The 144,179-nt window shown below is 35.4% G+C and overlaps 1 protein-coding gene across 1 annotated transcript; it reads left to right on the plus strand.

The window, feature by feature from the left end:
• Positions 1–20,336: 20,336 nt before the first annotated feature.
• On the plus strand, positions 20,337–89,453 carry RTKN2 (rhotekin 2). The gene is made up of 12 exons (XM_031461239.2): positions 20,337–20,936; positions 27,613–27,809; positions 39,774–39,832; positions 45,113–45,166; positions 46,441–46,558; positions 48,897–49,091; positions 58,194–58,288; positions 67,573–67,679; positions 68,618–68,749; positions 79,365–79,530; positions 83,646–83,753; positions 84,992–89,453. Exons 1-12 carry the CDS (start codon positions 20,877–20,879, stop codon positions 85,522–85,524), a joined length of 1,824 nt encoding a protein of 607 aa, XP_031317099.1. The 5' UTR covers positions 20,337–20,876; the 3' UTR covers positions 85,525–89,453.
• Positions 89,454–144,179: the final 54,726 nt, after the last annotated feature.

The raw sequence follows: 144,179 nt of genomic DNA on the forward strand, positions 1-144,179 counted from the left end.
TAAAAACTTTCCAATAACAGCAAATACAAAGATGTGCTCTAAATAAGCTGTGTGCCCTCTCATAGTTTCCTATGTCAGATTTCCAGAGAAAGCCCATTATTCCTCCAAACGAGTTTCTGATCACCTGAACAAATAGAACATTCTGTTGCTCTCATTATTTGTCATAATAAATATTTTTAAAATAATCTATCACACACTTAACATGTATGACGTTGATTCCTTATAAATTTGTTCTCAAACTTTGAAGTAAACAGGCTCATGGCAGCAGAATACATCTATACAGTTTCAAGTATTTTCAAAGCTCATTTCTATTCCTACCATTCTAATTTCTGAAAGAATAACACAGGCATAATAAATGCCTCCTTTCCTGAACATAATTTCTTGAATCTAATGAAAAATATAGGACACTAAAAATGCTAAGCCTCAAAACTGAAATCTTCCAATATTTGTCCAAAAAGTATTAGCTTCTGTTCCATATTGAGATGTTGATTTTAATAGACAGAATTTTGTTGTTACAATTTAGAATTAGATGTTATTTTAGAGTAGTGGGAAAAAAGGGTAGAAAAGAGAGGAGAATCTTTCTTGTTTCTATAAAAGAAGATGTTTTCTAAGATGAAATTCTAAATGTTTATAAATATGGGTCTATTCCAAGTTAATATGAACATTAGGACACATTTTAGATTAATATAAGTTTAAAAGCGGGGTTATTTTGCAAAAGTACTTTGGTAACATGGTCAAAGCTAAAAGTCAAGACAAAAAATAAATCCATATTTATTAAACAAAAGGTATTAAGAGATAGTAATCTCTCTCTCTATTTAAGAATAAATAGGCGCCAAGTTCAGGATGATCAATAATCTGACTCAAGTGTTCTTAACCTGTCACCAGAGGACCTGCCCCAGGAGAAATTTTCTCTTCTCAGCTTTAACCTCCTTACGTAATTTCTGTTCCCTTTATCCTCTTCATTTTCTGAACTTTACTGCACTATGCAGTGGGGGTGCAGTAGGAGCTTAGTAATTCAGATTTTCACAATAATTATAGTAAACATGTTCCTTCATGTGGGTAAATGAATGTGTATGGGTCCTTGAAGCCTCAAAGGAAAGCCAAGTGAATTTTAGCTTTAAAAAGATGTATTATCAAAACAAAACAACTCAGGAAAACACCAAATGAACTTTTAACTTTGACAACGTAGTTTCTTGGTGAACTCCCTGAGAGGAAAACAGTAAAATGTATCCCTAGAAAATTAGTTGTTAACTATAAGGCAGTTAATTTTAGGGGAACATTTTCCAAATGTGATCATTTTATTTATCTGTTTTTTGGTGTTAAAGTATTTTTTTTCTGGCAATAATTAGAAAACTGGACCAGTTGTCAATTCATTTCATGATTGATCAAAATTAAAAATTCCTTGTTTTTTAGGTTTCTGTCATATCCATTGGCAATATTTGTAACAAGAAATTTTAATAGAGTAATCAGATTCTAAATCTGTAAAGAGCCTTGGAAAAGTCATAACACCCTTTCCCTACTTCACAGCCCACCCCCCATTTACTTCCTGATGTGAACAGAGAGACTAGAACACTTGTCCAAGGCCACAGGCAGAGTTGGAAGTAGCCTACAGTTAGCCAGATGCACTGAGTTCATCTGCCTCTCTGACTGTGCTCATGGCGTTATCATCTCAACTTTTAAAAACTCACCTGCTGTTAGAAAGTTTTTTTGCAGAAATTTCACCTTACTCCTCCTCTCCCGTTCCTTTGCAAAATCATGACGTGCAGTGCACATGGCATTTATCTGCCATGTTGTAATCATGGATTTCCCTTTAACTCCCTCATTAGACTGGGAGGACAGGTATTGTGTGTCTGAATTTCTGTATCCTCAGCACCTACATAATATCCAGAATATACTAAGAGTCTTAATGATCTATGTCTTTAAAACAACTAATAGAGTGAAGTTCTCCCTATTTCCAAGACTACATTTTTCACTACACATCCTATACTGGGCATCCCATATTGGGCAGTGTAAACATTTATTTATTTATCTATCTATTTATTTATATTATTGCACTGAACATCTGGAATTTTTTTGTTTGCTTATTTGTTTTGTTTGTCTACGTGGCCTCTGCCTCCATTTTTCAGTTGACTGTATTGGGAAATCATTCTACTCTCTTTGTGGTTTGGGTAGGATGGACCCCATCTCTAGCTCCAGGGGTTGTCAGGAGACCTGATCACTCTTTTGTGTGTCTGTGACTAGAAGGATTGTTCCAGGAAAGGATACAGAACTCAAGTCAGATTCACCTGACTGAGTCCTGGGATTGCTCTTGGAAAAGGCTGAAACTATAGCAGTAAATATATGTTAGTTTGAACCTGCCTGGGGCCACTACCTGGAGCCTGATAATGAAGCCAACACTGAGGAAAACAGAATTTTGAGAAAAACTGATGGAGGTTTTTTAATACCCCTTAAGCTTTTGAATGTAGCCATGCTTGAAATCAGCAGTATCAATTAGAATGCTTTTGGCTGTATATAATAAAGTATTCTGTTTAAAATGAACATTTCCTTTCCTCATATAACAAAGAGTTCGGGGGTAGGTTGTTCTAGCAGTGATTCAATAGATCAAAGTACTGCTCTTGACTCACACATTTTGTCCAATCACTGCAGCATCACAACCTCACACAACCATGTCCAAAGACAAGAAGAAAAGTGGATTCTCCTCAAGGACTTTCTTTTTTTATAAGGAAGGAAAGTCTTCTCTAAGGGTCCCAAGTTGACTTTTTTCTTATGTCTTACTGTCTAGGGCTGGGTCACATGCTCATAGGTAGGTGCAGGGGGGTGTTGGTTAAGTGCAAATCTGTAATTGTTACCTCCATGGTGAGAAACAGGCTCTTCCAGCAAGGAAAAAAAAATGGTAGTGGGGAAGGTAGACCACTAGTAGGGTCTACCACACTGATTTTCCATGGAGTTTTCAGAAACATGAAGAAAAATAATTCGTTTATTTAAGACACTTTGAGTCAGTTTCTGTCCGTTACAACCAATCACGTGTAACAAAATGTTTCATTTTAAACATTTGTCTTTTATTACATTGTTTAATATTTAAGAGAAGTTTCTTATAAATTATGTACTATTTTCAAAGAAACAAAAAATTTTTTAAATTATAAAGGCAATTCACTTTTTGCTGTCTGTATTTTCAGATAGGTTGACCTGAACATTCATGTGTATTAAGTAGAGCATTCATGCACTTACTGAGAAGATAACTGAACTGTTATCTCACAAACAGGGCTTTGGTACAATTTCAACATAAAATCAGTTAATATTTTATAGGGTTCTTCATCGTTATCTTGTTTTTAATCTATGAGATAAAAATATTTTTAGAATTTAAGATTAGTGTGCTCTTTTATCCACCACACATTCTGCAAATGCATGTCATTTCACTGCTCACTGTTTAAAAACAGTTCACAGAAGAACAGCATAGAGCATAAATACATAAAAGCTGTATACTCAGTTGACTGGCAGAATTGGGACTCAGAAGTTTTCTTTACTTCATGAAAAAAAAAAATAGGCTACTTCCAGTAAAAAATGTATTTCTTTAGTGCATTTTTCAGTAACTAACTTTTAAAGATGAACCATTTGTAAATCAGATATTCTTTCCAACTTTTTTCTAAATGATGTTGCTTTATTTTTTTCAAAGTTAGGACAGATGGCTTTTTTATTTTCAAATTTAATTATAGCTGTACATATGAAAAGCAAATTTGTCACGACTTTTGCATGAATGTTCTCAAAATTTTGCAGACAATTTTATAAATACTAAATTTTCTCAGCTTTCATAATGGGTTCAGAAAATAGATATCAGCAGGGCAGCTGTACTAATTTGGAATGAGTAGTATAAAAAAATGGGCCTTTTACCTCAATCACAATTATATTGAGATACCAAACTCTTCGGAATATAATTATATTTTAGTGAATAAAAATATAATCTGATCTGGGAAACAGTTGCTAATCCTAATTGCAGTTTTGAACTCTCTAGAGTCACTAGAATATTTTTTTAACCTATGATATATCTCAAGTCATATGTTAAAAATTATTAACATTGATGTAATTAATGCCAACAATTACTGCCTAAAATGTGAAGATGATAAAAATATTTAGAGAAACTGGAAAAATTTGGGGAAAAATCAAACTTCAACATGGCCATGCCTCTAGAGTTTCTCAACCTTGGCACTGTCGACACTTTGAGCCAGATAGTTCTTGTTGGGTCAAGGGGGCTTTTCCACGTATCGTAGGATATTTAGCAGTATCCCAGGACTCTTCCCACTAGATGCCAATAGCCCCGTTCTCCATTATGACAACCAAAAACATCTCCAGGCATGTCTCCAGACAAATGTCCCCCGGGGGCAAAATTGCCTCTCCTCCCCAATTAAGAGCCACTACTCTAGATCCAACTACCAATTTATAAGAAATTCAGAAGACAGAGGAATAAGATGCCATCAGCAGCCAATTGTAACATATGGGATATATTTTGACCCTGATTTCTACAAAGTATGAAAATATTATGCAACAATAAGAGGACTATGAACACCCTGCCTGGATATCCAATTTGATGATAGTATGGAACTACTAGAATTATGGGATTGTGGCTATGTTCCTAAAAAATATTTTATCTTTTAGAGAGTCTACTGAAGTATTTTCAGGAGAAATGATATGCTGTTTGGGATTTGCTTCAAATTGATGCAGGAGGGCTGGGACTGGGAGGAGAGGGCAACTTAGATAAAACAAAACTGATTATGGGTTGACAGTGTCAAAGCCAGGTGATGGATTTATGAGAATTCACTAATTTATTCTCTTTACTTCAGATTATGTTTAATATTTGCCATAATAAATAATTTAAAAATATTTAGATGTCTTTTCTAATAGTTTAAGCCTTATACACTATCTCTACAGTAACAGCTTAATTTTTATACTGAGTGATTTGTTATTAATTAATAACTTAATTGCCCAGAGAAAAACACAATGCATTTGCTTTGTTCTAAATTGATTGGCTCTACTGATCAGCTTAACAAAAGTACTGCTAAATTGCTATCTTATATTAAGTAGACAGGGCAAAATCTGACACAATGCCCAGTATGATAGTTTTCAGGTAGTGCCCCCCAGCAACCCTGGGGTCCTGCAGAAGTACTTTCAGAAATATTTGATTCAAATTTCACTTTTTAGACATTTTTTCCAATTATTTTTTTAAAGTTTCATTTAAAAGAATCCAACTTGGAGATTTATCTACCTGTCACCATATATGTAAAGTTAACTTGCTTTTCCTAACACTAAGGAGCGAAGTTACTTCTGCTATCACCATTTAATTAAATAAAGAACACACTGCAATTACAAGATGAATGGCTTAAAAGCAGTGCAATTTCCATTACTAGTTTGTGTGAACTGAAAACTTCTTAACATTTTGTAATCTCTCCAAATATAAATGTTTAAAGTACCCTATGACTTCAACTTGCAATCCTAATATACAAATATTAATTTTTGTTATCCTTGATCATTATAATAGTACAGAAATGTTTTCAATTGTACTAAATAATTGTATGCCAATCAAATGCTGTATCATTTACTTTATGCATTTGAAAAAGTAGTTGTGCTAGAGCAAGAAGTTGGAATATCAATGTCCACATGGAAAGAAAATCAGGAGACTTGGTGAGGTCTGGGCATCAGGTTTGAACAAACATACTAGGTGCATCTGAGGCAGAGCCACATGTCAAGAAATGAGACCTTAAATGTTAGAAATTTCATTTCAGTTAGAAGTCAGGAATCATGTCTGGTTTGTTCACAACTGCATGCCCAGATCATTACCAAGGAGTGGCTTGTGAGAGCTTTATTTCCTACCTGAATCTCTATCAGTTCCCACCAAGACAGTCTAAATTTGAAATTAAAAAAATAATAATAATAATTTCCCTTTTGTATCAGTCATGATACCTGCATGAAAGAGAATCCAACTCAGAAGTTTCAAGGGACTCTAAGGAAGAGCCTCTTCTCTGAGATGTGAACAGAATGAAGGGAAACAAGGCATGATGAGGTACCCAGAGTTCTGCAGCAGGGGAAGCCATCAGTGCCCTTAGGTCTGACGGGGCAAAAAGAGGAAGTGATCTTACTGAGGTCCAGTGGCAGCTGGAGCCTTGGAGTAGAGGCTGAGCCTGGAAAGGGGTACAGCCACTACTCAGAGCAGGAGGAAGTGAGGAAGAAACCCCAGTCCCTCTGCTCCCCCCAACTTCCAACTCCTGCCAGTGCCTCCCCCTGGCTGAACGAACTAGAAGCCTGGTAGATGCCCCCACAGCACAGAGCAGGGTAAAGACTGTGAATGGATGGATGATGGGGGCTGGCAAACAGAGACTAATCAGACCTTCCTTTGGCAAAATGAGTACTTAAAATCCGCAGGCTGATGTTGTCACTGATAAAATAATAAAGAAATGAAATTAAGTCAATCCTTCAATCTAGGGTTAGAATGCTTGGCTGATGAGTAGGAAGGAAAAACAATCCTCATCTCTGCTTTTGCTTAAAGATTCCATTTATGTGAACAGGGCCTACTTATTTATAAAAACTTTTTAAATTTCATTTTGTGGTGGTCAGTCAGTTCAGGTTTGTTCCCTCTCCTAGGGTGGCAGTCTTATACAGTGTCACTGTCTCTGCCTCCTTAGTTGCAGGTCTACACAAGTTGCTGGGTGTGTCACTTCAAGGCCCATCAGCAAGGTCCCTTCAGGTCCAGTGCTCTCTCTGCAACTTCAGTGCCACTCAAGGTGCCCTGGGATCTGCTCCCAAGCTGTGCTGGGCTCTGAGAGGGCTGGCAAGGACCCTTCCCGCTGGGCACTGGAGTGGGTGTGGGAATCTTTCTTTGTTGCTGCAGAAAGGCAAGGGAAGTTTGGGAATGGTTATGGAGGGAAGCCTTTTAGAGTTTACAATACATCTCTCCAAATCTTTTGTCTATTGTAGAGACCAGGGTTTTGACATTTCTTCTTTATAGCAATAACCATATTGTTTTAAATCCTATTAGACACAGACTCTCCTATTGCGTTGTGCTGTGTTGTGCTGTATTCTATTCCATTCCATTCTATTCGGACAGGTAGTGTAGTAAGCTCCAGAATCAAACTGATCTGGTTTTAAGTTCAGCCAGGTTGGCCACTTATTAGCTGTGTGAATTGAGCAGGTTACTTAACTTGGAAGTCCTCCTCGACACTTTTGTATTTACCTGCCTCAGGATTGTGAGAATTGAATAAGATAGAATATATAAAGCACTAAGCATCATGACTGCAAAAAAACAAAACAAAACAAAAAAAAACCCCAAGTACATTTTAGCTTCTGCTGTTATTTGAGGTCTCTAATTCAGACTTTATCTAAGGTTCTTGAAATGATTAAATTACTATCCAAGCAAATAGACTCTAATTCCACTTTTAAATGGGGAAAATATTAAAATATTTAGGAGTAGAAAACACTTAGAAAAATGGCATGCTTTTCTAAGCATATCATTTATTTAGCATACTAAGGTCCATAGATATAATTTAAGAGTAGAAGAATAAGCCATGAAATCAAAGCCATTAGGAAAACATATACTATTATTAAGTAATGTAGATGAGAAAGGAATTGATCCTAATTAAGTTAAATGATAAACTTAACATTAAGAATAATTGGCTGGTAGAATTTTCCAAAGAGAATTGTGTCTTCAGGATAATGATTCTGCTTATCTTTATTCTGTGGTTGTTTTCACAATTTTTTCTTTTTTATTATTCATCTGTAACTTAGCAATTGCTAAATGAAGTGGTAAATTCTATACACACATAAAGGGAATGACCTTTCTCAAATATGGAAACCATGGAAGAGCTTAAGCCTTTATAAAAACCTATCTCTTCTACATGCCTAGGATTCAAAGATTTAATTCTTATTCAGCATTTCAGATCTGTATTCTTTACTGTAGCTTGTTAGATAATATGACTCTTGCTAGTATTATATCCTCTGCTAAAAATCAAAGAGTTTGATTCTTAATCTCTTGGGCTGTAGCCAGAATTCATGAGCTTTGTGTAGCAAACATGGAGTCACAAAAATCCAAACCAAAATAATTTAAAAATTAAAGATGTTAATGCCCCCTTTTATACTTTTAGCTAAACATTTTGGAAATAAGTTTTCTCTAATCAATAGTGTAATAATGAGAATGATGTTATCCTATGGAGTTCAACATGATTAATTTTTGAATAAATCAATATTACAAAATTTATTAGAAGTAGAACTAATAAAATTACTGTGGCACTAGTATATGATAATTAAAGAGAAAATGAGCATGTCAAATTTCAGTGATGAAACATGATTTATAATATCCATAAGGATTAATAACTTACAAGAGAATCACTCATTTGTTTAAACAGTTTTGGTTTATTAAAAAATAGAAGTATGACATGACTAGCACTCATTTCATATTGACCTATTTTAGAAAAAAGCAAGTTGATTATTAGGAAAGCAAATGAGAGCCAAGAGAGATAAACTATCCTAATTGATCATTAATTAATTTTGACTGGTTATTCTTGCTAGACATTTGAATGAAATTATTAATATTAAAAGTACTTTAGTAATTTAGCCAAGTATTTGACATAAGTTATTTTAATGATACATGAAAGACATCTTGTTAACATTCTGGAATGAATAGCTTTATTCATATAAATCATAAATATGATGATCATAATAATAGATTCAGATTTGTAGTCTCATTTTTTAAATTGATTACTGTGGCATCAAACTGATATATCTAGTTTCGTATAGTTTTGATATTAAACTTGTTAATTTGAGGTTTGTAGTCACATAAATAAATAATAATGATCTTAAGAAATTATTTAATTCAAGATACAGAATTTTACAAAATATATGGGAGTATTGAGGCTGAGGGTGAAGGTGGCAAGGCTTTTTGTTGTATTTTTCATCTAAAAAATTAAAGACTCAAAATTCAGTAGATAAAATACTAAGTTTGGTTATACTTATAAAGGTAACCTTTCTCTAATAAAACCTGAAAAATAATTCAACAACATTGATTCTGACTCTTGGCTTTAGAGAGAGAGATGTGATTGTCGTTCAAGCACTCTAGATTTTGCTTTATTTTTGAAAAGAAAAATTGCTGCTACTGCCCGGGAAAAAAATTGCTTTCTCAGTGGACGAATGAATATATTTGTTCTTTGGCGAGTGCGGCTGTACCATAGTGCAGTCAAGGAAGCATTTCATTTAAAAGACATTGCAACTGTCATGACCCCTGAGCACCTGGTTGATTAATGAATCTTATATAAACTATGACAATTGGATATGGAAGACAGGGAAACAAGAGGCACAGCAGGATCTTCAGTACTGGGCATCTTTTCCTTCTCACTCTCTCTTTTCTTTCAACTGTCTACATGTTCAACATAACTTATAACTTTTAGGCTCACAGCTGGAAAGAGAAACTGTAGCAAGAGCCTTTCATATCTTGCTATTGTAGTCAATGAACATAAGGAGATGGTCCTTGGGGAAATCATGTATGCTACCTGGGTGAAACCTTTGACAATACTGTAAGCAGTCATTTTAAAAAGATGGAAAAATATTGTGGTAGCCAACTATTAACAACCAGTTCATATCCTTCAGTAAATGTTGTCATCAAAAAAGCCACATCAGAAAGCCATTTTGTGAGGTGTTCTTTTATCAGGTATAGAAATTGTACCTCAAGATGCCTTATAGTATGTATCAATGTTTATAAAGATACATAACAAATGAAAGCTAGCAACTTATGACACCACTAAAGAGCTTTAGGAAGAGATTGCCAGTATGCCCTGGTAGCAAACTAAAGGTACTTAATAAGGAGTAAATTCTTTTGTTATTTTTATAATATTTTATAATCATTACATTGTTGCTATCCTCTTCTATAAAATTATGGAATAGAATTAGATAGATAATCTCTAAGGCTTGCTCTAATTTCTCAAATTCTATGATTGAATTTCCTTTGCTCTGAAAGTCCTGTAATACATTTTGACAATAGTTACAAAAATTCTGACCTGATTGAGCCATAAAGAATTGATATCAACCTACATCTTTTTTTGCTAACATTGTTACACAATAGATTTTATTTTGTGCCTTAGAAAAATATAGTATAGCATCTACCGTGTACATTTGGTGGTAGTTACTAAGCCATTCTCATCTTCAAAATACGTGTTGTAAGATCTTCTATTTACTTAACAAATCTAACCAGTTATTTTATTAAAATGAATTTTCTGGGACAATCTACATTTTTTCAGTGGGAAAATATTTTGTTTGAATAATAAAAGGTGATTAACATGCTTAATCAACAGCTTGTTTCCCCTATTAAATGAATTAAGACATAGGAAAAAACAGTAAGATATACTAAGGACTTTTATGAATTTTGAAAATTCTTTCTACAGACATTTTCAACTTATAAGGCTCATTTTTGTTAAAACTGCAGTGTGTTAAAAAGTAATTTATGATAATCCTGATTTCTTTAACTGCTTTTATTTTTTTAATTTCATGAATTTGAAACACAGTTAATAGAGGCAAATTTAATTTCAGTAAATAAATAATGTACAAAGCAGAAGCTAATTTCACATTAGATAATAAAATACGTATCATTTTGCACGTAATTTCTATAATTAGCTTGAACATAAGAAACTACTAAGCAAAGAAGCGAAGTAGAATTCAATTAAATAAAAACTATGTAGAAAAATAAAATATTAGGCATTGGGAATAAAATTCTTTCAACAGGAAAATTACTTCACCTTTTATATTTAATATAAATATCCTTTCTCAGCACAATAACATTTGAAAGGATATTTTGGTTAGATATTTTTCAGCAATGAATCAAGTATATCATTACTATATAGGATTCTTCAAAGTAAGTAGAGCTACACATTAAGGAAGATATATTAAAACTGCAGGTAAAACCTCAGATTTTATTTATACTATGCTAGGGAGAAAGAGTTATATTGTTATACTAACATCTACAAAGCAAAGACATGAAACTCCAAAAGATTAATATATTGTTAAGACATAAAAAATACAGATGTATATTCTCTACTCAACTTTTTTTTTTGATGGTGGTACTGGGGATTGAACCCAGGACTTCATGCATGCTAAGCATCTGCTGTACCACTGAGCTATACCCATCTCCCATGACTATATTCTCTAGCATGCATAAATGTCCTTTCATGAACTCAGAGCCACGTTATTTGAGTTACAAGACACACATTTCTTGTTGATAACTATATGCTATTTTACACTTTATTTCAACTAAAGAATTTAGTGCGTGTTTTTATAAATAAGTGATTATATTTCTGTAAGTAACAGAGAAATGATTTGAAGAAATGAAATTGTGTTTATGGCAGGATTAACAAATGGAAAGAAATTTGAACAGTTGTCAGCAAATAGTAAGCTTTCACTTAGCATTAGCTGTTATTTAACACCTAATTTGAGCATAACTAATCAGTAAAGTTTATACAACTCAAAATGAATGCCAAATCTTTTTAGATTTCTCAACACAAAACTAGAAAGGACAGAGACAAGTAATCTGTTCCAGGTGCCTTATATATATGAGAAGGAACTCAGCATTTCATGTATAATTGTTCATCACACATCATCATCATTACTGTGGTAGCACCAGTCAACATAGCACTTTATGGAATTAGCATGGAGCCCCGCCCGACCTGCCTGGACATTCATACCACAGTAAATGGCAGGCCAGAAACAACATTCCTGCAAGACCCAGAGCTCCTTCTCACAGACAGCTCTAGTGACCAGTTCATGGTCTTCGTTAACCAGTGCAAAACTGCTCAACAGGCTCACACACTCTGCAGAGTGGTCACAGGATGTTCTCCTGCCTTTAGGTTTTCAGAAAACAATAGGGCATTTTTACAGGACTCTATGATTTATTCTTTCTAATGTGATGATCTTAGTGAAGACAAGGATCAAACCCTGGGAACTCAGAACGTGGGGGTGAAGGAAAGATAGATGGAGTTTGAAAACAAAGCAGTTTAATAAGCTTGACTGGAATTTGTGGTAAACAAGCCAATTTAATGCTCACCTTGATATCACACACACACACAAAAATAATACTTTCCAAGGCCCAAAAAACCTATTTTTCTTCTAAAATTATCTCTGGTTTTATTTTTGTTAGTCACAACTGCTTAACTTAAAATAAAATTTCAAAAGCATTAAAAAAGACTCTTCAAAGAAGTTTATGTTTGCAAAAGAAGGTGTGCATAGTTATTTAGCTGTATTAGATGGAAATATTACTTCAGGCTGAAATGATCAAGTCATTCATTCCACTGTTACCTGATTTTTTTCACTGTTATCTGATTTAAATCTTGAGTTTTCATAACCTTTCTTATGTTTTCTTCTGGGATTAGCATTATATAGGGGGGCATAAAACAATTCAGTGTTGTTGAGGACACTACTGACATATATTTGCACATGCTTTACATTTTTCAAACTTTCACAAAAACAAATACTGGATACCAAAAAAAAAAAAAAGAAAAAAAAAAAGTCCTGTGAAGCCGATAAAGGCAGAGTGATTAGTCCTGTGTCACAGGTAGGGAAATTTAGGCTTACGGAGATCAAGTGATCTGGCACATAGATATTAGGTGGCAGGGCTTAGACTACAGATTAAATCCTGTCTCTTAGTTTGGTACTTGTATCAGTCAGGGCTAGGTAGTGCTACAGCAACAAACAATCCCCAGATCCAGAGGTTCAAAGCAACGATGTATTTCTTGCTCTTAATATGCATCCATCATAAGATGTCTGGAGGCTCTCTAGTTCTCTCACTCTGAAACCTAGGATACTGTACCATCTGCTCTCTGGAAAGTTGCCTGTCACTGGGACAGAGGGAAAGAAAATTATAGCACATCACACACTTAAAGCTGCTGCACAGACACTTCTGCTCATGGCTCATCAGCCAAAGCATGCCTCATTGACATGGATAACTGTGAACAGGCAAGCCTATGAGCAAAGGAACCAAGCCAGAAATATTTTGTGAATGTTACTGATTACAACAGTCAGTCCTATTAGGCACTAAATATTCAATTCATTTTCCATTCTACAGGCAATATGTATTCATCACTCCCTGAAGGAGAAAACCCAGAAGTGCCTTTCAATGAAGACATCAAGTTCAAAGAGCAGGATCTATGAGTGGTACATTGTAGTCATGCCTGGGTGTGGCTCTTCTTGAACCAAAAAACCTATGAACTAAAAGGCATCTGCTCTCCAAACACCCAGTATACACTGGTAAAACACGTTCAGGGTAACCTCAGTAACTATTCCCATTTAGAAAGGAGACAAATGGAAAACAGCAGCTGCTGCCCTGTCGCAGGTGTGAAATCCCAGCAGGCAGACACTGTAAGGATCCTGTATCCCAAGAGGGGAGAAATGTTCCTTTATTAGATCTGGAAGGTACTTTCCAGTCCATTTACTCTCCATGGCTCTCTGTTCAACCCTTTAAAAAATTTTATCTTTTCATTTTCCTCTTTGGACACATTTGAAGTGAGCTTCAGGGACTATGACCTTGTTGGGACACTGAGCAGATTTTTCAGATGGCTGCATTTACAGAAGAAATAACACAAAGATAATTTGGTGAGTTTCCCTTAAAACGAAATATGTGTGATTTAAGACTGCTCTTTATTTTGTAATTATTTACTTCTTATCTTTTTGGTGTTAAAATATACTTTCTAGTGGACTTCTATATCAGCAGCATGATGGACTTCATGAATAATGGTTCCCCTCACTACTGAATAAATTTACATGAATCATAGATTTTTCATATAATACAACTTTTGTAGCATTGCTGAGAACTCCAGAAAGAAAAATCTCTAAGGGACTAAAATTAGAATAACAATAAAAATGACCAGCCAAACAAAAAACCTTGAGTTGAAACCAGAGTTGTAAACTGTACGTGCACACATGCATATACACACACACACATATATGCACACACACACAAAGAGGTTTGCTCTGTCAGTGGCCTGAAGGACCTGTACGTGGGATTCTTGTATCAAACCTAAGAATCTGAGTTAACTAATCTCAGATACCTAGAGCCTTAAGGCTCCCAGCAGAAGCATAGGCAAATCCTCCCTGGAAGAAAGTTGAGATCAGCTGAATTTAAACATGATAAATAAGAAAGTAGAGTAAGATTTAACCTATTAACTGTAGTCCCTGAATGACAGAATAGAGAGAACAGGGGAGAGGCAATTTTTGAAGCATTAATTCTTAAGAATGAAGAACATAAATCCAAAGTTAGAAGGTAAACAAAGTATACTTGGTGAGATAAAGACATAGTTAAACATTAGAAAAATTTCCTTTAAAATCAGGAAGAAGACAAAAACTCCCACTATCACCATTTCCATTTAACACTGTATTGGCTGCATGTCCTAGCCACTGCAGTAAGTCAGGTAAAAAGAATATGAGAATCAGAAAAGAAAGAAAATTGTTATTATTCACACTTAGTCATCTACACAGAATACCCCCCAAACCTACAGACAATTTATTGGAAATAATAAGAGAATTTAGCAAGATATCTGGATATAAAACCAATAGATGAAAATCAGTTCTATACTAATTCGCAAATAGAAGACACTTTTAAAGCATTATTTACAGTAGCAAGTAGAGATACAAGGAATCCAAAAATACATGAAACAAAAATATGCAAGACCTATGTGGAAAAAACTATAAAAGTTTATTGAAAGACATTAAAGAAGATCTAAATTTGCAACATATGTGATGTTCATGGATAGGAATGCCCAATATCCTAAATATATAATTTCCTCCTAAATTCAGCGCAGTTCTAATAAAAAATCCCAACAGGCTTCTTTTTTTTTCCCTTTGGAACCTGAGAAGCTAGTTCACAATGTTATGTGAGAAAGCAAAGACCCAATAATAGCCAGATAGTCTTGAGAAGGAGAAAACGATGGTGAATATCCATAAAGGGAACCTCTAAAAAACCAAAGCGGGAAGAGAAGAATTTGTGCTTTAAACTTAATTGATGGCATTAATGAACCTAAAGAAAAAAGTTACCTACAGAAGGAGCTGGATCTGTCCTGGAAGCTAGAGGTGCATGAGAGACTGTGAGGGAGTTGGGAGTGGAGGGAGCAGGATCAGAGAAAAATTTAAGCAAGTGAGTCTGCAGGTGTGCCTTTCTGTTAAACAGATGTGTCTGAGTATTGTAACGTCTGCTATTAAATATCCAAATCAGCAGTTTTCAAAAAATTTTGTGCAAAACTCCTAAAAGAATTTTTTAAAAACTTTAATCCTTAATTTTTGAAGTGGTGTCTGTTATGTTTTAGCATATATTTAAATAGTTACAAATAGTAATTGCTGATGTATTGAAAGCAATTACAGTTTAAAATTTAAAACGTATTAAGTGTATCTAATGGAATCCAAAATGTTAAAGATTTGATATCCAGCTAGCATTTAAGTATATTAACAACTTTGTCTCTAAGTTGGAAATTTTAGTGTTCCTTTTCCTACTTGCACTTGTATTTTTATTCCATTTCCTCCACAGAATTTTATGCTCATATAAAATATTTTTATGCTTGAGAGGTCTTTATTGCTCATCTTATCATGTTTTTCCACAACAAACATATGCATATAAATTGGAATTTTATAAATTTTTACATTTCATGTGACTATAAGATTTAATTGTCAAGAGTTTTCTTTTGGGTTGCATTGGTAAAATGATTAGTAGTACACAATTGATAAAAACCAAATAAGTATATTACAAATTATAATGGATGAATATTAAACATCAAAAGTAAAATTTTCTGGGATATGAATCTCATATAAGATGGATGAACCTTTTATTCCTTCCAATTAGTTTATGTATCCATGGATGACTATTATAAATAATGCTAGACTGAGACAGCTTTCAACATCAAGTCCACATGTGGTTTTCATTTTTATAAATGTAAGCACTAAGCCTGTGATTCATTGCTTATAGCAACATCAACACCAATAAATTTAATTGTCCTTTTGGCTCCCAGATGGTTCTCATACCCTGGGGCATGCAGTAGGATTGGGTAAAAGTGATGCCTTTCTTATGTCAAATGGGAAAAGGTGACCTATGTGAGGCCTAGAGAACGGGCAAGTTGTTAGGTAGATCAGTTTTAGGATGGGCGACTTAAGTTGAGGATCGTGATGATGATTCCTTTCAAACTGCCCAAGCCTATATAAACCTTGAAAAATCTTTGCCTGCTATAGTTGAGGACTATTGATTCAAGTCATATAACTAATTTCTCTCGCTGATTCGCTGGCTCAGTAAGGAGCCCTCTGATTTTAACGCCACTCAAATGTCCTTAGGCCTGTGTGTAATATGCAGGTCACATTAACAGTAATAACTCAAATTGCACTTAATTTCGTCCCTACCTGCTGACAAAACCTCTCATCCTTTGCAAATTCCACCCACCCCCTACTCCCATCCAAGCTCCTAAGCAGTGGTTCTTAAGTGTTCACAGATAAATCCACATGGCCAGTTCTTGACTCTCACTGGGCATGGGCATTAGTGTATTATGGCTTACTCTAACTGTCACACAGCATAAAATGTACTGGAAATGAATTAAATGTAAGTCAAATTTTGTAAGCCAAAGAATATATAACTATTTTGCCAAGTAAGTATTTTTTTTAAAATACCATACCTTATCATAATTGTTTAACTTGTACAAGAATATTTTAAATATTTTAGAATTCTTTCTTATTATGAAATGTTTGAGACATACAAAAGAATATATGTGGTCTATAGGTAAGTTACCAGATAAACATTAAAGTGCATACATGTGAACCCATCACCCAATGTAAGCACTAAAGCATTACCAGTAGCTTTATATCTGCACGCTTTGTCTCCATCCCATCCCCCTGCCTTTTTCCCAGAGACAGTCACTCTGGGTTTTTAGTCAATCTGAGTTTTGTTTTTATCATTCTATTTCTTTTTAAATATAAAAATTTACCATATGTATGTATTCCTAAACAATGTAAATTAAATTATTTAGGTTCTCTTATTCAGCATTATAAAAATTATGTATTTTATGTACTCTTCAATTTGCTTTCTTCATTATTTCTAAGATTTAGCCATGATGTTACTTGTATCTATAGTATATTCATTTTTACTGAAATATAATATTCCATTGGGTAAATTACCACTTTTTTTAATCCATCCTCCTGAAATGAACATTTAGATTGTTTTAATATTTTTGCTATTACAAGCAATGTTGCTGGTACACATTTGCAAGAATTCCTCTTAGGATATATATATACCTAAAAGCAGAATTGCTGGATATTCACATTTTCAACTTTACAAGATAGTTCTGAATTTTTTCCCAAAGTGATTGAACAAATTTATATCCTCTCTACCAGTGTATAGTATGCTTCTGATTTATATCTTCACCACCTAGTATTATCAAACTTCTTACTATTACCAATCTAGTGACTATAAAAAATTGTCTCCACAAGGTCTTAATCTGTAAATTTGCAAATTTGCAATTTACAGTTTAATACCAAAGTTGAGCTACTTTTCACATTTTATTTGCTTTTTGAATTTACTATCCTATAATACATGTCTACCAAACTTTTGATCATTTTCCAGTTGGACTTTTTTTGATTTGCAGGAATTATTTATATATATAATCTCGGTATTAATTATTTTTCAGTGGTGGATGATCTATCTTGAATATAAGTTTCACTTAAGCTTTTCTCATTCAGTTCTGTGTTCCTTGGGTCCTGTACATTTGCTCACAAGTACTCATGTTTTCTTCCTGCAGTAGCAATGCCTCATGTTTGTGTGGAATAACCAGTTTACAAAGCAGTCTCACAAATCTTATCTCATTTGTCTCTCAACAACTTTTAAAAGACAAGCTGGGTATTATTATACTTGTTTTATAGATAAGAACACTGAGTGGCTTGCCCAAGGTCATAGGGCTAATAAGTCCTCTGCCTCTGTATTCCATATCCTCCTTAAGAGTATATGATGCTTCAGCTGTTTATAGATTATGGCTTATACATTTAAGCAAATGCTACACCTCTGTTTAGCATCCTTATTTCAGTTCCTTCTTTTTTATGTATATAATTCAAGCTACAACTCTAGTCTATGAATTTCATTCTGAATTCATTACCTACAAGATAACAGATGAGTAAACGAAGCACCAAGACAATTTTTAATAGAAAATTAAATTAAATGGTCTTGTTTTTTAAAGAATGTCTAGGAGGATATTAGAAACCACAACAGTTACTTGTTCTGGGGCAAATCACATTTTTTTAAATAATGGATCTTTTATGTAAGAGAGCTGATTTCAAATTCAGTACTTTTCATTCTTTTGGCCTTTTAGAGAGTTAAAGAGGAATAAAATGAATAAAAAGAAGAAAAATATCCTTTCATATTTATTAGTATTATCTAAATTGGCTGTCCTATTTATGTCAAATACTGATTTTCTATTAATTAATTATTATTATTTATTTGTTATGTTAGATATAACTAATACTTGTAATTAGTATTAAATGTTGAACTTATAATGGGAAGTGATATTGACAGGACAGTAATTCTATCACTCAACCTCCTACACCTGGGTATTTGGGTGAGTGTCTACCTGCTGTGGGAGCCCAAGGAGGGTGGGAATGTTAACTCTCAAATGAGACGTGCCCATGTATTCTCTCTCAAACATTTGAGGCAGCAAAAGGTAGTACTTCTTACCTTCTGGGAGTTGTTAAATTCACTCATTCATCCATCCTCAAGCTAAGCAAACTACTACACCTGAGAAACCTTTAACCTTTTGGTAGTTTCCATTTTACTTTCATCTACATCACATAGACAGAGCAGAGGAAACTGATGAAATTAGTAGTACTAAGAAAGGATCTGAGTATAAAGAAGGAAATAGCATTCCAAATGTGAGGTATTTTAATCACTGTGTAATAGTTGTATCTTAAGCACTTCCTGGGCATATCCCTTGATGAATAATAAAGAGATAGAGCCACATCATTTCTTCTCAAAAGAGAAAGGCTTTAATAGCAACTGTCTGTTCTAAAGATATTTACTAAATGTGACCTCTCCCTGATCTCTTTTTTCCTAGTATAAATGCATCTCCACTTATATGCCTAGTATTTACTCATCAAATATTTCTACATCAGTGTTCAATTTAAAATTGGTTAGCTTGCTCCTGTTTCCATGAAATGATAGTTTCTCTTAAGTATTTTGGTCTGAGTCTGAGTGCTGTGTGTGATATATGAGAAATAATATGTGTCTGATAATGAGCTCCCTGAATTTCTGAGTCAGGTACTATACTAGGCTCATGAGGCTCACTTTGAGTAGAGGATAATTTTACCACAAAGTGGTAAGCATAAGAGAGAGGTATGCACTGGGAGAAGGGTACCTAATGACTCTGGAATTCAGATCTGTGTTTGGAGAGAATGAGGTGAACCCTGTTGGTAATTTTGAGCTCCACATATTTTATAGTTATGTGTAAGGATGTGGGTCATCCCTAATGACCCACACATTCCTAATGTAAGGGGAGGGTCATTCCTAGATGGGCAACTTCTAGTATTACCTAGTCCAGGGCCTCAAAGAGACAAATTACCCTTTTGAGAGAAAGGGCATTCTTTATGTTTACAGAAGCTCATCTTCAAACTAACTGGTTTAAAAAGAGCCTTGTAGTTAATGTGAGTATATAATTTAATATCCATTTTGTCTAGGACAAGATCCGTGCGAGGTTGGGACAACAGACCCAAACAGAACCGTCTCAGGTAAATAAAAAACATGGCATTTTATTTATGGAATGAAAAATGCCCTCAGCCTTTAAGAGGTGAGGGTCAGTGGGTTGATTTGATAGATTTTTTCCCTCAGGAGAAGAAATGACAGAAGCCAAGGAGGCTTCTGTTGCCTTTTCAAGGGAGTACAGTGGATTTTTAAAGACCGTACAAGGGCCTGAAATCTCTGGTGTTTGGATTTATAAAGATTCCATACTTTGCCAATTAATTATAATAATTTTGATTTTTAAAGGTTCTATACTTTTCCCATTATAATCAATTTCCCATTATAATTAAAAGGGTCTTTATATTGGTCTTTAGGGACAGCAAGAAATAACACCTCATTCTGCTGCCAACTTGGATGTTGGTGGGGAAAGACTAATCAAAGAGGTCTTTTGTGAGAGAGGAGAGACTACTTGGAGTGGGGGCATCTGGAATTATAAAGAAACACTGGGGACAAAAGAAAAGGCCTTGTGAAATGCCTGACACGGCGTCTCACCAGCCTGATTAACAGCCTGATTAATAACGCCGTGATCTATGAGTGACCCCGGGTGACCAGCTGCGCTGTGTGAGAGAGTGATCGCTGAGAGCGTGTCATTTGGTTCTCTGGGAGTGAGACCCCAGGTTCCTAGTGATGATACCATGTGTCTCGGAGTTGTCGGTAGGAGTCCAGAAATTGCAGCCTTGCGTCAGCCGGCCCGAGCGCTCTGGAGGAACTTCGGTGGGAAGGCTCCCGGCTCAAAGGGTTGGCCTAGAAAACCACCAGCCTAAACCTTACACCGGGTTAGGTGAGCTCAGTGATCAACGCTTTCCCTACGGCCCCGCCCACTCTTGTCCCGGGCCCGCCCACGTCTCAATCAGCGCCTTAAAGCCGCTCCTGACTTCCCCGGCACCCAGAACTCGGATCTGTTGGAAAACCTGAGGCGCCGGCCGCGCAGGGCGCGGGACGGGCCCATTGCGCAGGCGCGCGCCGGCTCGCAGACCCTCGCCCCTCCCCCCGCGGCCAGCCCTTGGTATGGCCGAGCGGCGGTTGGCGTCCTCCACAGCACCAGTCACGGGCGGGCTTTTCAAATCCTGTCCTTGGCGGAGTGGCGGCAGCCTCGACTGTGGCGCTCGGGATGGAGCCGCAGACTCTAAGGGGGCCCGAGCGCCGCACAGCGGGGCTTCCGACCCAGCAGGTGAGTGAGGAGAGGGCCTGGCTTTAGGGCCTCTTGCTGTGGTTTCGTCTGCACGGCGGGAAAGCCCCCACTCTGCGCCTCGTATTCAGCCATGGCCAGAGACAAAGGGAAGGACTAGGCCACTGCACTTCTGAGGCCCAAATGGAGCTTGGAAATCCCCCTATTCCCACCTCCGGGCCTCCGCCTCCAGGTTCTTAGGGAGGAAACAGGCCTGGAATGGGGAAGCGATGCTGGAGTCTCGCCGCGCGTTTCTGGCTGCACCTGTCCGCCGCCCCTCCTCCCAGGGTTTGGACACTGTTTTTGCAAGTGCAGGTGACACCGGGGGAATGGGAGCCCTGGGATTTCTAGGAAGCTCACCCGTGGGCAATGGAAGACAGTTTGCTTATTACTAGATTTCGTGGAAAGCACAATTACTGTAGGCGCTGTGTCTGACACAGTATGAACTTGCTGGAGTGGGGTGGAAAAGCAAACTTCGACCTCTGAACTTGAGAAAAAGTTGATTTGATTGTGGATTCTTTTTGAATTGAATAGGAGAGAAGTTTGGTGTTTGCTATTTAGCCATGTAAAATGTGTGTTAGACGCCTTTTTACTTAATGTAGTCTAATATTATTTCTTAGCAGTTATTAAAATACTATCCCTTCCACTCTTAACCTTTAAAGAAAACTTAAAACACTCATGTCTTTAAGCTGAATCTCCATTTCCAGTTTAATCTCCACCTTCTTTTACCGATTTCTGAAGTAGATTAAACCATAAGAATTTGCCAGTTTTGTAGGTCAGTATTGGTAGTATATTAGTAATAATAGCAGCCTATTATCTTTGCTTAGCAACGTGTTTTCTTTTCTAGAAGTCTTAGAACCCTCACCAGATACAAAATAATTAGGAAGTCTTCAATAATACTGTGCTGAAAAGTAAAACAAGACATTAAGAATTTTGCAAAAAATCTAGTACCTTTATCAGTAATTTATGCTGTTTTATACCAGCATTTCAAAAATTTCAAACATCTTCGATGTGAAGTATTTCTTTTCTGTTATGTACTTTGGTTGTCCTAATTATTAAAATTTTTTTTGATTTCTAGTCAATTGCTGATGTAGTGAGGTACTTGCACTTATCATATAGATGTTGGTGAGACCACTTATTGTGCTGTGTGCAGCAGTAATATTTAGGAATGATACAAAAGACACAAAAAGATAAGGTCATAAAAGAACTTTACATAGAATGAAAACAAATACTTAAATATACATAAGGACTGGATTATTTATATGATTTCTTAATGATTTCTTAGGCAGCAACAAATTCAAGTAATTGAGTTGTGGAATTCCTTCTGTTTGGATTTTGGAGAAATATTGCAAAATAGAAATAGGTTTTAACCCATCAGGAATACTGAGGGTCAGTAAGAGAATTTTGTACCTAAAACTGAATTTTTATTTGGTGTATTTCCTTTGATATTAATGAACCTGCCATCTAATAGGGATAAAACCAGTTTTTTTCAGATGGTTATTCACTGGTGAAACACCTTTACTCAAACTTGGTATCACCTGTGACTACTCACAGCATAAAATATTGGCTTTGGAGTCAGATTAAGCCCAAAACCAGCTATGCTTGTTGTACAACCTTGAATACATTACCTGTCTTTTCTAAGTATCAGTTTACACAGTTGTAGACTTGCCTATTCTAGAAAGTTGTTGGAATTTGAGAACCTCTTTACTTAACCACAGTACCTAGTGCTGAAAACATGCTTGAGCGGTGACTATTTTTGTTATCTTCTGTCCCATTAATCTGAGCAGTTGTGGCAGCCACCTACCTTTTCTTACAAATGTTTAAGCTTTTGAAATCTTGATAAAAATAAAGTTCAAGAAATAATACTATATCATTGTGGGAAAGTAAACATAGAAACATGAATTTAAGAATTCTTTCTCCAACTCTATTCCCCAGAATGACTGCTGTTAACAATTTCTAGACTTTTTTCTATACATAAACAATTCTTAAAATATACGTAATTTCTTTTAGAAAGAGTATATACTGTATATACTTTTCTGCAGTCTTTTTCATTTTAGCTACTAACATGGTTTACTATATCCATTAGGTGGATAATGGTTTCTATCTGGATTACTACAGTTTTCTTACCATCAGCCAAACCTCTGTTTTTCTTTTTCTTTTTTTTAAGTCAGTGCTTAATTCCAACATTAAGGCCATTTTTTATACTTCAGTTTTGCCCTTCTAGCTCTTAAAATCTAGTATATTTCTGTTTTCTACATTATATGGGTTTTCACATTTAAGGCATCTATCTCATTCTTAGCCTTGCCCTATCAATTTATTTTTACCAGCCTGATTTTAAATACCTGTAAGATAAGATGGCTTCTGTTTGATCTGATTACAAGCAAGCCCTTATTTAGAAAATTGAAGAAGAAATAAAAAGAGGGTGGCTCTCTCTCCATTCTCTGTTCTTCCTGGAGACTTGAGTTCATATACTTCTAGGAGGGATAGATACAGGGAAACATGCTTTTGTCATGGGTCCTAATCATCTTGACTCTGCTGTTGTGGTTGAGGCACTGATGGTTTTAACTCCGTACTCTTTCTCTTTAAGGTCAGTGAACATTACCATTGAGTGCACCGTTGAGTCCTCATTACATGATCATTGTTCTCACTGTGGTTAGCACTAGACATCACTCCTAGCCTAGGAGCACTCTGCATCCTTTTGTAGCTAAAAAAAGTCCTTTGACTCCATAGGGATTTTTTTTGGTGGGGGAGGGCTATAGGAGTATCGCTTGACCAGAGATGTTTTCTCTGCATGTAAAAGTATAGATGTGTACTAAAAGAAGTATAGATGTGTACTGAAACTGGCTAACACAATGGTTCTTTTTTTTTTTCCACCCTGAATACATTAAGAAACATACATACACTTAACAATTTATTCCACTTGTGTCAGCCCTCCCAGTCCACATCTACTCATCGCAGAGCAGGGAAGGTAAGATAACAGTTTACTATGTATGTTAATTTGGCTGGGTAGGGAGCAGCAAACCATTTCTGTAGGAGGACAGATAGTAAATTATTTTCAGCTTTGTGGGCCACACAGTCTCTTGAAATTATTCAACTCTGCCACTGTAACTTGAAAGTAGCCATAGACAACATACAAATGGGTGTGACAGTGCCCCAATACAACTTTATTTACAAAAACAGGCGCTGACTGGGCTATGGTTTGCTGCCCACTGCTCTAAAGAATGGAATTCTAGTATCTGTTAGTGATATCTCATTTCCTTAGTGAATGTTTAACCTTAAAAATAAGATTTTTTTAAAACCCTGACTTTATATTTCCTTTTCACACTATATCCCAAGACTCTATAATTTTATGAAGTTTTTATTAATCAGTGATGAAGAGAGACAATCTTCATTAATAAGATGGAAACCTTAGAAGTCCAAATTTACTTCTTAATGTGGCTGTGGCCACCTACTGGTTCCTTAAGGTTGTTGCAACTTTCCAGATTGCTTGGGAATTTCAAGTATTCCAGCCCTGGTTCTCTACCCGGGCTGTGCACTGAATCAGTGGAGGAACTTTAAAAAAAAATGCTCAGGTTCCACCTCCAGAGATCCTAATCATTTTGGGATAGATCATACACGTAGGTACTTTTGTAAGGTCCTTCCTCTCTGCCCTGGGGTGATTCTAATGTGCAGCTAGCTTTAAGAATGTCTGTGCTAGTTCAACTGGCTGCCTCACTGTAGTATTTAAAAAGCAAACTTGAATTTAATGGCACCAGATGGTATTTGTTTGTATTTAGGTCATGGGGTAAAGCTATTCATCCCAGCTTCAAGTTGCTCCCTAAGTGTACTCTCCAATATTAACCAGCCTGCCAGAGTATAGACATATGGGTCACATAGATAATTCTTATAATTAATTACTAATTATATTAAAGGAGAATTTACTTGGGACAGACAAGTCATAAAAAGATGAGATGGAGTTGTTGAAATTCAGTCATGTGTAAAGAAGAAAAACCAGCAAATGGCTACATTTATATAGTACACCAGTTTTGAGTTGTACTACAAAGGTTTTTATGTAGTGATTACATGATGTAATTACAGAAGGTAATTAAACAGATCTGTTTTCTGCATGTGAATAGTACATTTGATTGATTTGAATAGTCAAGTTAAATCATCTGCAGTTTTTCTTTTCAGGTAATCTTCATAGGCGATTGCTCTCCCAACTTTCAGCTTTTCTTTTTGAAAAGATTGTCTTTTTAATATCTGGAACTTTTGTTATTAGAGTCCATTCACATTTTTGATTCAGATTTTATTCCAATTAAAAGGTAAATTATAGCATTCATTCCTTTACTACAGAAGCCAGGATGATCTCTTTAATTATAGAAATAGACATGCTAAAATGAAAGATTATTATATGTTTGTAGTATAGTAAAGAGGAAGCATTATTATGTTTTGTAGTATAATAAAGAGTATCCAATGATTTATAATTTTTAAGAAGCCACTGAATTAAATCAGAACAGTATGTTTTAGTTTATAGAATTTTTATGTTACATATGAAACTTGTTTATAGAACCAGGCCATTGTAAGATCATTGTATAGAATAAAAAATTTTCAGAACTAAAATAATCTAGTAGTTTCAAAACTAAAATAAATATATCCAAATCTGTGCTCTAAATCTCTGTTCTGAGTAGCTAAAACTTCTGACATTTTCTAAGCACAGTGCTTTTATTCTGTTGTTTCTGAAATTTTATTTACACTGCTTACCCTAACAAACAGCCTTTACCTCCCTGCAGTTAAACCTTAGGTCCTTTATGCAGCAGCTGGTTTTTAGAAAGTTTTCCCTAGGTTAAATCAGTATCATCAGTTAAATTTTGCCATCCCACAATACAACCTATGTAATACATACATGTGCTACATTGTTCACATTAGTTATTATATTGTTGTATTAGTTTCCTGAGGCTGTCATAACAAATTACCAAAATTGAGTGGCTTAAAACAAAAATTTATTCTCTCATAGTTTTGGAGTCCAGATGTCTGAAATTAAGGTATCTGCAGGGACATGTTCTTGCTGAAGTCCCTTGGGAAGAGTCTATCCTCACCTTCTCTAGCTTCTGGTGGTTGCTGGCAATACTTGGTGTTCCTTGGCTTGTAGACTCATTACTCCAATCTCTGCCTCCATCTTCATATGCTGTTCTCTCTGTGTGCCCCTCGGTGTCTTCACATGGCCCTCTATTGAGGGCAGTAGTCCTTGGATTTAGGGCCCACACTAATCCAGTATGACCTCTTCTCAACTAATTACATCTACAAAATTATATCCAAATAAGATCACACTCTGAGGTTCTGGGAGGACAGGACTATTTGGGGGACATTATTCAACTTTGTACAGTTATGGTAAGAATGTGTAATATTTTTCACCTTTGTTTCTGTTCTGTTTATCTAGTAAATTGTAAACACTTCCTAATAAAGCAAGAAATTAAAATTTTGCAAAAAAGTATTTAAGTGGAGGGAAGGTATAGTTTAGTGGTAAAGTGCATGCTTAGCATGCTCGAGGTCCTGGGTTCTATCCCCAGTACCTCTATTATAAATAAATAAGTAAAAAGCTAATTATCTCTCCTCCAAAAAAAGTTTTTTAAAAGCTTTAAAAAATTTTATACTGTCATACTTAAAAACTTTGTTACTTTTCCAATATGGTATAAAATTGTAATACTATCTAGTACATTTGCCATCTTTTGGGGGTAAAAAGAAATGTTATAATTTTGGGGTTTTGCTACCCCCTTTTAATTTCTTTTTCTTTTTTTTAATTGAAGTATAGTCACTTTACAATATTGTGTCAATTTCTGGTGTACAGTGTAATGTTTCAGTCATATATATTCATACATATATTCCTTTTCATATTCTTTTTCATTATAGATTACTACAAGATATTGAATATAGTTCCCTGTGCTCTATAGAAGGAACTTGTTTATTTATTTTATATATAGTAGTTAGTACATGCAAATCTCAAACTCCCAGTTTATCCCTTCCCACCCTCTTCCCTCTGTAACCATAAGCTTGTTTTCTATGTCTGTGAGTCTGTTTCTGTTTTGTGAATAAATTCATCTGTGTGTTTTTTTTTAAATTCCACATATAAGTGATATCATATGATATTTTTCTTTCTCTTTCTGGCCTACTTCACTAAGAATGACAACCTCCAGGTCCATCCATGTTGCTGCAAATGACAATATTATATTCTATTTTATGGCTGAATAGTATTCCATCGTATAAATATACCACAGCGTCTTTATCTAGTCATCTGTCGATGGACATTTAGATTGTTTCCATGTCTTGGCTATTGTAAATAGTGCTGCTGTGAACATTGGGGCGGATGTATCTTTTCAAATTAGAGTTCCCTCCAGACATATGCCCAGAGATTGCTGGATCATATGGTAAGTCTATTTTTATTTTTTGAGGAATCTCCATATACTGTTTTCCATAATGGTTGCACCAAACTGCATTCCCACCAACAGTGTAGGAGGGGTTTTTTTTTCTCCATACCTTCTCCAGCAGTTATCGTTCGTGGAATTTTGAATGATGGCCATTCTGACTGGTGTGAGGTGATGACTTATGGTAGTTTTAATTTACATATCTCTGATAATTAGTGACATTGAGCATTTTTTCATGTTTTTGTTACCTTTTAAAAATGCTTTCTCTTTTTTTTTTTAAGGACTGCAGTATTCAAGAAAAAATAAATTTAGAAACTCGAATACGAGATGGGGTATGGAAACTCCTCTCTCTGAGCACTCAGAAAGACCAGATTTTGCATGCAGTTAAGAATCTCATGCTGTGCAATGCTCGGATAATGGCTTACACGTTGGAGCTACAGAAATTAGAAGAGCAGATTGCAAATCAAACTGGAAGATGGTTAGTGGCATAGTTTACCTGTGGTTCTTAATATACTTAAATATTTGCATTAAAAACACCATATAATTTAACCTTAAGATCAAATCACCAAAGCTTTTAAAAAATAAATACACTGAAGTACTTTCTGATATCGTAAACATTTTGACAGTAGGGCTTAGAGTAAACTTATTATTAAAGGAGCAGTTTTCACTGGGCAGTTTTGTTGTGTTCAGTACTTCCAAATTGTAAAATGAAGTGGTTAAGAAACAAGGAGTTAGGGAATATTTTTAAGAAGGACCAAGACTGATATTTGTGTGTACAGAAAAGTAAATTAAAAAAAAAACTAATTGCTTAAAAATAACTAGTAAAGAGATACTGCCTGAGAGTAATGGAAACTTAACTATCGAAACTGAAATGAGTGGGCAAGAATGGTAAAGATATAAATGTAATTAAAGATATGAATGGGGTTAAAACTATGGATGGAATTAAAGATATGAATGGAAGGGAACTTAAAAATCTGCTAGCACATTTCTTTCATATGGTAAATATAAATTCTAGAGAGGCAAGTAACTGACTCAAGGACGTGTTCTAGCTAGTGACAGAAGCTAATGAAGGGTACTTAGGATTTGCTAAGTAACTTCCAGTCCTTGTCTCTCTGTCATTCTGTGCCGCCCTTTTGGATCACACCTAGAATTTATGTATGAAATTTTACATCCTATCCTATTTACAATGCCAAGCCTTATTTGGACCTAAGAATTGACTCAGTTTAGTGACTAGATATTGGTTTCTTTTTTAGTATAAATTGTTTTACATTTTCCATTGTTCATCAGTCTTAAAGCTCTAGAACTAGTTAAAAGTTTCTTTTTAGACATTAGTGGCCATTAGGTTGTTCACAGTTCATCTCCATGAAGTTCTTGAAAAGTAAGGTAAAAACACAGGTCAGAGAAAGAGATTTCTGTGAAAATAAAATATTAATGAAATCATGATATAATAAAGACTTGTGTACAAGTGGCTAATATTTAATTAGCTTTATTATCTTGGGATGGCTATTTAATCTCTTTGTGCCTTAGTTCCTTCATTACAGTTGACATGATAATACTTTCATTTTGAAAATTAAGATTATATATATTAAAAACCTAATGTAATACCTTTTAAATAATTAGTACTCAACATATGTCAAGCAATTTTTATTATTATTTATCCCTGGCACTATAAAATGGAATTATTCCAGTATCATAATCTAGGAAGATATTTTTCAGATACACATACATTGGATTAAGTCATTGCTTCTCAAACTGGGTCAGATGTTATTATTGAGAGTACATGATTGTGTGTCAGGAGATATGCAAAGCCAAAGAATAAATATGACATATCTTTTTATAGCATGAATTTTAAAGATAAAGCATGAGAAATTTGGAATTGTGGCATAGTTTTGGGTTATGCTACTCATGGGGATATGTGTTCTTTCTCCTCAGCTTTTATAAGGATATTTTGTTAAGGGGGACTGTTTAAGAGGAAGAGTTTGAGAAGCACTGGTTTAAGTACAGTGTGGGACTACACACTCAATATTATATCATCTCTCACAGTTATATAGAATGTTCCTCTGGGAATTATATCTACTGTTCATATCTGTGTTCTTTAAATATTTGCAATGAATTGTAAATTGGCCATTTTCTTAATTTGGCAGTATAACTTTTCTGAAGTTGCTGACTTATAAAAATGTTAAATGAGCTTAACCCCTGTTGCATTTATATAACAAAGATAAGAAAAAATATCTGGGACTTAACTGAAAATGTGTTTTTACTTTCTCTTCTGATTATCTTTGATAGATGAAAATAGCTTGGATGCTATACACACATTTGTACCTGTTCATCATTCATATAGAAGCATTGCCTCCCTTAATTATTGGATTATTTCTTTGAAAAATCTCAATGTTCTGTATGAATTATTTTGTTTACAACTTCATTTTGTTATGTGCAGTTATAACCTGAGGTCACTGATAAAGTATAACTGAAAATTGTAGTAGTTGTCTTCTTATTACATATAAATGGTCTAAAGATGAATGAGAATCTCATGGAAGTTTAATTCCTTGAAAAAGGCTATGTAAATTATGCCATTTGATTAGTCAGTCCAACATTTATCAAACATCTACTACTTGTAGAATACTTTTTAAGTATTGTGCTAATGTATCCACATTCAAAGAACAGAATTTATCAAAATGTGAGGATATATGTGTGTATATTCAGCAGTCAAATATTCTACCTTTAGAAACTCGGCAGTCTATTCCTTTGCTTTGTTCTGGTGGTCTTTAATGTAGAAAAATGCTCCATTTTTCATTGCTACCAGAGTTAAAATAGCATTTTAATGAATCTACTGCCTACTACTAATTTATCTTCTCTAAAATTTTATGATAAAATGCCAAAAAATTAACAAGCAATACATCTAGGCATTTTGAAAGAATCAAATCAGTATGAAATGGTAGAATTGAGGAAAGTCTAATGGAAGAATTGGGGCTGAATCTTCTAGATCATAAAGGATGGATAGAGTTTGGTTAGTTGAGTAGGAGGAAAGCAGCATTCCAAGAAAGAAAAATAGCAAAATAAAAGCTTAGGGTGAAAGATGAGTATGAATCATTCAGGAGCAATGAAGAGATGTGTTTGGTTGAGGCTGAAGATCAAGCCAAAGTTGAAAAGGAAGTGGCTAGCAAGATTCAAGAAAGTTTACAATGCTAGAAGGTTAATGAGTATTAACTGACAGCCTTGTTAGGGATGCCAAATATTGTGCTAAGGTGTTTACAAATATCACATCACAAAATGAGAGAGGTATAAACTGCTTTATTAAAGATTTGGAAACAGGGACTTAGAAACATTAGATAACTGTTTCAAAGGACACACAGTGACTCTATGGCTAGGATGTAAACCCAAAAGACTTAAAAGCCTGAGAGCCCCTAAACCTCCCCTCCCCCCTAAAAAGTGCATCTACATTGTACTACCCCAAGCTGCCCTGGTGAATTGTTATAGGGCTTTATATTTATTTCATTGTTTATTTTCTGTCATTTTATTTTCATCAAGAAAGAGGCATGATAAAATGGGTGTTTGGGAAGGTTATCTGGCAGTAGAGTATTGAAAAGGATGGTGAGACAAAATGATTGAAATAACCAGTTTTTAGATAAACTATTTAAGAACAGGCAGACATAGAGGTGATTGAATAACTTTTGATGAGAGAAATGAGTTTTGGGATTTTCTAATAAATAATTTTCACTCAAGTTCCTCTCTGTACAGAAACAACCATTCTTCAAACAGTTTCAGTTATTTCTCAATTTATTATGAATTTATTAAGCAAGTAGTCTTACTTCATTTTACAGCCTGTTTAAACTGGGGTTCCAGGAAAGAGTTAAGCCCTAATGTCCTAAGACATGCGTTGTATATACTGACTTAACTTTTGTGTATCTAGAATAGTGCTGGTTTTATACTGTTTATGGGAGAATTGAGAAAATAGTCATTCTGTGATTTAGATGAGGAACCTCAGTTGAGAAATCAGTAATATAGTCATATTATTTGTTCTTTTTTTAAAACCACCATCTGAGAATATTGGTACCTGGTTAAATAGTCCACTACCATAACCCAATAATGTAACAGAAGCTTTGTTCTCCTTAATTGTGTTTAGTTATGAAACACCTTCTGGTATACTATCTACTTTATGTCTAAATATACAAAAGATACCTAGGTTTGTGTAAAATTCACAATAGAAACAGGGTGACAAAAAAAGTAGGCTATAGAAAGCTTTCTAGGTTGAGCAGACGGTAGGTAATGAGGGTGAAGGGTGGGAGCACAGACAGCTTACTTCCTTAGTTTAGAAGATAGGATTGCTTGGTTATAGCAATCTGTCAATATGCTAGTCTTTTAACTGGTAAATGAGACTATCTCCCTACCTTTTTCCTGTATGGTATAGCCGTATATATCTACTTAAAGACTTGCTTTTATTGGTCCACTTCTTAAAATCTAAAATTTCTTAGATAAGCGTTGAATTCCAGGATCTTTGTGGTCTGATCTCAAACTGCTTTCATAGTCTTCTCTCTCAAATTTCTGCTTTACATATTTATCTTAGCCAAAGGCTTGATCTGTTTCCCCAAAACAGTTCTTGAATTTTCCAGTCTTCAGTGCTTTTGCTTATACTGAAGTGTGCCCTATCTTCCATTTCCATTTAACAAGGTCTCTTGTGTTCTGCAACATCCTACCTGAATCATCAGTTTCTTTGATAATTATATTCAGAAAATGATCATTTCTTCCTTTATGCTCGTTGCAAGGACTCAAAAATGATTATTTGCCTCATCTTAGTTCCAGTAGCATCTGAATGATAAATATCTCACTGTTATATACTATATTCTGTTTATGAACTTGGAGCTTGGAGGCTATTCAACTAATGTTGATTATTTTTTTCTTTCTCCTTTGTATGCCCTAGAACACCTAACAGTGCTAACTATTTAAGAACAATAATGTTTTGCCCCATCCTCCCTTCCATGTGTAATGATGAGCAATAGGATTAGAATTTATTAATAGTTAATTATATAACAGTTACTACTCTTTGTTACTTTCTTCTATTTTCTTAGGGTCTTACGTGTTTTGTTGGCCTCTATTCTTGCCATATTCCATATTGTCATTTTTTATTCTATATTTTGTTCACTTTTTTAAACCAACTTTTTATTATGAAATTTCATACGTAAAAAATTGTAAGAGTAGTATGATAGACATCATGTATATTTGTATATTCTCCACCCAGAAGGACCAGTTAATAGTCTGCTGTGTGTGTTCATCCAGTCCATTCTCCTGCTTTATCCTTGTACTTATACACACACATATGCACAAAAACATACATGCACATTTTTCTTTTTTTGTGTGTGTTGAACCATTTGAAAATAAGTTTCAGACAATATGGCATAGACATCTCAATAGTTTGGCATGTATCTTCCAAAAACAAGAACATTCTCCTACAAAACCAAAATATGATTATTGTATGTAAAATAATAATAATCCCATAATAATCATCCAATATTCAGTTCATACTCAATTTTACATGGTTGTAAGGAGAAAATTCTTTATAGTTGCTTTTCCAAAACCAGAATTCCATCAAGATTCATTTGGTAATGTCTCTTTAGTTTCTTTTATTATTTTACCTTTTTCTAACAACTTCTTTCCATTGATGCTTTGAAGAGTCTAGACTTTTAAAAATATCCTTTAAAAATATTCTGCATTTTGTATTTGTCTGTTTTAAGGGAGGGACAAATTTCCCTCTAACCCTCTTGATTCTTTTGGCTGGTCTAATAATTAAATTGATAACGAGACAGATTAGCAGGAGAAAAACAAATTTAATTTTGTATGTATGGTTGTCCCATTGGTGTAGGACTCAAGAAGTGACCAAAACAGGTTGTTTATTTTTAGACAAAGAATAAATTATTTGTGAAGATTTGACAAAAGAAAGTGGTTTGGGCTTGTAGTGGCAAATTAATGAAGTAGTAGCAATGTTTGATTATACAGCTTCCTCTGCTCTGAATTCCCTTATCTCTGGCGATGAAGATATTCTCCATCCTCCTGGCATAGGGGAGGGTATCTTCTGTGGGAGCTTTGTTAAGTGCTTTCAGGGCAACAAAGGAGGGTTAGGGTGTTCTTGCACGGGCTGTTTAATCTAGTATAATCTAGTACCTTTGTTTTAGTCCTTGATCTGCAATTACATATATACAATGTTCACTACCTGTCCTTGTGTTGTGCTTTCCAAAATAATCCCTTGTTTAAAGGAAGCTCTTGATCTAGTAGATTATGCAATATGAGTACAGTTTTCTTTAATCTTGCATGTTTAAAGTGCTTTTCTCTAGTGTTGGTACCTAAAGGGCAGCTTGGCTAGATACAAAATTCTTGGCCAACACTTTTATTTCCTTGAGCTTCTTGAATACCTTGCTCCATTGTTGTCTTGTTATCAACAAATGTAATGTCTAATTTATTTCCTTTGTTGACTGATTTTTCTCCCTTTGTAAATAACTTGGGTTTTTTTTTTTTTTTTTTTTTTTGTATCAAGAAGCTAAAAATAGTTTTCTTTATCTTAAAGGCTGATAATTTTACTGGGATATACCTAAGGCTGAGCATTTTGGCTCATTTAGGGCCCTTACAATATGAAGGTTCAGTCCTTTTATTTTCAGAAAGTTTTCCTGAAGTTAAAGCCTCTGGAAAAAAGCATTAATTCTGTCCTAGCTCATTATTTTATTTTTCTTATTTAAGGACTCCAGTTGCACACAAGTTGAATCTTTTTTGCCTATCTTCTATGTCTGTCATGTTCTCTTTGATATTTTTAAACTCTGTATTTCATTCTTGTTCTTCTGGTTTCTTTTCATTCTCATCCACTGTGTCCCATAGTGTACTCTGAGTTTTGTCATTTGGTCCTTGGGCATGTTGTGTTTTTCTCTTTATTTTAGAAATGATTTTATTTTATTTTTTTCTAATTTCTTTCCGTGTTCTTTCTCCCCCCTCCCCTTTTTTGCATGTTTACTTACTGTTTGTCCTTTACTAGTCTGAGGTTTTAGATTTCAGATTTCTTTCATATTTGCATTAATTTATTAACTACACTTAATTCATTTTATTGTATTGCATTGCAATTTTTGTTACTTTATTTTTTTGGAGGTTGCTGGTGGAGTACTTTTTATCACCTGAATCGTTCTAATTCTACTTTCACTTTATAGTAGCTTTCTATGGATGTTTGGGTATTTTGTTGTTGTTGTTTCTGATGAAATATGTCAGATGTAGGATTTTCCTGGGCCAAGTGGTAGGGATGAGGGGTTGGTAGAAGTGGTTACTTGCTTTCTTAGTTCACGAGTGTTTTCTATTATTGGAACTATAAAAAACAGTTTCTTTAATTAATGGTTCCTTTTGGAATGTTGGTTAGTTGGTTTTCTGATGCTTTTGATACTGTGTTGTTTCTTAGGATTTTTAACTTCAGTTGCTTTCTTCTTCCCCTCCTCCTCTTCTTCCCCTTCCCCTCTTCCTCCTCCTTTACGTTCTCCCCCTCCTTTCCTCTTCCTTCTCCTCCTCTCCCTCCCCTTCCTCCTTCTGTTTCCCCTCCTCCTCCACCAAGCCGTCAGAGAATACTTCCCCTATTGTGTATCACGTGTCTCTTCTCCACAAGACTAACCACTTTTTTTTTTTGGTTAGAGCTTCTTTTATATTTATGGTCCCGAATACTTTCTTTTTTTTTAGTATACATATATTTTTATTGAAGTATAGTCAGTTTACAATGTTGTGTCAGTTTCTGGAGTACAAAGTAATGCTTCAGTCATACATGAACATACATATATTCATTTTCATATTCTTCTTCACTATAAGTTGCAAGATATTGAATAAAGCTCCCTATGCTATACCATATAAACTTGTTGTTTATCTATTTTATATATATTACTTAGTATCTGCAAATCTCAAACTCCCAATTTATCCCTTCCCAGCCCCTTCCCCTCCTTGGTAATGATAAGTTTGTTTTCTATGTCTGTGAGTCTGTTTCTGTTTTGTAAATAAGCTCTTTGTCTTTTTTTTTTTTTTTTTTCATTCCACGTATAAATGGTATCATATGGTATTTTTCTTTCTCTTTCTGGCTTACTTCACTTAGAATGACAATCTCCAGGTCCATCCATATTGCTTCAAATCCATTATTTTGCTATTTTTTATGGCCGAGTAGTATTCCATTGTATAAATATACCACAACTTCTTTATCCAGTCATCTGTTGATGGGCATTTAGGTTGCTTCCATGTCTTGGGTATTGTAGATAGTGCTGCTGTGAACATTGGGGTTCATGTATCTTTTCAAATTAGAATTCCCTCAGGATATATGCCCATGAGTGGGATTGCTGGATCATATAGTAAAAGATTAACCACTTTTGAGCCAGAATTCTTTTGGAGCCTCTACCAGTGCTGTGGTAGCCACCAGGTTTTATATCCATTCTCTTTTCTTCTAGAAGAAATCACAAGTGGATATTTTGTGTTTTGCAGTGTATCTATGACTCTACTGAGGTAAGGCCTCCAGGTGCTGGCTTTGATGGGTTCAGATTTAATTTCTTCACTTACATGTAAATTGAAATTTGTTATAGTCTCTGTTTCCTAGTTATGCTGTAGGTATGGGCTATAGGTGATTTTATTTGCTTTCTTGTTGATGTGAAACCTTTTGTAGGATTCCTGAAGAGAATTTAGGTGGCTACCATTATCTTACAGAAACTAGGAAGTGATAGTCTGATCACTTTCACAAATGTTTTAGTGCCTCTTCCGTAAAAGCTCCAAGCTAAATACTGAGGCCAAAAATATAAATACTCCCAAAGTAATCCTTGTATTTGTGTAACATTTCTAAGAATGATACAGAATACATTTAAGATATTATTTCACTCAGTAGTTATTAGATGGGTAGATACTTCTGTTATTTTACTGTTGAGGATGCTGTGGCTGAGATGTTAACAGCAACTCATTAACATTAACTAGTTATTGATGGGTAAGATTCAAATCTAAAACTTGTCTACATCTACTGCCTGCTCCATCAAAATGACCATATCCTGTTTTTCTTCATTTAATATTCACTAAACATTTATTGAGCACCTTAGAATGTGATGAACTGCATACCAGGCACTGGTGATTGAGCAGTAAGCAAATAGACCAAAAAATCCCTGTTGTTCCAGAGTTTACATTTTAGCAGTAATGTTCTCCCCTGCCCCAACCTACTAATCTATGTCGTCTTCTTGAAACTTTATTTGGCTTTGTAAAAATACTACTGGCCAAAGTCATTTAAAGGACCTAATTATGTATATCATTCAGCATAATTGTGATTTTAATAATTCCAGAATAACTAGTTTCTTATACTCCTGTTGCCTAGTTTAATTGCTTATATACTATAACTTAAACAAAAATAGAAAATGTAGGCTGCAAGTTAAACTTACGAACTGCTGATATTTCTACATTAAAACATGGTGTATTAAAAACATAACTGATTTTATTTTTTTTAACTTTATATTTTTTGATGTGTGTTGAAAAGAGTTTATGTCATGGTTTGAAATAGAAAACTCTTCTTCTCAAGGTAAGATGCTTATGAAGGCATTAATTTTATACCACAAAGTTTTAGAATGGTTTAAAATTCCATATTTCTCAGATGCATTTCTGAGTGTTTTAGTTTTCACTTACTTGTATAAGAGATGAAGGATTTTATAATTTGCTTTCAAATAATAGAATCCTCTTTAGAATTTTTCTAGTACATCATTAAGAAAATATAAAATACTTTTATCATTGTGTCATTTCTCATTGTATCTTGTTAATTCTGGCAAACAAATGCTATTCTAAATTCCCACATAGAACAATATAAAATAGGATAATCTGTATTTACTCAATTTTAGTACAGATTTTTGAGCAACAGAGTGGCTGATTGGCACCCTCTGTTGGTCATTTTATTTACCTACAGGCAGAAATGTAAGAAATAAAACAAAATTAAAAGTTTGTCTTTTATATTTTTATCTATCTTTTAAATTAGTATTTAGAACTCTCACCAAAATAATGCTCTACACTGAGTTCATGAGAATAAGGTACACTAATATTTAGCTGTGTTTTATTTGAATAATTTTGTGGTTATTTGCTTATCAGCCTGGCTCTCTAATTTAGAACTGGCATTAACACTGCAGATTTTCAAACAAGTATTTATTTAACTGTAGCAAGCAATTACCTACGGTAGCACATTTTAAATAGATAATATATAACAATTTTATTGTCAATATGGATTAATTAGAAAAAAATCACATTCTAGCAACCTAAATAACAGTTGAGGAGTTATTTGAATTGAAAATAATTCAAGCTTCAGAAAAGTGAGGCTGAATTACTTTAGTTCATCTCTCCATTTTTAATAAACAGACTTACTTATTCTGTAAGATTGTATGGCTAATTAGATTTATATTACAGTTTGAAAATATTTGTATATGATAAGTTTATTGACTGGTCCTGGAAATGCCTGTGCACATTATTTATAGTTACAAGGAAGAAAGCTGTACTCTGCCAGGAGGTTGAATAGTTTGGAGGGGGAAATTTTGGGGGGTAAATATTCAGGAAGTTTGCTTTTGGTGGTTCTAGTATTTTATAATTTCACTTGTCTGCCAAAGCCTTAATTTTAATCCAATTTAATAATACTTAATGGATCTCAACTTTAACATAATCTATGACCTATTCCATAATACTCAAGTTACTTACCGTATTAGAGCTTCATTGTATTTTTTCACTGAATAAGTATTTTAAGAATTTATGTTATGCATTGCTCTTATAGAAGGTGTTTCTAGAAATATTACTTACAAATGCCAGCCAACTATTTTTATATTGTATTTCTTATACCAATTTAAGGAAATTGAGATTTGTGTTTCATTTCTGGTGGGCTTTTCAATATATTATTTTCACCACAATATTGTAGACTATTCAATTGAATCTTTTACTCTGATGAACTAGTAAGCCAGCTGATATTCTCCAACATGACAGACTGAACTTGTCTAAAATATTGAATTTGACTCTTTAAAATTTATGATTCAGGAAAACATTTTGAAATAATCAATGGGTACTTTTTTTTTTTAATTGAGTGAATTCCCTATTTGAACTTAAATACCAGTGTGACCATCAAGTAATTAGATAGGATCCTGAGAATTTATGACTTTAAGCACACTACATTACTTTAGTTATACCTGGTGTTTGAGTCTATAAATACTGTATAAATGTCCCATATAAGCTTATTAACTTAAAGTACAGCAGTAAATTATTTTTGCTCATTTGGAATATATTTCACCTATAATACTTATGTACTTAATCCAGTAAGAGTAAAAAAAAAAAAAAGAAAAAGTAGGATGATGTATTTTGTTCTCAAACTTGGGTGTATGGTAATGAGTATGTATGCCATCTTTTTAACAAGGTTGCTGAAATGCATTGAGATGGTGTCATACTCTTCTGAAACTTAGATATACTTCAAATCCCCACCCAGTCTTTCTCTGTACACCCTCTTAGAATCAAAACAATGTTCAAATGAAAAGTTTCTATCTTATCACATATTTGAAGTATCTAATTAAATTAACCAGCAGTTAATTAGCTAGCCAAATTAAGTAAGGACGAAAAAAGAGTACAAAGAATAATATTCTTGTATATATTACTCTATAAATGGAATGCTAATCTCTAAATGCAGGTTATTAGGAAAATAGAATATTGGAGAAATAATCAAAGATGGGATTGATTTGGTGTAGTAGGAGATAAGTATGTTGAAAAAGAATTTATGTTAATAGTATATTCCAGTCAGATCTGGAAGTGTGTCTTATACACCAAGAATTTCCTTTGAGACTTTTTTAATTGTCATGATAATATTTTCCTCTCCACATTTTATTCTTTCTAAATGGCCATTCCCTTCCTTTGCCACTTTAGTTTATTTATTGTTTTAGTATAAACCTTGATTTTTTTTTTCTGGCAAAGGAATGAAATATATTACTTCATATAAATATGTAGCAAAGAGTAATTTTCTTGATATTTGTTAGATTATATAAGGATAAGATACAACAAGTTCATGGTTGGGAAATTCATTAACTTTTTCAGGGAACTATAATCTGGTAAACTAGAAATGTAATTTATTAAATGGTGACCCATGGTATTATACTTCCTGGGACCTGGACAAATATTGCACATTTTGTTTATAAATGTAAGAGATCACAAAAGGCTTTCATTGTGGAATAAACCAGTATGTAATCATCAGGGAATGTAAAGCTTACATGAAAAAAATCAAAGAGAATGGCTCTGTATATTTCTTTTAAAGCCAAGCTTGGTAAAGTAGTTAATATTAATTAGCAGTCATTATTATTTGAGAATATGTGTTTGTTTTTAATATCTAGGCATTTGTGAAAGATTGTTAAAACAATTTCTTAATAGAAAAGATTTTTTATTAACATTTTTTTCCTTTTGACAGTGATACGAATTTTGAAAGTAAAGCACGAACATCATGTAAAGGAAAGATTGCCATATCAGGTATGCTCTAATGGATTGTTTCTATATTGCTGAATAAATTCTATAAGTAACTTGTTTGAGTTGGTGGGTGCTTTTTAATTCCCTGTGTCCATTCTCTTTTTTCATTTTATTTTGTGTAACTCTAAATATTTTCTCTAAAATGGTTTTTGTCATTAGGCTCTATATTTGCATAGAATTTTACAGTTTGAAAAAACTTTCATGTACATTACACGTATATGCAATTTTCTCCTCAATGCAACTTCGTGAAATAAGTAGGGTAGTTCTCTTTTCCTACAGACTCAGAAGTTAAATGACTTCCTGAAAGTGGTTGAACTGGGCTGCAGGCTCAAGTCTTTTGATTCTCCATTCCATTTCTGCTCAGAAGTTTCAATAATGTTTTTAATGTTGATCTACTCCAGAATTTCCATGAGAGTTGGAACTATGTTTGGTTTATTCATAACTATATACCCAGAAGCTAACACAATGCTTGTACATAGTCATTGCTCAGTGAATACTGATTGGATGGATGACTACTCTCTGTTGCCCATAGGATAAAGACTAGATTTTTTTCCCCTAGCGTTTTCTTTTCTGACCCAACTATTTTTCTAGTTATTTCTTCCACTGCTCTTATACATAAGCTGTTTGCTTTAGCCATATGTTTCTCTCCCCATTCTGTCAACATACCCCATGTTTCTGATACCCAGTTAGCTCTCAAAATAACTGTATTATCTTCAGGATCTTTTTGCTCATTATAAAGCCTTCCCTGTTATCATTCCAGCTATAAGTGATGTTTCCCTTCTCTGAATTCTTAATGCAGTAGGAGACCCTTTACCACTAGATGGCACTTATGCTGTGTTGTCTCAGTTTCTCCAAAGTGTTAAGAAAGCTAAAGACAATGGCTTGGAGATGTCCCAGATTGAGGTGAATAAATAAATGGCTGACTTCTGTGTATGCTAGTTCGATAATTCACCTTTTATAAATATTATCTCGTTAGTACATTTTGCAAACAACAAACCTCCATCTGTCCTTAGGTAATAACTAGGTTGTTTCATTGGCCAAAAGCCTTGCTGTCTTAGCTCCAGGGAGTCTGCTGCTGCATTTCAGGCCCTCTTCCCCAAAGAACTATTTTCAGAAATGTCTTTATGGTAAATAAAAACTCTCATACAGGTAGGATAAACCTGAATTTTACATATGACATAATTGTCCTAAATCAGAGGAACTGCCCTCAGCAGAAATTCTTTAGAAAAATAACTGAACTGTATAAAAATCTGCTGCTTGTTTTATAGCTATTTATATTTATGTTTTCATCTTTCTAATTATGAGTGAAATAAAACATGTTTTATTTCTCATTTTACCTTTTGATGCCAAACACAGCACTTTTACAGTTTAGTTGTTCACTGTGTTCAGTACATTTTAATGTGAAAAAGCAGAATATTATAGTTCTTTAAAGAGGATTTTCTAAAAATACTTAAACATAATCCTCTATTCCTTGATTCTGATGTAGTGCCACTCAGTACACAAATGAGATGTTAAGTTGCTACTGAAGACTGAAATGCTGTGATACAGTTGGCCTCTACTGTCATTTCATAGTGAACAGTTTATTGACTGGAGCAATTCATGAAATTAGCATTAACTGTCCACTTACAAGAATGTTTAAGTAAAAGCATTTAAAATAAGAGGATAAAACTGTTTTCCTGACCACAAATACTCAAGTATAGAAATTAAACTTATTTCTGCATGTGTTTCTTCTTTTTAAAAGATAATTTTAAATTAAGGAACTGAAAGTCTCAGAAAATGGGATACACATGTAATTTCATCTTTGCTTGGACTTAATTATATCTTGTGTGTGTAGTTGTAAAAGATAAAAACAAAGTACATTGAAAACCAATTTACTTATAAATCAGTTTTTTGACATTGGAATGCAAATGTGACTTTTGTTTTGATCAAAATGAATATTTGCAACAAAGTTTCATAATGTTTCTGAGATTACATTGATTTCCAGGAGATAACCTGGGTTTTCTGTTTCCAGCTTCACCACTCACTGTCAAGATCTTTATAAAATTAAAAAGAATGATTTAGATTTAGCCTGATTATTTTTGCTAAACAGCAGATAATTGCATGTGGTAATTGTCTTAGCTTATTCACTGACTACTAACTCAAAGACTAAAGCCAAATCAGCTCATACAGTACCTCAGTTTTCACTTAAAAATGATAGACTTCTAGGACCTAATAGCATCAAGTTAGCTATCCTATTAGGGCTCTTTCAGTTTTCCATTAAAGTGTAGATTAAGATACTAACAAGACAAAACTAAGAGTACTGTAAACTAAAACTGAGTCAACCATTTGCAAGAATCTGGAAGGAATTTCTACTATTTGAAGGTGAATTTAAAAACATAGTGAATTACAAAAAAGTGAATTACACATCCTTTGCCACCTGAACAGTACATGACCAGCTAGGAAATAGACAAGAAATGTCCACCTTTTCCTTTTGAGGCTCTGACATAGCTAGGCATGGGAAGGAGCAAGACTGCCAACAGACTGTGGGTGTACAGCAAAGGAAGCCAGGGTCCATGTTCCTCCCAACATAGTGTAAATAGTTAATATTACCCTAATAGGAAAAGAACAGCTCTGAAAAAGAACAGTTGTGAAATGCAATGAGTCAGCAACTGTGGTCAGGCAAGAATCAGGCCCTTTAATGGGTCATCAGCCAAGTCATAATTATAAAACAATAAAGGCAATCCCACTAAAGACAAGAACAGAATAACAACGTCTATTAACATCACAACACAGTTTTAGAAATTCTAGCTAAAATAGAAAGAAAGGTGAAACTACTGAGAAGAAATAGACAAACTGAGTACTATTTGAAGATAGATTATAGACCTAGAAAATCCAAGGAAATGTATTGAAACATTATTTGAATTAATAAAGAAGTCAGTGAAAGTGGCTAGATTCAAGATAAATATACAAAAAGTGGTAGCCACTCTCAAAACCAGCTATAACAAGTTACAAAATATGATGGCAAAAAAGATCTCCTTTACAATAAAAAGCCCCAAACAAAAACATTAAGTACCCCAAGAATAACCTAAATAAAAATGTGAGGGTAACTATCATGCTACTCTATATAAAGATAGAATATTGTAAAGTTAACAGTTCTCAAATGAATTTGGATAAGAGAATTCTAATAAAACACTTTGGAGGGGGAATTTTGAAAAAAATATTTCTAAAATTAAAGAAATTAGCAAGTAAGAATAAGATGTTTTTGGAAGGATGTATTTCTGACAATAAAATATATTTTAAAGTTTCAGGGGTTATAATAGTATGGTATTGGTTTTAGGATAGGAAGTAATTAATAAATGATTCTGTTAGATTCATAAAGCATGTAGCCAAAGAAAAGACACTCAGAATGGCATATGTGATAAAGATGGCATCATTAAATCAGAGAAGAGAAGGCCTATTAGATATGTAAATAGAGCTGTAACAACTTTTTATAAGAAGAATATTTGTTTTTACCTCACATACTCAAAAATCTCACATAGAAATAATTAGCTTTTGAAAGTACAAGCGACAAGCAATATGTTTAAAAACAGAAAAATGGCGCATGGATACAAACAGATTCACTAAACAGGCCAATAGATGTTTTAACATTTTTCTTGTTAATCAAGGAAATACATATCTAAGCAATTAAATCCTGTCACTTGACTGTTGGTAAATATATTTTAAAATCATTGTTGGATGAGATATATGTAAAGTGTTTAGCTTGTCATATGGGGAGAGCTCCGTTATATATATATATATATATATATATATATATATATATATATATATATATATATATTTTATCAGAAATGCTAAGGCAGCAGTGGGAAGAGCACTCAGACATCCTGTCTGGTTGGGAAGGGTAGGGATGAAGGAGTGGTAGAAAGCTGTTCTAGAAAGGAAATTGGAAATTGGCATTTGGAACCTTAGAAAGAATTCTAAAGAAATACAAATGTAGACAAAAGATCATAGGATCTAAAAGAGAAGCACAACATAAAGGTAGCCAAATAGCTGATGTTCATAAAGATTTACAATTATTTGAAAGTGGCATAATTAATAGGTACAAAAATATGCACATAAACCTCCTAAGTGTAATATGGAAGTGTCTTAAACAAATTATCTACAAAGGTTTGAGGGATTGATACAGTTTTTGTACTCTTTGAGTAATTGAAACTACTTCACTTTACCATTGAGATCTCTACTGTGCTGTCGTATGTTATAGTCACACATCTTAATCTATTTTGTAGAGTGTTAATCCTCTAACTGAAAATACATAGATACTGTAGGAATGTCAGAAGAAAATTGTTACTACATAATGTTAACCTAGTATTAAAAGTGGAGGGAAGAGGGGAGGGTGTAGCTCAGTGGTAGAGTGCATGCTTAGCATGCACAAGGTCCTGGGTTCATTTCCCAGTACCTCCATTTTAAATAAATAAATCCAGTCCCTCCCCCCCACCCCCAAAAAAGGGCAGAGTGAAGGAAACAGGAATGAAAAATTTTGACTATGTCAAAGCTCTAGATTGACTTCTGGAATTAAGATCATTAACACAGTCACTTTATAGTTTGAAGAATGTGTGAATGAGAGGAATATGTTTAGATCACTTTTAGAACGTACGCCCTTTTCTTGGCCTGAAAGAAATGACGCATTTCCCTTTTTAGTTTTATTTCTTAAGAGGAATGCTACAGTTTGTAACATGAATATACAAAGATCTGCAAATTCTTTTGTAGACAAGTTAAATCTTCTTAATGGAAAGAGCTTGGATTTGTTTGTCAAGAGCTGGGTCTCTCCCAAAAACCAATGATCTTAGACAAGTCACTAAATTTTCTTCATCTTTTGTTTGCATAGTGGATAAAAGTTCTAAAGTCCTTTCTACCTCTACTGTTCTATGACTTTGAAGTGTATTTAACTACATTTGCTGCTACTGCTTATCCAAAATAGAAATTCAACACTGGGTTCCCCATGATTCACTTATTTCAAAAACATAAATCAAAATGCAAATGTTATGGCATAAGCTTATTGCAGATCTTACTTAATAAATTAATTTCTTGAATAGTTGGTAGGTTTTCTTAGTAAATTATTTAAATAAGCGTAACATTTTATATTCCCCATCTAAACTATTTTAAAGAGAAAACATCACAGTGTTAGAAAATTCTATATTGGCTTTAATGGTCAACTCCATTACGGGATTCAGAGGTTTATTTCACTCTAAGAATTGAAATTCACCAAAATTATTACTTGTCATTTCTTTTTCCCTTTCTTTATAGATATTCGTATACCACTAATGTGGAAAGACTCTGATCACTTCAGCAATAAAGAACGTATGTATGATTTTAATTCTAACTGAAAATTTTCTTTAGTGTATGATTTTCTTTAGTCTGTGATTTCTGGGAGAAAACTTCCATGCTGAAATAAATTGATGTGTTGGACAGAATAAGCAGAGTCTTGTTGATGAGAACCTGTGCAAGGGTAATGAGTAATGGATGGGGAGGGAGTTGTGGAACAAAGGAAAATGCTTAAGGAGTAAAGGTAAAGGCAACATTATTTGACCAGAAATCTTGGAGATCTTTTCTGCCTTGTTTCATTACTTCAGATTATTTAACAGGGTATAAGAGGGAAAGATTTTTAGCTTGATCTCATTTTTTCCCCTTCAGCATTTTATGGCTTTATTTAACAAATAAATAAATTATTAACAAATATTAACAAATCCATGTATTGCTTGGGTCATGGAAATTAACCTTAAATGATCTCTAGTTGTTAGAAGCAAAACAAAAAAGATACGAACAATCCTTTATCTTTCTTGCCTATTGTGATAACTTTGTTCTTCATACTTTAAAAACTAAATCATACTGAGAATAATTAGTTTTATATGAAAAATCCCAAATCAGGTTAGTATATTTGTTATTCAATTAGAAAATATAATTTACTTTACAAAGCAATACATGTGGGAATTAAATACATCTTTCTGATTGCTATAGAGAATTAAGTTTTTCTGAAGAGCTACATTTTCTCAATAATGAGGATTTAGCTGTTTAATCACCTGATACTTTGAAAAAAAATCATCAAATTAAAAGGCCCAGCAGCTATGGTTTTTGTGTTCACATGTCTACTTTTTATTGTTTTTGTGGTTTCCTCCCTTGCTGTTAAGTTTGGTGGAAAATGTTTGGCTGTTGTTAACGTGCTTGCTCTTAACCTCTTGTAATAGAAAACTTAGTTTTTTTAAATATATTTAAAAACCAAAATGACAGGGGAAATAGTATATATATATATAATAACAATAATAAATTTGCTATTAATTAAAACATAAAGAGTTTTCTAGGAATAGAATTTATGAGTTTGGTGGTTACTTTGGGCTGCTGAGAGGCCTGTTTTTAACTTAATTTTTTGATGCTTGGTGGTTGTGCTCTAGTTGGGTAAGATATTAATATACACTGACAAAACAGGCTATAAAAAGTTAAAAGATTATAGTGTACAATGTATGAAAATAAGAATACTAACAAATATTTAAGCTAATTTTTTTCACTTTCAGGTGGATTTTAACATAATGTAGGCTTGATTAATCACAATCATTGCTTTAAATGTTTTTCTTCTCTAGGATCACAGCGCTATGCTATTTTTTGTTTATTCAAAATGGGAGCTGAAGTTTTTGATACTGACATGGTGATTGTGGACAAAACAATCACAGATATATGTTTTGAAAATGTAACCATATTGTAAGTATTTTTTAATCTTCAATGAATGAAAATAATCTAAAATTCTACCTTTTTCAAAGGAAGGCAAAATCATTGGATTGTTTTTGAAGCAGTAATGTCTTTAAATATTTAAATTGATTTTTTAAATTGCATTATTCAAAAGAAGCCCATTTCTGCACTTGAAGTTTTCTAATGTAAAATAAAATGGAAATCATGTAACATTAGTAGTAAAGCTATGAATACAATGGAATCTCATTATAGCATTACTTTATATAGAATGAATTTGAATATAAACCAGATTCTTACATCTCATAAAGGAGATTTAGTTACAGAAATACTGAAATAATATAACAACTTTATAAGATAGTCCTGAGATATGTACCGTAGGGAAACTACTTTAGTAAAATTTTGAGATGTTCTTTTTCTTATGGTGTACTTCTTTCATGTATTCCAAAACAATAAAAAATTGGGTGATCTGCAGAGCTGTTTTTATTGCCTCTGCTCTTTTACAGGCTCATTTTATTGTGGTAATAATACAGAACCAGAAAGAACTCCTCAGGTAGCCATAGAAATCATTTTTAACTAACATAAGTTTTTCCTGGCCTTTTTTTCTATTGGCCTAAATCAGTGTGTGATTTGTATTTTTTACAAGGTTTCAAAGATAGTGTCTTTGTATCTCAATATTAATAGCTACTTACCTGTTAAAATAAAATCAACATATGTTGATCTTTAGCTATGGAGCTATACAGTTGAGATTGAAAGTACTAGTTTTCCCACTCACGTAGCATTAAAAAAAAATATTGCAAACCATGTTTTGTGGCTTCTGTCCAGTGTCCCATAAGTAATTGTACAGCACAGAAAAATAAAACGCATTGTTCTGAGTTAGTAGTAGTAGTGCAGGCCATCTTATACGCTCTATTGAACTAAAGGAATTTATTTAGGACTCCCCCAGATATTGCCAAATGCTTACATAATTGGGAATAAAAAATTAATTTTGGTTATTTATCTAACTACATTTATTTCCATTATCAACTATTACTAATACATTTTTTTCTGCCAAAATCATCCTGTTAATGGGCTCTTTTCTTCACATCACTTTTGTTTGTTTTTTACCACAGACAAAAATCGTTTTTTTCACAGAAAGGACAATGCAAGTTACTTGAGAAGATAACTCATGATTTATAATTTTTAAAAAATTCTGTAAATATTTTAAATTGTTCTAAAAATAACTGCTCACAAATGTTTTAAATGTTTAAAAATGTGCTTTTTGTTATGATTGTTTTTAACGAGTATTCAATATTTATGGATCTCTGGTTTTTCTCTAAATATTGACATTTGTTAGTCATTACCAGGAATACTGTATGTTTAAAAATTGCCAAATATTAAACTATAAAAATATTTGGAAGTAATTCTCCATGGATTTATTTAAACTATAGATTGGCTATTTAAATCTTACAAAGTCTATACTGCATTTTTAAAATCTCTGTGACTGATGGATCTTCCTCTACAGGCAACATCTACTGCTGATGGACCTCCTTTGCAATTTTAAGTATATTTTATTGTTAGTAACATCACCACAGTCTTTTATGGTAAAGGTAGTTCATTGTGTCCGAGAAAAAGGAAAGCTAGTCTTGACAATGCAGATTTTCTGCATATTGGTTTAATAAATACATAATACGTTTTATGCTAGATTAAGAATACAAAATTACCAAGACAGCATTTACCCTCAAGTAATTCATGCCTTGAAATATATCTTTTTATATTTGTTTTGTTTGTTTGTTCGTTTGTTCTCTTCTGTATAGCCAAATAGTGAAGTGTTATTTTAGAGTTATTAGGTACAAAGGTGGCGCAGGAAGGAGGGGCACAGTGGTGAGTGAACTGTAAGTGATTCTTTATGAAAAAGACATGAAAACTACAGGTTTCAGCAAAAGAAAGCTTTTGTTTCTTTTTCTTTTTTGTTTTCAAATCTTTTTCTTTTGGAGGAATGGTCATTTCAGGAAATCACATGTAATGTAAATACCTTAAAAATAGGTATATTAAAGGAATGACGAGAAGAAATAGCCTTGGCGACAAAATGACCAGAGCATTTTATCCTTTTTCTTTAAGTAATTTGCCTGTATGTATTGGTTAAATTGAGTTACGATTTCCCTCCTTTAAAAGCTGGTAGGTCAAAGTTGCAGTGACTCTCTCAGGTCTCTTAGATGCTAAACAAACACAGGAAGATTCTGTCTCAATTGCATATATTAACATAAACCTCTTGTAGATGCTGATTTCAAATGCTTTGAAAATATCAAAGGATGTTACAATTTTATTTTCTACTAAATTAAATTTCTAACATTTTGAATGTTCCTGTTTTTAGTAATGAAGCAGGGCCAGACTTTCAGATAAAGGTGGAAATATATAGTTGCTGTACAGAAGAATCTTCTATAACCAACACACCAAAAAAACTAGCTAAGAAACTGAAGACATCTATAAGTAAAGCTACAGGGAAGAAAATAAATTCAGTGCTTCAAGAAGATGATGAAACGTGCTTGTCCTTCAGTTCTGCTATTTTGTAAGTTTTCTTATATAATATTTATAGTGACATAGTATAATTATGTTTGTGACATTTTAAACTATTTTATGTGGAATATATATTTACATTTTAAATGGGAAAAAAAAACACCCTGAAGCAGAAACAAACCTTGGTTGTCTGGCATTTACCCAGCTGAGGTATCCTTAATACCTTCCTTTGAAAGCAGGAAGTTGGATGACAGTGCGTTTTTAGTGATTTGGAATGTCAGTATCTAGAGGAAAGATGAAGTGTTTTTCTTGAGAAGGGACCATCTATATGTCACAATGTTTGTTATCTATCAGTCTGCTAAGTGGATTTCTGTATATATGTCATGTTTCATTCTTATCGATTTTAAAAAAATATTTAACTTTTTATGACAAAACCACATTACCATTATACCCAACAAAATAAAAAACAAGTCCTTAATATCACCTGATATCTAGTCTATATTCAAATTGCACCAATTCTGAAAAAGTTCTCTTGTGATTTGTGCAAATCAGGATCCAAACAAGGTCTACAGGGTTCCATTTGAGTCTTTTAAGTTTCTTTTACTCTTTAACAATTTCTCATTTACTTTTTTTCCTTGCCATTATTTATTGAAGAAGACAGATCTTACAGAATTTCTCATGTTTTGAATTTATCTGATTGCATCTGTGTGGTCTTTTTAAACATCTTTTTCTATCCTCTGTTTTTCCTACAACTGATAGTTAAATCTAGAGAACTGATCAGTTTCAGGCTCTCTTTTAGGGCAATAATACTTTATATTGTTTATATGTACTCCCTGGTGTGTCCCATTAGGAGGCCTTGTCCCTCTTTCAGTCATGTTACATAAGATCAGTGGGTTCGGGGTCGTCAGCCTGATCCATCCACTATAAAGTTCCCTATTCAATCTTTTATCTAACTGTTTTTGCAGCCATTGCTGATTATTTATTATTTTATTAAGGATTATAATTTGTTGACCTTCTAAGTTTGTCTTGTATTCCTTTTTAAACCTGGAATTCTCTCAAAGAAGAACTTTCCTTCATGAATTCTCTGGATGTAAATGCAAAAAATTGATGAAGGAAAAGGGGGAAAAATATTTGGTTCTTTTATTTACCCAATTTTAGAATAAGTTGATATCCTAGGAACCATGGAAGTGATCAATGTTTTGTTTTATTTGAACTCTTGAATTTTTATATATTTGTTTCTATTTATTATAGTCATTATTTTCTTTGAAGCCAAATTTTCCCATCTTTGATCGGTGGGAAACCTTTACGTTGACTCTTGCATCCTTTTGACACAGCCTAATTTCTGATAGCTTCTTTGCTTTCTGACACAAGATGTTGCATGTTTGTCTTATATTTTTCTGCCCAGATTTGGAATCACCATCTCTTCAAGGAGCCCTGGCTCCTTTCACATACTTTCTTTAAACATTGTGTTTGTTGCTTTACAAATAGTTTTATGTTTCTGTTTCTTAGGAAAACTGTTGTATATGCTGCATTCCTAAAATTTCTTTGCATGTCTTTGTAGAGTTGGCTCTTCAGCATGTCAATAATTTTACTATAATTACATAAAGTAAAATATTTTAGGTGTAGATCGTGGAAATGTCAATCATCGAAATGTAATTGAGTAACTGTTTTCATGTCGGATATATTACGTGTGAAAAATGCCTTGAGACTCTAGCATTGTGGCTTTCAGTTTATTTTGATTGAGACCCATGTTAAGAAATAAATTTTTTGTCAGGACTGATTGCACAGCTACGTATCATGTAGACATATCATGAAACAATACTTAGCTATTTATAATACAGTTAGTAGACTTTTATTCTAGTTATTTTCAATTTTTAAAAAATGCTGTTTATGGATTATTAACTTGATTTCATGATTCATGAATGGGTTCCATCCACTAAATAATAGTCATAGGGGATAAGTCTTTCCCAATAAACATGTCATTAAAAAGGAGGAAGGGGACACCGTTTAATTTTCGTACTTTAGAATTAAAGCCATTTTAAAACCTTTCTAGATTAAGATTATGACAACTGCTTGCTGGAAAATGCTTTAATTCAACCGTAAGGTAGTGGAACTGTCTCTTTTTGATGATTAAGTGAACAATCGTATTTCTGTTTCTAGGCTGAAACAAAATTTGGAACTGAAAGAGACCCTAGACATACTCACCAAGTTCAGTAGTCTTAAAACATTTTTAAGCCACAGAATTCTTTATGTAAAAAAATGACAGGACTAGTAGTGTCCTGGACAAGTTACCTTATTTCCTGGGCCTCAGTTTTCTTGTAGGAAAGGTAAGGATGCTTAGACACAATAATTTATTTTTAGAAGGCTCCTCGGAGACCTTTTAGGGTTTCATACACCTTTAAAGCATATAAAAACGAGGGGGCCTCTCAAACAGTTTAAAACTTCATTGTTTGGTAGGGAATCCTTAACTTCTTATCCTGTCATTTATTATTTGTGTGATCCTGGACGGATTTATTTACTTTCTGAGTTTTTGTTTTTCCCTCTGTAAATAAGATTATCATGAGATTCAAAAAGATAAATCATGAACTTGGTATATACTAAGCATTTAATAAATGTAGCTCTTACCATTATTGTTAATATTTTTATTGTTTCCAGACCAGTACTTTTTCTGAACTTTTTTTTTCAAATTCATGCCAAAGTATTGCAGTTTAGAAAGTTTACATAGAATTATAAAATGTAGACAGATATTTTAAAATTTAAAACCAATGTTTGTAATTTCATAGAAGATAATCTAAGTATACTCCACTTCACAGCCTAGAGGTATTTTTGAGAATAATTTTATTAGTATTACATTTTTTCCTATTAAAATTTTTTTTAACTGATGTATAGTCAGTTACAGTGTATCAATTTCTGGTGTATAGCACAATCTCCCAGTCATGCAGATGCATACATATATTTGTTTTCATATTCTTTTTCATTAAAGATTATTATAAGATATTGAATATAGTTCCCCGTGCTATTCAGAAGAAACTTTTTAAAATCTATTTTTATGTATAGTAGCTAACATTTGCAAATCTCAAACTCCCAAATTTATCTCTTCCCACCCCCTTTCCCGTGGTAACCGTAAGATTGTTTACTGTGTCTGCAAATCTTTCTGTTTTGTAGATGAGTTCATTATTGTCTCTTTTTTCTTTTTCTTTTTTTTTTTTTTAGATTCCACATGACTGATTTTATATGGTATTTTTCTTTCTCTTTCTGGCTTACTTCACTTAGAATGATGATCTCCAGGTCCATCCATGTTGCTGCAAGTGATATTATTTTATTCTGTTTTATGGCTGAGTAGTATTCCATTGTATAAATGTACCACAGCTTCTTTATCCAGTCATCTGTCACTGGACATTTAGGTTGTTTCCATGTCTTGGCTATTGTAAATAGTGCTGCTATGAACATTGGGGTTCATGTATCTTTTCAAATGAGAGTTTCCTCCAGACATATGCCCAGGAGTGAGATTGCTGGATTATATGGTAAGCCTATTTTTAGTTTTTTGAGGAATCTCAATACTGTTTTCCATAATGGCTGCACCAAACTGCATTCCCACCAACAGTGTAGGAGGGCTCCCTTTTCTGCACACCCCTTCCAGCAATTAACGTTTGTGGACTTTTGAATGATGGCCATCCTGACTGGTGTTAGGTGATACCTCATTGTAGTTTTGATTTGCCTTTCTCTGATAATGAGCGATATTGAGCATTTTTTCATGTGCCTATTGGCCATTTGTATGTCTTCATTGGAGAATTGCTTGTATAGGTTTTCTGCCTATTTTTGGATTGGGTTGTTTGTTTTTTTGTTATTAAGTTGTATGAGCTGTTTATATATTCTGGAAATTAAGCCTTTGCAGGTGCATCATTTGCAAATATTTTCTCCCATTCTGGAGATTTGTCTTTTTGTTTTTCTTATGGTTTCCTTTGCTGTGCAAAAGCTTTTAAATTTAATTTTGTCCCTACACTCTTTCTAATAGGGATTGGCGTATTTGTCTTGAAGTGTTCATTCTCATATTCAGATTGTCATTGTGTTTGGTTTATACCTGAATCCAAACACTAATTTTCTTGTTCAAAAATATTTTTGTTTATCAACATTTTCCATGAAACTTGCATGCCATTTGCTTTATTATACCATTAAAGTTGGTCAAAATATAGAGTAAAATCTTTTACACTATTTCAGCAAATTATATTCTCCTAATACCAAGCATTCTTTTGAGCTTTTGGTGTGAATGTCAAGTATACTGGGTTAAACTCAAAGCCCAGGACTACTTTTACCCTACAGTTCCTGAACTGACCACTTCATCACCACCGTTTGAGAATAGCATTAGTAATCAGAATGCGTGAGGTTCAGTTTTTTTTCTTTAACAGTGATCAGTTCAGTGAGAAGATGCCTAATAAAGCTTTTAATTTTTAACCAAAATGGGCAAAATATCTCTCCTCTAGTAATATGGCATGTGACCAAATATAGCTGTTCTTTCTGATGAAAGAGTGCATTTTTTCAGACTACCATTTTAAGTAGTCATTTAGTTTTTCATAACGTTTTTAAAACCCCTGCTCCATCAAATGTTATAACAATTGGCCCATTTGATAAAAAAAAATGTAGCTGATTAAACTTTTGGGAACTCAATATTAGGGTTGGCTAAAAGGAATGAGAGTAATGTTTTAGTAAGAAAATGTTATCCTGACAAGAATGTTTTAAAAGTGAGATCATTGTTGATTTTGGAAGCATTGGCATTGTAATTAGTCATGGTTTAAAAATGAAGTAACTTGAAATATCATCATAAAGTATTGTTTGATCTGAAAGAAGACAGTGAACATTTTTGGTAATTTTTAGCATGCTCCCTGGTGTGATTCATTTACTCATTTTTTATTTGTGGAATTTAGCTTGCTGAAATTCCTTTAGTTAGATTTTCCCAGTGCTTCTAATAGCTGAATTAACTATTTTATGCTCCTTGAGAACCATTTAGTACATTATTCTTCACTGTATAAATATACATCATTTTAAACAATTATCTTGTGAGAACTAGTAAAATTGAGAGTGATTATTTACTTGACAAAAAGCTATATTAACTTAAACAAAAGCCTATCACAAATCCTACATTTATTATCTCATTATAAAATTAATATAAACTTGAGAAGTAGAATCTGGAAGAGAAAAAAATTTATTCATAATTCACTCTCAATCAAATACTTTTTTTTTAAAAATAATTTTGAACTGGTATTTTTCCTCCCGGTTTTAAAATACTTGGCTTTGGGGGATATTTAGATATTAAGAATTATACTGTACATTCATATACATATACACACTTTTCCTGAGTTATTATAGTCTTCATATGATCATTTTAATGACCATATTATCTATAAATTGACTATCATGGTTTAACCATTCTTAGAGGAAGTTATCAGTCACTTTTTTGTACTGTTATTTTAAGATGTGTAATTCATTGGAAACAGGCACATTCTTACATGTTTACCTTAATATAGTTAGGGAAAAGATGTTTTAGCCGCAATGATTTTTTGGCCTGAGAAAACAATTAAACCTCCTCTCCAACGCACTCAGTACAACTGCACAGCCTATAACATAGCTGCTTCCTGTGCATACTAATGGCAGTGTTTTATATCCACTGTATATGGAAATGATGCTGTTCCTGAAGTGAAGAATACTCCAAGGTTTTTAGTGGTCCCTGAGAATAAATTATGTCACTCTTCAAAATAAAACACAGAAGTACCTTCTTTCCCTCTTTCTGCCTCTCACCATTTCAGATATTTTCCTTGGTGGACTTAAAATACATGTAGACTGTCCATCTAATAACTTGACCTCTAAGTTTCATGACCTCCTTTCCTCCATTGAATTTGTTCTGGTGCCTATTTTAATCATCCACCCCATGACTGCACTCTAGATCTTGTCATTACTAATAATTCTACATCCTCTAAAGTCTCTGTAGTAGGCATCCCACTCTACCTGTCACCTCCCACATTTCCAGCTTACTTCGTTCAATATTCTAACTCCAACTTAGCTTAAACTCCATGATTTACCATTTTATCCTTTCCTAACATTTCTCTCCTTTTGTTATACTTACTTTAGAAAAACTCCAACCTTGGTTAAATCCTACCTTTAGTTCCTCTGCACCTGCACTCATGAGGAATAGACATGGAAGCTGGAGAAAAACAGTCACACTGACTGGTCTCACTTTCGAGTGATCACTAACCTTGAGTGAGTTCCAATGTGAGCAATCCTACTAAGTTTCTGTAGTTTCCCACTTTACCTCTTGTCAGGGTAAGTATTTTATGTCATATTACTCTCTTCTGAAACTTCCCGTACTCACTCCTTTCAGTCCTTATTTAAAGCTGATGACTTTGATTTATGTATCATTGATGCTACTAAAGTAATCAGAAGAGAACTCACATATCCTCCATCAACCAAATCTATCAGCCTACCTGCTTCTGTGTCTTTCCTGCTTTCCTTCCTTGTGAACTGCCTTTGCGCCACCTGAGGCCACCTACCTTTGCACTAGATCCCATCTTGTCAGGCACTCAAAAGTAGGCTCCCTACACATGTTCGTCCTCTGCTATATCATCAGCTTTTCTTCTACTGTATCATTTCCAGGAACATAAACAAAACCAATAACATAAACATGCTGAAATACCTCCCATTTCTCCTTCCCCATTTCACAGCTATCCTTTACAGAAAAGCTTTTTTATATTCTCCATCTCCACTTCCCGTCCTCCCGTTCTCTCTTGGACCATTTCAGTCAGGTTTCATCATGTTACTTCCATCTCATACTATAGAAACTGCTCTTGTCAAGGTCAACAGTAATCTCCACATTGCCAAATACCGTGGTAATTTATCAGTATTCCTCTTCCTGGACCTTTCCACATTATTCAACACAATTGATCACTCTCCTTGAAACACTTTTTAAACATGGCTCCCAGGATACCACTTTCTTTGTTTCTCGTCTACCTCAATGACTCTTCCTTGCCTATCTCCTTTGTTCAATGCTCTTCAGTTTAATCAGAAGTGATAGAATACTTATATTCCAATATTCAGTCCTCACATTGTATTTAACTGTCTAACTTTCATTAAATTTCGTCTGTATACTGGTAACTCCCAAATTTAATTCTCCAATACTTTTTCCTCTCCTAACTCCAGATTCATATGTCCACATGCCTACCCTACAACCCAATCTCAAATTTAATCTTTTCAAAACTAAATTCTTACTTCCCGTATCTATTCTTCTCTTAGCCTCATTGCAGTCAGTGAAAATTCCCTTTTTCTGGTTGCTCAAGCCAAAAGCCTTGGAGTTGTCTTTGACTCTTTCCTTTCTTTTACATCCCATGTTCACACTGGGTCAACTTTAAGACTGTATTGGGAATCTTACCACTTCTCATCACCCTACCAAACAATGCCCTGTTCTAGGCCTGCACCAGCTCTTGGCTGGCCAGGTGCAGTCGCTTTCTAGTTGGCATCTCCATTTTCACTCTTGGCCTCTGTGTTCTGTTCTCCACATGACAGCCAGAGAGATCATTTAAAAATAACAATCATAGCGCATGCCTCTGGTCAAAACCTGCTATTTGCTTCCCATCTCACTGAGAACAAAATCCAGGGTCCTTATCATGCCTATGAAGCATGCCCTAGTGCAGTGTACAGTGTCTGCCTTTACCTTTTAGATGCCTCGTCTCCCTCTCCCTCACTGTGCTCCAGCCATGCTGGCTGCCTTGGTTGTCATATACACGTAGTGTCACTCTCTTGTATCACTTACACACTTAACTATCAGAAAGTGACACATGCTATTCTAAAATGCTAATAGGGAGTCTATTTCACATATTTTAAGTGGGAAAAATTGTGATGTAGTTGTATCCATGACAAATTATCATGTTGAGATAATGCTTAACATGTTGCACCCTGATTACCAAGCAACTAGTATGATTGTTAATAGGCAGTTTTGTGTTTAGTAATATTTGCTCTTCCATTATGATTGCTGTTCTCAATTGTTTTCTTTCTCCACAGTTTTCTTTAATACTTCCTCAACTTTGATGGACACTCATTGTGTAACAGTAGGAAAAAATAAGAACTTATTATGAAAGGCTCTATAGAAACTTGTTCAGGATAAGTGAAAATAGCAGTGAATGGCCCAAACTGAATATAAGGCTGGTGCTTCTTAGCTGTAGCAACATGGAGATTTGTTGGTACTAGTTGAACTTTTCCGAAAGTCTACATATGATTCTGAATTATACCAGTTGTGTTCAGAATGTAACTTGAAATTTTGCTCATGCATTGTTTTGTTAAAATTTTTTTGTTGCTGAGTTCTGGAGACTGGAACATAAATTCTCCTATGTAAACACTGAAAAAAACATTGGCTATTGAGAGGTATCTCTGGTCTATGATGGTTGTATATTAAAAACCAGGATAAATCAAACCATCATGATATAAACCTTAAACTTATACAGTAATATATGGCAGTTATTTCTTAACAAAACTGAAAAAAAAAAAACCCAAAACCAAGATGCGTTCTCCAAGAGAGCAACATTCTGTGGGGTTTGCCATTATTCATTTAAAAAGTGAATACATGCATTGCATTCTTGCTACATGTATATGTATTTTTTGTAATAGAGACTTTATTACATATTTAGTAACAGACAAAAATTTATGAAACATATCACCTGGCACAGTTAATAAAAATCCCCATCAGAGTTCACATGGTAATAATTCTTTTTCTAATTTTTTGAAGAATCATCATACTGTTTTCCATAGTGTTTGTACCATATCACATTTCTGTCAGCAATCCAGTTTGTCCACATTCTGGCCAGTACTTGTTATTTTCTCTGTGTGTGTGTGTGTGTGTGTGTGTGATTTTTTTTTTTTTTAGTAATAGCCATCCTAATCCGTGTGAAGTAGTATCTCATTGTGGTTTTGATTTGTGTTTTCTTAGTGATTAATGATCTTGAGCATTTTTTCATGTTTTTATTGGTCATTTGTATATTTTCTTTGTAGAAATGTCTATTCAAGACCTTTGTCCATTTTTTAATCAGATTGTTTATTTTGTTGTTGAATATCTAAATATTTTATGTAGTAGAAAATACACTAAAATACTTAAAACATGTCTTTTTTCTATTAGTGATGCAAAGTATAATTTGCTAGCTCATACTACCCTGAGCTTGGAAAGTGCTGAGGATAGCTTCAGGACCCATAATCTGTCTATTAATGGAAATGGTAAGTCCAGTCTATAATTTACTTATTGTACATGTTAAGTCAACATATATGTGGTGACAGTAATAATATCTAATTTTAATATGTTCCCCTGAAGTGGTTATTGGCTTAAATAATGTAGCCATGAGTGATTCTGTGGATTCTTTCAAATATGTTCGTCCCTTTTCCCTAAAAGAGTAAAGTTTGTTTTTCTCTGTTACTTGCTAGGGATTTGTTCTTGAGGCTTTCTAGGTGAGAACAGAAAGATTTTGCATATTCAGAATCCTTGTCTTTGACTTGAAATTGACAGCTTTACCACTCTCCTAATTGTCAGTCAAAGATCTATCTTCTTTTTAAATCTGAAACTTAGGAAGCCAACCCTTCTGTTGGTAAGAAAGAGAGGATATAAGGGAAGAAAGAGCTAAATTAATCTTAAAATGTTTTTCTCTGGATGATATTGGTAGTTATAGTTTATTGAAAAGAAATTTATAGCAAGGTAAAGAAGGAAGGTAAGCTGTTAGGAAGATTTGTAAAACATAGCATGAGCATTCTCCCAGATTATGTTTCCCTATGATGGAAAATATTGAGTAGTGTTGGTAAAGTCATTCGGAAATATGATTTGGTTTATTTATTCTTGTTCATTTTTTAAGGTAGAATATATAAAATTATGTACTGCCTTACTTACACTTTTTGTTGTGAAGATAGATGACACTGTACATTTTTAAGTTTCACAGTAAAAAATTCCATTAAAAGTAGAGAAAAGTTCATAAAATATAAATGTACATTTTAACAAATAATTATGAGGTGAATGTATGTATAACCCCCTCCATGCCAAGAAATAAAACATTGCCAACACTCCCCCTCAATTACCTAGGTGCAAAAATGTCCCAACTTTTATGATATTCACTTCCTTATGTTTCTTTATGGTTTTATCATCTATATGTGCTTCCCTAAATAATGTAAGTTAGTTTTTACTGGTTTGAACTTTATGTAGATGGAATCATATTAGGTCTTTGGACTGACTTGCTTTTTGTCCATCATCCATGATGTATTCATTTCATTGCTTATAATATTTCATTTTATGATTATAATAACTGTACTTATCTCTATTCAGTTATCTTTAATAGTTACAGGGTTCTTGAGATTTACTGTTTTTTATTTTGAGTCAGTTTTCATAAGTTCTATTTTTATACATATATAGCTATTTGATCTAAAATTTAAGGTTTATAAGCATTAACTTTTTCGTGACAGTTCCACTGAATTTCTGTAGCACCTGTAGAACTGTCCCTCCTTCTCTGTTTCTGGTACTGGCCTTTTGTTTGTACCTTCTCTATTGTTTTTGTTATTAGTCTTACAGTAGGATTATCAGTTCTTTATTCAGTGGTATATTCTAGATATGCTAACTATTTGTTAGAAATAATTATTGTAGTCTCCATATTCAATATTACTGTAAGAGATGTGATAAAATCTGTTATGATTGTGGATTTTTTTAGTTCTCATAGTTATGTCTATTTTTGCTTTATATAATTTGAGCCTTTACTGTTTGCGCACAGTTTTTAAATTGTGTATTTTCCTTCATTCTTTTGCTTCAAACTGTACTTATTTTTACTTTGCAGATGTGCCTCTTCAAACAGGATTATATATTGAATTTAAATTTTTATCCAATTTAGCAATCTTTCTGTTTTTTTTTCTTTTGCTGCAGCATTCAGTTATTTTGCATTTATTATCAAGTAGTTTATAACCCATATCATCTGATATAAATTATTTGGGTTTAAATCTATGATTATATTCTGTTTTTTCTTTTTGTCTTACCTATTCATAGCGGTTTTTCTGTTCTTTCTTGCCTTCTTAAGGATTGATAATTTTATCATTTCAGTTTTTCCTTGTTCTAATTAAAGTTATAATTCCTTTTCTCATCTTTTAGAAATTGCCTCTAGAAATTCTATTAATGATACTTAAGTCTAAAATTAAAAGATAATTTTACCTGTTTCTCAGACACTGCAACTCTATTTGTCTGACCTATGTACTATTGTTACATATTATAATTCCATTTGATTTTTAAATTTCATAAGATGTTTTGTTCATTTAACATTTATTTAGATTTACCTCCATGTTTCCATGTGCTACTTGTATCTGATACCTTATATCTGGGGTCATTTTCTTTCTGCTTGAAGTATAATCTTTAGAATTTCTTTTAGTATGTTCTGCTAGTATCATACTTCTTGGTTCTTTGTGTTTGTCTGAAGATGACTTTGTTTAGCTTCATTCTTTTTTTTCTCTCTCTATTTTTTTTAACGTTTTTTTATCGAGTTATAGTCATTTTACAATGTTGTGTCAAATTCCAGTGTAGAGCACAATTTTTCAGTTATACATGAACATACATATATTCATCATCACATTTTTTTTTGCTGTGAGCTACGACAAGATCTTGTATATATTTCCCTGTGCTATACAGTATAATCTTGTTTATCTATTCTGACTATGCCTGTCAGTATCTCCAAATTTTGAAATCCCAGTCTGTCTCTTCCCATCCCGCGCCCCCTTGGCAACCACAAGTGTGTATTCTATGTCTGTGAGTCTGTTTCTGTTTTTCTTCATTCTTGAAAGATGTTTTTACATGATGTAGAAATTTAGTGGTTTTCTTTTCTTTCTTCTTTTTTTTAAATGTTAAAGATATAATTCCACTATCTTCAGGCTTCTTGTACTGGCTATTGAAAATCATTTGTCAGTTGTCGCTTCTGTGAAGGTAACTTTTAATTTTCTCTTTGTCTTTGGTTTTCTGAAGCTTCACTGTGCTGTGGTGTAGAATTTAATTTTATTTATGCTGCTTTTGGAAATCCTTTAACTACTTTGAATTGATTAATGTCATTCATTAGTTCTGGACAAAATCTCATTTGTCTCTTCAGACAGCCTCTGCTCCATTCTCTTGCCTTTTTCCTTTTAGCATTCCTGTTGAAGCTATGTTAGTCTTTCTCACTGTATTCTCTGTGTTTCATTACCCTTCATGATGTATTCCTCATCGTTTTGTCTGTCTTTGCTGATTTTCTAGATTTTTTTGTGCACTATCTTCTATTTCCTTTATTCTCTTTGCAGCTCTGTCTCATCTGCTATTAACTCTGTATACCAAGTCCTTCATTTCACTTGTGGTATTTCTCAGCTCTAGAAGTTCTTTGTGACTTTTTCAAATCTGCTATGCCACTTTGTATTCTTTGTATATATTGCTAATATTATCTTTTAGGTTTTTAGTAAAAGACTCAGCATAGCTATTTCATAGTCCATGACTAATAATTCAGATATATAAATTTTTCTGGGTCATTTTTTTTAAACTGGTTCTCACTCATGAGATCTTCATGTTCTGTCATTATAATTGGAAGTTAACCTATTGGAATAAGTGGATGCTTAGTGTTTCTGTTTGCTTCTTGCAGGCACCTGGAGGGATTATCACTATAGGCTCACTTTACCAAAGACAATGTCTGACCTTGTCTGGACCCCTCCCATCCCCACCTCCAGGCACTGGGAATCCGGGCAGTAAGGTTACTTTACTTGTGTTTCACCACTACTCTGTTGGTGATTCCTTAATATGAGGAGAATCTCCCATTAATCTGCTTATATTGTTCAGGCCGTGGACTGTGATTTCTGTTCTGCTTCTCTCCTCTTGCAGGATCATTAAGTCATAATTCAGATTTGCTGGGACTGGCAAATGCTCTCAGGACAAACATTGCTTCTGTGCTTACTTAACTCACTGGTTCTCGTTTATCAGATTTGTACTGGTAGTTTCTTGTAGTTTTGTTACTTCTTTGTTGCTCTGGGAAAAAGTTTTTAAATATATTTGATTCAGCATTTTCTGTAGTTTTTAGTGGGAAGATTGGTCTGAACAATGTATTCTAGCTTTCTGTCACCCACAACTTGAATTCTGCAATAGTATTAGCATTATCAACTTCGTCAGAAAATTTGGTGAATTAAGTTTGTTGTCATTCCGTTTGTGTCAGTTCTCTAGAATTACCAGTTATACCATATGTTGAGTGCCTATTGTGTGTCAGACACTGTTCTATGAAATATTATTCAGTCTTAAAAAAGAAAGGAATTCTGCAATATGTGACAGTTTGAATGAACCTTGGAGACATTCTGCTAACTGAAGTAGCCAGTCTCAGAAGTATAAAGACTATGTGATTCCATTTATATGAGGTATCTGAAATAGACTATTAGAAGAGAATGGAATAGCAGTTATCAGGGGTTTGGGGGAAAAAAAGGGGGAGCTGCTAATTTATAGGTATGAGGTTTCAGTTATGCAAGATGAATAAGTTCCAGAGGTCTACTATACAGTATATTAACAATACTGTATTGTACACTTAAAAATCTGTTAAGAGAGTAAATCTCCTATCACATGTTCTTACCACAGTAATATAAATGAATAAACAAACACTGTTAAAGCAGTTTTTATTCTTAGTCTCTGAGATGTAGTTATGAAGGAGCATTATAGTGACGTGATTAGTAGTGGGGACTATGGGGCCATCAGCCTTGGATTCATATTCTGCTTCTACCACTGACTAGCTCTGTGACCTTCGCAGTTTCCTCATTTTATTATCATTTACATTTTATGGATGAGTGAAATACAATTTAAGAGAGTATAACATGCCAGGTCGTGTAGCTAGCAAGTGGTCGAGTGGATTATATAATCCCGGACAGGCTGTGCTCTCTCTGCTGTGCTTTCTGGTCAGGCATGATGACTGATAAAGCACCTGTACTCAGTGTGTTAATAATGGAATTGATGATGAAAGGTCCATTCTTTCAGCCAGATCATCTGAAAAGTTGTGGAAAGGAGTAAAATTCACAAAGAAAGCATTAATTTTAGCAGTGATTCCTCAGTTGTCTTCAGTGTTCTCTAAGATATTACTAGAGTCTCCTTTAATAAAGTGCTCATGAGCAAATAAGTTTGGGAGCTCTGTGGTTTATTTCTTCCTTAGAGAAACACAATAAAGACTAATTAAAGACCATGAAAAGATCTATGCTTTAAATAATATCACCCCCAAACTCTTGACATTTTAAGTTGTAGATTCCACAGAAAAAATTTTAAGAACCCAAACCTATATGCCTCTTTTGACATAATAGGTATATTTCTAGAAGTGTGTGTAAATTAAAATCTTGTAAGTCAATTTTATTTTGAAAAAGAAGGAAGCTTGTAATTAAAAAGAAACAAAATTTTATACAGAGACAAGCAACCCTCTGATTTATTCATTAGTGTAAACCTATGTTAAGAGTTTTCCTAAGTAAAATTATGTTAGTGTTTACCAAATACTATACAATCAAAATACAAGATTTTTGAAATTAATAACGCAACTTTATTACTCTTGCTAGTTGAAGAAAAAAGCCAAAATGATATGTTAAGGGTTATATTTGTCATCAGGCAATTTTCATACTTCTTATAAAACAGTGAAACCACACTGTGAAGATTGGCTCACTGGGAACTGAGATGTTATCTGGATTCTTTCTCTTGCCTGCGTTTTGTTTTTGTTGTTGCTGTCGTTTTTAAACTCCATTTTGTTCCCCATCTGAAACTACAGATGAATTAGATAAAATCATTCAGTAATGAAAAGTCAAACTGCTCTTTCACTTCCTGTTTCATTTCATCTTGTCCTAATACCTAGCTTGGTTAGAAAAGAAGAATTAAGTATTTTGATTAAATGTGTTGCACATGGATTGAAAGACAGCATTGAAAAATGGAAAGGATCTGGTTTGGGGAGTGAGAGTACCCTGGATTTGAAATTATGAGAAGCCTCTGTTACATGCCAGACACAATGATAAATGTGATGTACACATTATCTTATTTGATTTCATAACTCTAGTACTTAATAGATAGTATGTTTAAAAATGAGAAATTGATTCTCGGGTTAGTTAAGTGACTAGAATAGACGCCATATTTTCTTGTCAGAAGTAGAAAGAAGCTGTGACTCTGCATTTTAGTCCACAGTGGTCCTGAGCTTAAAAAAACCTGGGTTAGAAGTAACAGGTGATTGCAGGGCATGTGGTATGTGGTCTGTAGAGCAAAGAATTTTACATGCAATATCCCTTTTCAAGGACTGCAATCAGGAAGGAATTATTTTTCTTGGCATGCCATGAAATCCGAACTTATTTTACTAGAGAAGCATAGTGTTACATTTGGTATTTAGGTTCCAGATACATTATGATTGAACAAACTATGAACTGGTCTGAAACAGTATCATTTATGATTCTGTTTCTTTAGGAGACACATCCTAACTTTAAAAAAAAAAAAAACTAGCTCACAGATATTTAGAATATAAGCCATTCATAAATCTGGGATTACTATGTAAAGAAATTTGCTTTCAAACTTTAAATTCATAAATCATAAAGTTGATTTCAGATGTTTTACTCAGATGCATACTTTCATAGAGTTTTTATTTCATTTCCTGCCTATTTTAGGAAAGGAGATGCTCATTTATTTATGTCTGCATTTTCGAATCTTTGCCTGTTTTGTATCAATACATTGATTTCTCTCAGGTCAGACCTTTTATTTCTAAAAGACAGAAGCTTTAACAAGGTAATAGTAAAAAAGAATTGAGTAGTCTCAAACATTTTGTTGTGTGCTGTTTAGTAGAATGTTGAGCAGGTAAGTTGATAAAAAACGTTTTTTGTTTTACTTTGTGCTTTTCATTTAGGCTCATCTTTTTCATTTAACCGATGTACCAAACCTTGGCTACACTGTATCTGAACATTAAATAATTGTGTTTTTACCAAAAATATTTTGCAGACTTACTAAGACATTTTGATCAGTAATAGTAACAGTCAGTGACCAGCCATTTAACAGGCACTAGCAACAAGGGTGCAGTGAAAACTTCAAAAATCCTTTTTGTATTATCTCTTGTGAACAAAGGGCCATATGTTGGGTTTTAATTTATACCCTGATACACAGAATAAATTATACAATGCTTCCTTTCCATACAAACATGAAGGTTCTATGCCTACCTACACACTACATTAAAGGAGTGTCTTAATGTTTTTTCAAAGAACTTTTTTAAACAGTTGCAAACTTAGAGAATATTAAAAGTTGAATGTCAAGATCTTTTTTCCCCAAAAAATGTATGAGAGCAAGTGGCTTACCTAATGCTCCATTACCCCAAGTGTATTAATACATATTTCCTACTAAAATACATCTGACTCCATCACTACAGCCATCCAAGTCAGGAAATGAGTACTAATACATTACTGTTATTACTGTTAATACCGACTCCATTCAAGTGTTGCTCCAGTCACATCCCTTATGATAAAAGGATCCAGTACAGATTAACACATTGCGTTTAATTGTCATGCTTCTTTAGGTTTTTTCACTTTGGACCACTTACTCAGTTTTCCCCTGGTGTTTTTAACCTTGGCATTTTTAAACATCATAGTTATTTTGCAGTAGTTCGAAGTTTAGATTTGTCTGATATTTTCTTGGGCTGAGATACAGGATATGTATCTCTGGCAGAAATGTAACAAAAGTGATGCTGTGTTCTCATTGCATTCTATCAGGTGGCATATAATTTTGATTCATAGCATTACTGATGATGTTCACTTTGATCACTTGATTAGGGTGGTGTCTGCCAAGCTTCTCTACTATGAAGCTACTCTTTTGCTTTCCCCTTTGTTATTAATACATATTTTGTGTGTAGGAGGGGGATACTTTGAAACTATGTAGATTATTATTTACTAGGCTTTCAATTTGTTTATTGATTTATTTATATCAACAAAGAGTCATCATGTTTTACTGTTTTATTCAGTGCATCATAATCTGTTTATATCTTGTTTATTTTAAGATTCAAATTGTCTCCATTGTGGCCAATGGGAGCACATTCAAGATAGATTCTGTGTCTTTTTACTTGTCCTCATCATCCATTGACTACTTCCTTGCTTTACAGCATAACAAGATATCAGGCTCATCATGTACTTTCCCTGCCCCAGTCCTGGAATCAGCCATTTCTTCAAGGAAGACTGGTTCTTTTTAATAGAAATAGTATTTAGAAGACATGATTTGGGCTTTAGGTATATTCCTTGCTCTTAGCCTGTCACTATTAGGTGTCACTCTTCCTAGGCCCTCCCAGTGGACATACATGCATATATATATTTTTTATCTTACAATTCTTAATCTCTGGATGTTGAAACCCATGAGTTCACATCAGTACATCTAGTTGTATTTCAATACCAAAGGGTTTATTCTACACATTCATAATTCCTTTCTCTGATAGTGAGAAACCTGTCTTCTGTTATCTTTAATGCTTTTTATTGTTTGATCAGTCTCCTTGAAAACAACCATTTTTCCATCTCCCTCTCAGGGCTGCTTTCTTCTCCTTGCTCAGGCTCATAGAGCCCACACAAGGCCGCCCTCCTCGGCTTACTCAGGCTTTAACTCCTCATGCCTGGCTGTGCTCTGACGTCCAATATCCAGTACCCCTCTTGCTTGAATGCACTTTTCTCTGGGCTCTGACACACTGTTCTGGGTCACTGAATGTGGATAGCTTTTTCACTGCTTTCAAACTGACTCCCATGGCTGGCCCACCCCCCAAATGTTCACACTCTTCTTACCCTACTTGGGTTCTGACCCCCCACACCAGGCCAACCCCTGAGCAGAGCTCCCCTTTGGTTCTAGATTCCCCATGTGATCTGTCCTCAGCCCATTCAGACTCGGTACCTTGTGCCTGGTAGCTCTCCCATTCGCCCTCCTTATCCTGCCTGGCTCCAGCACCCGGTTCTGGCACACTGCTGCTCCTCCCCAGCCTCAGCACAGATGCCCAGCTTGGTGGGCTCCACGTAATGGCTTCCAACTTAACTGTTCAGTAAGAGAAAGGGAAGGACCAAAAGGTTTATTAAGTTATTATCTTAAAGTTGTACTCTTAAGTGTTTTATTCAGAGGATCGCTTTGCCAATTATTATAATGAAAATCAGAGCAAAAAAGTAGAATTTGACATACAAAAATCACTTTACTAGAATGTGTTTTAAATTAAATGAGTTTTCTTACGTGCCCTGAACTAACTCCATTGATTAAATACTTTAAGATCAAACAAGAGATCAAGAGACTAAAACTTCATGTTTATTCCAGGTGACAGCATGCTATAAACTATCAGTTTAATATCATCCTGTCCTAACTACTTTCTTTTATTTGATTTTGTCACTGAATATGGTAATTTGAGTAGGATTAAACTTTATATATGTTCTTATATAAAGCAAAACAAAAATTATTTTAAAAATCAAAATGTATAATGACCTTAAATAAACATCTATTTGTAACTTGATTTTTCTCTCTCTCATTTAAATAGAAGAGTCATCATTCTGGCTGCCCTTATATGGTAACATGTGCTGCCGATTAGTTGCCCAACCAGCTTGTATGGTGGAGGATGTGTTTGCAGGATTTCTTAATCAGCAGGTTAGAGGACTTTAAATATCCTACAACAATTACAGCTCTAATTGAGATCTTAATATTCTGGCAGTTGTTTGGCCTTCTGATAATGAGAAGTATTTTTTAATGAAGTCTTCTTTCAAATGGGTTTTCTCAAACTTAGCCATAGAATGGGGCAGGGGTTTGGGGGTGAGAAGGTGGGGGGGGGGGAGGTTCTTACGCAGTTTTGATAGCTAAGGCACTACCTCTCCAGATTCCTCTGCTTCCTTAATAGTAGTAGCAGGATAATTAGTGACAGAGGACTCCTTGTGGGACCTGATGAGGACGCTCCACACCTTTCACATAAAGGCCTTTCTGGCAGACAGCTTTTGGCACAGTTTAGGCCTCTGGGCTTCCAAAGCTGCTTCCCTGCCACCCACTCCTGATTTATTTATAACCATAGTTATTTATATTCAGTAAATAATTAATTATGGCCTTCAATGAATCAATAGCTTTTTTAAGAAGATGCTATTAAGAGGAAAGAGAATTTGCATTCTTATGGGGCAGTCAACATTTTCCAGTGTTCTGAGAACAGTAAGGGAAAGTTATATTTTGAGTTTTGAGTTATTTTTATAATTTTCCTGAGTCACTAGATGAACTGCTGTGGGCTTTTAAGCACTAATTTTTAATAGACTAGCTTCTCTAAAACTTCATTGATTTATGATTTTATGAGTATAAAAGTTATATGATAATCATTACCTCCATTTTGCTTAATGCTTTTTAGAATTCCAAACCTGTCTTCTCTGATACTAACTTACTTTTTGATTTTGGGATATTGACTTACTGTGTAGTAAATTAATTGGTAACTATCACATTATGAAATTTCAAAAACCTAATTTAACTTTGATAATTTAAGTATTTTGTTGAATATAGAGTTAAAATGATAAATAATGATAAAAAGTTGAGAGTTTTTTTTTTTTTTCCAGCAAGTGTTAGAAGGTCTGATTAGCTGGAGAAGGCTGTATTGTGTTTTAAGAGGGGGTAAACTCTCTTGTTTTTATACTCCAGAAGAAATTGAAGCTAAAGTGGAACCAGCTTTGGTAGTATCCATTAACAAGGTAAATAAAATGCTATTTTGAAAATAAAGATATAGCATTTTATGAAGTTTGTTCTTTACTATTATAATTCACACCATTGGTCATCTTATTTACAAAAAGGGAAGGACTGCTAAAAATAGGTTGTTCCGAAAGATAATTTAATCTTATTTTTCTTTATGTTATAGAGCTTCTCTGGTAAAGGAAGTACTGTATATGTCCCAAGAAAACATAGTAATTGGAAATCTATACCAGCAAATAGATTTTAAAGCAGAGAATGTAAAATCCACAATAACAGAGTATTTAAATTTGTCATGAATTTATTTATTTATTTATTTATTTATTTATTTATTTATTTATTTATTTATAACCCCTTTATTGTGGTGTGATTCCTGTGCAGTAAAGTACACTTGTTTCACATTTTGTGAATTTTAATAGATGTACATACCAGTGAAACCATGACCACAGTCAAGACAGCTAACATTTCCATCACTCCGCAAGAGGTGCAAATTTGAATTCCCAATTTATCCCTTCTCACCCCTTTTACCCCCTGGAAACCATAAGTTTGTTCTCTGTGTCTGTGAATCTGTTTGTCATTAATTTATTTAATTAAGGGTTTTTAAAAACATAAATTGTTAAATCATGTTACAGTGATGATTTTTCTAGTTAACATTCAAATAAACCCACAAAAAGAGGTTAAATTCCTGAGTATACTTCCTGATTTCTTGCGGGATTGATGGGCAGTTGTTCAACCTTCTGTCAGAACAAGTAAGCCTCATATTCTGTTTAGAATACCTCACTCACACACACACAAAACACACATACACATAAATATACTAGTTTGATACAAAGGAGATTATAAAATTTTAGTTACAAATTTTTCACCCAAAAAGCTATAAGAAAACCTTTCTAAGGCAGACTTATTTTCTTTATCCTACAGTCCTAAATTTGTCTTTATGTATCTTCCAAGTCTAGTGTTTATTGGAGGATTTTTTTCCCTTCTTTTTATAGCATTCCTGCTCTAGAATTAAAATGTCATTTCTAGAGTAGAATATCATGTTTTCTGCCTATGAACTACACTTAGTTGTTTCTAATTGTTTTACTTTGCTTGCTTTTCAAGTGGTTGAATTAAAGTATATGGTAAAACATGAGCCATTACATCTGTTAACTGAAATATATGTGTTCTGCTTGTCTTTAAATGGTATTTTGAGGGAAAATGTAAAATTGTACATCCTGAAAAACATGGAGATACTGGTCTGTTAATCTATAAGGACTTAGTTAACTTGCATGATCTTTACAATAATAACATTTGGTCTGTTTCTATCCTACTTTTAGAAACAACATTGCTTTTTATTTTAAGGAAATCCTTCAGTGAGACCTTTTATTGTGTAAATTAAGTCCACTAAATTTATCAGTTTTATATATTAGAAAGATTTGTATTGCTCTTAAATAACGTACTTCAGTATTACAACATAGTGAGTTTATTTTCATTTAGAAAATTAGGTTAATGAAACTATAATTTTGTTATTGGAAAATTGATACAATTTTTAAATTACTTGTTAACTTATTGTTTTGTTTTGTTTATTCAGTGTTTACTCCCTTCCTATAGTCTTATGAAAATTTCAAGTGTAAGGAAAAGTTGAAAGAATAGAATAATAAACACCTGATACCCCTCACCTAGATTTTTCAGCCATTGTTAACATTTTGCTACATACGCTTTCTCTCTAGACAGTTAAAAAAAATTTTAGAACTATTTGAAACTAAGTACCAAACAGCATTTCTTCCCTAGAATATTTCAGCATGTTTCCTCCTGAAAATGAGGACATTTATTTCATAACTGTAATAGTATCGCACTCAAGAAATTTATGGTAAATAAAATCATATTACCTAGTATACAGAGCAAATTGCCCCAGTTGTCCCCACAATGTTCTTTCTAATTTTTATGTTTAGTTTGATCCATAACCCCATCAAGGATCATAAACTGCATCTGATTACCATGTCTTGTTTTTTCCTTTTCATCTAAATTATGCCCTTCACTTGCCTTTTTTTTTTTTTATCTTTCATTTCATTGACATTTTTGAAAATTCCAGGCAAGTCCCCAAATCTGCTTTTGACTAATTGTTTCATTAAATTCAGATTAAATATTTTTGCAAGAATTCTCCATAGATGATTTTGTCTAACCTATTTTCACTTAGTAGCTGGGTAGTAAGAATGGAATCCTACCAATTTTTTTTCTTGCATGTTGTACAATGAAATATGGTCATAAACCAAATTGAAGTGTAATCTAAACAAATGATATTTTTAAAGTCATTTGTTTGATTTAAAAACCATCTTCAAGGTATTGAATTTACTATACCTCCACCCTTTAAGGGAGGCAGAATAGTGAAGTGAGCTGTGTTGCAGGTATCTTCTCTCTATTTTACAAGTGAAGAAACATACCCAGAGATCAGATAGAACTTGTCTAGCTAGTAAGTAAAATTATATGGCTCATTCTTTTCCTAATGGGAAAGAAAAAATAGACAAGTGATAAATAAATATAAAATATAAATATATTAAAAAGGTAAAAATTCATGGATTATTTTTCTATTTCTCAATAAACATATTGCTAGATTAAGTTTGGAAGGCAAAATTAGACTTTTTCCTATCTCCATATCTACTCTGAATCAGTTTTGAAAGTAAAAATTAGCTCTAAAATGAGGTTCTGACCCCAAAGCCAAGAATCTTCCTGTAGGCAATGACTTAGACATGTGTTGAACCTTTGCAATTTAAATTTAAGAGAACAGTTGTAAAAACTCCTCTGTTGTTGTAGCCACTGCATCTGTATTTTCTGGAGTCTAATTCCAGAAAAGTAGTTAACAGTATTTACATGGCCTGACTAAGTTGACCTTTTCAGTTGACTCATTTTTCCTCGTGGTAATAAAGGCTGATGGCCTGGCCACTAATGGGATTCTGTAGTCAGTCAACTCCATTATTAAGATGACTGGAATCAGCATACTTAGAAATCCCAGTGGTGGCTCCACAATTGAGCATTCCAAATTCACAAGAAAATGATTTATCTAGTAATTTGTATAGACTTGGCCTTAAACTTGGGGACAACATGGGCTGTATTTGACCATGAGGACTGATAACTTAAATATCTCTTACATTGAACATGACTTTTGTCTAAAGTACAAAACAGAAGTTTAAGATTAAACCGTGAGTTAAGAGTTCAGGTTAGGAAGATTGCTTATCTCAATGATCAAACTGATGACAAAGTGTTCCATGCTCTAGTTTTGCAGTATTGCCATAATCATTTTCTCCAGTGCTGATTCAAGCACTGATTCTTGCCCTTTCTCTGTAGAAACTTTCCCCTTTGTAGTTCCTACCTCTACCTCAGGTTTCCTTTGAGCCCTTTTCATTCACCTAAAAACTTCACTCTTTAATAGTAAATACCACTGGTCTCGTTATTTAAATACATTAAACACCATCTCAGTCAAGAAATTTATTTACTTCTGAAAAAAATATATCTTCTATAATTGTATCTTATATTGAAGTAATTTTTACTTTTTTACTTATTTTTTCTCAACTTATGAAATTATTCACATTTACAGAAACGTTAAAAAAAATACCATAGTGAACACTTGTATACCACGTACATTCAACCATTAACATTTTGTCATATTTGCCTTATCTCTCTATTTTCCTTTTTTGGGGGAGGAGTTAAACATTTTATATTTTATTTAATTTTTAATTAGCTTCATAGGGGTATAGTGTGCATAAAATTTACAAATTTTAAGGGTAGAGTTTCATAATTTTGACAGATAACATATAGCTGTGTAGTAATTACTACAGTCACTATTGGATTATCTTTTTTTGTTTTTTATCTTTTTTATGAGAACATTTAAGTCCTACTCTCAGCAAATTTCAAACATAGTAGTATTGCCAGCTATAGTCACCATGTTTTACATTAGCTCTTTGGACCTTATTTATCTTATAGCTGAAAGTTTGTGAAGTCTCTTACATATATTTTTTGCTGATCCATTGGAACATGTCTCCAACATTGATAATTTATCCCTCAGTACTTCAACATGCAACTCTTAAAAATAGGACCCTTTAAAATTAAATAAATGTATCTATATAATCATGTATATAATTATAACACCATTATCCCAGCTAAGCAAATTAATAATAATTCCCATCTAATATCTAATATCCAGTTCATATTCAAATTTCCTCATTGTCCACAAAATACTTTTTTATCTTTTGCTTCCAATCTAGGAGTATTCAAAGATTTTGCATCTTTTGTACTTTCTTCTAAACTGTAGATTAGATCTAGCGGCCTCATTAGATTCACTTTAAGCATTTTTTTTAAGAGACTATTTCATGGATAATGACAAATACTTTAGAGGACATTCTGTTCAGAGGCACACGATGTCAGGTTGTCTCACTGGTGGCAATGCCAAATTTACTGAATTGGTTAAGGTGGTGACCGCTAGCTCTGTCCAGCATAAAGATAAGCTTTCATTTTTTACACTTAGCAGGTGGTTATTGAGGTGATACTTAGACGCTGTGTGAATATCTTTAATGGTTTTAGTGAACTCATTGCCCTTGCCTGAATTGGTTATTACGTTGGAGAGAGTATGTTTTTCTTATACTGTCCTTCCTTCTATATGTATTAGCTGGCATTCTTTTGTAAAGGTGGACTTTTTCTTATCAACTAGGAATGAATTACAGTCTCTCCTGAAAAGGTTGGATAAATGTTTAATGTTTTAATGGCCAATTTTTAGAGTAAGGAGTTGATATTGTATATTCGTACTGTATTGATGTTGGCAAATGTCTTGGAGTGGAGCTATTCCTCTAGAAGGCACATGAGTGTGATGTCTGTTGTCCCACCCCACCTCCAATATATATATATGACAAACTCATAGTTTTAAATCTATTTAATGTTTTAAGTTATTTGGTTTTTAAATATAAGGTAGATGTTTTAATTATTTTGCTTACTTAGTATGTCTCCTTTAGAAATTTACTATTAGTGTATTCCTAAATTAACAATATCTCTGATAAATGCCAACTTGGTATGTAGAGCAGGTAAGCACCAATTAAAAATTTTGAGTAGTGCTTTTGTTTCAGTTTTTAGTATATTTCTAATGCTGCATCTCTAAGATCTTTTTGTGCTTAGTAATGTTAAATATTAAATACAAAGCAAAGTTCCTTTCTTTTGGTTGTCTGTCTTCTTCTCCCATGATTTAGAGAATAATTTTGTTTAATGCTGCTTTAAAAATTATGTGAAAACAAATTTTACAATTGCTAAGGTATATAAATAATAATTGTGTTATTTTGATCAAAAGATCTTTTCTATAACTATAATTCTTGTCCTTCTAAATGGCATTTCCTGTAAGACTAAGTCAGTTCATTAATTTTCAGAGGGAGCCATCTGTGGAAATAAGGAAAGAAAAGCCTAAAAGCTATTCCCCTCCCCTTTTCAATCCAAATTTGAAAGGATGATTTACTTCAAAGTGATTGCTTCAACTTCAAAAAACTTCCCTGTGAATGTTATTGAGCAAGACATTCTCAATAAGGGGTACTTAACTGGAGCCACTGAATCTCCAATACATTGTTGAAAGCATTTTATTAGCCAAAGTTTTATCCATTGCCAGTGGGGTGGGGAGTAGAATGGAAAAGAAGTGTGGGTCTTTGGGGTCAATAGTCTTTTCTGAATTTAAATACTATGCATCACTTCATTTTAATGAATAATAAAATCTATACTAAACAAGTTAATAATGCTAGATGGTGTTATAGTCCTTTGTTAAGTTGTCTTAAAATTACTTCTAACCATTATGTTTATCATGGACCTAGCAAGTAAAATTGTTAGGAAGCACATGAGATTTTCTTCTGATTGTGTTAGTCCTCTTAATGTATGAACCCTGTTGACTATTCAGATTGTCCTTTATTAAATATAGCAAAAATATTTTTTAAACAGCCCTTTCCTTAGATGTTTACATCTGATTTTGTTGACATAAATTGCAAATAATTATATCACACTAATACTAATCAGACCAAATGCTTGGTGTAATTTATGGTTATGCTTTACATACTTGAAACATTTCTTGTTATTTATTGTAGAAGTTTTGCCTTCTTTGTCATTAGAGTATATATAAGATCTAAAGCTTATTTTTAGCCATCAGCAGTTTTGTCTTCATCCCTGATTAATAAGACTTTAGACCGAACACCTTTCAAAGTATTTATTTATCTTTACAACATGTTTGTGAGGAAGGTTTGAGTGAAGTATTATCTCTGCATTATAGGTAAGAAAGTAGACATTTAGTTTTTTGTACTTGTAGTTTATTTTTTCATTGTTTTTTTGAAAAATTTCAAGATAATCTATACAGAGAGTAGTATAAATGAACCCATCTGTACCCTCATACATTACCCCCACCATAAGATTATTCTGAAGCAAATCCTAGAGATCATATCATTTTACTATAGATATTACAATTGCCATACTTAAGAAAATGTATAATCATATATAAAATCAATATATCATCAAAAATCCAGACAGTATTCAGATTTCCCAGGCTTGTAATTTTTTTAAACAACATTTTCAATCAGGACCCAAATAAGAGTTGATGGATTGCATTGCAGTTGATTGATTAAGTCTCTTAAATCTCTTAATCTGTTGGCTTTCATTCACCCTCTTGCCTTCTCTCTCTCATACACACAATTTATTTGTTGAAGATCTTTGGTCATTTATCCTACAGAGTTTTTCATAGTCCAAGATTTGCTTTTTGCATCTTCAGGTTATCTTTTTTCTTTTCTTTTTGAATCGTATTTAGGTCTGTTGGTTGCTTAGTAAAAATATATCTTAGTACTTTTATCAGGAGGTGTATAATGATACCTGGTCTTCCACTCATGTTAACATCCACTGCTGAACATTGCTTAGATTCTTTATTTCATTAGGGATTGTAAACTGGTGCTATTTTAACATTCTTTCTTCATTTATTAGCTGGGATATCTCTACTTCATCAGCTATTAGGTTGAGGGACAAGTCTTACAGGAAAGACAGGATAAAGGCATTGTTTTTTGCATTTATATGCTAGTTACCCAAACTGTGAAGCGGTTCCCTAGCACCCTTCAAAGGTGACCATTGAGTTAGTTATTAAATATCATTATGAATTTGTGGATTTAAAGACATGTCATACATCATCAGTCCGTTACCATTGTAAATCTTATTGATGTTCAGATTGTCCCATCTTGGGCTACTGGAAGCTTCTTCACATTTCTTCTTGAGTCCTTTTGATACAGCCCGAGTAATCTTTGACTTCTGAAAAGACAAGATAGTCCAGGATGACCCTATATATTTCCTGACCAAGGCTGGGAATGAACCTCTCTAAAGAGCTCTGATACCTTTTAGTAGGAAATAGTATTTAGAAACTGTGATCTGGGTACATAGTAGAGCCTTTTAAGGTCATATAATCAAAAATAAGGTAAGAAACAATTCATAAATCTAGTCCTGATCTATTAATTTTCCATTGCCACAGCAATGGAGAGATTCTAAGTACAATTTTAATGCACAATAATAAAAAAAACCTTAAAGAAACGTTCATTTGACTTCAGAGTTACATTTCATTACAAAATTGACTCTCAGATTATATTTTTTTTTACTTCACTTGGCCTTCTCTGGGTAACCACCATCTCATGCAGTGGAAGATTTTGGAGTTCAAAATGTGCTGATTGACAAAAGTAGAGCCAGCCAAGGATGAAAATTTCACAGTGAATAATCTCAACTCTATCTACAAATCAATAAAAATTAACTATAAAGCCTCCCAAATCAACTAAAAGGTTTGGGATTAGCAGAAGCAAAACAGGAAACTGACCTTGGTGAAATGCTGATCTCAGTACATGTTTCCTCACCTATAAATTAAACAGTGGATTAGGGGTTATCTCTAGGATCTGAGTCTATCACTGTAAAACTTTTTGTCATTATCTGAGTTGTTCTTTTGTTATCTCATTCATTTATTCATCAAATATTTTTCAAACAGTTAGTGGGTACCAGGCAACATTTTAGGTGGTGGAAATAGTTGGGGCAAAAGTACCCATTTCTTGCTTTCGTACCTTGCTAAGGGGAGATACTTACCTCATCTGTACATTGTATAATAGTCCTAAAATTCACCTTGTGTTTTCTAATCCATTCCTTGTTTGGGAAGTGAAGTCCTAAGTACTGTTATAGATACTTTGCTCATAGTGAAAAGCAGCTTGCATGAACTTTTTGACATTATGAGAAACTTTGTTTAATCATTTTTTTCTTTGACATGCAGCTTTTTGGTTGAAAAAAAATTCCCATTAGTTAAATTATTTTGGATGATATAATGTAGAAGTTAATTCAAATAATCTATTCTGTGTTTTATTTGCACCTTTTAAAAACCTCTCGTATTGTAAAAGTTTAGCAGTATTTATGGTTACCAGAGTTAATGGAGTGTACAGTGTTTATATATTATTGTATTATATTCTCTTAGAAGGATATAAATGGTCTAGTTTGTCAGAAAAAAACTTATTTAAAAGTTGAATACATTTTTATCTTATAAACAAAAGGTAGACAGAAATTTGTATTAGAGTGGATTTGAGTGGAGGGAATCAAATTTCAGAAACAAAAATACTTCATATTTTATTGTTTGAGTTTTTAAACTCAGCCCCCTCACTGAGCCAGCCTTCAATTAGTCTGAGAGAAGCATATCAAAGATTCTTCTAAGAGCTTAAGTCATTCTCTGCTAGTGATAATAAGCTGCATATTTAAAGAGGTTGATTACATACGTTATTAGGCTCCAAAGATGCCATTTAGGGCAGCATTTTTCTATATTGTATGAATAATTACATTAAAAGATTAATTCACGAAGTTTATTACTAAGACATAGAAATGTAAAAAGACCGTATTATGGTAAAATTACAATGTTGACCATAAATATTAACAATCCTCTGAAGACATTCATATTCCTACTTCTTAAAAAATGACAGGTAAAACTGTCTCTAAGTTACCAATCTGTATATTGGAAGATTCTTGAAAGTTTCAAAGTTGTGTCGCTACTTTATTCAGTTTACGTTTTTTTGGTCAGGTGATAATTGAACAAGAGTTCCTTCTTTCAGAAAAGAACTTCTTATATAGTCTAGATGGTGTTCACCTGCCCATAGTTACCTGTTTTTCAGAGAATGGACAGCTTTTCTTCTAAATTCTTTGGTACTTCTGTAATGTCCACATAGATATTAAATTTGTATGTCGGTTTTGGCATGTGACTCTACATACAGCCTCTCTTCACTTTATACTCAGTGATGCGAAAAATTTCTTCCCAGTCTTAATCAGCTTTTGTAACTGCCAGCCAAATATTCTTCTGCACACATTTCAGTAGGCTTAACCATATTCCTTCAGAACTGCTCTACCCTGTACAATAGCTGCTAGTTACCAGGGGCTGTCAAGCACTTAAAATATCGCTGGTCCAAGTTGAGATATGCTGTAAGTATAAAATACAGACTTGGTTTTGGAGCCCTAGTATGAAAAAGGATTTAAAATGTCTCAAAAAATGTTTATCAATTTGTGTGTTAAAATAATATTTTGAATATGTTAGGTTACATAAAATACATTATTTTAAAATAATATATTATTACATAATTATTTTCACCAGTTTCATTCTACCTTTTTAAATGTGGTTATTAGAAAATCTTAAATGACTTGTGTGGCTCACATTATATTTCTAATGAACAGTATGCTCTAGATTAATGTAATATCAGTCATTATCCAGACAGCCACATCCCTATTTTTGCCTAATGGATAGGTCTATTCCAGACTTTTCCTCATGATTCACTGGAAACTACACGTAGGTGCAGCTTGTCACATGGCATGACCATACCTGTGTGTTACTTGGGAATAGTCTCTTCCACACAGAGACACAAGAAGGATCACGGCAATGGCGTATCTAGTACCACTCAGAAAAAAGATTTAGACTATCAACATGTATGAAACCATTGCCTTTGTTGTAGTGTTGCATTCATTATTTTGAAAAATAATTTTTACTGTTTTGGAGGTTGTATTACTTTATGAATCTTTCGCTGTGAGCTTTGTAAATGAATGCTCCGTATGCAATAAATGTAAAATAAAGGAAAGCCTAAGTGCTGCAGTGAACACTAAGTTATGGTTTTACTGCTTTAACTGATAACTGTATATTACACATGAATATTAGAATAAGAAACATACTTTACTGATTCTTTTATTTTATTACTGTTAGCAATGTACTTAACATAACTCACATTACAGTTATGACACGCTATACTTTTTTATTGCAAATTTTAAGATGTATATAAAAGACAGCAAACTCCTACTTAAACTGAGATCAAAACAGAGGTCGTTTTAATGTCATGTAATTTTAACATAAGTGCTATGTTAATAGCATACTTTGAAACATTACTCTATTTTTAATATAAAGCATTTTTTTAAAAAACCTAAGTTTGAGGTTGAATATTGAAAATTCTCTAAATTACATATTTTAAATTTCAAACAACCAGCAATAAGATTATAATTGCATCTGGCATAAATATGGTAGCTAAGCAATGAAATACTTGTTTGATCGTTACAGAAATATTCTCTTGTAAAACACCAGTTATTCTTAATTTTTAGGAAACCAGAATTCGGGCAATGGATAAGGATAAAAAGAAAACAATCCATAATTTCTCTGTCATCAACCCTGTTGCTGGACAGGCTATAACTCATATTTTTGCAGCTGAAAACAGAGAAGATCTTCAGAAGTGGATGGAAGCCTTCTGGCAGCATTTCTTTGATCTTAGTAAGCTGACGTTTGGATTTTCTAGTAGGTTATTCATGTAGCATGAAAGGATGCACATAGCAATCTAAATATTAAGATTATAATTGTATAGTTTGTATCAAGAATTTTTCATACTCTTGAGTAAAGTGATAGTATATTATCGATACATCAATGCTTTTTTCTCTCAACCTTTCCCCAGTGCCTGACTGACTATAGTATAGTATACCTTTGAATTCCTAGTATCCTTACCTGTTATTTTTAAGTTCTTCAGGTCCCTAAAACAACTAGACCACATATTCTCAAAATATTAGTTTGAACTACTTAAAGCAGTGTGTTTGATCAAAGGGATAGTAAGCTATATGAGGAATAAAACACTTCTCAGGATAGTGATGATCCTAAAGTTTTGAAATGTTCAAAAGGAGATTCATTTTTATGTGTAACCTTCTATTAACTCCAGATTCATTATATCATTTTGGACATCATCCAAAGACTTTTTTTTTTTTAACTGCACATATGGTTTTTCAGTTTCAATAATACAGTTCAATGGCATGGATTATAAAAGCAATGTGATATAATGTAATAGAGTTCTAGTATGTAAAATATGTGAGGTTCTAATATTACCAATTTAAGGAGGAATTTTATCATCAGGAAAATATTGAAGTTGTATACTGAAAATATAGACTATTGATAGTGACTATTTCTAAGCAAACTAAACCTACTGTTAAATTCAGCCAGCATTTTATGTCTTTAGAATACTTTTCTGTAGAATTATTAAGTAGAGCCACTTCCAAACAATACAGAGTTATTTCTGCAACTCCTAGAATAATCCTAGAGATACTTTAGGGCTTCTTATGAACTGTTTTCAAGAACTCTATAAAATAGTTAATATCTGCAGTCCTCGGGTTAATTTTTATAAGCCTACTCTGATCCATGGCTTGGTCAATTATTACAGTTATTGTTGGGAAGGGGCAAAAAAGGAAACTAAATTTATTGATTATCTTACACATACCATATGGCTTCATTTATTTTTCATAACAACCCAGTGAGGTAGAAATTATTTCCCTCTGCTATAAAGATGAGAAAATTGAGGCCTGAAGAGGTTTCTGGTTTACTGCAGGGAACCAGAGGACTCCCTCAATGACATAGATTCTTTATGACTTGTCAGTATTATCCTTAGGCATTCAGTAGATGTTTAAATATTTCTTAAATATTGTTAAATATCAGGCACTCAGTAGATGTTTAAATACTTGTTCCATGCTTATCAGCATACACTACATTTCTTTATTTTAAAATTTCAGCTGATTTTAGGTATGTAACTTAAAAGACAATAACTTCCTTTCATTTGCTGATGACAGCTAAAATTTTAACTGCTTTCCTGAATGCTCTGACTTAGAGCCTGTCTTACAAAAGACTATGTTACTTTTAGAAATGATTCTGACATTTTATAATTCTTACGTAGACAAAAACAGGAAGGGGGGGGGGAATCCCAAAATATTATAGTATGGGTATCACCTACTACTATAGGTGATATATAGTATGGGTATCACCTACTACTAGGTGATCTGTGTTTTCAGTTCCCAAAACATGTAAAATAATTTAGCCCGCTAAAATAGGGAGCTGGAAGGATAAGAATCTCATGACATTTTTGTACTGTCAGAGCAATAAGAAAATGATGACAACTAGGTTCTCAGTTCTGGCTACTCTAGTATTTAATGCTTTGGGGATAAAAATCTGCCAATTGATCTTTTTAAGGTGTAAATTATATTACATCTGCTCTGTAGAATTCATTGTATAAGATACGAAGCAAAGTTGAAAAATGTTTATACTACCCTAAAGATTGGCTTGTACTTTAGAATTTTTACCTTCCTAGTGATAAGTGTAGTCTCTTACTTCGGTGAAATATGATGTGTAGAACAAAGTAGAGGATAGTTATCCAGGACAGAATAAAGTAAGAGTAATTTATAATTTAATATTTAGAGCAAATTTCAATTATTTGTCTTGGCTTAAGAGTAGAAAGTCATGAGGGTGAGGTAATTAGAAATCATGAGAGAACACTAATGGAGCTAGGTATTTTAGCCTCTGGAAGAAGAGCCTGAGGAGTGGAAGTTGGGAGGCAAGGGAGAGGTAATAGCTAATTTTTAATATTTGAGAGCTAACAAACATGTAAAAGGAAAAACACTTGTTTTGGATGATCAAAAAAGGGTAGAGCTAGGAGTGGTGGGTCAAAGATAATTTTTTTTCAAATGTTTAATATAAACATTGAGTTAAATAATCAGCTTAGCATAACAGATCATTTTGACTTGGGAATGTTATAACAGTAAATATGGTGGGATATTCAATATATGGATACTATGTAAACAAAATATATCCATTCAATATTTTATATTGGGCCTTTGTTTTTATGTTAGCATATTGGCATCGTGCATACCTATGCATACTAATTTATTTACTGGTAAAATCAGTATTTTAATTGTAACATCTTGACCTGTGAACTTACCACATTTATACCTCTGACTTCTGTAACACATGGGATGTTTCCAGTTTTCAACAGTATTAGTATTCTGCTACCAGTTTAACATTGAAACGCTTTCATCTACCAATACAGAGAAAATACTGCACTATATAACTTGTCTAAGATTTGACAGAGAAATGTTTGCTAGTTTAAAGTGTCTCCTTATTTTTCCATTAGATAAGGCCTTTTTTTCCTGCCCACTAGAAGGAAAGGCTGGCTTTTATATATTTATCTAAAAAAAGGAAGTAGAGGGGAGGAATAAGTTATCAGATCTCAGATCCTACCAGATTAAAATTCTACATAGCAACCTTTGAAGCCTCAAACTGAAGATTTTATCCCCTTTATGAATTGCTATGTGGGTTATTTTGAAATTTTTACCGTATTCTATACTTAGCATTGTAATAAAACATGCTAAAAGGTTTTTTATGTTTCTTAACTGTTTAAGGTGATGGGAATTAAATTTTATGCATATATTACCATATTAATATGACAATAAATTAGACTTAAAGCCACAAAAATGAATAGATAATTTGAATAAATATGAAATGTCTTTAACTTTTAAGTCATGAAAAGTAAGTTGGGTATTGAATATGGAGATTGAGAATATAATAAAAGAAAGAGAAATATATATCATAAAGCTGTATAAAAGGGCATATTTGTGTATTACATTTACTTTTCTACTGATGTAAGATAGAATATAAGAATGGTGAACCTCAGCAACTTACTTTTGTAATGAATATATGGACACGTTGTTTCTAGCACAGTTGTTACCCAGCATGCAGGTCCACAGTAAAGACAGAAAGGTTAATTTTTTTTTCATTCACTCTGGAGAAATAAATCTGAGAATTTTATTTTGAGATGAACATAGTAAAACTTAACTACAAGAAAAATTAATGTCCACATTTTTAAATTTTAACTTGATAAATGAAACAACTTATCCAGCAGTATTTTTCTTGTTATTCTGAGTGCCTGATGGCTTTATCTAAAGTGTCCTTCCTAAAATAAATTAGATCCAGTTAGACTTTTGAGTGATCTTCTTTATAGTAAGAGGCTTTTTAAGTATCTTTACTAAAATGAAAATATAGCATTTTTCTAGTTGTCTCATTTTTGAAAGGGCATGATAATCATCTTGAAGAGATAATTGTTAAATAGGCAATTCTTACTTCTTAATTAAAATTTTCAAAGTTAAAATGATTTTTGAGAACCACTTTTTTTTTTCCTACTTCCGTCTAGGTAACTTTATTTCGGTAATTTTTACCTGTCAACTGTCTTAAATGCTGGATGTTTTTATTTAATATTTAAAATAAGAAAACTTACACAAACTTTTGCTGTGAACAGAAATTTTGGTTATTGACCATTCAGTGAAGTAGTACTTAATAGTAGTAATAGTAGTATTTAGTAGCCTACAGATCTTAGCTAGTGTCTGTTCATAGGAATTTGTTTTTAAAGTAGGGTACTTTTATGCCTCAACGTGAACTTTGAAATCATGGGTAGTATTAGGCTTCTTTAAGGCAATGCTTTTTAAATTCACTGTTATTTTTTAAAGCAAAAGATGTGTTGAAAATTAAATATACATCTTCACATTTATATTTTAAACTAGCCTGCCTTTTTCTGTCTTTTTTAGGCCAATGGAAGCATTGTTGTGAAGAACTTATGAAAATTGAGATTATGTCACCACGGAAACCACCTTTGTTCTTGACAAAAGAGGCGACCTCAGTCTACCATGATATGAGTAAGTGGAGTTTGTCTTTTCTAAGCTGCGGGGTAACAAAAACAACATTGTCCTTACTCAAGCAGCTTATTCTATTGACATTAAAATGCTAAAATTTTCAGAGCACAGTCAAAATGAATGAAAAAAGACTATGATTATAGACTAAGGAACTCATGTTTAATAGATGAATTAATACAAAATTAATGAATACACATTTTTCATAGTTTGAATGCTTAAGATCAAACAAAAATGTTAAGGCTTCAAAATGAATAAGGGTACACTGAAAATAAATATTAGCTGAGTAGCTGATGAAAATTCTGAAAATGTAAACTTGCAAATTCTAAAATATAATTATGTTCAGTAATTTTTTCTGTATTTTATTAAATTTGTTTTAAAGTAATGTTGATAAATGAATATTAATAAATGGAAACTTCCATGTCCGGCCCCAAAATTGGTTAAGTTTAATACTCTGGAAAATTTTAAATTTCTGGACTCATTTATATTCCATTTCCCACACTTTGAAGGGTGTTTGTTTATCTTTGTGGGATTGCCTTGGTGAACAGTGTTGGGAACAAGCACAAGGCAATGCTAAATTCTAGTGTATTTTACCAACAATGTCCCTGCACTTACACGTATCTTAAAATGTTCTATTGAAAATTATACATTTGAGTTTACACATTGGAAAATACCATGTAATAGACCTTATTCTCTGTTTCTTATTTTCCCAAGGAGAATTTTATCCAGCATTCTTATCACCAGAGGGGCATCAGGGCCTCGTTCTGTCCCCCAGGGTTTTTTGTTTTGGGGTTTTTCCCGTTACAGAGACTTTGCTGGTCTTCTGGAAAGAATACTAATCCCAGTTTACAGTTCAGGGTTTTATAAGAGGGAATCCACCCTTACCTAGATGTTAGGATAGATTTTAAATCCAAGAAAAGTTGTTTAATAAATAATCTGTAGAGTGAGAAAAAAAATTCTGATGTAGCTCCACTCCTTTGAAAGCTGGAGTTTTGCACATTTATTTAGGGATATACTTGGGCATATAAACGTGTATGTGTGCAGTGTGTAGTGTGTTGTCTCCTTATTTTCTTGGTTTTATTGGAATGGTTATTTTTACAAGCAAACACTTGTTTAAAAAAAATTAGCTTTTCCTAGTCAGCTTTTGATGACCATTATAGGTAACATTATTTAATAACTTACTTGGGTAAAGTGTATACTGCTTTTGAATTTTTTCCATTTATCTTTTCTGAAAATTATTACAGGCATTGATTCACCTATAAAATTTAAAAGTTTAACTGATTTAATACAAAAAAAAATTGAAGAAACGAATGGAGAATTCCTTATTGGTCAGCATAAAGAATCCTCACCACCTCCTTGGGCCACATTCTTTGATGGTAATCATCAAGTTGTCCAGAAAAAGGTATTATCTCCTGGAAGCAAGCAGTTACATGATGGGAAAGGGAAAAAGAGACGAGCTCCCCTTCCTCCTTCTGATAAAGCTCCATTCACCTTAAAAACACAGAACAACACTGATCAGTTGATTAAGGACAACTGGGAAAAAACAGGTATATCTCAGACCTCTCCTTTGGATACCAGATTATCAACCTTAATGCATCACTTACAGAAACCAATGGCTGCTCCTCGAAAACATCTTCCTGCCAGGAAAAATAGTTTAACTGATGGTGAACATGCAGACACTAAACCTAATTTTGAAGCCAAGCCAGTGCCAGCACCAAGGCAGAAATCTATCAAAGACATTTTGGACCCTAGATCATGGTTGCAGGCACAAGTATAGAAAACCCATAATGTATAAAACATTTAACAAAATCTGTAGCTATGAAGCTTAATTCAGAAGCATTCTAGATGTAGTAATATGTAATTATGTAGGCAAATATGATAGTGATTTACATCAATAACTAATAAGCTGTTAGGTGTGAAAAATGTTTTATAATGAAGAAATGGATTTCTCTTTTACTTCTGACTCTCAGAGTATAAGTGATTTCTCCAGCAGAGTGCAAGAGGCAGTTTCTAGACAATATCCCGATTGTTGGAAGGGTTAATTTATTCCTAAATTAGTACCAGCCAGTGAACAAGCACTAGGCAGAAGAAAGCATTAAAATTTCTTTGGGGAGAGACTGTCTAGTAATTTAAAATGTGTTAAATAAGAGCCATATTCTCATTGTGAGAATTTTAATACTAATGGAATGTTTAAAAGTTTTATTCAAACCACAAATTATAGAATCCACCCAAGAAAATGTCTTCTTAGCATTCTGGAATTCTCATCTAATGGTCCACTGGCTCTCATCTATTGTTTAACTCACTAGTTAACTCAGTGACCTTTCAAATTCCTGGGGTAAATTTTGGAATATCAAATTCCTTGTTTTTAAAGGGAATGTGTAATGTGCTATTCAAAGTTGTTTCCTTGATGAGCCCTGAAATCCTGTTGACATTAACTTTTGTAAGTAAAGCATAATATTTCTTAGTTTAGGGAACGGATAGATGAAGTGTTCCTTACTTCCACTTTTCTATGCATGGTACTAATTTCCATTGTGACATTGGCATTTGGGGAAGTGAGTAGCTGATTAACACCTTAAAATTCATTTAATACTTATTTAAAAAGCAGATGGCTGATTCAAAAATATATCAGAAAAGTTGGCCATTATAATAATCTTCAGAATTAATCCTTCTAAAAAATTTTAATTAAATTTCCTTTTCTGGTAAGGGTTCATGTCTGCTATTGATATTCGCCATTAAAAATCATATTCTTACAATAATGACATTGGAATCATTTCCATAGGAGGTAATTTCCATAGCAACTAATCATAGTGACCCAAACAGAATAATGAAATCAAATGAGGATTAAATAGCAAGAGGATGAATACTTTGAAGGAACAAAAAATCCATTTTTAAAATAATTACGCTTCTTACAAACAAGAACTGGATAGTTTTAAAAATCTAATCAGAATTTCCCGGTAAAATAAAACAATTTCCATAAGGTGTCAGCAACAGCACTAAAAATCTCAAATCACACTGAACGCTAAATGTCATTGCAAGAAATAAAAATACAAGAATTAAATTACCACCCTGTGTATAATCTCTAGAGATCTTTTTAAAGCTCATAAGAATACTATTTAGATCAGAACTGCATTATTACAAAGTAAAATGAACACTTGACAAAAAATAACATTAATTTAAATGGAGCCTTTCATTATTTTTAGATAGCAGAGTCTTTATTCGTTTATATAGAATGATGTAACTGCCAGGTTACTTTTGTGTTTGCCTAGGACTCCTAGTAAGAATTGGGACTGAAGGGAGTAATGATACAAAAGGTCTCTTGTGACTGGCGACACCAGGATAGATATAGCATTTGATGAGGAGGAAATCCTATGTGCTTGCCTGATAGAATTTAGAGACAATCAAGTGTATGAAAACCTAAAAAGGTAGGATTAATTTGCTTTTTCTAACTAGAAAGCTCTCGTAAATCTCTTTTGTGATTGCCAGTTCAGTAAATGATGTATTAAAAACCTAAAGGATATTATTGTTTGAATTGTTTATTTTTTAAACCTTCCTGCTGTTTTTGACAGCATTTTTGACTGTCAGTGTCACTCAGTTATTGAGCTAGAAGATGCTGCAGGCAAAATTGTTTCTGAAAACTGGCATCTAAGCATTCTTTATTTTTTTTAAGTTGAATCCTTCCTTATAACAAACCAGTGTTAAAACTTCCTAGTTATGCTCTTGTCATTTCTCCTCATGCATATTATATCAAGAAGGATTTAAGTTGTACAGAAAAGAGAATTTGTTCTTAGAGAAATTACTTAGCAGTTGGGCACTTTGACACAGGCTGAAGCCCTTCTTCCTAGAACCATTTAGGTGAAGCCTGAAGAAGAACCTCCCCCCCCCCCAGATTATTCAGGCTGTTTGTAGGGGCCCATCTTACTGTATGTTACAAAGCCTTTGAAATCGGGCTCAAGTCTTCAGCTGTAGTTCCTTTGACTTTGTGCTCATTAAATGTTAGTTCGCTTTGCCCCAAAAGGTATAATACAAAGTTGAGCCTCCCTCCATCCCTCCTTTCCTTCCTTACACAGTAAAAAAAAAAAAAAAAAATCTGAAAATACAACACTTTGTCAAGGAGTTGGTCAAAAGAAGAATTTGTTCTCTCATTTCCTAAACCGGAAGTTTATGACAGAGGAAACTATGCCATGTAATAAAAGACATTTCAACTTTTTATGAGCTGGCTTTTCACATTTCTTGTTTGTCCTTTTAATTTGTTTCTTGATACATGAAGACTATAAACTTGAAAAAAAAGAGTTAGCTGTCAGATCTTGATGATAATATTATAATTGGGGAAACATAATAAAATAGTATTTATGATATTATAATTCTGACAATCTGATAATAATAGCTTAGAAAATTACTTTTGAAACTCTGGGATATAAATTACTTACAGCAGCATTAAGATAATATTTTAATTGCTACAAAGTAGTGAGCTCTTTATTTAAACCTCTTGCAAGGACAAAGAAGGCATTTTATTATAAACGTACACCTCCTAAGGTAAAACAGTCTTTCAAAACGTCAGGCGTGCCAACTCTTGGTTAGTTGCATTAAATCCTTCCTCCCTGTCTGCAGTGCTCCCTTACTTCTTTTAAATGGATGTGCATGTATGTGGAAAACTAAATCTATTTTTTATAAATGCCTTATCTTTACCCTTTAGGATCCTACTAAATGTATTTTACCTGAGTACTGTTTATTAAAATGGAGGCTGCCTTGATTTAAAGACAGTTCATGTAAGATAGGCTAAGCAGTCAAGTATTTCTTTAGGCTTATGTTCAGCACCTCAGCCACCTACAGAGAAGTTAATTAATTCAGTCCAAAATGAAATTATAGGGCAGTTCGGTGCAATTTATGTTAAATGCTATTTGAATGTAATCACTTTGTTACCATGAGTGAAGAGCATCCGTACTCGACAGAATACTGCACCATGAACAAGGGAAGTGCTTTGGCAGGAAAAATTTCTGTCCTGTTGTCAGAATTTATCAAAACTCATTGTCTTTTTAAAGAGTGAATTGAACAGTAATTAAACTTTAGTTGATGACCATTTGTATTCTCATAGTTGTCTTCAGTGTTCTATTGGTTTTAAACTATAATGAAGATAATAGAGTTGACTTTTTGTATTTACATTTCAAAGACATTACTATTTTTAAATGTTTACTTGTCTCTAACTGCTTCATTGCTAATAATAGTTATAATGAAAATGGTTTATTCTGGATCACATACTCTTAGTTAATACTAGAAAAGGTGTTACCTTTGAATTTTTAAAAGACAAGATTTTATTTGAAAATATGTATGGTAGGGTGTATTATTTTCTGCGACATACTTGTATAATTGGAATTGTTTGTCATTTTTATTTTTTAATTAAATGTGGGTCAAGCTTCTGGATTAAAAAGATATATATTTTTTAAGTACTAGATATTGGTAAGGAAGCCAAGGTCATGTGATTGAAACTTCTAAACGTTAAAAGAACTGATATATGAAACTATTTTCTAGGTTTTTTTTTTTTTAGGTACCCACCCTGGGCTAGACTGATAGAAGTAAACAGTGTTGTGAAGTCAAGTTAAACAGAGAAAGACATACCCAATAGCTGGTGCTAATCATTGCAAGACTAATAGTCAATAGCTTGGCATAACTAATACTTATTAAAATGTTTGTAGATAATCCTTTTACAATGTAATCTTTTAAAAATCCATTAATGTAACTTTAGGTTTTTAAGTTTTTTATTTAAAACAATTAAAAAAAATTTTATTGAAGTGTAGTTAATTTACAATGTGTTAATTTCTGGTATACAACAAAGTGATTCAATTATATAAATATATACACACACACACACATATCCTTTTTTTTTATACAGAGGAAACTTGTTTTAATCTATTTTTATATATAGCGGCTAACATTTGCAAATCTCAAATTCCCAAATTTATCCCTTCCCACCCGCTTTCCCCGGTAACCATAAGATTGTTTACTATGTTTGTGAGTCTGTTTCTGTTTTGTTTAATGAGTTTGTTCTGTTGTTTGATGAGTTCATAGTGTCTTTTTTTTTTTTTTAAGATTCCACATATGAGTGATATAATATGATATTTTTCCTTCCCTTTCTGGCTTACTCCACTTAGAATGGTGATCTCTAGGTCCATCCATGTTGCTGCAAATTACATTATTTTATTCTGTTTTATGGCTGAGTAATATTCCACTGTATAAATACACCACAACTTCTTTATCCAGCCATCTGTTCATGGACATTTAGGTTGCTTCCATGTCTTGGCTATTGTTTATAGTGCTGCTGTGAACGGTGAATGAATCTTTTCAAACTAGCATTCCCTCCAGATATATACCCAGAAGTGGGATTGCTGGCTCATATGGTAAGTCTATTTTTAGTTTTTTGGGGAATCTCCATACTGTTTTCCATAATGGCTGCACCAAACTACATTCCCACCAGCAGTGTAGGAGGGTTCCCTTTTCTCCACAGCCTCTCCAGCATTTATTGTTCATGGACTCTTGAATGATGGCCATTCTGATTGGTGTGAGGTATATATACTTCATTGTAGTTTTGATTTGCGTTTCTCTGATAATGAGCAATGTTGAGCATTTTTTCATGTGCCTATTGGCCATTTGTATGTCTTCACTGCAGAATTACTTGTTTAGGTCCCCTGCCTATTTTTGAATTGGGTTTTTTGTTATTAAGTTGTATGGGCTGTTGGGTTGTTTGGTTTTTTGTTATTAAGTTGTATGAGCTGTTTATATATATATAATATAAGCCTTTATCAGTTACATCATTTGCAAATATTTTCTCCCATTCTGGAGATTGTCTTTTTGTTTTGTTTATGGTTTCCTTTGCTGTGCAAAAGCTTATAAGTTTAATTAGATCCCATTTGTTTATTTTTGCTCTTATTTCTATTGCCTGGGTAGGCTGCCCTAGGACAACATTGCTAAGATTTATGTTACAGGATGTTTTACTTATGTTTTCTTCTAGATTTATCATGTCTTGTCTTATATTTAAGTCTCTAAGCCATGTTGAGTTTTTTTTGTGTGTGTGTATGGAGTAAGGGAATGTTCTAACTTCATTGATTTACATGCAGCTCTCCAGTTTTCCTAGCACCACTTGCTGAAAAGACTGTCTTTTCTCCATTGTGTATTCTTGCCTCCTTTGTCAAAGATTAATTGATGATAGGTCTGTGGGTTTATTTCTGAGTTCTCTGTTCTGTTCCATTGATCCATATATCGGTTTTTATGCCAGTACCATGCTGTTTTGATTACTGTAGCTCTGTAGTGTTGTCTGAAGTCTGGGAGGGTTATTCCTCCAGCTTCGTTCTTTTTCTTCAATATTGCTTTGGCAATTCTGGGTCTTTTGTGATTCCATATAAATTTTAAGATTACATAATTCTTTTTCATATTCTTTTCCATTATGGCTTATTATAGGATACTGAATATAGTTCCCTGTGCTGTACAGTAGAACTTTGTTGTTTATCTATTTTATATGTAGTAGTTTGTATCTGCTAATCCCAAACTCCTAATTTATCCCTTCCCCACCCCCTTTCCCCTTTGTTAACCACAAGTTTGTTATGTAACCTGAATTTTTAGGTTAGTGATGCATAATTACCCCAGAGCTTAAGTTACTCTGATAATAAATTAGGGATCTAGGATACACAGTTGCTGCTAGCCACAAGGAGACTCCTTATTTTAATGCATCTTCCTCAATATTTAATTTATTCCCATGGAGCACCTCAGAGAAGAGAGAGAGAAATGAACAATCCTGACTCAGTTATCATTTCAACATTTTATTTCTACATCTGTAGTGTGATCTGAAATATTTAACTTTTCTTTTTATTTAAAAAAATTTTTTGTATATATGTATATTTTTATTGTATAGTCAGTTTATAATGTGTTAGTTTCTGGTGTGAAACATAATGTTTCAGTCATACATGTACATACATATATTCATTTTCATATTCTTTTTTTGCCATAGGTTACTATAAGATATTGAATATAGTTCCCTGTGCTATACAGTATGAACTTGTTTTTAATATTTCTTTTTAGAAGAAAGTTATCTTTCTCTAAGGAGAGAGGCCTACTAATTAATGGCCTCAGATAAACAAAGTACGTTAAGGTTCAGATAACATAAATTCAACTATTATAAAAATATTAACAAACATTTTTATTTACCAGAAGGTAGGAAAAAATACCAATCCTGGCATGTTTGATAATTAGAAAGTTAGGCGAAATCATTTCAAATCTTTCTACAATTCTGTTTTAAATTGGAGCAGTTTGCTTTTAGAGATACGGTAATCTCTTCATGTAACCACTAAAGGAGAGAGATACTGAAAAGATCTTATGTATACACAATTATGCTGTATTATAAACATATTTCAAGATATCAAAATAGATCATTTTGTTAAAAATGGTTACTTCTCTGAGTATCCATTTTTATCAAGATATATTTTTGTTTACTCAAAAGAAATGTTTTTGTGAATGTATACATTTTTGTTGAATTTAACCCATTTAGAAACATTTTCAACTTAACTAGTTATAGCAATTTTAGTTTTATCTTAAAGGATAGGAAAAGTGTGAAGAAGAGTTATCCATCTATTCACCTTAAGGAGTAAATCATATGTTTTATATATATTACATATAAAACTATAAATATATGCATACATCTACATACATACGTGTACCCTATTAAGTCTTCAATCCAGTTATTTTCAGTTAGTTTTGAAAGATTCTTTTAAAATGTGCTGCCAGTTCTAGCAGAGTGAAAGTCCAAACCTCTTTCCACAGTCTACAGGAAGTATGACAGCCCAGCTCTGACTGCCACACCCCACTGGGCACTTTCCTCTCGCGGCGCACGTCTCTCGGACATTGCCTTAGCAATCTGTGCTGTTTCTGCTTGCTTATCATTTTCTTATGCTGTCTTTTCTTTGCCCAGAATGTCTTTCTTCCTCCTTTTCTTCATGCATTCTCCCCTCAACTTTCATTCAGCAAATTTTATTCATTCTTCAAAATGGTAGCACCTCTAAATTCACCAAGATTTCATACCCTTCTCAACCTCTGCATGTAGGTAGAGTTACACTCCTCCTTTGTGCTTTATATATATCTCTGTTTAAAGCTCAAGTCCTTGTTCATATTTTCATACGAATTTGTTTCTCCTGCGTAACAAATTACTATTGATTTAAAACAACACTTGTTCATTATCTCATGGTTCTTTAGATTGAAAGTCTGGAGGGTCCTCCAATGGGTTCTCTATTAGGAATCCCACAAGGCTGATATCAACGTGTCAGTCAGTCTGGGCTCAAATCTAGAGGCTCTGGGAAAAATCCACTCCTAGTCTTATTCAGGTTGTCAGTAGAATTCAGTTCCTCATGCTTATTGATTGGCCAAGGGTCACTCTCCTAGAGACCGGTCTTCAGTCCTTATATGTGGCCCCCTCAGTCTTCAAAGCCAGCAACAGTTCATTAAATCTGACACATCCTTGAGGAGGACTTGAATGTGTCTGGCTTTTCCACCCACTATCAGCTGGAGAAGACTACTTTTTAAGGGCTCATGTGGTTAGATGTAGCCCACCAGGTTAATCTCCCCTTTGATTAATTCAAGGTCCACTGATTAGTAACCTTAATTACATCTGGAAAAATTCCCTTTTGAGTATAATGTAACACAGTTGTAGGCACGATACCATATTCATAGGACTAGAAGTCTTGGGAGCAGTTTTAGAATTCTGCCTATCACATATTCGACAGATTTTTCAAGGGCAGGGAACATACCTTATTTGACATTTTAACCCTGTCATAGTATAATAATAATGAGGGAGGATTATGAGATATTTATCATGTGTAAGGTATTGTGCTAAGTACCTGTATTAAGTCATTTAATCCTTACAACAGCCCTCCTAGTAACCCCACTAAACAAATGTAATGTAGAAGACTTGCTCTGGGTCACACTGCATGGTAGTTAAGAGTATGAATTCTGGAATTAGACCTGGATTAAATTCTAAATTCTGCTGTAACCTGTGTGATGGGCCTTTTTTTTTTTTTAACCTCATCTAAGTTTGGGATTTTTTTTTTTTAATCTTCAAGATAGAAATAGTACTTACCTCATAGGATAGTTGTGATTATTAAGTAAGATAAAACAAGTAACGCATAGCCCAGGACCTGGCGTATAAGCTCTTCCATTATTTCTATAACCTGGCATGTAGCATGTAACAAATGCAGAAAGAGAAGAATGAGAAGATATAGCTGATACATATATTTGTCTATACATACATACGTATATATATTCTTAAATTACAACCCCTTCCCCATTTTTGCTTGATGTGAACACATTGGGCTTACAGTGCACAAGAATTTAAGAGGTATCTAAAAATACGTCCATACACTTATAGTTCCTATATTAGAACCCTATGTTAGGCACTATTGGGGTTTATAAGATTAAAAAGAATACTTATTCATGAGAATTTCACATTTTAGTTGGTGGGATTGATCTAATGTTAGAAAATATTGATGTGGATTACTGCTTAAACTTGCCTCCTTGATTTATGCTATCTAGCATAAATATATCTGTATACAGACATTTAAAGCAATCCCTACCTAGCATCAGTGAACCTAAAAAATTAGTTGAAAAGATTAAATAATATGTAAAACAACAGTTGGCAATATAAAAAGAGTAGTCAGTGTAACACAGTTAAGCATCTAATTTAAGTTCTCAGAGAAATCCATGAGGGAGGTGAGAACTTTTACATAGCAGTGTCTCAGGTGCAAAGGCCTTGTATCATTTACTCCAAAGTGATGAGTTAAGCAGTGCAAAATTATATACTAGGAATATCTTGGAATGATGTGAGAACAAGCCATAATAGGAAGATTTTTCAAATCTAGGAGAAATAAGTAAAATCGAAGTCAGTGTATTCAACAGGTTCCTGGAGGAGTTTAATTTTACACTATTTAAATTTAAGGGAGATTAGTTGTCATGGAAATTTGTGGAAAGGAATGAGTTGTATAGGGCAGTTAGCCTATTGTTAAGGTAAGAGTCGACAAGCATGCTGGCATGGCTTTCGTGAAAGTGGCAGCGGGGAAAAGCTAGGGTATATTGGACCGCATGCAGGACATCAAATGCCAGTTCAAGAAAATAAGACAAGTTAAACTGAGTAGGAACAGTTGACATCAGAACTAGAATTGTCAGAGTTAGTGGAAAAGGCTCTCAGCTTATGAATTGGGAGAATTTGATTCTCATCCCTGGTTTACGGTTAACTAGCCATCTTGCGTTGGGCAAGCTATTGTTCACCTGTTAGGCTTCATTGTCAGTAAAGCCACTGAAATGCCTGTTAATGTTTGTCTCAAGTTTATCTAGAGAGTCCTAGGTTCCTGAGTTGATGCCCTTAGAGACTGCAACCAGTGGGGGTGATGCCAAGTGAGTGAGCCTCTAGTTCTTCCTGTCCTAGGATGATCTGTTCTATGTTTAAACCCCATGAGTCAGTATTATAACAATCACCATTTTGCAGATGAGCAATTAGAGGCACAGAACAACTCAGTAACTTGCCCAAGGTATCATAGTGAATGAGACAGGATTTGAATGTAAGTGTTCAGCCTCATTTTACTGTCAACTTCTAATAAATGTGAAATAGCAAAAAAAAAAAAAAAACAAAAAAAAAACATTGAGAGCAAGTTTTGCCAGACTAGCCTCCAAACTCTTTTTTGCTAGAAATATGATCACTTGGTAAATCTCTTTGTGTTAGAGCCCCCAATGAAAATCCATTTCATTCACAATTAGATCCAGCCTGTACTATTCTGGGCATCATGCCTGGCCCTGGGAGGCATTTGGGAGGGAAGGTTTGGGTGTATATAAACCTGACTGTACTACCAAGCTGTGGAAAGCATTATAAGAGAAATATGAAGGGGAGGAAAAGATAAATTTCATCCAAGAACATCTGGGAGAATGGGAAGAAGTGGTATTTGAGCCAGGCTTGAAGTATGAGTTGGTTTTCTTCAATTATATTTCTTTTCAGTAAAAAGCAACAGACGATAACTTTAAAAAAAAATGGTGGGGGAATTTATTGAAAGGGTATTAGAATCATCCAGAGGAGTAAAGGAAGTCTAAGAAATGTTGGACAGGACATGTCAGGGTCCTCAGCAACATAAAGATTGAAAGAATAAAGTTTTGTTTTTCTCCTAGTTTGTTAGAATAGTCTTAGAGTAGTGACTATATCAACATATTAAAACTTTAGTATTGGAGTGAAAAGTGAATTACAGAATTTAAAATCTGCAACTGCAGTTCTAAACCACGAGTGATTTGTGTTCACCATGGGATATTTGGCAGTGTCTGGAGACATTTTTGATTGCCATGACGTGGGTTTAGAGTGCTGCTTGAATCTGGTGGGAAGAGACCAGGGATGCTGCTCAATGTACATATAAAGTCTAGTAGGACTGGCTTCTGCAGATCTGGGAAAGGACATTCTGAGCAGGGGAACAGAATTGAACAGTGGGGCAGGAGCATTATGGTGGTTTAAAATATGCCCACAAAATCTTTGATATTTGTCTTCAAAGTTAGAGCCTAATTCTCCTCCCCTTGAATATAGGCTGAGAGATGCACTTCTGATTAAGAGAGTGTGGTAGAAGTGATGCTGTGTGACTTGTGAGGCTAGGATACAGAGAATGACTTACCCCTGATCACACTCTCTTGGATCACTCACTCTGAGGGAAGCCAGCAACTCCACTCCAACAATCCTGGAAGAGATCCATGTGGAGAGGAACTGAGACTTCCCTGCAGCAACCAGGACAGAGTTTTGAGTGAGCCTCAGAAGCAGACCCAAACCCAGTCATGATGGCAGCCTCCTGAGAGATTCCAAGCCTAAACCACCCAGCCAAGCACCTCCTAAATTTTTGACCCACAAAAACTGATTATAAGGTAATAAATGTTTATTGTTTTAACCAGTAGTTTTTGGGGTATTTGCTTCCATAGCAGTAGATATCTTTTAAAAGCATAAAAATATAGGGTATGCCAAGGGCTTGAAATGGTTTGTGTATGGCAGGGAATTGGTGAGAAATAAGGTTGACTGGGCAGGTGAAGTCAGATCATGGAAGGCCTTGAATGTCAGGCTAAAGCATTTCCCTTTTGTTTGGTAGCTGAAGAAATCTGCCGTATGGGCTTGGTACGTCCAGATCACACCTGAGTTATTCTCTGTTAGAGTAGCAAGGGCAGAAGTAGCTACAATTAGTATTGAGGACTATGCTCACCATTAAATTGTCTCTAGAAGAAGAAAAACAAGTAACCTGTAAATGCCGCCACTGCGTGTTGAGTTCACGGAGGGCAGGGGCCATTTTATTAGTCAGGCTATGTCAGTGTAAAAGTGCAGAGACGATAAAGCCTCCTCTGTCTTTATGAAAAGTTTTTGAAGGCGAGAAAAACTTCTCAAATGTATCCAGGTCACTAATGTGACACCATTGACTTGATTTTTCTTAACTGCCAGCCGTTTTGCAAGGAGAGGGTGGCACATTAAATTGTTTCCACCCGCGCTGAGCATGACAGGGTTTATCAGATTCTCTTTTCAGTAGGCAAGAGGGAAGGAGAGGCCTGAAGGGCTGTAAAGAGTGACACAGAGGGGCGAACAGATTGAAGGGAGGTAACATTCAGGGGCCCAGGGCAAACCTCATTTACATGTGTCCACGCAAGGGCTTTGAACGGGTTCCATGATTCTTGCTCCCCCTGGGGGAAATTCAATCAAGCATTTTGTTTTGGGTGGTTTTCGTTTGCTTGTTTTTATAATTTGTAACACCAAAAGTGTTTTTAAATGGTCAATTATGAGAGCAAAGCTGCCATCATGCCTGAATCAGTCACTCAGAGTTTCTCTGGGAAATTAGAATAGTGTGCTCAGTACATTTCAACACCTTTACTATGTCATGCAGCAAACATCCCAAGAAAGTAAATTCATTAGAAGTTTGGAGATATGATTACACTTGAGCTTGATTTCAACCCAAATCAATTACTGAAAGAAAATGCTTAGACTGGAGAACTCAGAAAGTGTTGGACTAAATGTACCACAAGCCTTTCCAATTGAAGTGAAAATATGATGTTTAATTTTCTGCCATGAACTTCCTGTGAAGCAGTTGATAACTTATGCTGTTTATATAATATTTTAGGGGAAAAAACAAGTATTACCCAATGCTTTGCTGGTCCCCATCATAGGTAGGACTCTGCCAGCTGCCTTGGCAAATGAGGATGAGAATGGAGATCAGTCTCTGTCCTCACGGAGTGTATAAATTAGTTGGGTTGATTCATGTGGCTTAGTATTGGTATCAGGAAAAAAAGAGAAACCCAAGTATTTTTCTGATCAATAACCAGCATTAAAAAGACAGTTGTACAATGCTATACTTTGGTTTCAGCAGCAGAGCCCCATTTCCAAATAAAATTTTATGTAGGCCTTTTAATATGTAAAACAGATCAAAGTGCAGCTGCCCTGGAGTGGGAAGGGAGTGAGGAGCCCGTGGCCTTCCCCTCCTGCTTTGTCACCCATCCCGCTTGCTAGCAGTCCCAGAAACTTCTCAGTAGGAGCTTGGGGACTCAGGATAAGTTTGGAAACTGCTGATCTAATGCGTTGCTTGAGTCTTAGTGAAGTAGTGCTAGACATTCAATTTAGAAGCTGATGAACTTTAGATTAACTACACTTTTTTCTTTTTTCAATTAATTGGCCTTCTAGAACCTTACATTTTGACTCCTCAGTCCTGAATTACTCAGTAGGCAAAAATAAGCATTGCTCAATCCAGCAAAAAAATTTTCATTCCCCACTAATTAGCCCTCAACTGATTCCCTGGGCCATGAATTGAGAGAGAACATACCTCCTTAAATCACACATCATTCCCTGTTGTGTCAAGTGCCCATCCCAGTTAGGAATCAGAAGAATACAGGGACGTTCATTGTACACTGCCTTCCTCCATCATTGCAGTGTCTCCGTACTTGTCCCCTTCAAGTCAGGAGCAGTTTTCCTTATCAGTCTCGTTTCTAGAAATCACTCATTTAACTTGTCCTTTAGCAAAACTTTACATGGGTGTGTATGTAGAGAGGAACGTCTGGGGGAACTTCTCAATATCTGGATGCATTAAGTAGAAACTTTAACCGAATTGTAGGATATTTCCTTAATGTAAGACAAAACAAGTACAAGATAAATGCTTATATGTTAAGATGAGTAAGAGTGAGATTCTCTAGACAGGGCAATCAGGCATGGAGTAGAGAAGGGCAAAGGTGTGATGACCCAGGTCCCTCCCGTAGTCAGTCATGTCTTACAGTCTCCATCCAGTGCCGCGCTGAAAGCACACCACCCTGGATTCCAGTCCCAGGGGTGCTGCCTACACTAGCCGGCTTTAGGCCAGTACCTGACTCTGCTAAGCCCCAGTCCCTGTAAAATGGTAACAATAGAGCCTTCTTCAGAGGGTCGTTGCAAGGGTTCAATGAGAAACTGTGCATAAAGCTATCTGTAGCATTCCAAGAAAGTAGTAAGTGTCCGATAAATGTTAACTACTAAGACTGATATTACTGTGCCAACCACTGAGGTTGTTCTAAGCATAAGAAATATCTGATACACTAGGAGACAACCCAGCTTGGGGTGACTAAACGGTGAGGAGCCAGTGGTCATATAAATGAATTCCGATGTTAGGTAAACCTGGACTCTTCCTCAAAAGCCAACCCAAGGGCTCCTCCTTTGATGTCTCACCACAATTTGAAAGTACGGCAAGTCTTTACCAGAAGCATTTTTTGAATCAGAGCTGAAGGAACTGATGCAATCAAATGCTTATTAGCTTAGAGCTCAGTGCCTAAGTGCCAATCAACGTGGATAGGCTGCCAATCAAAAATGTGAGTTTTCATTTTTACTGTGGAGGTCATATCTATGATAAATTATAGAAGCAAGGAGTGGCAAGTTAAATTACCATGGCAAAACAAGAATCATCTGAAGCTGGCGCTTAACTCATAATGTGGGTGGTAAATTAATTAGAACAGGGAGGCAAAAGCAATTGAAAGATTTTAGCAAGGTTTCTTGGGGAGCTGGGGATGGTGATGGTGATGGTGGTGGCAGCCCTCGACTGATCATTGACAAATCAATGGTTTACCTGTTAAATTTGACGAGCATTTGACCAGTGAATGGTGAGATTTCTAATAAGCTTCAGGCAAAAGAATATCTGGTAAAAGCTATACTGCTATCCTCTCTTCAGTAATTAACAAGGCCTGTTTGTTTTCTTTACTCATCTCTGGCTTGAGATCATTGTTAAATTATTATAAAATATAAATAGAATATTATCATCTTGGGTGTTATTTTGTTGTTGAGAAATCTTTCTCTAGAGAATACATAACTTCACAATTACTGTACTTAGGCTAGGAAAGAACCTCGAAGGCAGTGTACTTCAACCTTCTTCCCAAGGCAGAAGCACTCCCCCCAACCCATAATATCCATGAATATCCAGCCTCTGTTTGACATAATTTTTGTGAGTTTAATTTTTAGGTCGGTTATGCTTAGAGCCTTCAGCCTGATTTCTTGTAAGTTCCAGTTCTAAGAAAGTTCATCTTAACATACAGAGATGGCTCATCTTTATTGAAACTTGCAGCCTTTCCTCTGACTACCCTTTGTGATTCTGACTGGCAGTGACTTTCTGGTTTTCTCCTCACCTTTGTGGGACTAAAGGTGACTTTTTTCAAAATAACAATAATCAATTACATAATCTCCAGAAATGGATTTTTGCCAGCGACCTTCAAATTCCTCTTCACAGCATTTTAAATACTTCATTACAATAGTTACACAAAATCCTAAAATACAGTGTGGCATTTCTTTGGCAGAATGTAAGCTTCATGAGGGAAAAGACATGTGTTTTCTTGTTGTATTCCTCGCACCTAATACAGTACCCAACACACAATAATGGCCTTAGAAGAATCCTTAAGAGACACTGAATGAACATTTTGTAGAGCTGTCTCTGTTTATTATTTTCCATTCAGCGTTTGCTAGTAACTTTCTTTTAAAGATAATCTGCTATTTAGACAGTCCCTTCATTGTTCATTAGTGCCTGATTTGGTAAGTACATCTCCTGCAAAGAGAAATATTGTAACAGACTATTACGGCATTCAGCACTGGTATTTCAGTTACTCAACTAATCCACCCACTGATAGAGTGAACTTTGAATTAAATGCTTTGAAGAATAAAGTCAAGTAAATCTTTATAAAAATCAAAGGCTGAGGAAATCTTGTTTGACAGAAGGCATGAACAAAAATGCTAAATGAATACTGTTTAGGGGGAAGCACTCCCTCTGCGGCAGACTAAATGAAGAGTAATAGTTCAAGAGTACCGAAACGCCTGTGTGATCAAACAGCGGAAACAGCTTCTTTTCACTCTGTCTTTTAATATTCCAGGATTCACAATATCCTGCCTACATGAGCACCTGTCTTTGTGGTAACTCAAAATATTTGAACACCTTATCTAATGCAACCTCAAATTTCCTGTGAGGTAGGTAAGCACTGAGAGCTCTTGGTACTGTTTTCAGGATGAGGCAAGTGAATTAAAGAGGCTGTTTACACACTTCAAATTTCACAGGAGCCTGAGGAGGAAGTGGGGGTAAGAATCTGCAGTTAATTCCCAGTTGTAGAAATCAGTATCAGAGCTTGAAAGGACATTGTCGATAACCTGGTCCAACACAAGCTTTCCTGTTGAGACTTATTTGTGATGACTTGATTCATTTCACCAATCACAGAAATTTTATGTAATTTTTAGTCATAAAAGTAATATAGGACATGTTTTATAGATGTATATATACACGCATGTGTATATATGAGAGGAAGGAGTAGCCCTTTTAAAATACATGGTACCGAGGGGTATTACATTTTAAAAACAAACAAAAGATATATTTTACTCCTTCCTCTCACATCTGACAGTGCCACTTTTGAAGAGTCCCATTACCCAGAGGGAACCATTAACAGTTTTTAATATATGTTTCCAAAAAACTTTCTGTGCATTTAAATGTATGTACATGTATACATGTTGCACACACACTCATGCAACTATATGTTCCACTTCCTATTAAATAGCTACACTTGGAAATCTAATGGTCAATCCAAACTTAACATGACTTTCTGCTATTCTGTCCCAATCCTGATGGTCTCAGTTTATGCCCAGTTCATCCTTCCAGTTGCCCAAGTCAAAAATCTTTAAATCATCTTCAGCTTCTCTCTTTTCTCCCCACTCTATGTCCAATCCATCAGCCAATCTTGTTGGCTGTATGTTAAAGATAAATCCAGAATCCAACCAGTTATCAGCATCCCTCTTGCTTCCCCCGGAATTCAGGCCGCCACCCTCTCTTGCCTGAACTGCTGCAGTGTGGTCTCCACACTTATCTCCAGCCTCCAGTTGCCTGTACTCAGTGCAGCAGACGGAGGGGGCCTGTGGAAACATGAGTCAGTTGTCTTATCCATACTCAAAAACCATCCAAAGGCTCCCCATTCAGTTCACAGTAAAAGCCAAATGACCTGCAAGATGCTACGTGATCTGCTGACCCCTTACCTCTCTGACTTCATCTCCTGCTTTTCTCAAAACGTCTCACTCTCTTTGCTTTTTCGCTGGCCTTTTTGCTATCTTGAGTATGCCAGGCATGTTCCTGCCTTGGAACCTTTGCACTTGCTGTTTCTCCTGCCTGGAATGTCCTTGCCCCAGTTATCCTCACTTCCTTCAAGTCTTAATTTAAATGTAACTTTCTTAGTGAGTCCTTCACTAGCATCCTACTTAAAATTGCAACTCTTATCTCCAAGCTCATACTTTATACAACCTTCCCTGCTTTAGTTTTTTTCCTTAGAGTTCACTTTCACTTATTTGTCTTATTAGTGACTAATCTCTCTGAGGTAGATTGCTTCCAAAGATAACTACATTAACTTCTATCTCATATACTCTTTACTAATGTGACTTATGTGCTGCCCCCCCCCGACCCCCACCAAGAAATGGAGTCTGTTTTCCCTCCACTGGAATCTGGTCTTCTGTCTTCCATGTTTGGAATGCTTCCTCTTAGAAACCAACAACAATTTAAGAAAACCAGCTACCCTGAGACTACCACCAAGCTGTTAGGAAGGCCAGACTAGCCCAGTGAAGAGAAGCCACCTATGGATGAGTACCCCAAGTCTCCAGACATGGGTAAAGTCTTCCTCCAGATTGAAAAAAAGCTTCTTGAGTTTCCTAGCCCATCACAGCCACCGGCTGAATGGACTCAAGTGAATGACCCATCATTCAACACTACAGGGAACAGAGCTGTCAAGCCAGGCCCTGAATTTTCGATTCATAGTATTGTGAGGAAATACAAAGTTTCTTTGAAGACACTATGTTTTGAGGTAATTAAGCAGAAATAGGTACATGAAGCATACCTGTGCTAGAGTGTAAGTCCATGAGGACAAGAACTTTTTTATTGGTCTGTTGACTGCTTTATCCCCAGTGCCTCCAGTTGTGCTTGGAACAAGTTAGGTGCTCAGTGAACATCTGTTCAGTGAATGAATAAATAGAGAACATAATGAAGAGAACATTACTAGCAGATCAGTGTTTCTTTCCGATGCTATAAAAGAACAGGAATAGACCTTTACTGTGGCCATGATGCTGCCTGTAGGGCCAACCTCCAAGGCTGGCCAGGACAGAGGGTGCTCTGCACTGCATCTCAGGAAAACCAATTTTACAGACATTGGCTTCAAACTTTTTATTTCAGATATTAAATCAACCTTTTGATTAACCAAGTAACCTTTTAAAATGAAGTTTGGCTCTCTAAATATAAAAGTAACGTAAATACATGGCAAAATTTTTAAACAACACAGAAAGTTGTGCCATGAAAAATGACTCTCGTATTTATCCCTCTGTTAACAGTTCTTTTGGTAATAGGCTAGAAAATGTCTAGGCTATTTTGTTTCTTTTCTTTTCTTTTTTTTCACTGTATGTAGTATATTAAAGAGGATATTGGAAGCAACATTTAGCTCCCATTTACTGAATACTTACTATCGCCACCATAAAATTTAACAACATTTTACAACAACCCAATGAGGTAGATAACATTGTTTTCATTTTATAGATGAGGAAGTTGAGGCTTGAATAAATGACATAACTTACCCAATGTTAAACACTTTGGAAATGATAGATTCAAGGTCTGACTCCAGAGCTATGCTTAACTTCCTTCCTCTACTGCCTCTGTTACAGAGATTGAACTCATTATCTTTATGTGCTGCATTGTTGTATTCCACTGAAACAATCTTTTGTGCATTTTAGGCCTGAGCAAATGGGTAAATATATTAAGGATAATGGGAGCCGTGTTTCTCACTTTTGGGGAAGGGAGTTAGAAGTATGGAAAGGGAGAGTAGAATATATCCTGTCATGCTGGCTCGGAATTAGAGGTGTCGCTATGCACTCATTTTTATTATACATCTGTCTATACCCTAGCCCTGTCCACTCAGAAGGCCCAGATTTAAAGACCTCCCAGTAGCAATGAAGGTAGTGAGTATGCAGATCTTGCTTCTAAATACTCTTCTCCACTAAAAGGAACCAGAGCTCCTTGTAGAAATGACTGATTCTGTTGCTGGCATAAGGACAGCACAAGATGAGTCTGGTACATCTTACTGCACCAGGAAATAAGGAAGTGCCTCTGATAGCCAAAGCTGGAATCATGAGAGCAACAAAATAAAGTAGTCTTGGATTATAACACAAAGTATAAAATAACTATTCATAGATTCATACTGACATAAATAAGTGAATAAACAGAAGAGGAGAGAAATTCCAATATAATATATCTATAGATAGATAGATACAGATATAGATACACACATTTAAATTTTATGTAGATACTCCTTTCTCATGGAGGTGAAGCATAACGCCCCACTTCATAAACTGGGCAACTCGTAGTGACTTCCTTCCAGAGAGTATAGTTTGGGAAGAAGGAAAAAAGTAAATTCACAATAGAAGATGTGACAAACACTGCCTCAGCTATTTCAGTTGGCCCTGTATTCCTTTGACACACCTCAATTATTGTGTTTTTATTTGAGCACTTTCTCATTTTCTGGTAATACAAAAATTCTCCAGGACATTTCCTGCCTCAGTCCTAAAATCAGCCATTTCCTTCAAGGAGCTCTGGTTCCTTTCTATTGGGGAATAGTGTTAGAAACCAAAATCTAGTAGCTCACTGTGCCCATTGTTACTGAGGTATTCTTGCTTCTTGCTTTCTCTGCTGACATAATGGAATATAGGTGTATATGCTGACATATGTATGTGTCTTTCAAAGAATTTATGCATTTCATCTAGGTTGTCAAATTTATTGACATAACATTGATGATTTGTTTCTTTTCTTATTTTTCCTGATCAGTCTGGCTAGAGATTTATTAATTTTATTGATCGCAAAAAATCAGCTTTTATTTTATTGATTTTTAATTGTGTCTGTGTTTTCAAAGTCATCAGTTTCTACTTAACTTTGTATTATTTTCCTTCTGCTTACTTTGAGTTTCATTTGCTCTTCATTTTCTAGTTTCTTATAGTGGAAGCTGAGGTCACTAATTTGAGACTGCTCTTTTTTTTTTTCACTGCAGGCATTTAGTGCATGAATTCCCCTCTAAGTACAGCTTTAGCAGCATCTTACAAATTTTGATAGTACTGTTTTCATTTCATTCAATTCAGAATACTTTTAATTTTTCTTTTTTATTTATTTTTTGATCATAGATTATTTAGAAGAGTATTATTTAATTTCTAAACACTTGGAGATTTTCTACAGATCTTTCTGGTGTTGATTTAAATTTAATACCACTATGTCAAAGAGCATGCTTTGCGTAGCCTGAATTCTTTTAAATGTATTGAGATTTGTTTTATGGACTAGAAGTGTGGTGTCTTGATAAGTGTTACATGCACGTGCACTTGAAAAGAATGTATTCTACAGTCATTGGGTGGAGTGTTCTATAAATATCAACTAAGTCTAGTTGGTTGATTGTGTTGTTCAAGTCTTCTATGTACCCGTTTTCTACCTTTTATCTACCTGTTTAGTCAATTATTGAGAGAGGGATATTGAAATTCCTAGCTGTAATTGTGGATTGATTTATTTATCTTTGAAGTTTTATCAGTTTTCTCTCATATATTTTAAAAAATACTACTAGTTTCATAAAAGTTTAGGATTTTCATATCCTCCTGATGAACTGATCCCTTGTTCTTTGCAAAATGAGCTTCTTTCTCCCTCTCACAGTCTTTGCTCTGAAATTCACTTTGCTGATATTAACATAGACACTCTAACTTTCTTTTGATTAATGTTAGCATGGTACATCTCATTTCAACCTTTAACGTCCTTTCACATTTAACCTCATTGGTTCTTTTTATTCAAAGCAAGTTTCATGTAAGCATTATATAGTTAAGATCTTGCTTTTTAATCCAGTCTGGCAATCTCTGCTTTTTAATTAGGATGTTTATTTAGATCATTTACCTTTAAGGTGATTATTTATATGATAAAGTTTCAGTCTTTCATTTTGCTGTTTGTTTTCTATTTGATACATTGTTCCCCTCTTCCTCTTGTTTTGCCTTCTTTTAGATTAACAGAGTATTATTATTGTTATTGTTATTATTATTATTATTACTACTACTACTACTACTACATTTTCTCACCTTTTGTTGGCATACCAATGCTTAGTAATAATTCTTGTTGTTCTAATGGTTCTTTTAGGGTGTTTAGTAAAAGAGGGTTTCTCTGCTGTATCACTGCCTACCTGTTAAAACAGAAATAACATTTTTGAGTATCTGCTATGTGCCAGGTACTGTTTAGCACTTATAATAGGTTGTAATTAGCTCATGTAATACAGTAAGACTGTGAGGTATGGACTACTGCTTTCATTTTACACGTGTGAAAACAGGTCTGAGAGGCTCACTTGCTCAAGGTTATATAGCTGGCTAATTGTTGAGCCTGGATTAACCCACCCTTTCTTTGGCCCTGTATCTCTTGAATTTTAGTAAATTCACAGTGGTGATCTCAAAATGATACCACGTGTTGTAACTGCTTCCTTTGAAAATTTAGTTTTGTGTGATTTTTAAATTTTTTTAATTATTATTTTAACTCACAAATCTGTGGTGGCTTAAGAATTAAGGATTTTCTTGCATTTTTACCTTTATGTGATTTGGGAAATTAGCATATCACATGGCTCCATCCATAGCCATCTCAGTTCCTGCAAAGTAACCCGTCAAACGGAAGTCATAGCATTTATTGTTCTAAATATTCTTCCACTGGAGGTTGTATTGAACTCCACAATTTCTGAAGTTGTTTACCAACTTTACCAGTCTGAGTTTTAAAATTCTCCCCAGAACTGATTACTAAAAAGTTATAATGTCTTTATAATTTTTAAAATTTGCTGTTTTCCCATTTAATATGGATGTACATTTTCTTGTTGCCAAGATGTTATACCAAAAGAATAAGATTCAATTTCTCAGTGATTTCAGTGAATATGAATGGACATTCAGCAGGTTGGTATATAGCAGTGATTTTCTAAGTGTGGTCCTTGACAGCAGTGGTAGTTGGGGGTCTCTGAGACCCTTTCAAGCAATATGAGAAAGCAAGCTTTCATAATAACACTAAAAACATAATTTGCCTTGTTCACTATGTTGACATTTATACTGATAGTAAAAAAAAAAAAACAAAAAAAAAAACCCACTAATGGATAACACCAGTGGCACCTTCGCAGGAACACCAGACTATACTTAGTAGTCACAATATTCTTCACCACCATGCTGGGCTGGGGGCAAGGGAGAGACACCTTTGTTAAGACAGTTTTGTCCTTGATAAGTCAGTTAAAAATTATTAATTTTATTAAATACTGACCCTTAATTACATGTGTTTTTAATATCCTGTCTAATGAAATAGGAATTATGAATAAAGCACTTCTCTGTACCGAGGTATGACAGTTTTCCTGAGGAAAAGTACTTGTGTGGTTGCTTGAGTTGTGAGCTCATCTAGACTTTTTTTTTTTTCAGGGAACATTCTTACTTAAAAGAACAACTGACAGACAAATTATAGTTATTCAGACTTGGTTATTTGGCAGACATTTTCTCAAAAATGGATGAAGTCAGTCTGTCTGTACAAGACATGCAATTGACAATATTTGTTGCCAATGCTGAAATTTAAGCTTTCGAGTGAAAATTAGAATTTTGGAAAACTAGTATCTGTCACCATGAATGTGACAATTTCCCAATACTTAAAAACTTTTCTGATGAGATTGGTAGTGATATTAGAAAATGTGTATATTGTATAATGAAATGCACCAACATTTGGAAAGTATGCATAACTCAGCCAACGAGTATTTTCCAAATGACCAATGCATGTTGTTACAAAATCATGCCTGGGTAAGACTGCAAGATAAACCAATGGATGCTACTGTAACAGCACCAAATTTTCATGGATACCATTTCAGATTCTAGACTGCAACTATCTCGTTGAGTTTTAATGTAGAAAATGATTATCTTTGTAGTGTAAAAGATTATCTATGGTTATATTAAAAGGCTACTAAAATACTCCTCCCTGTACCAAGTATGTATCTGTATGAGGCCAGTTTTCAATATATACTTTAACCGAAATAACGTATCAAAACAGATTAAATACAAAAGCAGATTTGAGAATCAGGCTATTTCTTATCAAGCCAGACATTAAAAAGATTTGCAAAAAAGTAAAATAGTGCTACTTTTCTCACTAATTTCTTTTTATTTTAGAAAAATATAAGTTATTTTTTAATGAAAATGTTAATAACGTTAACATAATAGGTTTATTATTTTTAATGTATTAAAAATTAAATATTTTTATTTTTCTCAGCTTTAATTTCTAGCAGTAAATATTGATAGCTGTGATGCACATAAACACCCTTTTGGGGTCTTGAATAATTTTTAAAACTATAAAGGAATTCTGAGACCAAAAAGTTTAAGAAGTAATAGTGTTAGGTCTTTCAGCTTACACTGAGTCCACCTCTCTCTGATAGCTGTCCCTCTCTCTACCCACAGGGGTTGTTTATTTACTTAGGCTATGACTTCTCTCCTCCCCAATCAGTGTATTGGGGAATAGGTAGGTTGGGAGATGGAGAGGCTGAATGGATGCCTGACTCCAGCAAGGCCAATCTTATTCTGTTACAATTCAAATGGGGCCAAAATAGTACTGATGTCTCTCCAATGCCTGATCCCATGATACATGATGTCAGTTACCACATAGGGCCCAACTTTCTACCTAGTAGAGGGAAGAAGAGCAGAAATTGGTTTGCAGACTGAGAAAAGAATGAAGCAGATACATAAAGAGAAGTAGACATGAGAGGCCGAGTGAAAACATAAATTTCTAGGGTTTCCGCAGACCTCCAGCTTGGTTCCAGTTTATCCCTGAGCACCAGCTTGGGTTCTGTGAAAGAGCCCAATATCATAGTAATAAATAATATCTTTCCCTTTAGCCAGCTTAAGTGGGTATCCCTTACTTGAAACCACATGAATCGCTTATAGCTAATCAAGTAGGACACATGTGATCTGTTATCAAACTTTAAAAATTTTATGATGTGCTGTACATTTCAGCATATGATTAGGCTAGAAACACAAAACCAGTTTCCTGGAAATGCAAAGATACTACTTTTATAGTGAAGTTAAAAAGAAGAATTACCATAGGCTACATATGGATTAATTACTATCTTCAAAGAATTAGAACTCTATCAAACATTCTTACCACAGAATTATGCTGAACAAAATTTAATCTTTCTGTGATTATTCAAAAGAATTTAAAATCTTTTAATGCTCCAGGGACATTACCATTTTATAAATTGTACAAAAAGTTATCGTTAGTTGAGCTTTCTGGTAGTTTGGATTCAGAATAAATGGGAATTTACTGTACTACTTTGAATTATTAAGCTCTGGGGAGCTCAAAGTACTTCACATTCCCATGAATTATATCACTTATCTTTCTCAACAGTAGAATGAAATTTACAAATGGACACAGCAATGGGTGGATTCAGGATCCAGAGTCATGTTTGTCACTGTTCAAATAAATAATCCTCCTATTAGGCCATGCTGAACTGATTCTGGCTTCTTTCTCTACTTCAAAGTATGATTTTTTTTTTTCAGCTAATGATCAAATAGGACCGAGGCCAGCAGCAAAGTATTTGGGCTATAATTTTATTATTAAGTACATAGTGATTTGATTATAGGTATCAGCTCATAAATTTTCTGATGAATCTGGATCCTGCAGTTTATTTTCACAAAAAAGAAACTCAAATATAAAAACTTCTGGCTTTTACCAGAGCTAAAAATATGATTTAAGATGTACAGGAAATAAAATACTTTAATTAAAAAAATTTTGCTCTAGTGTGCAGCCTCAACCTTACTATATACTGTTTATAGATTTTCTATTTAGGGATTATCTATGACCAAATATAATATTTAATATATAAATGACCCTCTTGCCACCCAAGCTCCCTTTCTGAACACCTACCTCTCTCCCTTAAAATGTAATTAATTTCTTTCTGCTACTAAAAAATGTAATGCTCTCTGAAGCCAAAGCTTATTTCTGTATCACCTGCTGTTTTGGAGTATCTGTACCTTTTCTCCTGCCAGTTATCATGGATAATCAAAAGTGAACTATAAGGAGAAATCCTCCATTTAGGACACATCAATTTGTACTAAGCCTAATCTAAAAGATTGATATGGAGCATGTGGTACATTCAAGAGGAAAATGGCATTTAAATATTAATACCAGATAAATAGATTCTTGCTGCCATCCTTGATAATTTATAAGTTATACACTTCCAGAAGGAAGTAAATCACTTTTTCTTTTATTCTGTTGCTCAGTAACATTACATGGCAACATGTAAAACAAAGCACCATTTTCCTAGTCAGATCTGACAAGGGGAAGTGAAAAATTTGGGTCCAATTTCAACCTCATTTCCTTACAGCCTATATTTGTGTCACATGCTTGATCCTAACTGGTGCTTTCCAAATTAAATGTATATTTCTCAAACCAATATCTTAAGTGGTAATGTTCCAACAGTCCAAATGTCGATTACCAAAACAAACATTTGTTTCTCTAGCAAGTGTTTTCACACAAAAGCATTTGATTCACGTACTGCAGCAAACAAACATTTGCTTTAGGCGGTTAAGGCAGCCAAAAGTTCTTACAGAAACATTTCACAGGCTGGCTGGCATCCCTTCCTGGAGCAGGGCTTGCTGATGTCCGAGAATGCTTGTGAAGCCAGTTGCTGACCAAGAAAATCCTTTGCAAGACATTTAGGCCATGGAGAGGCACAAGCATTTTCATAACACATCTTATGAGAAAATGTGTTTCTAATTATGTTTCTATTAGAAAATGTCTTCACAAAGCTATATTTGCTAATATAAATTCAGCCTTTGATGGAATCACAAAACCAAATTCTTATGAAAGTTCACAAAGGCAGATTTCACATAAAAACATTCATACAGTTCAGGAATCATTATTTATGCAATAGCCCATGAGGATTTCATTACATAAATAGTCCTATTACTACATTAAAGTATTTTCTTTCTGAACAAGATATAGATTATACATGTAAATATGTTTTTCTTAAGTGCATGTCTACTTCACTGTCGAGACACAGCTTCCACATAAAAAAACTCTTGTTTCCATATTATTTAAATGCTTTTGGAATGAATCGATACTTCTGAGGAAGTCATTTACTTAAATATATGTTCCTTAACGCATGGGGAAATTGATTCTTAACTTCTGCTCCAAAAACAGAGTTTCCTGGCAACTGGGTCAAGATTGATTCTTTGGCTAGTTCTGAACTGAGAATAGTTGCTAGCTGGCTTAAAAGCAAACTAAGAGGTGTTCATCTTAGATGAATGAATGAATGAAAACACACAAGCACACAAAGTGTCACTTGAAGTGCATTTGATAGAACACATGACAATTTGGACCAAGCCAATCAACTTGTAAGAAGAGGTCACTGGCCACTTTCTATGAGTTTGATTCTATTTTGGCATTGATGTGATGGGACAAATATGATGCTGACAGCAGATAAGCAACCATAATAATTATAGTAACAATTGATTTAGCATATTTTATGGGCCAGTGCATAAAAGAGAAATAACTTAAAATGTAGGTAGAATAACTGATCAAGTTCCGACCCAGATCTGTCTGATGTTAAAACCCTGTAAACTGTACTGCCTTTATATGGGAGGCCCAGAGTATTTCCTGTGTTTAAGAAACTTTCAACCTCATTATAAAGAAAAAACACCCAAAGTAATTAGGGAGTCACTTGAGAGAGTAGATGTTTAAGGGTTAACAATACTAAAGTAACAAAAGCTTGCATTTATTGAGCCCTAACTTGGTGTCAGGGGCTGTGCTAAGGACCTGACATCATTAAGGAGGTGGAGCTTGGGCTTGGCCTTGAAACAGGTGGGAAGAGGAAAGAGTAAGGTCCTTTGAGAGGATAAACAGCATGGTCAAAGGAATGGGGGAGGTGACACTGTTTGAGACCTGTCAAGTTGGGGTGACGGATTCATATGGGCATAGGACAGAATGGGTAGGTGGGCCCAGATTATGGAGGCTCTGACACAGAAATTTGGCCCAGGAGGGAAATGTAGACTCATGCCATGTTCTTGAACATTGGAGACATGATAATCTTTCCTATAATTACAAGAACAAAGGGAGTACAAGTTTTTCCCTGCTTTTCTGAAGTTCGCTTTATGCTATTTCACTTTAATGAAACACCTACACTAGTACCTGTTTTTGATAAGTGAAAGAAATCCAAAGAGGATTTTTGCTTTTACGAAAAAAAGAGGAGGGAAATTGCAAATAGCAGTCAGCAATGTGTTTTGCAGTGAGCCATTATAGAGACGATGTGCAGTGCACTCTAAGCTGTGAGAGTGGCCCTGCCAAGCTCCTTCCTGGGGACTGCACTCAGCATCTCAGCATCAAGCTGCCATAGCTTGAACTGACTTTGTGAGCATCTATGCTTCATCACAGTTTATTTTGTGCATCCGTTAGCGAGATGTGTCCTAAGGTAACTGCTTCTCCACTCTATGCCATTTCTGCTTATGAAAGATTTCCTAGGAATGCTCTACTTTCGGATAGTGGGAGAAACTTGTGTGGATTTTTGGTTGAAATACTACTGCCAGTGTTCCCTCTGGAAGGCTTGCCACTTACACTGCCACAAATATGCCAACAAGATTTTAGAGTTTTCCATCTACCATGTATTCAAACATTTTAATATTTGCTAATTTTTTCTTTAAAAATGATATGCCATATTTTTTGTTTTGCACATCTTTGGCTTTTGATGTGATTGTACATCTATTTATATATAAAGTTAATTTATATTAATTGGCCATTTACATTTATTTTTCTGTGAATTCATGTTTGTATTTCTTTCTTTTCTTATCCTAGTGGGTAGTTTGGGGTTTTTTTCTTGTTGATTTATAGAAGCTCTTTATATATTAGTTTTCTGTCTCTTTGTTTATTATGTATTTGCAGTGTTTTCTGAGAGTATTGTTTTTCTTCCAATTTAGATTTTAGTGTATATTTTTCCATATACATTACTATTTATGTAGCTAAAAGTAAAAATCTTTTTTAAAGAGATATAGATTCATATGCCTAGAAGGAAATGCCAACATTATAAAAATATTCCAATATTTTCTCCTAGAACTTAAAAATTTTGATGCATTTACATTTCTATACATTTGATCCATCTGGAATATTATCTGGTTTAGGTGTGAAGTAGAAATTTATTTTCATTTTTGCTACTGATTTGAAATGCCTAATTATCATACGTTAATTTTCAATATATGGGTCTGTTTCGGATCTCTGTTCTATTTCCTTACTCTGTGATGAAATGGCACCATATTGGTTTAATTACTATCATTTTATAAAAATGTTCTGATATAGCATAGTGCAGTAGTTAAGATCATAGTGGATAAGAGCACAGACTCTGGCACTGAGACATCTGTCTATTCCTCAAGTTCCTTATCTTTAAAATGAGGATAACAGAGTGACTGAAGATTTCATGCGTTTCTGTATATGGAGACTTTAAACAGTGCTTGGCACATAGTAAGCATTTATACAGGTGTTGGCTGTTATTATTTGTCATAACTTTTCACCAAATTTTTCTTGCTTTTCTTCTGTATCTTCTGGATGATTTTTAGAATCAGCCCATAAGGGGGCTAATGAAGAGATTTGCAAAGACGATTCCCTTCTTATGAGGAATTCTGTTGCCAGCTGTTAAGATAATTCATTTTTCCCCTTGGCACATAGCGAACTCTTAATAAATGCCAATCATTGTTATAGGTATTATTTTGGAAGGAACAGGAATGGTGCAAAAGATAATGCATTCTCCTCAGATGTCTCATTCTCCTCCACCTGCTTGTAATGACACCTACGTAGAGAAGAGGGAGAAAGCTTGGGGTGAGGGTGGAGGGAGGGTGTCGCAGAAGCCACTTCTCTTAAATTCCTTTGGGGGAGTTTGTAAGTAGATCTCTCCCTTGCCCCTCGGAGCATTCTTCTGGGGCCCGCCCTTTGAAGAACTTTTGTTGAAATCAGAAGAGGCTGTATGTCAGCCCCTCCCACCGCGACAGATATGTTGGATCCTCAGAGATCTGGGGGAGATAATGCTCCCAGAAGCTGCACTTGGGGATTAACACAGGTTTTAGCAGAAAGATATTCAGTTGTTTAGCTAAAGCAGGAATCATACTGAAATGCCTACTGGTGCCAGCAGACAATGCAAGTTAGTGGTAGTCAAACTTTTTACTCATGAACTGCCTAAAAAATTTCTCGAAAACTATGTACCCTTTATCAGATTTTTAGGTTAACATCTAAAACTTGTAATAGTGTGCTTAATAGTTATTTTTAAAAGGTAATTAGTATTGTACTGGAAATGGTGACCTTTTAAAATAAGAAATTTACATCACTCCAATAGTTTAAACCCCATAGCAATTTGATAACCACCATCAACCATAAAAAGATACACAAGCAAGTTTTTATCTGACAAACAAAAATTTTACTTTCTTTTTCTCCTTGAACTCATATTTTAATTCCTTTTCTCCCACAAAATTTTACTTGAATGTAATGTTTGATTTAAAGTGTTTTATTCATCACGCTTTCAGATTTCTCTGCAACATAAATTAAAATACAAAGTTTATTTCCTGTGACCGTAGACCATATGTGTTAAAATTCTTTCTTCTGGAAAAATTGGTTAAAACAACCTAAATATACTTGTAAATTTGTTATGAATAGTTATTAAACATAAAGTTTTATTTTGAATGCATACCTGTATGAGATAGATGGGGGTTTATTTTTGCAATTAGTTCATGTATGCATGGATGAACATTACTTAATGCTAGAATGAGATGGGGTTCAGCACCAAATCTGTTCTTATGTTTGGTGTTTATATACAAAAAGACTGAGAAACCTGGTTTATAAAAAGAAGTAAATGGGAATAGGGACCTTTTTGTTACAGCAACATCAAGATGAGTATCTTGAATTGTCTTACTGCCACCCAGAAACTTGTAACACCCTGAGGCAATGCACCGTAGTAAGATTTGAGATGGGTATACGGTCTGCATTTGTTTTGCATGGCAGGTCGGGTTCTGTGGAGGCAAATGATGAGACAGACTGTGGGGACAAGATGTGTGTTAGAGATGAACACCTGGGAAGAGAAGGAGGCGGAAGCAAGCCTTGGTGAGAACTTGGCCAGCCCAGGAGGCAGCTCTGAAGTGATTATTGTCCTCTAAAGTTGTCTTGGTGACAGGCTGAGAGGACAGGCCTATATGTCCCCGTGTGTTCAGTCACCAGATGTAGGGCTGTCCTGGGAAAGTGTGACCTTAGGAAGAAGGTGGCCCTCTGTATACGAGGCCAAACCTGAAGGAGCACTCTGAGAGGGCTAATGTATTTGCTTCCTAGGGTTGCCATAACCAATTGTCACAAACTTGGTGGCTTAAAAGTAGCAGAAGTTTACTCTTTCACAGTTCTGGAGGCCAGGAGTCCAAAATCAAGGTGTTGAAAGGGGTAGTTCCTCCTGGAGGCTCTGAAAGAGAATCTGTTCCATGCCCCTCTCCCATTTTCTGGCTCCTGGCCTTTCTTGGCATTCCTTGACTCACGGATGCATCACTCAGATCTCTACCCCTGTCTTCAGGTGGCCTTCCCCTCTGTGTTCCTGTGGTTTCCTACTTTTCAGTCTCACATGAAAGTATGAGACTTGTCATTGGATTTAGGGTTCACCATGATGCAGGATGATCACATCTCAAGATCCTTATCTTAATTATATCTACAAAGACCTTTATCCCATGTTAGGTAACATTCTGAGGTTCAAGATGGACATATCTTTGGCAGGTCACCATTCTGTCCACTTCATACAGCCAGTCCTTTGTGGAAGGGGGAGCTGAACAGCGTATCTCCGCATCAGCCACATTTTGCAAAATGGGAAAAGGGTGATTATAAAGGAAGCTGAGAAAAAGAGGACAACTGTGAGGCTCAGAAAGCAAGCAGGTTGCCAGGCTTTAGAAATGAGAGCATATGGAAGCTGAGTGTCTGGAAATTGATACTTCTTGGAAAGCCTTTGTGTACCCCAGGGTGACAGGTAACCCAGTTTGAGGATTTAGTTCAAGCTGATTATTTCCTTGCAGGAATACAAGCCTTGGATTGCCAGATCTCCAGTTATTTTTTAAAAAATGAGAAATTCACACTTTAAATGATATCTCCTTATTTTTAAATGGTATCAATTAATTCAAAACAAACAAATACCCTGTATAGGCCAAAGAAAACAATGTTTGTGAGCTGAATATAGCCACTGAGATAATGTGTGTACTCTGTGTTTCTATCCTTACTCCTACCATAGTGAGTAGAAGAAATATCAGTGCACCTTCCTTTGATGGCCACTGATTTACCATCTTATCTGGAGAGCTGTTGTCAGTCAGGGTTCTCCAGAGAAACAAACAATAAGGGGTGTGTGTGTGTGTGTGTGTGTGTGTGTGTGTGTGTACAGGGATTTATTTTAAGAAATTGGCTCATATGATTGTGGGGATTGGCAAGTCTGAAATCCAGAGGGCAGTTTGGCAAGCTGGAAATTCAGGCAGGAGTTAATGCTGCAGTCTTTAGACAGAATTTTTTTTCTTCTCAGGAAACCTCACTTTTTGCTCTTAAGAACTTCAGATATATTGGATGAGGCCAATATATTGGATGGATGCTCACATTATTTAAGATAATGCCATTCACTTAAAGTTAACTAATTTTAGATATTAGCCACATTTTCAAAATCACCTTCACAGCAATAGGCCCCTTGTCACTGGAGACGGAGACAGCACGGAGATGTGTCTGCATAAATAAACCTTACTAAATAACCCTTATCTACCATGAGTTTCCCTTATATATTTACTGTATATTTAACCCTCCCACAATTTACCACCCTTAGAAGCCCAAACCCCTCTTTCCTTTGGCCAGTCACTTCTCCACAATTTTGTCCTTTGTTAAAATGGTATATAAGCTCCCAAGCCTAACCACTTCTTTGGGGATTCACTTCTTTTCTGTGAAGGCACGATGCACATAAAATTAAAATTAAAAATGTATGAATTTTCTCGTTAATCTGTTTTTTGGTAGTTTAATTCACAGGCTCCCATGACTGAACCTAAGAGGATGAAGGAAAAGTGTTCTTCCTCCCTTACATCATCTCCTATTATATACCCCAAACTCAGCTGGTCCCAACCATAGACCAGAAAGAATGGCTCTTGCAATTACATTTTCCCATTTTCCAAATGTGGTTGAAATTCGGCCTAACGTGCACATTTGTAATCTCAACATGGTTAGAGATGATCAGGGGCACCTTAGGATGATAAAGGGAGGCCAGTGTGAAGCTTTCTAAGAGGCAAAAAAGCCAGTCATTTCTGATTCCTGAGGTCTAGCTCTGAAAGGGAAGTAATACACAAATACGTGTCTGGAAGAAGTGATATCTAAATAGGTCCTGGTGGGCAAGCCCTTCCTTTTCCTAACAGCCCCTCTGTGATAAAGCTCTGACTTCCACTTGCAATAGGGTTTTGATCGTTCTAATATATTTTGCTTACTATTTTAGGAGGGTTTGAAATCAGAGATTTTGTATGTTTGAGAGAGTGGCAAAAAAAAAAAAATTTACAAAGCTCAGCTGAAGAAAATGAAAATTCCTAAAACCACATCATCTCTTCTACCTCAATGCCCCTCCATTAATTTTAAAAAAGAAAGAAAGGGAGATAGAAGAACGAATATAATTTTACAGTAGCATGAAGTTCACTGTTTCTCTAGGCAGCGAGGGGACGAATCGAGTCTCTGGGTACCACATGTCCTCTGAAATAACAGTGAAGGGAAAATAATTCAGCAAATTCTATTTATTTTCACAGCCAAAGTCGCAGTTCTCTTCTCGCGGAATCGAGGACTAGAATCCTGATATCAAATTTAACAGTACCAAATTATTGGTTTTCCAGTATGAACAGGTTTGAGAAATGGCCAGTGGAATTTTCCAGTTCAGCTAGCCACAGTGGGGAGTTTATATTGTTACACAATTGCAATGAAGTTTAGTAATGAGCATCACAATGGAAAATTAATAAAAGCTCAGTGTAGCCCGGCCCATTCAAGTAATTGTCAATTAAGACTACAATCAATACCGGGGTAATAGCTCATGAACAAGGATAGTTGGGTACTTACTTCATTAACGTTGCAAATCGATGTCGACTGTTTCGGAGTAAGTGCAGAGAAATGAGCCCATATACTGGAGGTAATCACAGAAGGAGACAGGGTTCAGAGTCTGCAGATAGACAAATGTCAGGGAAAGGCCCCATCTAGTTAACAGAGTGTTCTGGTTACTAGAAGGTGAAACCTTTGTTCCAACGCTTGATGCTGAAATCTTTTGAGAGGACCTTCATCTCTTTTCCTGTACTTGGGGCACTGATCAGTTTGCATTTGCATCCCCTTCTTTTTCTCCTTGAGTCTCTTACAGATATTTGTGTTCTTCTATTGAAAAATGGTTGTAAATATATTCCTTCCATAGTTGTTTGTAGCACCAGGCAGCCCTCCCTGAGTTAGGCATGTTTATTCAACAGGTGGGTCTTTAGAAAACATTTGCTTAGAGAATAATCTCTTCAGGGTCACCATTGCTTGGCACTGTGTCCTTGTCCTCCCCCACAATAGCACCAAAAACAAATCTGTACAAAATATGAAGTCAGAATGTATTCTTTAGCCTGAAATAATTATTAAGTTCTGTGCCTGATGGAAGGAGTCTGATCACATAGGGAGTGCCCCGAACAGTGCATGGTTGTTGACTTTACATTCTAAGATGAAAACAGTACTAATCCAGCACTATAATCATGCTAATAAATTCCACCACCCCTTATTGTCATCCAAAGAATTTATTTTCTTGTCTTTATTGTCTGAGAATTTATGAATGTCTTTCCTGCCTCATGTTCCTCACCAGAATGTGCAGTCTGTGGCATTGAAATCTTCCCAGTCCCTCAGTTCAGATGTGAGCACTCACACAACCTTGAGGCATTGGTAACGTTGTGTGGAAGAGAGACATGATGACAGGTCCGGGATCACAGACAAGCCTGGGTCAGAAGGCTAGGAAGGGATGCTAACGCCAACTTTGTGATTGGAGGTTCAGCGAACTTCCACAACCCCTGTTGGCTCTGAGGTATTCATGAAGCACAGGTGTTTAGAACATTTCCACTCAGGGCACATGGAAAAGCAGGTATCTGGACGAAGTGGAAATAGCAGATAAGACCATGGAAGCAGCTGCACTCACAGCCCTCAATCTAAGAATCCCTTTAGCAGAAGACTGGAGGAGAGGAAGGTAAGTGGTTGGAAGATGAAGAATTGCTGGGCTTCCGTTGCCACATCGACGTCATCTTGTGTAAAGAGTTCCCAAGTAGGAGTTTGGAGACCGGGAACTTAGGAGCTACCTGCGTGGCCTCGTAGAAGTCACTTAACCTTTGCTGAGCCTGCACTTTCCTGTCTACAAGCAGTAACAATGAACGTCACAAAAGAAGGAGCTCTCCTTTCGCGTGCTCGACACCATCAGAGCACAGCACAAGTTATGTCTGCATGCGTAGATCTGGTAGACAGCTCAATGAATCTAAACCGTGTTTACGCTCATTCAAAAAGAGACATTACTCTTCTGTTTTGAATTCACTATGATTTTCTTTTCCAAACCAAGTGTTCTCTTCCACGAAGAAGCCATTGAGCATCTATGCTTACTCAATAGCAGTGGAGGCATCTGCCCTCGCTGACTGCAAGGGAGCTGTAAATCGGAGCACACACATGCAGCCAAAGGAAACCATTTCCTTGCCTGTCACCTCGTATGTCAGCCATCAGTCAAGAGCACGTTTTTATGGCCCAGGAAGTGGGGGACCCTGATGGAGCCGCAGACAGGACCTGGGCGACCCAACCACTAACTGCGCACATTTTGTGAGCTTGTCTGCCAGGAGATGCTTTCCTCACAGAGTTGAAATATGAGGTGTTCACTCTAGCACTTCATGAAGATTCCCCCCTCCACAAAGCCCTCCTCTGCGGAGGCCTCCCTCCCCCTCATTTTGTTCCAGGAGGGCAGGAAGTTGCTCCACGCAGGGTATTAGGGGGAAGATATCTCTTATACTCTGAGTAACTTCTTTCCCAAGGTGGGCAAGATGTATGCGCGTGCCTGGCCCTGCCAAGCTCCAGCACCGTCGGGTCCCAGCCAGCTCGGTCCTCGACTTCCCAGCCTCCATCCCTATCCCTCTAGTATTCAACGTTGTAGTCACCAGCAAGCTGTGGAGCAGAACTGCGTGCTCAGCCTCCTCCCTGGCCCAGTCACCTTGGTCAAATTAGGCTCAGATATGCCTGGATAATGCTCCCAGGGGTGCTTCGAGAAATAGCCGTTTGTAACTCACAACTGTGTTATTTGAGGGATGTTGTTATATACTATCTCACAAAAAGTCACTTTAGGAAGACCCATAAAAATTTTTCTTTGACTCAGTATGAGAAAGAACTGGACTTTTCTTGAGCCGCTGGCTTCTTGTTATTCTTAATTTTCGTGAAAGTAGCAACTGACCTTTGGTCTCTTTTCACTGGCTGCTAAGAAAACTTTGTAATTCACCTCTGTTCAAAACTACTCACTAAGGGTTTTTAACCATAACCTTAACCCTGAGTGTTCTTACTTCCTTACCTTCGCATTTCTTCCCCTGATTTCCTCCTTTATTTTTATGTTTTACTAGTATATGTAGCACTGTATACAATTTCATAACTTTTTGGAATTGGATGCAATATGCATACCTAAAAAGCAGACCATCTATTCCAACCTTTATTGAGTACCTGCTCTGTCCCAGGTACTGAGCTTGGTCCTGAGGCACGGGGGTAAAAATGCCGAGCTGGCTGCTCATGGGGAGACCACAACCCGAGTTTGCTGTAACCTCCCGTGGACCTTAGAGGCCAGAAGTTACCACCAAGCAAAACTGCACTTACATCGAACCCTGGGGATGTGGGAGCCAGAACCTGACAAGGAAAGGCCACTCTTTGATTCTGTGGCTTATGGGTCACTGTTTCCTTCTCATACTTCTTGCAGTGTATGGGAGTTGGCCGCCTGCGTGCTGGCTATTTGTGTCTGTCTTTTCTCTAGAAAGCTAAATCTCCAGCACATTTTGTACCCACAAATGTCAGGCAAGAGAAGGGTCTCAAGTAATGTTCATTGACTGGCTGGATGGTTGAAAGAGTATGGTTTTCCTGCTTAAATCTTCCAGGTTTCTTTAAAGTCACACTGAACATAAAATCCAAACTCCTTACATTGGCCTGCAATGAACTACGTCATCTGGCATCCATCTACCGCCCATCTTTGAACTCCTCTGCTCTACCATCAACCTTCCTTGTTTTATTAATCCTGATGCCCAGAAGGTTTTGCTCCAGGATATGGCAAGCCCAGAGTCTTCTCTTCATTCAAGTCTCAGCTTAAATGTTACTCCTTTTGAGAGGCTTTTATCTAAATGAAAATACCCTTCACTGCCAGGCCCGCCTCCATCACTGTGGATGGAATGGCCCTGCTTTTTTTGCTTCACGGCACTCATTTTGACCCCTGATTCCTACACAGATGGCTGAAATAGCCTGCTGATTGCACAAAGCCAGATGTATTGCTTAGTGCAATAAGGGATGTCACTACTTTGATGGAATCATAGAAGCTTCTTAGAAGGGGGAGGTCAGGGTGGGGTATGGATAGGATTTTGAGGGTCTGGTTTGAGGTAGGTCTTTCAATGTGTAGTCCTGATTGGAACTGTGCAAAGTTTATGATACAATAGTTTAGGATTGATGAACACAGCAAGCTGAGGGCTTTGCAGAGGGCCTTGAAGAACGTATAGAGACAAGCTGGGTTGTTCTGAGAAGGGGGCCACCACCCTAACTGGCACTAGTTGAGGAGTCTGTTGTTTAGATAAATGGATTTTCAGGAAGTTCCTAAAGCAGTAACATTGTTTGCAATTGCATCTTTGGACTAGAATTTTCAAGAATATTGTTTTCGTATTAATGCTGAGTGTTAAATAGTTGATTTGTGTTTAGCATGGAGAGTAAACTGTGTGGCTACAATGGCCTCATTTCTCACTCATCACTATATGAAATTATTATCTTTATCTGTTTACTCTTTTATTATCTGTCTCCCCACCACCACCACACACACACAAATATAATTTCATGTGAATGTAATTGGTCTATCCTGTTCATTTCTTTGTCCATAGTACTTACCATGGGGCCTGGCACTGACACTATTCGTGAAACTTAAAGCAAAATCAAGACTTTGCCTGTGTTCAATTCCAGGGGCCAGAAGGCTGAGTTCTGAGTTACCAACTCCCTGCTGAAGTGCATGCAGCACCTCTTCTGTTGAGCAGAATCTGCTGAATGGAATTCTGGGTGTTGTGTTTGGGCTAGGGTACTTCCGGAATCTAAGGGGGTTCATTCATTTGCTTATTCACTTCATCAACAAGCATTTCTGGAACCCCTCCTATGGGTGCACGGTGTTTGCCACATCAAGCATCTGATGGCTAATTGCTGTCTGCCCAAGAGGAGAGATCTGAGACCTGTTTCTCTCACTCCCCTACATGCCTGAGCTGGGATTTAGAGTCAGCATTTGTCAGCCAGTAAAAGACCTGGTGATGAAGGATATTTATATATACATAGATGTGTGTGGAGAGAGAGAGAAAACAGACCAAAATACTAACAACTCTGGGTGGTAAAACTATGGTTTTAATTTCATTTTTCATATTTTTCAGCATTTTTGACAGTGAATGTATATTTCTTTTAGAATGGTATTTGAAAATGTCACTTTCCTGTTTGAGGGTGGAGAGGGTGGTAGAGTTGCCAGATAAAACACATAATGCCCAGTTAGATTTGAATTTCAGAAAAACAACACTTTTTTTAGTTTATGTCTTCAATATCACGTAGGGCATACTTATACTAAAAAATATTCACTATTTATCTGAAAGTCCCATTTAACTAAGTATTCTATGTTTTTATTTGCTAAATCTGGCAAATAAACCCTAGGGGATGGGGGTAACTCATCAGAATCATCTAGGGAGCTTTTTCAGACCTGTCCTCTGTTGCCCACGCTGAGCCGGATTCTCAGTGTCTTCTGCCTTACCCGCCCACATCCAGGGTTTGAGCTCTCCTCCCAGGTTCTCCCCAGGGGCTGGGGACGAGGGCAGCATTGTGTGGGGTGCTGTGCAGCATGGGGTGCTGTGGTTTGACAAGGCTGCACAGGAGTTTCTGTCATGTCTCTCCTGTTCTCTGATGGAACTCACTGCATTCTGTGAGGACTGCTCTTTTGGAAGCTGCTGGACCCTCCTGACTGCTTTTTGATGGGGCTGTTTTCATGATTTTAGTCCTCAAGGAGGAACCAGTGGGCACTGGACACTGGTGGGGCACCTTTGCCAAAAAGAGCAAGCTGGCTGGTGAGGGAGCTCTCGAGGTTACTTGAGGCCTCTGGCCTTGGTGATCCTCCTCTGATCTCCGGGTCTCTGACAGACCCTGGGGCTGAGACATTGGGAAGGCTGCCTCCCCAGAGCATGGTGTCTGGCAAAGTCACCCACTAAAGGCCAGGAAGCCAACTGAACTGTTGCAACCTCTGTGAGACCCTCTCCTCCAGCTTCACCACCATAGCAGGGGAAGAATGCTTTTCTGCCAGAGGACAAAGTTGTCCAGAGAGAACAGCCCTCTCTCAGGAAAGAAGCATCTGGGACCAAGGGCCAGGGACCACGCACCAGCTTGGCACCTCTGGAGAACTGTGAGGAATCCACAGCATCTCCCTTTTGGAAGACCACTGCCAAAGACCTGAAATAACCCCATGTGGCAACACCTCACAAAATAACATTGGAGATGCAAAGAGCTAAACATTAGCCAGGATTTGTAAACACAGACTTCAAAAAGGTGATAATTAACGAGGTGTAGGGCAAAGAGCAATAGAGGAGAAACAGCAGGCTTTGAAAAAGGCCTTTGAACCCTCTAGGCCTCAGTTTCATCATCTGTAAAATGGATAGGTTGGACAAGATAATAGAAAAGTACCTTCTAATTTCGATGTTTTGGAAGGTTAACCTGGGAGGTTAACTGGGGGTCAGTTACTGACACAGGGAAGCAGTACGATGACTCATTTACTGAACCTCACAGTATAGAGAGAGAAGAGGGATTAATATTCTTCAAGTGTTTACTCTGCTAGCCATTTTGGTGTGTGTTTTATCTCATTTCTGTGCTTTGTAACCATTCTTGGAGAGTAGTATCATTATCTTCATTTTATATCCAGGGAAATGGAGCCACAGAGAGGTTAGGTAACTTTCCTAAGGTCACACAGAGGTAAGTGCAAAGCCAGGATTTTTAACCAAGTCTGTTTTCTGCTGAACCCAATGCCTTATCTACCACACCGTGTAGACTTCCCCTGGCCACCTGTGTTGTTGAGCTGAAGCTAAAGTTACCTGTAACTGAGCTCTCACCAGCACCAGGGGAGGTACAGAGATCGGGGCAGTGGGAGGTCCATCCAGAGAGCGACTCTCCTTTCCACTGTGATTAATCTACAAACTCTGTAAATAAGGAATCACCTACAGCTGACTTTTACTTTACCAGGGACAGCTGCCAGGGACCATCGTCAAGGTCCCCTGGGCTCCAGAATTCTCCTCATACCAATTGCTTGATCCCTGAAATACCCTAAACAACATCCAGAGCTTTTCATTATGTAGGAAAGGGATATATTTTAAATACTGTAACCCTCCTGTCTCCATCCCTTATTGAGGGAAGAATAGTAGAAACTACATTTTGGCCACTGACTGGTTTAATCTTTTCTCATGAATAGATTTTGACTGGGAAAGTGGGAAGAGATGTGGGGCATTTCTGCCTGAATGAAGGCACAGAGAGAGAAAAAGAGAGGCCAGGAAAGGAGGAGTCAGAAAGTCTTAACAGTAGTAGGTACCAATGGGGAGAGGGAAGGGGGAGGCACAAGGAAGGGGATTAAGAGATACAAACTACTATGTATAAAATAAATAAGCAACAAAGATATATTATATAGTCATAATAACTTTAAATGGAGTATAATCTATAAAAGATTAAATCACTATGTTGTACACCTGGAACTAATATAATATTGTGAATCAACTATACTTCAATTAAAAATGCAAATTAAAACCACAATAAAAAACATAATGAAATACCATTATACATCTACTAAATTAAATTAAAATTATAAAGATTGACCATACCAAGATTTGGTGAGAGCTTAAAAGCATAACTGAAACTTTCATGCACTGCTGAGAATGTAAAATGAGACATTTTAAAAACGCTTTTTGCATCTCTTAAAAAATTAAAATTTTTACTTTGGAAAACATTTTTGTAGTTTCTTAAGAAATTAAGAAAAAAAAAAGGAAGCGCATGTTTGTACAAAGATGTGTGAATGAACGTTTGTAGCAACTTTTAGGGGGCTTATCAGAGCCCAAAACTGGAAACAACCCAAGTATCATCAGCGGGTGAGCCTGTCAACATTGTGGTATACCCATGCAATGGAATGCCACTCAAAAATCAAATGGAATGAACTTTGATACATGCACCAACATGGATGAAACCCAAAATAATTATGCTGAGTGTAAAAGCTCCAGCAGCAAGAAATTACATAGTATGTGACTGTATTTATGTAAAATTTTAGAAAATGCAAACTAATCTATCATGACAGGAAGCAGATTAATGGTTGCTTGGGAGAAGGGCAAGAGGAGGAGAAGGGAGATATAAAGGGGCATGAGGAAACTTCTGGAGGTGATGTATACGTTCACAGTCTTGATTGTGGTAATGGTTTCGTGGGTGTGTGCATATGTCAGAACTTACCAAATTATGTACTGTAAATATTGCAGCTTATTGTATGTCAATTATACCTCAGTAAAGCTGTTGAATATTAAAGAAAGAAAAGGAAGGAAGGAAGAAAAAGAGTTAACTGATTTTAGAGTAAATATTCAAGCAAACTTCCTTGAATACAGTGGTCAATCAACTGAATTATTTGGCTACTGTGGGCCCTAACCTTTTCAGGCCTTTAAAGGCACCAGAAAAAATATTAAGTAAACAGATTGGAAATAACCAATAACTCAGAATGTGGTTGCATAGGTATACAAAAATGTATTTGAGCAGCTGCCATTTAAATGTCAGCCCCTTCACTTGGAGGAAGCAAGTCACTTTGGAGTAGATCAAGGGGACTCTTGGCTGTGAAAATGTAAGAATAGAAGGCATTCAGCACCTTGAAGCTTGTGGTTGGTGTCTTGAGTTCCCAGGAGCAGTCTCTGAGATGAAAGCCATGAGGAAGTGGTTGATTAGGGAACTGCTTCCAGGGAAGACAGGCAAGGAGGTGGAGGAAGCAGGACAAGGAAAGGAAGGAAACCAAGCAAGGATATGCAGCAGCTTCACCCTGATCCCACAGTGTTAGTTGCACCTCACACTTGTCCAATCTGGGGCAAGGGAACTGGGTTTCCTGCATTGGTAAAGGGCCACTTTTGGCAGGGGGTGCTGGATGTAAATTCCCAGACACTGCAAGCTCTGTGCAGATGCAAGCCATTTGGCTCCAGCATCAGGGTAGGTCTCTGAAGATCCACAGGTGCCTTAACTATGCTGCCTCTCTATATACCTCTTGGAATGCAGAACTAGTCTCTGGATAGCAAGTGGGCAAATCACATGGATCTAGAGCTGAGCCCTTCTGTTTTGAAGATCTGATGAACTGAGGTGGTCCTGAGTGAGCTTACTTATAGGAAAGGAAGCTCAAGTGAGAGGGACTTCACCATGAAGACAGGGGTATGTAGGTCTGCAGATGCCTCTGTTACATGCTTTGCCCTGGCCTGGCAGGTTCCCTTTGGGACACTGGCTGAGTGTATGAGAGGGACAGTTACAACCTCAGGAGCCCAAGGGTGGAGCACACAGACAGGCATGCCACTGAGGTGGCAGGACCATCAACAGCCCTGATGGCAGTAGAAGGCAGCGATGCATTGGGCTGGGAGAGCCAGGTCTTTTCAATGGTGACGCAGTCTTAACATAGTCATTGCAGTAATAGAAACAAGGAATAAAAAGGGATCAGATTCTGTAGTGAACGGATCAGATTCTGTAGTTGCTCCCTGTGGGATATTTGAAAGCTCAACAAACTAGACTAAAATGCTGAGATTTTAGGGCAGTACAGAGGGTTCCAAGATAAAGACATACTACTTCCTGCTAGTATGGACATATAATGGCTCAATATCTTAATTTAAGTTTCAAAAGCAGACCTGGTGAACTTCCGGTTTCTAGTCCAACATGTAGTGAACTTGAAAGTTGTCACTCCTGTCCTCATGACAATAAAAAGCTGAACCAACTGAAAATCAACAACTCTCCCTAGATGCATCACAAAATTGGAATCACAGGAGAAATTGCTTCCCTGAAAACTGGAGCGACAGACAAGTGGATACAGAGAACCACAGATCGCTGGGCAGAAACCCTTCCCTGCAGCCAATATTGGTAGGGATGTTTTAAACTGTAATTGACAAATGGTTGCAGGCTCTGTATAGATAAGCAAGAGAGTTAAAAACTCTGAGGAGGCCCCCACAAATTTGTCAGTTTTATCTCCAGGAGTCCTATCAGTTTGTCACAGAGAAAATTGGAGAAGAATGTCCTTATGCTTCCAGCAGTGAGAGGAGAAAAGTAAGCACCTTGAAACATACGCCAAGCTCTCTGTTCTCCTCAGCAAGGCCTACCCTCACGGGAAACTAATATACACGTGTCTAATCTACTGAGGTTTTACCCAAAGCCTCACCACCCTGGGGAAAGGGAAATACCCAACTCATGTTCACTAAACAATTAAAATCTAATTATGAGACTGTAGAAAACTGCCCTCATATACACCATACCACCATATCAGTCCAGCTCCTGTATAATGATAGATTATAGCTAAAAGAACTGCAGACCTCAGACCCTATTTAAGAAGTCTAGGAAAATCCAAAACAGCAGGGAAGACAAAAATAAGGACACTGGTAGAAATTTTAGTCTCTGACTACCACAGTGTCAGCAAACAGTAGGTCAGATAAACATGAAACTTCCCTCTACCCAGTACATTGTGTCTGCTTTCAGTTAAAAAAAAAAAAAAATAGACAACAAACTAAAGGAAGAAAAAACAACCTGACAGTCTAAAGAGATAAGGAACACATCAGATCCACACACAGGCATGGCAGAGATTTTGAAATTAAAAAAACTATGAGTAATATGCTAAGGCCTTTAGTGGAAAAGTGGACAACACGCAAGAACAGATGGGTTATATAAGCAGAGATATTGAAGCTCTAAGAATCAAAAGGAAACACTGGTAATCAAAAGCTCTGTAAAATAAATGAATGGTTTTGTTGGGCTCATTAGCAGAATAGACATGGTCAAGGAAAAAAATCAATGAGCTTGTCAATAAAACTTCAAAAACTGAAATGCACGGAGAAAAAAGAATAAAAAAGATGGAACAGAATCTAAGAACTATGGAACTTTTACAAAAGATAAAACATACATTTAATGGGGACAACTAGAAGGAGAAAAAAGAGAGAAAAGGACAGAAGAAATATTTGAAATAGTTATGACTGGGAAGTTTCCAAATTGATGATGGACACCAAGCCACAGATCCAGGAAGCTCAGAGAGCAGCAAGCGTGATAAATTCCAAGAAAGCTATACCTAAGCATATTGTGTGCAAACTGTAGAAAATCAAAAACAAAGAGAAAAATCTTGAAAGACATGAGGAGGAAAAACAACTTGCCAACAGAGGAGTAAGGATAAAAACTACATCAGACTTTTCATCAGAAACCATACAAGCAAGAAGAGTGGAGTGAAATATTTTAAATGTTGAGGAGAAAAAGTCTACCAACCCAGAATTCTGTATCCATTGGAATTATCCTCAAAAGTGAAGGAGAAATACAGAGTTTCTCAGACAAACAAAAATTAAGGGAATTTGTCACCATTAGACCTGCCTTGAAAGAAATGTTAAAAGTTCTTCAGAGAGAAGGAAAGTGGCATAGGTCAGAAATTCAGATTTACTTAAAAAAAAAAGTTTTAGAGAAGGAATAAATGAAGGTAAGATAAAATCTTTAATTTTCCTTACTCTTAATTGATTTAATAGATAACAGTTTGTTCAAAATAATAATAGCAACAGTGTATTTTGTATCTATGGATAAATGAAATGAATAACAGCAATCTTAAAAGAACAGGAGGAAGGAACTGGAAAAATGCTGTTTCAAGTTACTTACACTACCCATGAAACAGTATAATCGATTTAGATGTCACTGGTCTAAATATACCAATTAAAAGACAGAGATTTCAGAGAAGATTTAACAGAAAAATAACATCCAAGTATATGTTGTCAGCAAGAAACCCACAGACACAGATAAATTAAAAGTAAAGGAATAGAGAGAAATAGAGCATGCTAACACTAATCAAAAGAAATCTGGAGTAACCACGTTGATTTCAGACCAAGCCAACTTCATAACAAGGAAAATTATCAGTGCTGAAGAGGCACTGTGTAGTGACAAAGGGCTCAGTTCTCTAAAAAGATATTAAGTCCATAACGTGCATGTGCCTGCAATGCAATCCTGATGTTAACTACCCGGAGTTAGTGCAGACTTCACAAATCAAGGGCTCAGTTCTCCACACAACTCCCCTAACTTCAGACACCGGCTACAATCTCCATGGTTTCCAGGCCACCCACACTTCTTATCAACTGGCTACAGATTCAGGGGTTCCCCACTCTCCCCCTATGTTTGGTAACTTGCTAGAAATGATACACATCACTCAGGAAAGTGCTTTACTTTTTATTAAAGTTTTATTGTGAAGGATACAAATCAGGACCAGCCAAATGCTTCGAGATACATATAGTAAGGTCTGGGAGGGTCCCAAACATGAAGCTTTCTTAGCCTCAGGACACATCACCCAGCAAATTGATGCATGATTGCCAACCAGAGAAGTTCACCCAAGCCTTGGTGTCCAGAGTTTTTATCGGGGTTTCATTATGTAGGCATGAATGATTGAATGATTAGTCACAGGGCTGAACTCAGTCTGTGGCTCCCCTCACTTCCTGGAATATTATATAAAGTTACAGTAATTAAGATAATGTGTTGGTGGCACAAGGATAGACAAATGAATTGATGAAACAGAATAGTGAGGCCATAAATAGACCTACCCATTTAAAGTATTTGATTTATGGAAAAGGCCCTTCTTTAATTCAGAGGAGAACAGTTAGCTTTTTCAATAAATGATACTGGAATACATTTCTGTATTTTTGAAAAAGAACCTTAATCATTATTCATACCATGTACAAAAATTAATGCAAAATGGATGTAGACTTAGAGCTGAAATTTTCTAGAAGAAAAAATATGTGCGTCCATGTTAACAGGATACAAAGGCACTAATAATAAGTTAATAGATTGGAATTAATTTAAACTAAGAACTTCTGTTCATCAAAAGACTTCATTAAGAAAGCAAATAGGCAAGGATTTGAATCCAGAATATATAAAGATCTCCTACACAAATTTTTTAAAAGACAGAAAATTTACAATTAAAAACTAGCAAAAGACTTCAAGCAATTCACAAAGGAAGATACTCAAATGATTAATAAGCATATGAAGGAGTACTAAACAATATTACTCATCTGGGAAATGAAAATGAAAACCACAGTAAGATAGCAGTCTATATTCATTAGAATGACTAAAATTATAAAAACTGGAAATACCAAGTGTTGTTAAGGATGTGGAGCAACTGGAACTTTTATGTATTGCTTACAGGAATGTAAATTAATTTAAATACTTTGTAAAACAGTCAAGTAGTAACCTCCAGAGATGCATATCCACCTACTCTGTGACCAAGAAATTCCACTTCTAGGTGGAATTCAGTTCCAAAAGAACTAAGTAAATATGCCCACTAATAGTCACATACAAGAATGTTTGTAGCACCTTTATCCATCATAGCCCCAAAATGGAAAACACCAAATGTCCATCAGCAGGAGAATTAATAAATCTATCATGGTATATTTACTCAATGGAATATTTCAGCAAGAAAAGCACAAACTATGGATACATGCAACAGCAGGGATAAGTATCAAACAATTATGTGAATGAAAGAAGTGAGACACAAAATATTACATACGCTTTGATTTCTTACTTGAAATTCAAAACCAGGCAAAATTATTCAATGACAGTAAAGGTCAGAATAGTACTTACCTCTGGGTGGGGGAAAGGTGACTGGGATGGGACTTCAAGGGAAATGACATGTGACAAAAAATTCTGTATCTATATCAGTGTTGTATTTCAAGTACATAGATACATGAAAAAATTTATCAATCTGTACAGGCAAGATTTGTTTCACTGTACTGTATGTAAGTTATACCTCAGTATTTACAAAGAAGGAAAAAATTAGACCTGAATGTATTTGTAACTCAAGGTAGTGAAGCTGTTTATTCCAGTTATAAAGTCAAATGTCAAACAAAGAATGAAATATTAAATAAACTATGATACATTCTTGCTATAGAACATTATATTTTTTTTAATTGAAGTATAATCAATTTACAATGTGTCAATTTCTGGTGTACAGCACAATGTTTCAGTCATACATATATATACATATATTCATTTGCATATTCTTTTTCATTATAGGTTACTATAAGATATTGAATATAGTTCTCTGTGCTATACAGAAGAAACTTGTTATTTATCTACTTTATATATAGTAGTTAGTATCTGCAAATCTTGAACTCCCAATAAATCCCTTCCCACCTCTTTCTCCCCTAGTAACCATAAGTTTGTTTTCTATGCCTGTGAGTCTTTCTGTTGTGTAAATAAGTTCATTTGTGTCCTTTATTTAGATTCCATATATGAGTGATATCATATGGTATTTTTCTTTCTCTTTCTGGCTTACTTCACTTAAAATGATGATCTCCAGGTCCATCCATGTTGCTGCAAGTGGTATTATTTCATTCTTTTTTATGGCTGAGTAGTATTCCATTGTGTAAACATCGCACATCTTCTTTATCCAGTCATCCGTCAATGGACATTTAGGTTGTTTCCATGCCTTGGCTGTTGTAAGTAGTGCTGCTATGAACATTGGGGTGCCTATATCTTTTTGACTTAGAGTTGCCTCTGTGAGACATATGTTTTTACCCCCTCCCTCCCACATTTTGTATATGAGGAAATGTGTCCAGAAAGTGGGGTAGCTTGCCCCAGGTGCTGAAACTAAAACTCTAATCCAGGTTTTAATTTCATAACCCATGATCTATAACCATCTATCGAGAGTTTCTGATTAACAGATCTACCATTAGCTGTCAGGGCCCTACCCGTGTCTCCTTGGGCTCCTCCATTTCAGTACATGTCTGCCCTATCCAGCTAGCGGAATCTGCCACTCTTTGCTTAAAGATTTTCTCTTGCTACTGGAGGAGCTAAACCCTCAACCCGTGATGGGAGTTGCAGTATAAATTTCTCAAGTCCTTGTCCCTGGGGGTGAGAGTAACTCTGAAACACATTTTCACCCCAGCTTGCAGGGTTCCCCAGTAGCATCAAGAGTGGTGATCTGTTTGATAATGCGTACTTCATTGGCTGCCTTCCCTTCCCTGACTCACTTTCCTGCTCCCCTGCTGGTATTTCCTTCACCTCCCAAATAGCCTATTTGCACATAAATCTTTGTTTTAGGATCTGTTTCTGGGGAAACTCAAACTAAGACAATTGAGTTTCTTGGAAACAATATTTTTAAAGTTTCCTGGCCCTCATTACCATTGCTGGTTTAGTCATTGGGTATGACCTTAATACTGGTCTTCCTGATCAGCTGGTAGAAATGAGAACGAAATCCCTTTCCTTGACCAAAAAAAAAAATACATTTTAAAAAATAGACAAACTTTTTGCTTTTTTAGTTTTTATTCATGTCGAATATGAATTATTTTTACAACTGACCTTTTTCATTGAGATATGATTCAGATAGCTATAAAATTCACCAGTTCAAAATGTGTGATTCAGTGACCTTTAGTATATTCAGAGAGTTGTGTAACCATCACCACCATGAAATCCAAGAGCATTTTCACACAATAAAGAAAAACCATAGCTGTTAGCAGTCACTCCCCCATTTACCCCTGACCCTTTAGCCCTACTTTTTGTCTCAATGGATTTTCTTAGCCTAGACATTTCATATAAATGAAATCATCCAATATGTGGCCTTTTGTCAGGCTTCTTTCCTTAGCGTACTGTTTTCAAGGTTCTTGAATATTGTAGCACATGTCAGTTCTTCACTCCTCCCGTGGCTAAATAATAGTCCATTGCATGTATATCCTGCATATTTATCCATTTGTCAGCTGATGCACCTTTGGGTTGTTTCCATTTATTGGCTATTGTGAAATGCTGCTATGAACATTCATCTACAAGTCTTTGTTTCAAAATCTGTTTTCAGGAATGGAATTGCTGGGTAACTCTACATTTAAGCTTTTAAGGAATTGACACACTGTTTTCCAAAGTGGCTGTGACATTAGATATTGTCACCAGAGGTGTATGAGGATTCAAGTTTCTCCACATCCTTGCTAATACTTATTTTCCTGTTTAAGAAAATATAATTATCCTAGTGAGTGCAAAGTGGTATCTCACTGTGGTTTCAATTTACATTTTCCCTAAAAACTAATGGTAGTGAGCACATTTCCCCAGGTGCTTATGGTCTGTTTGTTTATTTTCTTTGAAGAAGTGTCTACTCATATTCCTTGCCACTTTTAAACTGGGTTATTTGTCCCTTTATTGTTGAGTTGTAAGACTTCTTTATATATTCTGGATACTAGACCTTTATCAAATATTTTAGTTTGCACATATTTTCTCCCATTGTTTGCATTGTCCTTTCACTTTTTTGATAGTGTTATGAGTTTTATAGTTCTTACATTTAGAACTGTGATCCATTCTGAGGGGGTTTTTTGTGTGTATAGTATGAAGTAGGGGTCCAAGTTCATTTTTTTGCATGTGAATATTCAGTTGTCTTAGTACTATTTGTTGGAAAGACTACTTTCCCCCTATTGAATAGTTTGGGTACCCTTTCAAAAAGTCAAGTGACTGTATAGATGCATGGGTTTATTTCTAGACTTTCAATTCTATCCCCTTGATCTATGTGTCTGTCTTTATGCCAATACCACACCCTCTTGATGACTGTAAGTTTGTAGGAAGTTTTGAAATCAAGAACTGTGAGTCCTCCAACTTTGTTCTTTTTCAAGAATGTTTTGGCTGAGTCCCTTGAATTTCCATATGAATTTTAGGATAATTTGTTCACTTCTACATTTCTACAGTTCTGTAATTATCTAAGAAGAGAATTCGAATTTTGACAGAGATGCATTTTATCTATAAATCAATTCTGGGAACGTTGCCATCTTAACAATATTAAGTCTTCAAATACATGAATGCAAGGTGTCTTTCCACATATTTAGATCTTCTTTAATTTCTTTCAGTAATGTTTTATAGTTCTCAGTGTACAAGTCTTGCACTTCTTTTGATTAAATTTTATCTTAAGTATTTTTATTTTTCTGATGCTATCATAAATAGAATTGTTTTCTTAATTCCATTTTAGGGTTTTTCATTGCTGATGCATAGAAATTCAACAGACTTTTTAATATTGATCTTGTATCCTGCAATCTTGCTGAACTCGTTTATTAGCCCTAATAGTTTTTTGTGTGGATTCTTTAAAGCCTTCACTATGTAGTAGCATGTCATATGCAAATAGAGGTAGTTTTATTTCTTCTTTTCCAACTGGATGCTTCTTATTTCTTTTTCTTGCCTAACTGCACTTACTAGAACTTCCAGTACAATGCTGAATAGAAGTAGTGAAAGCAGACATCCTTGTGTTTTTCTTGATCTTAAGAAGAAAACTTTGTCTTTTACCACTAAGTATGATACTAGCTGTGGGTTTTTTGTAGATATCCTTTATCACGTTGAGCAAGTTCCCTTCTGCTTCTAACAACTGACCTTTTTTGGGGGAAAAAGTCCCTACTTTTCTAAATAGAGAAAAAAATGACTATCAAGGTAAAAGCACTGGATAGAGGACATGTTTCTTACGATTTTCAAGTCCAGGGAAACATGGTTATGGTTTCTCTGCTCTTCTAGGAGACCTCATTTGGAAATGAGTTGGTTTTATGGCAATTTCTAAACTAACATGGGAATTATAGCTGTTTCACTTGCTTGGGCTTCCGTTTTTCATTCAGTGAATAAAAAATAACTAGTTCATTTAGAATGAGAAAGATTACCAAAGCAGTATCACAGGGATGTATTTAAGTTTCAGATCAATGGAAATATTGATACATAGTAAGCAGTCTATAAATATTTGTGAAGGAATGAACAAACTTCAGATGGTATTTAGGATTTTTAGAATGTTGGATTAGAAATCCTTGAAGGCTTCTCCTCATTTTAATACCCTCACATTATTGAAGATACTGAAGTCAGAGTATCTCCGAGGCTTTCCTGCCAGAGTCGGAACCAGGGCCAGCATGTGGCTGGAGTTTTCTAATTCTTCCTGCAGGAATCTCCAGCATATACCATCCTGTCTGACAAAGCCTGAGTCCACCAGTCATCTAGGAGCTGACCTTCTAATTAAGTAGCTCCACTGCCAAGATCCATTATTAGAGTATTATTCCTTTAAATTAGGGACCTCTGAAAGACTGCAGGAGCATATCAGGCCAGGACATGGAGGGAATCCAAGCAAGAATCTTGTCGAATGGTGAGAAGATAGTCTTGTTACGGGCACAGTCTTCAGATGAGGACAGAGCTGAGCTTGAGTCCCAGTTCTGTCACATGCTTGTTGTGTGACTTTGGGTTACAGACTTAACTTCTGTTATGAAGTTCACATTCTTCATTTGTAAAATGGAGATGATACTAATACCTACTTCACAGAATTATTAAGATGATGAATAGGATCCTGTATTTAAAGCACTTAGCAGAGTAGCTGAAGGGAGACCTTGAATTATCTTTTATAGATCTACTCCCCTGTTCCAGACCTTCAGGTTCATGGGTCAGGAAGTGGGACCCAGGAGTGTTCTAGGAGCCCACCCACGCCCAGGTTCACATGGCCACTTTGCCCTGAGGGGCTTCTGCAGTAGGCATCAGAGCCAGAGGCAGAAGTGAACCAAAAAAAAAAAAAAAAATGGATGAGAGAGTCTTTCAAAACAGTTGGGAGGGATGCAGAGAAGGGGAAAGGTGATGTGGCCCTCAGAACTAGATTGGCGGAAAAAGAGAATCCAATAGCCCTTCTGAAGATGGAAGTTCCAAAAGGGGTCTTCTGCCTTCTGAGTTCTAAACCAAGAAAAATATTAGCAAAGAAGTCCCACACCAACACACAGCAGGCTCTCTGGGTTTCTGTTTTTCTTCCTTAATTCCTACATTACATAATTTTATACCAACTGCAGGGGAAAATCAAGTTAATGTTGATTTTGACTTATATCTTCATTCATTCACTAGCACTTTACTGGTACTGGAGACTTGCCTCAGGAGCTGGCTCATGACTAAGCCTGGCTTTGGATTCTCATGAGGCCACCATTTACTTACTGAACACGACAGCCAGTACTCATCTCTCCTTCTCCAGTAGGCCACAGCTCTTGATTCCAAACCCTTCCTTGGATTTGAATGTGATGCTAGCTGCTGCAAGCCCTGAGGGAGGTCCTCCATACTTAGTGGTGGCAGATCATGTTTTCTCAGGCTAACACCCATTTACTAGTATTACAGTTACAGAGGTGCGCTGAGAAGGATTCTGAATCTGTATCGTGTCTCAGTGGGAAAAATTTGTGATTAATTTGCCTTGTCAACTTGAGGAACGGTAGGAAGAAATTACATGTATAGGTCATGATTGGCCAGCCTTGGACTACAAGAAAAATGCTCACAGAATCAGTAAATTTACATGCCTTTGTCCTATTTAGAAGAGGAGGGTCACAAAGTTTAAAAGATTATGGTTCCAAGGCAACAGGTGATATGCTCAGAGTGGACCCCATCAATTCCTGGGAGAAGGACTTTGGAGAGCTTTCCTACAGCAAGGAGGGAGGTCCCAGGTCCTTGATCTCTCTGAGCTGGAAAAAAATTCCTTTCCTCTTTACTTCATTTCCAAAAATATTTAGTGAAAATACAAGTTGTTTCTCTGTAATTTCTTGAATTTTAAAAAGTCTATCACCTTCCCTTTGTTTTTTTATTGTGATAAATTATACATAACATAATTTACCATTTTAACCATATTTCACTGTACAGTTCAGTGGCATTAAGTATATTCATGGTGTTATGAACCATTACCACCATCCATCTCCAGAACTTTTTTGTCCCACCAAACTGAAACTCCATACCCATTGAATAGTAACTCCCTGTTCCTTTCTCCAATCAGCCACTCGCTACCTCTGTTCTACTTCCTGTTTCTGTGAATTTGACTACTCTAGGTACCTCACACAGTGTTTGTCCTTTTGTGACTGGCTTATTTCATTTAGCATAATATCTTTAAGGTTCATCCACATTGTGGCATGTGTCAGAATGTCCTTCCTTTTAAGGCTGAATAATATTCCACTGTACATATATACCACATTTTATTTTTCCATTCATTTGTCAGTAGGCATCTGGATTGCTCCCACTTTTTAGCTGTTATGAATAATGTGCTATGAACATGGATGTGTAAATATCTATTCTAGCTCTTGCTTTCAGTTCTTTTGGGTTTATACCCAGAAGCGAAATTGCTGGATCGTTTGGTAATTCTATTTTAATTTTCTGAGGAGCTACCATACTGTTTTTTCCAATGGCTGTACCATTTTATATTCCTACCAGTAGTGCACAAGGGTTCCAACTTCTCACCAGTACTTGTTACTTTCTATTTTTTTAAGTGATAGCCATCGTATTGGGTCTTTTTGGGTTTTAAAGATCATGCCAGCTTTTCCCAAAGGGTTGTGGCAAATCCAATGCAGTAGAATCTCTTTGTCGAGGATTTTCCTTCCCCTTAATTTTCAAAGTATCATCTTCCCATTCTTTAGGTAAAACACTAGATGGGATATACCACATTTTAAAAGCATATGCTTAAATTATTTTTTCCCAATAGTACTGTTTGATCAATTCTACCAGCTTTTAAGAACAGGCACAAAGAATGACCTTGAAATAATTTCATGTGTCCCCCAAGCCCCTTTGAAGCCCTGGAAGAAATGGTGCTTTGGGGGAGGTTTTCTGAAGGCAGGGCCAAGGGTGGTGGTTCATAGGTAATGGGCATTGACCTCCCTCCCCACCAGAGCAAAGAGCTCTGGTTTGACCATGATCCAAGTGTTTATGGGCAGCTTCTTGTTCAAAGTACTGGCATTTGGACAAAGATGTATCCAACATGGTGTCTGCTCTGATGGAGGGCTGCCAGTTGGATTGGATCGAAAGTAGTAGGTAAACAGTGTGGTCCCAGTTGCTGGAGAGAAAGTAAATGCTTTGGGGCTCTGAAGGCTCTCCTTGGGGCTGTGGTCATCTCGGAAGGCTATGTGCAGATGACTGGACGCATCTGGACTGGGTAGGTCTGAGGGGTGTGGCACTAGTGGGAGTGAGGAACATTCCTGGGAGGGAGAAGAGTCTGAGGAAAGGGAGGAGGAAATAAATCTGAGTTATTCATAGCCACATTTTAGGGTGCCTAAAAGTCACTAAGAGGACCTTTGATATTATCTTTTATTCAAGGAAGATGTTTTGAGCAGAAGAATGATAGCATCAAACTGCTGTTTGCCAAGGATTGTTCTAGTAGCAGTTGTGGATCGGGTAGAAAGTGGAGATTGCAGATGGGAGGGCCCTTGCATTCTGTGACAGGAGGCTCTAAACTTCAGACTAGGCTGGCAGTTACACTAAGGGATTCTAATAGACACAACACTTGAAAAATAAAATTTTTACTTTCTGTCCCAATACTTGGTGTCCTTAGGCCTCCATCCTCCAGCCAACCCAGACCTGTCCCCTGATGAGCCAGTGCAGCTGTGTACAGTCTGTCCTCCTCCTCCTCTTCACACTAGTTCCTCCCCCTTTCTTGCCAGCAGATTCCCCACCCCGGCAGCGTCAGGTCCATGGCCAGCCTGGACGAGGAGGCAGATTAACCCTCCTAATCTAGATGTTCCAGTCTCAGTATAAAGGCTTTTGGACCACAGATTCTGTCCATATTTTGGCTTTAGCCAGAGGAGGGAAGTCAGAAATTATAACTTAAATAAAGAAGAAAATAAAAACCAACCATAATCCCTACCATCAGGAGTACAGATTAGGTTTTGCTGAAGTAACAACCAGTTACCAGTATCAGTGGTTCTGCAAGCTACACGATCATTGTGTCAGAATTTGGCTGGGGTATCTACTGCCGTATCCTCCCCCTCACTCTGCGACCCAGAGAGGTAGAGCTGCCACCTGCCAGTTAAAACACTGCTGGTTGCTTGTGGCAGAGGGAAAAGAAAGGAGCAATGGAGAGTCTCACTCCAGCGGTAAATACTTGGCCCAGAAGTAACATGTATACTTCTGCTTACGTCTCATTGGCCAGAATGCTCACATGGTCCCACCCCACCACTGCAGAGCAAGGAAGTGCGCTCCTACTATGTGACTTGAAGCCATAAAGGAGCCAGAAGTATTAAGTCAGGAGCACAAATGACTATTATACCAGGCCCAAGTAGAGCTATACCGCTAACATTTTGTTTATCCTCCATTTTTATTTAACGCCCATATGCGTGTATAGTCATCCACACATAAAAACAGATATTTTATATTTACTTTTTTGCTTGTTTTTTTTTTTTTTACAAAAATGCAATCATGTTATATATATTATTTTGCAACCTGCTTTTTGCACTTAATAGATTATGGTTGTTTTTACTTATCCCTGAACACATTTAATGGCTGCATAGCATTCTATCTCATGAATACAATTTATGTATTTAATTAGACTCCTACTGTTGGAAGTTTAGGTGATTGTCCAAGTTTTCCTGTATTAAATAATGCTGCAGTGGACATCCCCAGACATGGCTTTGCATTCTGGTACTGTTGTTTCCTTAGGATGTATTTCCAGAAATGAAATGACTGAGTTCAAAGATATGCCATGTTTTATGTTTTGATAGATATGGCAAACTCACATTGCAGTAATGTCTTGCCGAGTTATAGTCTTACCAGTGGCATTTAGGAGTCCTCAGAGGCTGGTTTCATCAGGAATGACTTAACTCCCCAGCAAGAGCTTTTGTGGTTAACACTGATAGCAACAGCGCTTACTAGACCAGGTAGTGTGCGAAGTATTTACTGATACCAGGTAGTACAGAGCATTATCTCATTTAATCCATACAATGTGTAAGGAAGGTTTTATTATCTCTTTCCAGATGAAAAATCTGAAGCTCAGAGAGGTTAGTTAACTCACCTAAGATAATCTGACCAGGAAGTATGAGCACTGGGGATGACAAAGACTTTCCTTAACTAAACTTGAGTGAGGCTCCTCTGAGGCCTCTTTCTAAGCAGGCTTCACTCCTAGGCTCTGTCCTCGGCCTACTCAGTCCAGTTTGAGCCCACATCCTGCTGGTTGAAGGAATATCCCCCACCCTTGATATCTGATCGCATTTCTCAACTCTCATCCTCGCCATCTTTCTGCGAAAACCCTGTCAAAATTGGTTTAGCCATAATTCCCCTCACTCTTATGTTTCTTCTTAGTAATTTCCCATCCAGTGACCCCTACTCTGCTCCTTGACTATAAATTTCCACTCTTCCTTGTTGTATTCAGGGAATGGAAGAATGCAGAAATCTCTGTGGGTTCAATAGATTAGAAGGTTGAAAAACCAGGGCCCATCATCTAAATAGGTTTATTAGCCCCATTTTATACTTATGGAGACAGAGACCCAGAAAAGTTAAGTAGTAATTTATCCTGGTAAACCACAATACTAGAATTTGAAGCCAAATCCTTCAATTCTAAGCACTTTCCACTATAGCCACTTTCTTTTAAGACCAGGTGTATCAGATAATAATGGACTTGGTTGCAAATTAGTAGAAATCGGTAAGTAGCAACTTAAACAAATGGGAAGCTTATATTTCTCACATAACAAAAAATCTGGATGTGGGTAATCAGGCTGGTGCGGTGGCCCAACGTCTACGGGGACTCGGGTTCTTTATTTCTTGCACTCTGCCCTCTGAAACAGTTTGGCTTCACCCTGGTTGTAAGGTGGCTACTTCCCCTTCAGTCTCAGGGCCACAGCCCCAAATGAAGAAAAAGCAGGAAGAGGCAAAGGCCAAAGGAACACAGTGACCGGGTCTGTCTTTTTTACCATTTTTTTCCCACTCAAAGATTTCTGTTCATACGTCTTTGCCTGAACGGCCTCGCAGGGCTGTCCCTCACTGAACAGATGCAGAGGAGGCAAGCTGGTTGGGTCCATCCAGTGAACAAGGTCTGCTCCGTCTCAAGCTCTGGGCTGAACTTCTTTCTTTAGACCCCTACTTTCACGTGGCTGCCTAATTGTCTTCTGAGTCCCCTCAGAAGCATCCAGCAGTTCTCTAAGTGCCAGGGCTGGGTTTTACCATCTCCTGCACCCACATCATGTGACACACAGAGCTGCCCTTAGACAGTGGCTTCAGTACAGCTTGACTGGGCAGAGTCACCTTCCAGGAAGGGCGTGAATGAGGAGGAGCCTCAAAAATAGGTGATGCAGTGGAGAAGACCTAGCCAGGGTCACAGCACATGTCCCTGGGGTGTCCGGCTGGAGCCCTGCATGTTCAGGCCACTGGGACTTGCAGAGCCCACAGGTAGGCTGTTAGTCTGCCCGACGACACAGAGGGGAAGAGGAGGCGTGAGCTGAGCCTGTATCTGTTCTTGTTATCTCACTCAGGTTTATCAGTGGGGAGGAAATGCTTGCATAGATCATAACGACATTCTTTTCTAAGCCTGATTTCCTTTGATTTATTTTAACCCTTTTGATGCTGAAGCCAAGCTCCCTGATGGTGGCGTATGGGAAGACCATCATTAGGCAAGGCAAGTGGGAAAATCTGCGAGGTGTTGGACAGTCCCCTCCAGAAACACCTCTTCCTGGGGCTCTAACAGTATCAGACAGGTCACCATTGAGGTTTATTCCTTTGGGTCAACACCTTCCCTGTTATCTTTTTCTTTATTCCCCCACCAAACTGTTTTTTTAAACTGCAGACATTTAAAGAAGGAGTCCATTATCCCACTCCCCAAGCAATCCATGTTTGTATTTTAATAAATGAACGTAGTTAATCTATATATGTAAAATTTTCCAACAGTAAACTATAAAACTCAGGCCCGTGCCTCTGCACAAAGGTAGCCACAGATAAAATATTTTTGATTCCTTTCAGAAAATGTGTTTATGCTTATACCAGTGCACATCTCTCTCTCTCTATTTCCCTCTTTCTCTCCCTCTTTCTCTCTCTCATTTAACGATCTGTCTACCTATCTACCTGTCATCATCATGTGTCTATTACCTTTCCATCTATTCCTATAAAACTGACATAAAAAGGATGATGACGTACACACAGTACTGCACCTCTTTTTCCCCTGACTCTGCTACCCACAAAAAACTACTTCATTGTTTTTCACAGCTGCATAAGAACCATCATATAGGAGCCCCATACTTTATTTAAACCCTAATTGGTAGGATTCTTTCCCCTTTTTTGTAATCACACAATGCCACAGTGAGCACACTTGTACATATTTCTTGACCAACGTCTTTATGTACATTTATGTAGGTAAGTTCCTAGCAAGGTAGTTGTTAAGTTAAATGATGTGTATCTGTCTTAGTCCATTCAGGCTGCTGTAACAGAATACCATAGACTGGGTGGCTTAGAAACTTATTTCTCACAGTTCTCTAGTCTGGGAAGTCCAAGATCAAAGTGTCAGCAGACTCAGTTGTCTGGTGAGGACCCTTCCCGGTTTATAGATGGTCTCCATTTTGCTGTTTTCTCACATGGTGGTGGCGGGGCGAAGGGACCCTCTGGGGTCTCTTTTCATAAGAGCACTAATCCCATTCATGAGGGCTCCACCCTCAAGACCTAATCACATCTCTCTTAATACCTCCTAATCACCTCCTAATTCTATCATTGGGGTTTAGGATTTAACAAGTGAAGGGAAGGTGCAAACATTCAGTCTGTAGCATTACCTTTAAAATGAGATGGATTTTGCCAAGTTTTTTTCCCAGAAGTGAACCAATTCACCAGCCCTTGTCTCAGCTCTAACACTGTCTCTCCATAAGCTTCTCAGAATAGGGCCTCATCACTATAGTTTCCCATAATCTGAGCTCTCTTGTTTCTGTTTAATTTGCATGTCTTTACTTATGAGTAATGTTGAGCATATTTTCATATTTTCTGGCTACTTCGTATTTCACTTTTTGGTAATTGACCACTGATCTGCATTGTTCATCATTTCTCCATTTTATTTGCATGAGCTTTTTAAGAATGAAAGAAATTAACCTCTTTCCTGTCACATGAATTAAATATTTTCCCAATTTGTTGTTTGTCTTTTCTCTTGATTTATGATACATTTTTATTTTAAATAATCTTAATTTTTGTATAGTCAAATTTATCAGTCTTTTCCCTTATGACTTCTAGGTTTTGGGTCCTTCTTAAAAAAAAGCCTTCCCAATTCCTGGTGTATAAGCTCAGCCATTTATTCTGTATTCTTCAGAATTTTTACAGTTTCTTTTTTACTTTTAAATCTTGGATCCACCTGAAATTGATGTTAATACAGTAAGTGAAGGAGAGATCTAGATTTGGTTTTTTTCTCCAATCAGCTCCAACACCCTTTCCTTGCTTTTTGGAAGTGTGACTGTTTTATATATTAAGTTCCTTTACGCATTTGGCTTCATTTATAGATTCTTTATAAAAATTGTAACTCAGTTTATTTAAATATATATATATGTAAAACACACACACACACAGTTTACCTGTTTCTCCAGCAACCCCCCACCCCCTACTTTTTGTAGCCACCAATCTGAACTCCATATCTATGAGCTTG

This window comes from Camelus dromedarius, chromosome 8, assembly GCF_036321535.1.
Source record: "Camelus dromedarius isolate mCamDro1 chromosome 8, mCamDro1.pat, whole genome shotgun sequence".
Classification (NCBI taxonomy): Eukaryota; Metazoa; Chordata; class Mammalia; order Artiodactyla; family Camelidae; genus Camelus; species Camelus dromedarius.

What these genes read in the sequence shown, in the direction of transcription:
- RTKN2 (XM_031461239.2), top strand. Translation starts at nt 20,877, where the DNA reads ATGGAGCCGCAGACTCTAAGGGGGCCCGAGCGCCGCACAGCGGGGCTT. An exon ending in TCTGTCTATTAATGGAAATG is followed by an intron (nt 58,289 to 67,572) that starts GTAAGTCCAGTC and finishes TCATTTAAATAG; the next exon opens with AAGAGTCATCATTCTGGCTG. An exon ending in TGGTAGTATCCATTAACAAG is followed by an intron (nt 68,750 to 79,364) that starts GTAAATAAAATG and finishes CTTAATTTTTAG; the next exon opens with GAAACCAGAATTCGGGCAAT.